Here is a 134,538-nt window from a genome sequence, read left to right on the forward strand (position 1 = left end):
CACGTACCACTGAAAATCCCAAAAATGCCGGTTCAGTGAAGTAATGCTGAAGGTGGTGACATGTTAGCTAATTTCATTCACATCAGCCACGATGTGTTAGACACAGCTAACGTTGCCGTTATAGTCTGGCACTTTCGTTGCAAATCTGGATAGGAACAATTCCAAAAGACCAGCGATGTAAAATATTAATTTCAATGTGAAAATGCCAACAAAATAATTGCCATAGATTCAAACATTAACGTACGCCGTTAGTTGGCTGATTATTTTGTTGGCATTTTAACGTTGAAATTGACATTTTACATCACTGGTCTTTCATTCCAAACAGAAGCAGTTGTTGATCACTTGCGGCCCCTACTGGCCGGTTAGGGGGAGTGAGAAGTTAGCACTCAATGTATTTCAATAGACAATGATGGAAATTAATAAAAATAAAATACTTTTTGTCAACCGATTTGCAAAATATTCGAGAATTCAGGTCCTTGGCCTGCTGTCAGCATGCACAACAAGTATTAGGCTAATCGGCCCAGTAGCATGCAAGATTATCTGCGGACAGATACACAAGCACGCACACACATACACGCGTGCGACCAAACACATAATCACCTCCAGGCTCTTGCCTAATTAATGTGAGCATGGCTTATCACAAAAATGGTGGGGGGACGGAAGGGACGGGCCCAAATTGGGCAACCAGCAGAATTGGTTGCATGGAGGCGCTGTAGCACTTGGCCCTTTGTTGTTGATTGTAGCTATAATTGTGATTGCAATTAGATTGCACTTCACAACTGAATTAGGGGAAACAAATGAATTATGCAGTACTATAACATGTTTTGAATTAAATGAGAGCATTACCATATTTGCTAATGCCCATTTTATAGTATTTAGAGGAAATTATCTTCAGTTACTAAACTTGAGAAATATTTCAGTGTTATGATTTACTGACTATGAGTATAATTTGTTTTGCCCTGTATACTATATAGCATTTTGAGTTCAACTTCATCTGATATAGCAGAATCAGAATGATCACTGTATATAACTTACATTGTTTGCTAAAATGTAGATTAAATCCTTCTGACTGGAATGTGTGTAATCTCAATAACATGTCCAGGCTGTTTTGTTTAGATTGATTTTTAGTCAGAATTGATTTATTATATTTATTCTTATTTTTATCAAATGGTATGAGGCGATTCGTATGGGGTATCATTTGACATTTTGCACATTGAAACTTAAAAATGAATCAAAGCAATTGTAAGAAAACAAAGGGACAAATACACTGCTGGCATGCTGTACAATTACTGCATAGTTTAAACATATTCCAGTTCATAAATATGCATGAAATATGTAACATTGAAATAAGAGTATTTGAAGTACTGGAAAAACTACTTAGACTACTCAAATCAGCAGGTACAAAAGACTATGCTAGGGGTTTTAAAGAATTTACAGACTCCACAGGCCAGGAACAAGCATTTACCTATTAACAGCTGCTTGGACTAGTTTCAGTGCTTGAATTTGCAAAACTCTTCATGCAAAGTTAAACTATGCTTATTTTTGGCTCATATATCAAATGCAAAATAAAAATGGCAAAACAAGGTCAATACATTATGTAGAAGTTTACCATGTTTTCTGTACCATACCATATTTAACAGAACCATATTTTCACTGCGGAAATGTTATCATTGCCACATTTTAAATAAAACTATAAAATAATACTCTCACACAAAATCATTCTAATGAAAGAAAATGAATTTTTTCTCATAAATAGCTTCTTCAAATGGCAATGAGCAAAATGATTGTAACCAGCATTGTTGCATTTTGTTCTGAAATAATGTGTAGTAAGTATTATCTGATATTTTAATTGTTCAAGCTATCTAGTCAGATTTTTTGATCAAAATTATGTTTATTGTTAACAGGATTATCTCTATGGAATCAATCATGATACAAGACAGACAAAAAAAGCAATAGAGTAATATGCCCAAAACACAAAAATGCACTAAATGAAATGCAGACAATCAATTATTGTATATCATGACAATTTATATTCTGCTTGGAATCTTTTTAATTTACCTCAAAACTAGTTTTTTACACCATCAGTTGTACCCCTAGGAAATAATCTTAAACACTTTTCCAAGCCAGGCACCATTGCATTGTAGCGCTATTGGATGCTCATCCATGGCCAGTATAAAGGACACTTGCCTGTTTTGGAGCATCATGGGAACTCTACATCCAGGTTGAGAAATGGGAATGGTAATGCATACTTCTGCATGTATACCTCAACTTTGGCCTAAAGGGTTAACCCACTGAAGGTTGCTTGTCAATTTGGTTCTTTTCATGGATAGTGGCTACCACTGACACACAGGGCTATAAACTGAACCATTCCTGTACACATGTGCACCTTCTTTAGCTGTCCTTTGCTGTGTTGAGGTGCTGTCAGTACAGTACACCCCTTTACTCTGATTTTAGTTATGCTGCCACAGTACAGCACCCTGTGGCTTTTACATATTACACTCTACATGTGTAATACTTACCATCGTACTTCTATAGTTCCTGACCCATCTCCATTAGTGCTGTCTTCCTCAGGGCTTTTGCCTCTTTCCCCACCCAGAGTTCGCAGACCTTGCCAGCCCGAGCTTTCTCCTGGTTCATACTCGTACAATGATGCAATCTGGAGTCCTAGAGGCATTGCCTCGTTCTTCTGACCTGCTTCTTTGACCATTCCACAAGTAGTCTAATACCTCAAGCAATCATGTGCCCAACCACTATGGTTATTTGTTTTGATTTTGCCAAATTAGATTGATTAAATCTGGTTGAAGAGATTTTCAAGGCAAAGGATTCGGGGAGATTTATAAGGGGCTGTACAGAGATTACAGTAATAAAATCCAGTTCTGAGGCATGAGCAGAAGCCTCAGGTGATTCAACTGTACTTGTCCACTGGTTAAATTAGGATTTTGGAAAGATGACAGATTAAATATAATCACAAATATTTTTCTCCAAAAATATTGTTTAATGAGTGTTCTCTGTGTCCCATTATTTCCATGAATTTAGCCAGATGTAAGGGGATAAGTGTACAGTCTTTCTTACATGAGCTCAAATGGGTTTTCAGATTTTTTGGATTCTCTCAGGAAAATTCCCACTGTGAAGAGTTGTGTGACAATCTGTTTGTAAAGGGTGCAATACAAAATAAAGATTGATTTATGGGTATGGGTTTCTTCAGGGAACTCCCAAAGTACTAAGACATGCTGCAGGTTAGGCTATTTGGAGTCTAAACTGAATGTAGGGATAAGTATGTGAGTGAATGGATAGATGAGAATGAATTAAAATTAACTTTTTAAACTAAATAAATAAAGCAGTCAGAAAACCTGAGCTTAAATGGTGCAGTATGTGCACACTGAGCCCAGACCAGACTTTTCACATATTTTGTATATCCTGATCTCATCAAATAAAATGTATTCAAATATGCAAATTAGGCTGTAAATGACAGATGAGAGATCTCTGTTCATTGTTTCTCCTTGCCTTAATGACAGAAACCTGTGCTGCATATCTAAGAAATTAACTCGACTTTCCTTGGTTTTATGGGAAGACTTAATCTATGCTATAGTCATATTTAAAACTTGATATCCTTGCAGTATTTTACTTCTGAACAAATGAAAAAAAAATCATGCAGAGAATTTGGATTGTCAGTTGGTGGTCAACTTGCTTCAAAAGGCATGAAGTTGTTCACATGCAACTCTTACAGCTGTTATCTGTACTTTTCATCCAGAGAGATACTTTTGAACATAAGCTAACTCTGTAAATAATTATGGAAATAGAATAAAAAATTATTAGGGAAAAGATATTCCCCATAGACAACAGCAGCCCTCTGTTTTATATCTGAAGGTGAGAAAACGTGCTAGTCAAATGTGGGTGGGGTCCCTCCCCATAGGTTAAAATGACTCTGACTGAAGCCCCGACAGGATAAGTTTTCCATGTAAATTAGCACACAAATTCATTATGTGAAAAAATGAAGACACGCACACACAGATGCCTAAATGTGAATATACTCAAGTATACAATAACAAATGTAGAATACATAAAATATTAAAATCAAGCTTTATTTATAGACCATTATACATTATACATTTCATACAAATTTGCAACACAATGTGCTTAACACTACATAAATATGTCAAGCACATTGAAAAGAGATATAAAAGTACAATGAAAGGAAGAGGTCTATTAAAAATAGCTCTATTAAATAGCTCTATAAAATGCTATTTCTGTTCAGGAAATATTATGTATATTGGAGATAGCATCCAGTGGTTTCTTACACTAGGTAGTGTCTATCATCATAAAGCTGTTGATGGAAACAGTTATTTGTGATAGACCAGACTGATGTGATATCAGCTAAATCAGTAGTAAACAAACAGCGGTGTTTCATTTTTCAGTTTATATTTCTAACTAAAAATGCAACTACATTGAAAATGTAAAAACATGATTTTTAGGTGGAGGACTTTTTTGATAATTTTATTTGATTTCCATACAATTCCAAACAATGATACTTTTTTAAGAATTGAATAACAAAATATTCAATTGGGAAGCTCTTTCCTTAAGTTGGAGAGAAAGCTAAATAAGATCTAATGCTTTTAAATTAAACCCATAAAGGGAATCAGAGGTGAGATAGCACATATAAAAAAAATTATTAGTTTTACTATTCAAAAATCCATTTATGAATGTCAGTTTGAGCACAACATAGACAACATAGCCCAAAAAAACGAAAGACATGTAAACTGTTTACACAGATGACCACAAATGACATGCACAAAAAATAAATCATTAAATATAACCATTATTACAAAAATTAAAATGTGAGAATGAAGAAGGAGAGAAAGAAATAAGACTTAATTCAGGACACTATGGATATCAATGAGTGCTCAATGCTGCATATGAGCACACAACAGTATACATAGAATAGTTTTGGAGGAGTACTTCAATAATGACTGCCATCTATTTATTCAATTTAACTTTCTTCCCCACATAAGATATTAAAAGCTCATTCTTCATGTTAATACAAATTTTGAATCACTTGAGAGTAGAGGTACTCCTAAGTCATTTGATCTATTGCAGTACATCATATTGCACTGAACAGGAATCCATGCATATACCCAAATTACTACACTCCCTTCTGTACTTCTACCCCTCCTCCTAGTTTTCCCCTCCCTCTTTTTCTTCATAAAACCCCAGTGCAAATCTGTCAATTATCACCTGAGAGGACGTACGTAAAGGCCAGCATATAATTTAAGAGACTTTACAGACATAGTAAATGCGATAAGCATATAGTCGAATTTTCAATAAGTCATCTTACTTATTAGTTCTGAGTGGGAAGAACATTAACAAGCGGAGATGGGGTCCTCGTGTACCCTAGTTGTTTTGTTGTTGCTGTGCTTGACAGAAATTGTGATAAACGAGAACACTGTGACAACAGGTAAGAAAATTATACAGGATATGTCTTTTGTTTGTAAGCAATTGTTTTGACACACTACTAAAACAATAGCCAATGCATCATATGTGTTTATAGTTGGAGATAATTCCCATCTAACTTCCAGCTTATTTCCTATTGTATTTTGTCGATGTCCAGGCATTGGGTATTAAGAAAAAGCAATATAAATCATTTGCATGATTGTATGTGTGCATGTTATTTTACTGTGACATAAAACATAATTCTAAATTCTGAAGGATCACTTCAACAACAAATTTTAAATAAGTTCCTCCCTTTTTTGATAGTTTTTTTGGTAATCATATGTCTGATCCTGAGAGTTTACTTTTGATTATTAATTATTATTATTAATAATAATAACAATAACAATAATAATAATAATAATTGAATTATTTAAATTATTATGCCAATCATAATCTAAAAGTGAACTAATACACCTTGTTTATTTACACACAGCTTTTGTGTCTTAAATGTTCAGTGATCTTTGGTAATACCAGAATACTGACCTTCTTGCTTTTAAGCCATCCCTTTGTAGTTTTGCCATGTGCTTTGGTTTGTGCAAAATATAACACTCTGCTTTAAGCCCAAAGAGCTCAACCTTAGTCCCAACAGACCACAGAGTAGTCTTCAGAAAGGTCTTAGGTTCTGTCATATTCTGGTAAACTCCAGGTGTGAATTGAAGTTGGCCTTTCTCGGACGTGGCCTCCATCAAGCCACTCTCCCAAAGAGGCTAAATCTGTGAACATACTCTGTGGCTGTTGCAGCTGGTTTCTGTCACTTCTCTAACAACTACTCTCCGTCTGGCTGCTCAGTTTGTTAGGACAGACTTATCCTAGTTGGGGAAGAGGGGGTGTGTATGGGACCTGAATTTTGGATAGGGAAGCATTGGTCTAAAAATTGTGGATATCTCTTGTTAAAAGATCATACTAAATACTTATTTCTAATATGGTAGTGCATTCCAGAATAAAGTCAGTTGTGCTTTATACCACAATCCTTGCTCTCCAAGAGGCATAACAAAACAGGAAATCGGGTTTGGCTTTTTACGTGCAAATTAGCAAATAGATTTAAATCTGGCTAACCGGAAGTACATCTGACTACCAAGTGTAAATGCAATGTGGTTGAATCATATCCTGGTACAATCTAGACACTAGTTTCAGGAAACGACCAGAGGATCATTTCAATTGTTTATTTTTACTTCTTGCATCTCTTCCTCACATCCTTTCCCTGCTCCTTAGCGCCACCCAATGGAGAACACAAGGAAGAGATGCAAGGATGAGATACAAGGAGGGAGGAATAGAGTAACATGTATTAGGCAAACGGAAATTCCAAGCTCAGTCAAGCGTCAGCTTGAAGCAATGTCAATTACAGACATGCCAGACAGGAGAGGTGGATCATTTATATGTTACGCGTCCCAAAAAAAAAAAACTTTTATGGGTGGTTATATACATACGAATAGGAATGAATGTGGGAATGTGGTCAAAAGGAGGAGGATGTGGAGGATGTGTTTGCCTAAATGAGTGTCTGGATCATAAAGGGACCAGGGGCAGTTTCTCTATTCCTGGAGGAGTAAGAGGGGTCTCAGGGTCTCTGAGTGGTGGGTTACAGGCCTATTCCTGCTCAGATGTATTTGGGCAAAGAAAGGGAACTGTGGAGTGTGGAAGGCTTGCTCAGGATTGTATTTAAGGGAAGTCCAAAAAACATTCAGGGAGAATCTGCTTAACAGTTCTCCTGGTACTACAGTCATTGCCGTACAGGATAATTTGGCTATGCACTCTGTTGGTAAACATGTTCATGTTTATTTGCCTTAGCCAGCATGTCATCCTGTGTTCAGCTATAGGTATTGAATGTGGTTATATTTGCTCTCATTGACTTGACCAGTGATTATGTTTATTAATAAACCAATGTATTTTTACGTTATCTGCATCTTACACTAGTGTTGTCACGATACCAAAATTTTGACTTCGATACCGATACCAGGTTTAGTATCACAACACTCGATACTGAAACGATACTCGAAACTTAAACGATACTGATTCGATACTCGGTACCTAACGATACTGAAATGACCTTAATATATCAGAAACGTAATGTCCACAAGGGTTGACCTCATTTTCAAATTCATGGTTTATTAACAACCTTTAAGTTGAAGCTTGTTCAACATATTAATAAGCATAGGCCTAAAGCATAATGTTAGAACACAAAACAATTGAACAATATATTAAATATATTTCAAAAATTAAACAATTGTCAACTAAAGAATCTTTAAACAGTAGAAAACACTTAACACTTAAAAGTATATCTAAAAATAGCATATTTTCATAACAATACAGCATCTTCCTATAATAAAATATTTCCAAATTAGAACACCTATCGCTACTGAAGTTAACTGAGTCGAAGCTTGCGCTGCATCAACGAGATGAATGCACAAGCATACGTCACCTGACTTGGCTACCTTAGTTGCTACTGCCATCTAGTGAAGATTCAGACAAATTACACCTTTCATCCTCTCAATCAGTAATGAGGGAGACACATTTCCCTGGCTTTTGCATTTTTACACTCCAGGTTACACTATTTGTTCAACAGCAAGCGCACCCAAACCTAGACACTCCCACACTAGCTCTGACATATGGTGACAAGTTAAAAAAAAGATCAAGGAAAAAACTAAAGTAATATGTGAAATGCAATTTTGTTATATTTCGTTTCAAGGCCAAAAATACCCAGAGTGGAATGTGTAATTGAGACAATTCTTTCACTATTTGTAAGGTATAAGGTTACTTTTTTCTACTGACACAGGCAGAACAGCTCGTATTCAAATGCTCCTGAAAACCCCTTCAGCTCAATAGAATGAATGCATAATGCACAAAAAGTTTTGCTAGCCAACATAAAAAGAGCAAATTGATTGCTTAGGGCTCAGAGGGAGATTTTAGCCAATGCCTTCACTGTAGTATTAGCGGTTGTTTGAGTGTTGAGATATTGGATTATAAAATGTATTCAACCTATAATCATCAACCTGGGGTATCAATTTCAGCTCTCCTTTGGGGAAGGGGACCACCTTGTTATTATAATTTTTATCTCAGGTGGTTTTACTGATCGAGGTGGGTCTTTTGCATCAAAGTGCGAATAGTTTTACAACTGTGTAGGAAGTGTTACAGTATTGTGCCTTGAATCAGTGATTGATAAAATCATTTCAGAGAATGGTATTTTTGGACACTGGCGTCTAATTGGGCTATAAGGGGTTAACAGATCTTCACGAGATACAGATACACATTTTAGTTAATTTTTTAGTTAGCTAGTATTGATGTAACTAGTGTTGGATTTGGCTGTCATTTTTGTATGATCAGTGCTGCTGCTGTCCGATGTCACTCCAGTCTAGCCTGCTAATTTGCTCCAGTATCCATACAACATGGCAACCTCTTACTGAGAGTGATGTTACAGAATACTATAGATAAGGTCCATGTTTCCCACCTCATCCAAGGGCACTGAAACCTCATTAAAAATGGTCACAACTCACAAGCTAATACTAGTCGCAACAGCAGCAATCCCCAGTCTCTATATGTTTGATCAAGACTCCTTCGCCGAGTATGGGGGGTCAGGGGGAGGTATCTCCAAATTCAAATTCTTCACCCAATGTAGTTCCTACGAGAAAGGGTAAAGATGTACATCATTGTTATGTAAACTGTATAACTCGGTCAAAATTTCACCGTTCGTCACCAATATTTCAGTGCAGCCATTGCTTTGGCCAGCCACTAAGAGAGACTTAATCAGTTACGCCTTGATCTGTTAAATGAGGATAATGCTGTTTTGCAATTCCCCTTTAAAGGGAATCAGATTTCTCAACTTTTGAAGTAATTTTGTTCTGGATGCCCAGTTTTGATATATGACTTGAGACCATTTAATACTGCTGTCTAAGTAATCCCATTTCACATGCAGTATTAACACAAATGTCTCTCTTTCTCTGTCAGCAGAATCACTGAATGTAAAATTGGGTAATGCAGTCCAGATCTCTGGAGAAGTAGGTCATATTAATACTGAGGCCAAAGAAGGGAACGCAGAGCCTTTTTACTTTGTGACAACAGAGGAAGGAACCGAAGACCTGGAGAAATCTTTGGAAAATGAACTTATACCGGTAAGAAAGTATTCATTATGTCATAATGCTGTGCAGTTTTAAACTGTATTTCTTTGCTGAATGCTCTTCAGTATTTTTTGTTGGTGTTGTAATCTGCTTCTGTGTGTAAAGTTACATGTAAGACCCATTTAAACAATTGTTAGTGTTGCAAATAATGAAATTCATCTGCTGTCAAAAATGAATACATTCCAATAGTTTCAATAGCTCATTGCCGTAATGATAATCACATGGGTTATAACTGGTAAACTGCCCCCCCCCCCAGTGGGTTTTTTTCTCAAAATATTGTCAGCACAGTCATCCCATCACTGCCCATTGCGCTGAATGCCTGTGGCAAGCAAAGGTATAGGTGCTAGCCATGGGGCTTTGTAAGTGGAGGTCATTACCTAATCAAGGCATGGAACCAGACCATGTGTTGAAAATTCAAGCCCGGCTAGACACGGCCCGGGTGAGTTGAAGCCTGAGTTTGGTCTGGCCACATGTATTTTACTAAGCCCGAGCCCAACCCGAAAAAAAATAAAGAAATTGGGATGGCAGGTATGCCATCCAGCCAAGTTACGCCTTGGTGGGGCATGCCCCATACCTATACGGCACTGAGAGTTTGGCACTTTTCAGGGTTCCCTGCAGAAATATTCGCAACAGCCACAGACTCTCAGCCCTTGAAAACATTCATTACTGAACATTCTGACCCCATTTCAACAAACAGAATTCATAAACAACTTCACATCCACACAATAAAGCTTCAAACTAGAGGGATTTTGAATTTTCTCCTTTTTCTTCTTTTTCCTGCCAGAAATACTCCTAGCCCATAAAGAATATGACTCCTCATTGGTCATTTCACATACACCAGCCAATCCTTCACCTATACCAGCTATCAAAATGTCACATACACACACAAAATGGACTTATATCTTTTTACCCAAGAAAATTGCCGGTCTTTACAGCTAGTCAGTTCGTGGCTCAGTGGTAATGTAGCAGTCTGTGGATCTTTGAGTCACAGGGTTAAATCCCACCTGAAACAAATTTTTATAAGTGCTTATTTGCTCACTAATAATTTTCTATTACTTCTCACGGGGTTCATACACATTTTCCCAATAAATTTCCATGACTTTTCCATGCCTTTGAGGTGAATTTTCATGACCATACATTCTCTAAAATGTCTGTGTATACATGAAAAATAATAAAAACCCAAGTCAGAATTTACCACAGTATATCATAACTAAAATTAAGACAGCTATGTGGTTTGATACAAAATGAACATTTATTTAAGTGATGCTGACATACCAGTAAGATGTTTACAGAATAAAATGTGTCAAACCCTGAAAACTCCATTGTGTAGCCCTAATTAACATAAATGACTGGGAGGCAACAATGTTTGAGAAATAAATAAGTAAATAAAAGTGTCCAGTAACACTGACATTAACTTCAGAAGGCAGCAGTGTCAGAGAGGAACTGTCTTTTGGAATACAAGTATTGTATTGTATTCCAAACTGTAACTAAGAAGATTTTAAACCAACTATGCCTCCTATTTACCATTAACCTAATTGAGCATTAACAGAAGATAACCTTCCTGTTTGAATCCCCAAAAAACACTCCACACTGTTTATTTTTTCATTTCTGCAAGCTTCTTGTCAATATGCTTTCAAATCTTCAGCAGAGATGCTTTCTTTTCTTTTGCAGTTCGGCAGAAACTGTTGGATTTGGTGATGTTTGCTTGTGGCCTCTGCTTTCTCAGCGTATCCATCCGCCGATTTCTCAAGGGCACAAATATCAGCCTCCATCCTAATCTGTGAGGGCCTTCCTCTTCAAGTCAACAGCTTGCTGTTCTTTCTTTCTCTTCTCTTCATCCAGGTAGCCATGGTACTTCTGCCTGGCTCCTGCAGCCGAAAGGAGCAGCTCTTTTGTGACCTCTACCTTGGTTATGCCCCCAACAGACCTGACATGGTCAACAATGAGCCTCTGAGCCACCAGAGACCTCTCCTTCTGATTCTCCACAGTCAATTCTTTGTTAATGGAAAATCCTCTCTCCACACTGTCGTGTCCATGAGACAAGACAAGTAGAATCTTCACCACATCCCACACTCAGTAAAATGATGGTTTTGTCCCCATTATCTCATACAGCAGGGTGTCCACTCAATCTGAATTTAGCCTGATGAGCAGCCGAATCACAAAACTCCCTGAACTCTCGGAGGATATCATCACACATTGCCTCATCTACGTGTTTGGCTTCAACAAGTATGTGCAACATTCTTTTCATTTAACTTACGCACAGCTCCTTAGATGCAGCCATGCCTTTCGGATCGAGGCACTGCATGCTTCTCACTAATGTGTGATGAGCTGGTGCCTTTTTCAGCAACTTCTCAAGGAGTGTGCTCAAGTGTTTCTTGCAGTCCATCTTAATCTAGTCTCTGCCTCTCTGAAATGTTTTTGGAAGACCTGAGGGTGGTTTCTGCTGCAAATCCAATATCAATCTGAGTACGTTTCAAATTTGGACAGGAAAAATCTGGACGGGAACAATTCCAAAAGACCAGCGATGTAAAATATCAAGTTCAATGTGAAAATGCCCGAGATTCAAATATTAACGTATCCCGTTAGTTGGCGGATTATTTTGTTGGCATTTTAACGTTGAAATTTTACATCACTCGTCTTTCATTCCAAATGGAAGCAGTTGTTGATCACTTGCGGCCCCTACCAGCCGGTTAGGAAGAGTGAGTAGTTAGAACTCAATGTATTTCAATGGACAATGATGGAAATTAATTAAAATAAAATATTTGAGAATTCAGGTCCTTGGCCTGCTGCCAGGATGCACAACAAGTATTAGGCTGATCAGCCCAGTAGTATGCAAGATTAGCTGCAGACAGATACACAAACACACACACACACACACGCACGCGCGACCAAACGCATAATCCCCCCCAGGCTCTCACCTGGCGGAGATAATGAAAACCGAACTAAATATGTGATGGACAACAATGCTGTTAAATTGCCGGTGGTTTATGAAGCCTGTTATGACAGCTTTGTGGTGTTTTATTAACCTATTACGCTTATACAATATTTTGCTCTGGATTAGGAGTTGTAAAATGGAAAACAAGTGAAAAATAGCCAAACTTTATATATTTGTGTGTGTTTCTAATAGACTGTAATGTATAAAATAAAACATTCGCAATTACACCATCAATATGTTTATCCTTACCTTTAATCAGTTTGGGCATGTCCTCAGAGAGGACGGGCAGCATGGGTTGGTCTGCCTGATACATGGTGAGGAAGGGGTTTATTTCTCTTGCAATGCTGTTAAATATCTCCACTTTCACTGTGAAGAGAGGATCAGCACAGCGGATCTTCACCTCCTAAAATGACTTCACTTTTGGATTGGGTAGTTCACCTCTCCCTACCATCTCAATGTAGTGTTTGACATGCGGCCAGAGCAGCAGCCCTCTTTCTGACATGTTGACATTCCCAATCCACCAGTGCTTGCAAAACTTGAGCATGGGCGTGCTACATCCAGTTGCTGTCATAAAATCCTTGTGACGGGCAGGACAATCATGGAACAGCCAGTACAGGCTAGAGAGTCCGTGTTCAACTTCCCATCCAGTGGATTTACATCCATCTCTGAGTGCATTGTGCAGTATGTGCAACCTGCATGAACTGATGTTGATTAGCGACTGCCCCACATCATTCTGCACTTGCTTCTGGAGTATTTTGAACACTTTCCAATTCACGTTTGGCCCATCCAGTGAGATTTGGTGAGATTTGTGATTCCGATCTCTGAAAGCAAGTCCTTCATTTTCTCAGCGATATCTTGAGCTGATGAATGGCCAATAAACTCTGAGCCAATGTATTTAGTCTTCACCTCGGGCCCGTCCCATAGCCTGACATGCATGTCTAACTGTTTAGCCTGTAAATAGTGGTTCAGGTTTTCATAAAATAACATAACATACAATCTTTGCTTTGATACTTTGGACAAAGTCAGTTTTTTTAAATAAGGAGCCAGTCCAAAAGTACATATATATGAGCACTTGCATTCACCGCATTCAAATCTGGCAGCTATCTGGCTGTTGGGGAACATGGCCTGAAAAGGCTGGCTTGTATCTTCACATGAATTGTAGGATTAGTGAGAATTAGCCACCTTTAGCGCCCACAGTACCTCTGCAGTTAGGGCTTAGTTTCTGAACACAGCACCCGAAATGGTCCCTTGTTTGATGGTGGACGAGAGGAAAGCACTGCAGCTGGCAGCGGGTGTCATGTTGGTCACCGGGGTGAAAAGGCCGGTGATGAGGTTGAGAGCTGATTCACGCACAGCAGCCTGGTGCTTAGCTCCTTTAGCATGACTAGCTAGCGCTGCCTCTCCCATGTTTTAAATGTCGAATGTTTTACTACACAGTCTACATTTTGCTCGTCCCAGGTTCTGGTCTTTCTCAAGCCATGCCTTATACTTGTCCAAGTGAAGCCAGACATTATTAAATCGGCATTTTCCTGGCATTGCTCAAATTTTCATCTCGTCAAAGTACAAGCTGCAACCCAGGTCAGAATTTGACATTACCCCACGCAGAGAACAACATAACGTCAAGTGATGTGACTGATCTGCCCGAACATTAAAGAATTGTTTAACCAATATAGATTTTTCTCAGTCGATCTTAACTGAACCACATATACTCTATTATACAGGCAATTGTGAAGCTAATTTCCATGACTTTTCCAAAACTTTCTAGGTTTATTTATTTTTCCAAAACTTCTCCAGGCCTGGAAATTACTATTTTCAAATTCCATGATTTTTCCAGGTTTTTCATGACCGTACAATCCCTGTTCTCAACTATTGCTTTTGCTCCACATCTACCCGGTGTTCACCGAACACAGACACAGAGTTAACTGCCTACAATATCACCAGGCCTTTGCACAACTACTTGACGGTGGCACACTGCAAATATCATTGACTGGGAAGTGCAAGGTCGGACGATCAAATCCCACCTCGCCCTCAGCCAGATCTTTTCATATCTAAACTAACATTTTCTTACACTTATATTTGCTAATTAATAATTGTCTATTGCTTTTGCACTTATCAAAATATCAGAATCTTTAATGCATATATTTAGCAAAAGTCACTCACGGCCAGCCATATGTATTTCATGACAGTAAATGTATGATTTTCTTAAAAAGTTACACCAGCTGACCACCGTTGCATTTCTACTAACTATATTTCCTCACTTGGCTACTGTATAAAACTTTCTTATCAGCAAACGCCACCTTTCTAAAGTCATGTTACCTGGTCATGTTATGATGTCTTGCTCAGTAGCAACAAGCTTAGCTGCATTATTAGCGACAAGCTAAGCGAGTGTCTGTCTATGTGGCCAGCTAAAAGCGTCTATATTTTATTTGCAGGTAAGACCGTATGAAGCACGCATTTTCAATAGTTTCAGTATGGATACAAATTCCTGTTGAGTTTTACATGCTGATGCACAACAATGTTGTAAGATAATTTAGGCTAAACTGGTTAGTAATATACATGACTAGCTTCTGTCCTAGCCGAAGGCTATATTGTTGTTCACATGGTTAGTTACCTATGTTACTGTGGGTTCTTCACAAACCATGTTATACAAGTGCAACATGTGCATGTCTCTCATAGCCTACATTTATATATGAATTATTATTATCACTTACTCATTACAAACACATGAGTGTTAATGAGTGATAATAACAAACACGGTGCAAAAAGAAATGATATCTCATTAAAAACATGTTTCCAACAAAAATGACAAGTTATTCTCACTTACAAAGCACTGTCTATAAGTCATTTATTCAAACTGGCTAAATCTAGGCCTGCCATTAAAAGTATTTTCTGTCTTCCCTACAGTCATTATGTAGGGGAGACAGAAACAAACGTGGCAGCTACAAAACATAAAGCACAAAAAACACTGGGACATTACATGGGGGCTCATTCGTGACAGAACTGTAGATGTTCTCTACTTTGAAGCTACTTTGCTACTTGAGGGACTACATAGTGTCAGCTTTGTGATTTGTGATTAGTACTACTTTGTGCAGAGCCCATATTACAAATTTTTGGGATTTGTAACCTTGCTTTGCTTGGTTTTGCATTCTGTCTGTAGTACTAACTTAGTGTGTCACTTTTGGCGTGCGCTACTTTTGTTATTTTGAAGTTTGTCTGCCATATACCACACCAGTATACTGCACCAGTTGAGTGTTGTAATTTTGTGATTTCATTGCCTTGGGCGTTCAAAGATACAGCTTCACTTTTGAATTTGGACAGTCTGTATTTCTGTTGATACGTCACCACGGAGATCGATCTAGAATGGTTCCTTTATGAACCAACAATCGAACAGCTGGCAGAAGGTTGGCTTTCTCTTAATCGCAGACTACTTCAAAAACGATGTGGTCCACTCTGAGATCAAACAGGTCTCATTAGGAAGGATAAATCAGACGATGTGGGGGTGTGGCCCTCTCTGTAAAAGAAGATTTTAATTTGCAGGAAATTCCATAAATTGACCAGCTCATGCCTAGTGAGGATATTTGGATTAATCTAGGGGAATATGAAAAGGGCCTTACAGTCGTGTGTTCCCGGCCGCCAGCTTCAGACAGTGTGAATTCAATTCTCTTTGGAAACATAAAACAGATTTTGTATAAATTGTCATTAATTTATGACTAAATGTACTAATTATTTTGAGGATTTTATTGATTAACAAAACCTGTTTAACATTAGGATGTGAGAATATACATCTTTTATATTATGCTATTCTTTTCATCATCATCATTGCAGATTGCACAGCCAGCCTGCCATAAATGTACAGCTCCATGTGTCTTTTCAAGGCTTAAAATGATTTCATTAACCTCTTAGCACAAAGCCCCTAGTGGTCGGCACGCCGGCATGCCGGGATTACTGAACTCAGACATTCAATGCTACTGCAACCGAAGTATGAGTTAAAAACAGAAACGCGTTGTTTTAGTTTCATTAGTTATGGTGTTTATTTAATGCCAATAATCAGCGCGAGCAGATATTCACTGCGCGAGTGCAGAACCACTTTCAGACATGGAAATTCCAACACACGCGCAGATATTCACTGCACGAGTAAAACAATGAGCCGCGCAAGCTGGTGGACCCTTATTTCTGCTTGCTCGCAAAGTATTTGTACTCGCTCATGAAGAGCCACTTTCTCCTCGCGCGGAGTACAGTTGATTTTTTCCAGTGTGGGGGCGGGGATGAGATGAAGATTTATGCTAATGTGTCCCATACATTTCCTATGCCTTCTAACGACAATGTTCTTGTTAGCAGTCAGTCACTACAGCTAGCTAGGTCTAACAGGTCTAACAACGTTAAAAAATTATAATCTGCGGGCTGTAACAGCGTCGCATGTTGACATTATGACATCGGATTTAGTGGGTCACTTTTAACACCATTCACACAGAATGCAACCCACTAAATACCCAGGCATTGTTCTAGGTCCAGAGGTGGGTAATTCTAGGGTGCGATTTAGTGGGTTGACTCCATTCAGATCAAGTTCGACCCACTAAATACCCAAATCAACTGTTTGATATGAATGGGGCTTATATATTAATTTAATGACACTGCATTGTCTCCGGTAGGCTACTCACAACTTGTGTCTCCATATTGCTCTCAAGAACACTGCCGTAATGGTGCATTCGGTCGGTCCTCGTCAACTCGTAAAGTCGGAAATTTCCGAGTTTACCACCAGGAAGTTGCACTCGAACGGCCGACCAAGTGGTAAATACCAGTGGTAAACTCAGGCTAGTTCCATGATACCCGAGTTTACGAGTTGTGCGTTTCACTGACCTCACCTTGCTTTCAACACATAGTGGACAACTGGCAGAAACAATATCATGTGACCAACAGTGGGTGATCTCATTGGTCCAACCCCTTTACATCCCCAGCGGACATACATATTGTTCATGTGATAAATTTACCAGTTTCCATGACTGCCCAAATGCAAACACCTCGTAAATACGACTTGGTCACATGATAAATTTCCAACTTTATGAGTTGAGGAGGACCGAACGAATGCACCATTAGAAGGCATAGGAAGTGTATTCGTATTTAAAGTGACCAATCATACCAGTGAACATATTAGCATAAATCTCCACCTCATCCCCGCCCCCACTGACAAAAATCAACAGTACTCCGCGCAAGGAGAAAGTGGCTTTTCGCGAGCAAGTAGAAATACTTTGGAGCGAGTAGAAATAAGGGTCCACCACCTCGCGCGCGGCTGCTTGTTTTACTCTCGGTGTTGGAATTTCCACGCGTGAAAGGGGTTCTGTGCTCGCGCAGTGAATATCTGCTCCTGCTGATTATTGGCATTAAATAAACGCCATAAGTATCACCCTCCTTTCCTTTTCTGCTCCACTTGTCATTCAGAACTGTCACCAGACCACAACATAAACTAGATAGTAGGCTTGAGCCGAATACTCGGATGAAACGAGTATCCGGTACGGATGATGTACTTTTTAGGAGCACGAGTACCACGAGTAAAATTGTCAATATCCATACTCGTGATGAAGGAAAATCCTCATTAGGTAGCTGTGTCCAGTGTCCACATCGTTCCGTGATAGGCCAGCCACACACATAGCTCCTCCTCTACACAGAGCCAATACAAAGTTCACTGCTGCTGTACCACACAACACATCCACAGGGATCTATTATTGTCATATATTCTCAATAAAATAAAGTTTGCGATTCTCAGATTTGGCTCAACATAACACAAATTTACTGGACATTCACACGTAAGCACATATTACTGATTACAAATGGACATTTCTAGATTCTAGCTTGGTACAGTGGGACTAACTAGCCAGTTAACTAGCTGCTACAGTGGGGCTAACTAACCAGTTAGCTAGCAACTACATGATATAAGCATGTACTTGTATTTCCTAACATTTACCAATCTCATACACACACTCTACTAGCATCATTGATATCCTAGCATTCTTATACATCCACTGTACTAATGCAATATCACTTTTGTGCACATATAGACCTCGTCGCTCACCTGAAATCACAAGACATACAGTACATCGTGGTTAGCCAACTGTAACCTGGCACACTCTCTGTCTGCTACTGTCTTCATACCGTCAGTTCATTTAAAAAATAATAATAAAACCAGAGTAACGATAACAGCGTCTTTTACTGCTACCACAGAGTGAATGCGTAAGTGAATGCAATGATAAGAAAATTTTCGGGTACGCTGACCTATAAAACGCTATTCCAAAAGACGTGTTATACATCGTTAGAAATCTTATACTCTCACCTACTGAATAAATGAATTGTCAATCAAGCCAGACTGTACTAAAATGGGCGACAACGCCGTAAACGACATGTGTGGTATAAACATATTCTTTCACCACTCAAAAATTGTATTGTGTCATAGCAACAAGATAAACCCGACACCCAACCAACATGTCTATGTGGGGCCCACGTGGGTTTTACCCGGGGTAGATGGGATTCATCTGGGCATGGGCTCAGAGTGGGCTTTATAACGGGCTGCTGTGGGGGCCAAGATGGGCAACCCAGATTAATTCAGATGGGCTAGAAATGGGCCCATGTGAACAATCAACCTGCATGGGTCCTAACTGGGCCATTGTATATGTTATCATAATGGGGAAATAGCCTCACCAACGCTTAGAATGTGGGCTAAATTAGCTGATATGGATCAAATTTTACTAATTGTTAATCAATATTTTTTTTCTTTTAAGCAAAAAACTAGAATATTCAGTTTAAGTAATCCTCGCAGTGTAACACAATGAGATGAAAACTTGTCTCTTCATCATCGAAATATTTTAAAGTACAATCTTCATTTTTGACACACATTCTCTATGTGATATGACAGCAGTGCGTGTAAAATGTCAAGACAATTGGGTCTATCATTCCTGTGCTAGGCTACTGCCTATTGTCCTATTGAAATATGTTAAAATGGCAGATGAAATCACACACACCCAAAATTGAATGAAAAATGTGGTACATTGTGTTCTGTTTACTATATGTTGTCAATACATGCAAGTATAGTGTGCATACAAAAAAAAAAAGTTTCTGCGTTGAAAATTGTAAAAGCATGTCTTTCGCAACAGACGTATTACGTAGTCATACATAGGCTTGGACGATAGTGCAAAATTTCAATCGTCCAATCGGCCCAAGCCTAGTCATACATATGATCGTGTGACCACCAGTATATGAGGTTCTGCACCGGGAAGAGAGAGGGCACTTCCCCCTCCCCCATTCTTGCTGTATTTTTCCAGCCTGAACTGCACACAGACCAAAACTTTGCGTCAAGTCCTCAGCTCAAGTCAAGACAGCAGTGGAGATCTAACATCAAGCTCAGCCTGTATAATTTAAGGTAAGGTATTGCTGCTAGCTAACAGATCTAGCAACCTCCAGTTGTCAACATTGCTAAGTTAGCTAGTTAGCTATATTTTTGTCTAAGTTACCAACCTAGCTAGCTAGCTGATTACTAACATTACTTTAACAACCGGAGTTCACTGAACGTTACCTCTGTTTCTAACTAGACGGTGTGTTTCTGAAAGGTTTACGCAGATGATTTAAAAAAATTTTTATTTACTGCAGGGAGTGTAACTATCTGGTTGATGTTAGCATCTGAATGAGCTTAATTAGTGTTCGCTAGCTCATTAACGTTAGCTTTTTGGCGGGAGTCAGTCAACCTTGCCTGAGGGGAGAGTCTGCTACAGTGTGGTTGCCATTTTGTGCAAGACAGCCAGCTTGAACGTTGCAGGACGATTACATTAGGTTTCTACATATTTACTATGTTACTAGGGCGAGCAAAATGGAGCTTTAGGATTTAGACCGCAGTGTGTGCACGTGAACTCGCCAATACATTTCTCATAGAAAACGTAGTTTGTCCACGTTTTTACTTCACAGCAGTGGTGATAAAACTAACAAGAAGTGCTAGTGTGTTGTTAGCCTTTACTGATCCCCGTATGAGGTTTATATGACATAGCTAGCATAAGCCAACAGCAATAATCTATAAAATTAGCTTTTTAATGGTACTTGGTCAGTCAAACAATAAAAATGAAAGCATTCGATTAGTCAACAAACCCCCGAAAATTTCTGTCGGACCTTCAATAAACGTCCCACTATAGGACCAAATTAAATCTTTAAAAGTTCCTGAATCATCATCAATTTCTCTAGGCCACTGTCAGTTGGTCTATGTGATCTGAGTGTACTGTTGCTATGTAAATTACGTCAGAAGGATTCAGCGTTGTTACCTAAACTGTGCAGCACGCTCGTAACCGTTTGATTATGATTGGAGCCTGACATGTCTATTTTGTAAATCCATTTCAACTATTCACCAATCAGCTGGGACTTAAAGGTTATAAGGTGGGATGTACCGAGTGTCCAACGAAAATATTGGCTATCAGTCAGAATTTACCACATTAAATTTCCACGTAAGGACAATTAATGTCTATAATACGCTAATTTAAGGTTAAACTGATATTTTAATCACAATATTTATGTTGATTTCCAGAAATTTTTTTTTTGGTTGCCCTCCTTAATGTTACACATTTAAAATGTCCATACGAGTAGACTCCAGCCATTTTTCACATGATAACATTTTTGTACTTTTGTGTGTTTTCATATAGCCTAGTTGAGAATTATCCATTAGTACTAGTTTTTACACCAAGTGAGTGCAGCAGTGAAAAGGAGACAGTTATCAAATACTCTAGGCTAATCTGATCATTGAGAAAGGTACTAGAAGAAGTAAACAATTGAAATTTGCCAAATGATTAATTTATTTTCTCTTTTCAAAAGGGATGCTGCCAATTGAACCGAAGAGGATCTAATTACCTGATCTAATTTAATATAATTAAAAAACATGAACTATAATACTTGACTGGTTTCTTTTTTAAACAACCATTCAATTAGAACAGTTTAAGCCCTTGTGGATATTCTTTTGCTTTAGTGTGCAATTGCATTTAAGGGGTTACTGTAAAATAAGGTAGCCCGAGCAGCCCATATGAGAACCAATAAATACCCACTGGTAGCCCATATACAGACCTCTTGTGGCCCACAAGGACCCTAGCTGTAACTCATCTTGGCTCCATTATTAACCCATGCTGGTAGATACATGTAGGACCCAGATGGGAAAAACCTGTTTTGCCCACATGGGCCCTATATGGAGCCCGTTAATGCCCCATCATTAACTAATTTGGGCCAACACATGTAGGGCCCACATGGAAACTGCGGACAAAACTGGATAAGCCCCAGTTAGGTAGCCCAGGTAGGTCCCAACTGTCAGCCCACGTGTAACCCATGTGGGCCCCACATGGACATGTCGGCTGTGCAATAGCCCTAAGATATGCCAATACAGTGAAAACGCTGCTCACTGAATAACGAAATAAATGAGACAACGTTTTTTTAAAATTATACCATGTCATTCTACAGTCCATATCTGGGACTAAATATTGAATAAATATACAACCTTACCAGTGGTTTTATGCATAGAGATGTCCATTTTGAGACTGAGTGGCATATTGTATTGCACAATCCGTTTGTGAAATATATGCACATTTGTGATGCCTGGGTACCTTCCGAAATAGTTGTGCGTAATACCATGTGTTGTTTACAGCATTGTCGCCCTTTTTAGTACAGTCTGGCTTGATTGACAATTCATATAGTCAGTAGGTGAGAGTATAAGCTTTCTAACGATGTATAACATGTCTAATTTTACTTTTGGAATAGCGTTTTATAGGTCAGCGTAACCAAAAGTTTGCTTATCATCACATTCACGTTCACTCTGTGGTAGCAGTAAAAGATGCTGCACCTAACAAAAATATTTTTTGTAATTTCTTGGAAAATACTATTATTATTGAGACTTGGGATAGCTACGATGTGGCACAGTGGTAGAACTGGCTGTAACGAAGGTCGTCGGTCGATCCGTAAGACATGCTTGTCCTTGAGCAGGTATAACCTATTGCTCAGATATATATCCAGCTGTAAAGGATCATGTAAAGTTGTAGCGTGGATAGGTCGCTAATCGTAAGAATGTAAGCAAGCCTAGTTTGTGATAGACAGCTGTGTTCAGTATGAGACACGTGACTGTATATTGATCTGTCTCTGTCTCTATCTACTGAAAACAGATTTCATCATTGCTGTTTAAGTATTACTGCTCAAAATGGTTTGGTTATATATGTTATTTTTGAAATTGAGTGTCTTTAAATAGGTTAGTGGTATTTTATAATGAGAGTATTTCACACTGTAGTGTAAGCGTTTATTGGTAGTCTAGTAGTTTTTGTGAAGCATGCAACAGTGATGAGAGTGTTGGAACATAGCCAAAATGTGGTGGATGGTTGAGAATTATTTTCATGTTGTTCCATCTTCATACAAGAAAACATATGAGAGTACATACCAGAGTTAATTGTTACACATTTAGGTACTGTACAACATTTTGTGACAATATTTTTTAATTATTGTTACATCTGATTTCAATGTTTTATCTTAAACTTTCATACCGAGGTAAGGTTGGTTTCATGTTGGGCATTCAACAGACATTCGGCATTTTGTGCCTTAGTTAGGGACCGAGGTAAAAGTACATATCATAATCAAGAACCTGTGTGTTTCTTGAATTTTAATAAATTGGCAATCTATTACTTGTGAAAAACAAAGGTTGTGGAAGAAGGCCAGGTATTAATTGAATAATCTGCAATTGGTGTGAGGCGTTTTTGTCAAATATTGGTAAAGTTATTGATCTAAGCAGAATTAAATGTTTTTTAAATTGATTTCTTGAATTTTAATAAATTGGCAATGCCGAATGTGAATGTCTGTTGAATGTCCAATATTAAACCAACTTTAAGGGGCTCGTTTATATGCTTTACAGTGGACAAAAAGCATTATATTCCTTTTTGGAGAGATTTTGGATATGTTTCTGGACCCCTAGCTATTTTAGACCACTGTAGTGACAGAAAGCTTGTAATTCCCACTTGAAAATGACGCAACAGTGAGTTTCTTGAGTGAAAACATCTGATTTGTAGTGAAATACGTGAATATGTTGTGATTTACAGCAAAGCATAATTTAGACATGTTGGGTAGATTTGGAGACGTTGGGTACGCTGCTTAGTTTTTGCATCATAGAGCTTTAGTAGTTCTACATATCCACCCTTAGATTTTATGAACTTGTGGTAATTTTCGTTTTTTTTTCAGGAGCAGTGAATTTCTGTATTCAGGCTTATAAAGTGATAACATAACATTCATTTTAACAGTGTAACAACAAATTATGTGTTTAAACTATTTGAAGAATATGATTTCATCTTTTTAATTTTAGTCTTTTATCACAGACAACTGTAACTGTAACCTATTTGTATGCTTGATCTGCTTTCATGTGTAGTTTGAGTATGCACAGCCCATTTTTAGTACTTTCTGTGCATATTCTTCTTTCTATTGAGTGTGGAACTTGATAAAGCAATTCCTGTCACAGGTTATGCAAAGGGCCAGATTGCATTTCTTGCATCTCATTCAGGGCTAGTTCTTTATGTCCATCTTGCAGCACTGCTTGTCCTCCACCAGTTGTGGCCAGTGGACATTCTGATCCTGGCACACATCTGCTACAGGCCTTGAGGACACTCTGCATCACTTCGGGTTGTCTTAATTTGATGGTCGTCCCCTTCTGCTCTCTGGAACTTTTCCTGCCTGCAACAAGGCATGGGCCACTTTTGCCCTGAAATCAACCAGGACCATGGCCTTTCCTCCAAGCTGATCAGTGTGTCACCTGTGCAGTAGCCATGCATTCACAATGCACATGTCAACCAGCCGGGAGAAGATTCTCATATAGTATCTGTGTGATTTGAAGTTGATGTGATACAGTTCAACCAGCATGTTGTGCAGATCAACTCTGCCCAGGCTCTGATTGTATGATCTGACCAGAGCTGGCTGGGGCACCTGGATATACTTTTTCTGTGCAGCTGACCATCTCCTTACGGTCTCAACTGGTGTACAGCAAACCATGGATGAGATTAAGTGGACAAGCTTGTTGTCATACCATTTTACGCAGGACACATTGTGTTTGGTCTCAGTTCTGAAGTCAAAGCTGCCCCTTGCTTTCTTCTTCAGTTTTCCATCCTCTTCAAGCTGGCATCCAGGAACCCGATTACTTCTTACAGTTCCAACAGCCCAGAGACCTGATAATAATAATAACCATAATCATCATCATCATCTTCATCACATAAAATTCATCATCACCATAAAATTAGTAAAATTTACATGGATCTAAAGTATGAGAAAAATGAAAAAAGTGGTTACCTCTCTCTTTCAGAGCCACGATGAGACTATAGGGTGAGAACCAGTTGTCGAAGTAGACCTTGAAGTTTTGATTCATTGGAAGATTCTCCACCAGCCGGAGCACTATGTCTCCACTGATTCCAAGTGATGTCTGCTGGTTTGTCTTGGTGGTTCCTTTTCCAATGTACACTTGGAAAGTCATTTCCACTCTTCTCAGCACGGACAAACACCTTGATCCCCCATTTGTGGGGTTTACTCCGGTTGTATTGTTTCAGCGCACTCCTGCCTTTGAAAGCAGTGATCATCTCATCAACTGAGTGGTGCTCTTCAGGCGAAATGCTTTGGACGTTTTCATTTATATTTTATTTATCGCTGGCCGGATATTGAAGAGCAGATCATAGTTAGGATGATCTTTGAGGACCATGTTACATTACATTACATTACAGGCATTTGGCAGACGCTCTTATCCAGAGTGACATACAACAAAGTGTATAACCCTAACCAGGAACAAGTATGATGAAAACCCTAGAGAGAAGTACTGGTCCAAGTGCAGGGAACAACCGCATAGTTCAACTTGGACCCTGAAGGTTAAACTGATTAACACTAACACAGCGAGAATGGCAACAACGCAGTCTATGGAAAAAATACAAGCAGTAGTTAATGCACCTTAGTCACCTACGAAACAGCTGCCTAGTTACAACCCTAAGCTTACAGGGTCATATACAGGAGGGTAGGAAGGGATGGGGAGAGGTGCAGCTTGAAGAGGTGAGTCTTCAGTCGTCGTTTGAAATGAGTCAGTGTCTCAGCTGTTCTGAGTTAGAGTTGTCATTCAGGTGTATGGTAGCGATTTTTAGATTAGATTAGATTCAACTTCATTGTCATTGCACAGAGTACACGAACTGAGACAACAAAATGCAGTTAGCATCTAATCAGAAGTGCAAAAGAAGCAGTAAAGTGCAGTAAGGTGTATGTACATAAGTGAATAAATATGAATACAATATTGATAAATATGAATACAATACAATGTGATATAAACAGTATAGACAGTTATAAACAATATAGACAGCGGATTGGTATAAATATGATAAATATATTATTAGCAAGGTGCGGCAGTACAAGGTTCAGTCATTGGGGGGGGTGGGGGGGGGGGCTGTCACTGTGGTGCAGAGTTCAGCTGAGGGGAAAAAGCTGGTCCTAGAACAGAGGCTCCTGTAGCGCCTCCCAGAGGGAAGGAGGGCAAACAGTCTTTGGCTGGGGTGAGAGGTGTCCCTGGCGATGCTGCGTGCCTTCCGCAGACACCGCTTGTGCTGGACAGTCTGAATTTCTGGGAGTGCAGTGCTGGTGATGCGTTGGGCGGTTTTCACCACCCTCTGAAGTGCTTTCCGAGGCAGAACAGCTGCCGTACCAAACTGTGATGCAGTTGGTGAGGATGCTTTCAATTGTGCAGCGGCAGAAGTTCACCAGAATCTGAGGAGACAGATGGGCTTTCCTCAGTCTCCTCAGGAAGAAGAGTCGCTGGTGAGCCTTCTTGATCAGGGTCAAAGTGTTGAGGGCCCAGGAGAGGTCCTCGGAGATGTGGACGCCCAGAAACTTGAAGCTGGTGACACGCTCAACCTCCATCCCGTCAATGCAGATAGGAGTGTGCGTGCCTCCTTTGGTCTTTCTGAAGTCCACAATGAGCTCCTTGGTCTTCTTGGTGTTGAGGGCCAGATTGTTGTCGGCGCACCACGCCACCAGGTGCTGGACCTCCTCCCTGTAGGCTGTCTCATCGTTGTTATTTATGAGACCAACCACCGTTGTGTCGTCTGAAAACTTGATAATGGTATTGGAGCCATGTACAGGAGTGCAGTCATGGGTGAAGAGGGAATATAGGAGAGGACTCAGCACACAGCCTTGTGGGATGCCGGTGCTCAGGATGAGGGCTGAGGAGGTGAGGTTGTCTAACCTAACATACTGAAGTCTGTTGGTTAGGAAGTCTAATATCCAGTTGCAGAGGGAGGGGTTGATACCAAGGTCACCAAGTTTGGTGATGAGTTTGGAGGGGATGATGGTGTTGAATGCTGAACTAAAGTCAATGAACAGCATTCTTACATAGGTGTTGTTGTTGTCCAAGTGGGAGAGGGCGGAGTGTAACACTGTGGAGATGGCGTCCTCCGTACTCCTATTTTGACGGTAGGCGAATTTGAAGGGGTCCAGTGTGGGTGGTAGGCAGGATTTGACATGAGCCAGGACCAGCCTCTCAAAGCACTTCATGATGGTGGAGGTGAATGCAACAGGGTGGAAGTCATTTAGGCTCGCTGCAGAGGAGGTTTTCGGCACTGGCACGAAGGAGGTGGATTTGAAGCACGTGGGGACAGCTGCTTGGGCCAGTGACAGGTTGAAGATGTCAGTCAGGACCTCAGTTAGCTGCCCAGCGCAGGCCCTGAGCACGCGTCCGGGGATGCCATCAGGGCCAGCAGCCTTGCGTGCATTGATCCTGCTCAGTGCTGCACACACGTCGGTGGGGGTGAGTGTAAGGGGCTGGTGGTCTGCAGGGAGTACAGCCTTGATGGCCGCCTCCTGGTTGTCCCTGTCAAAGCGAGCGTAAAAGTTATTAAGCTCGTCAGGGAGGGAGGTGTCGCTGGTTGGGGGGGAGGTGTAGGTGGGTTTGTAGTCCGTGATGGCCTGGATGCCCTGCCACATGCGTCGGGGGTCGGAGTTGTAGGTGAAGTGCTCCTCAATCCTTAGCTTGTGGCTGTGCTTGGCCCTCTTGATGCCCCTTTTCCGGTTAGCCCTGGCTGAACTATAGGCCTGCGTGTCACCTGATCTGAAAGCAGCTGCCTTCAGCAGTAGGCGGACCTCTCTGTTCATCCACGGCTTCTGTTTGGGGAATGTTGTAATCTGTTTGTGGGTGGTAACACTGTTGATGATAGCGTTGATATAGTCCAAAACAGAGGAGGCATAGGCATCAATGTCTGTGGGGGAATCCAGGGTGGCCTGGGTGGCAAACATACTCCAGTCTGTGTGTTGAAACCGGTGCTGTAGGACAGAGTCTGCTCCCTCTGGGGAGCATCCGGGGGTATGTATGGACGGAGTGTAGCACAGTGGGTAAGGAACTGGGCTTGTAACCGAAAGGTCGCAGGTTCGATTCCCGGGTAAGGACACTGCCGTTGTACCCTTGAGCAAGGTACTTAACCTGCATTGCTTCAGTATATATCCAGCAGTATAAATGGATACAATGTAAAATGCTATGTAAAAAAGTTGTGTAAGTCGCTCTGGATAAGAGCGTCTGCTAAATGCCTCTAATGTAATTTAATGTAATATGCTGCAGTCACAACAGCAGATGTAAACTCTCTGGGCAGATAAAAGGTCTGCACTTAACCATGAGATGTTCTAGGTTAACAGAGCAGTGACTCTCGATAATGGTATTGTCTGTGCACCAAGCTTTGTTGACATAAATGCACAATCCCCCACCTCTGGTTTTACCGGAGTCATCAGCTGTTCTGTCTGCCCTGAGGGTGTAGCGCCCAGGTAGCTCAATGGCGCTATCGGGAACGCCGCTGTTAAGCCAAGTTTCCATAAAAATAATGACGTTGCAGTCCATAATTCTTTTATGAGTGGCGATCTGCAGTCGCAGTTCATCCATCTTGTTCGCCAGGGACCATACATTGGCGAGGAAAATGCTGGGTAGAGATAGCCGATGAGGAGATAGCCTTAGCTTGGCTCTTAGCCCTCCTCTTGTCCCCCGCTTTTGTATGCGGTCTCGACGCCGCCTGCGAGTACTTCCGGCCGGCGGAGCAGGGTTGGTAGCCTCCGGTGTCCTGACGGTCTCAGTGTTGAGCCGGAGATCGCTGATAAAGTTGTCCGAGTTGAATAATCCTATATCCAAAAGTTCTTGTCGGGTGTATGATACGTATGCAAAACTGAGTGAACAGACTTAAAACGACTAAGTAGATAACCGCTAATTTGCGAAAACTGGAGAGACGCTGAGCCTCGCGTTGTGCACGCGCCGCCATCTTGGTCGAATGTTGATTGTGTGCCATTGTGTCAGTTATTGGAAGGAAGCGGCAGTCCTCACTCCAGTACATTCTGTAAGAGGGCATTTTCATGATTCCCATGAGGATATGCATGCCTACAAATTGCTCCATCTCCTCCACATTGGTGTTGATTGGCACTCCTGCCTTCTCCATTAAATAGACGTTTGTCTGCTCTGAGATGGGAGCAAACACTGCATCACAGAAGAAAGACTTAAAATACCTGTAAGGTGTGATTACATCAAAGGGGGGAGGAGGAAGCTGCCCTTTCCAATCTGTATTCTCTTTTTCTCCCTCAACCTTTCTCCATGACAAATCCCTGTGACTGTTTCTGGTCTCTTTTGGATCCCTGTGAAATATGAACCTCCTCATAATCTGAGCTTCCACTGTCTGGTCCTGGCTGGTGAACTTCTTCACTCTCACTGTCACATCCCTCATCAATTTCAACTCGAAGACCAATATCTAGATACTGCTCCACACTGTTCTGTCTGTTTTCCGCTGCCCCTACATTTGCTGTACTCTCAATTATCTCCTCTTCTGCATATGAATCTACTTCAGCATATGTGACGGGTGCTGGAGAAAAGGTCCGCAAGTCGCAAATCTTGAAATCGTGCTAGGAGGCAAAAAAGGGTTTTTAATTTTTTTTTACTGTTTTCCTTTTTTTTTCATATTACGAAAGTTAAAGTGTTGAAGAAGTCACTCAATAGAATAAACATAATTTTTAGGGTCACTAAATACTTATAATTTGTCAGCAAAGTCGGCTTGTTTTAGTGATTCTTACAGCCGGGTTTTGGAGGCGTGATGTGGGTGCAGTTTAATTAGCATGTTTGATTTTGTTGGCTATTGTCACTTTGTTTCAGTCAAGCCACCGCCCATAAATAAAGCCGTGTGGTAGTAGCCTATGTTTGTTTACTCTGTGAGGTTGCTACAATGGCAGATGCTCAAGCAGTAGGTGAGAGTATAAGCTTTCTAACGATGTATAACATGTCTAATTTTGCTTTCGGAATAGCGTTTTATAGGTTAGCGTAACCGAACATTTTCTTACCACGGCATTCGCTCTATATATGGTAGCATTAAAACATTGTCAACGATTTTTCGTAATTCCTTGGAAAATACCATTATTATTGAGGACTTCTGGGCATAGCTAAGCCATATGTTTGCTGATAGACCTATCTGACATCGTTTTCTGGAGCAAAAGAGAAGTGGATAGAACTGTCATTGATTTACTGTCTGTGTCTCCATCTACTGAACATAGATTGAGTATTACTACTCAAAATATTTCGGTTATATACGTTATTTTGGAAAAGAGTGTCTTTAAATAGGTTAGTGGTATTATGTAATGTTGAAATTATATCTATGTTTCATCTTAAACCTTCATAAGGGGCTCATATGCTTTACAATGGACAAAATGCATTATATTCCTTTTTGGAGAGATTTTGGATTTGTTTCTGGACCCTTAGCTATTTTAGACCAGTGTTAATAATTTAGACATTTTGGGTAGATTTGGAGATGCTGGGTACACTGCTTAGTTTTTGCTTAGTTTTTGCTTCATGCCTGCCATCCCAATTTTAAATGTTTGTACCACAATTGCTGCTTCCCAGAGATTTTGTAAAGATTATTGTTGTGGGTCTAAGTGTGTGGTACTAGGACCAACTTGTGTCCTAGTACCACACACAAGCTCACAAGTGATAGAACTCAATTGTTTTAAAGGTTATTTTTAAAATTGCATCTGCTCTGATTTTTTATTAGGGGTCCAAGCATCAAAGCTACTGGAACCATATTCTATTTCTCTAGCTTTTTATTAAGGGTTAACACTGCAGAGTCATGTGTTTCTTGTATGAGTTGTGCCATGACATCAACTATTGGATTGATGCAGTGATTTCCATTGATTTTGAAATAGTAAAAAAAATATGGAGCTGTATAGCACCAATATATCAAACTATTAGGGATTTGTTAGCATTGTGGGATAAGCTACGCTTCCTGAAATAGCATTAGCTAGTCCAGGGGTTTTCTACTCTTTTTATACCAATGCCTTGATGAGAGGATGTGTGCACCTTTGGCCTAACTGAGTAAATAGTCGTCCAATTTAGTCCGAAGGTTGAAGTCAGGAAAACATATGTAAATCCTAAAATAATAAAAACATAAGTGAGATCGAAGAGTTGAACAGTTTTTCTCTATGAATATAAATATATGGAAATAAATATATCTCAATGTCTCTGATTTAAATGCAGGTTTTGGAAAAAACTAAATATGACAATAAACTGGGAGCAGAATGTGTAACCATTGAATTATGCGATGATGGCACAATAAAGAGAACAACAGTGATGAGAAAAGGAGACACCACAACAACAGTTACTGAAGTCATGAAAGATGGCATAACAACCATTACAACAAGAGTGAGCAGAGATGGGAAAAGCACAAGTAGTGTAATAACTAAAAAAGGTGAGAAAAAAATCATTCCTAAAATTGGAACAGAGGCAGAAATAGTAAAAATTGAAGAAATCGTGAGGGAACTTCAAAAGGATGGCTCGGTGATAGAAACAATAAGAATCTTGAAAGATGGCAAAGCAAATGTCTCCAAGGAAATAAAAATAGCATTACCCATGCATGGCAAAATAATGACTCATGTAAAAAAGATGACCGCTAAAAAGACAGATGGAACAATTATCACCACAGTTATAAAAACTGAAGTCTCAAAGGGAGCCACAATTCTGACAAATGAAGAAAAGTCAACAGAAAAAATTCTGATTAAGGAAAAAGAAGGCAAGGTCTTAGAAACTGTGCTAACGATGGAGAGCAGTACAGAGGACGGCACCATAGTTGTGGAGCAAATTACCACGAAAGCTGGGAAAACAACATTGTCCAAGAAAATATTGAGAGGAAAACCTATTCAAGAGAATGTTAAAATCAAAAAGGACACTAAAAAAACAACTATTCTACAAAAAGATGGCAGTATTGTGATCACAATTGTAATCCATGAAGGAAGAACAATCACCATAATCACAAAGATTATAAAAGGGGATATTACAAAGACCATAACTGAAATCAAAAAGAACTATAAGACTGTTCAAACCTCAGAGGAAACGACGAAGAAATCTACTGTGGTGAACGAAGATGGAAGCACTACAACAACCACTGAAACGAATGATGGTGAAAAAGTAATCACACTACAGGAGATTACCAAAGGCGGTATCACTACATCCATCAAAAAAGTATCAATAAATGGCGAGCCTCTGAAAGAGGAAGATGAGTCAACAGAGAAATCCACTGTAACTGACAAAGATGGCACAACAACAACAACAACTGTGATCAAAAAAGGAGACCACACGACAACTGTCACTGAAGTTACCAAAGGTAGTATCACAACTACTACAATGATAATAAAGAAAGGTACAAGTGTAGTGAAAACTCTCCACTTCACAAGTGAAGAAGAAACAGAAGTTTTAGCGGAACCATCCCCAAGCCTCACAGAAGGTGAGACCAAAGAGACCGTTGACATATCTCGGCAGGTCAACGAAGAAGGTACAGTTACTACCACAACAACAACAACCACGACTAAGGAGGGCAAGACTACTGTTACTGTAGAAAAAGAAACTGGTGTTGCAGCAAAAGACACCATCCCAAGCACCACTAAGAAAACTAAAGTGACCAAGAATGATGGCAGCACAACAGAGACCACTGAAACTAGAACAGGGGAAACAGTTCAAACAGTTCAAAAGGTTACAGAAGGAGGTGAAACAAAAACGACTGTAACAGTACAGGAAGGAGAGAAACCAGTGGAAACCACAGAGGAAATTGTTGAACAAAAACCTTTAGTTGAAAAAGATGGCAGCATCACCAAAACAACAGTGGACAAACAGGGAGACACAACAACTACCATCACTGAAGTCACCAAAGGGAGCACCACCACCAAAACTACAGAGGTGATTGAAGGAAACAAAGTAGTGGACAAAACAACAGATGTCCGAGAGATATCTGAGGTTGTCGAAGAAGACGGTACAGCTAAAACAACCACAGTGACGAAACACGGAGATACAGAGACCACAGTGACAGAAGTCACAAAAGGTGGTGTGACATATGAGACAACTGAAGTCAGTAAAGGTGGCAAGCCGGTGGAAAAGACAGAAAAGGCAACTGAAAAATCAACTGAGGTCAGTGAAGATGGAACCACCACAACAACCACAGTCATAAAAAAACCAGACACTACTACAACAATTACAGATGTCACTAAAGGCGAAACCACTACTACCACTACAAAAATCGCCAAAGGTGGGAAAATTACCACCACTGTGAATACCAAGACCTCACACACTGAAAAGCCACATGAAGCTTTGCAACCTGCTCCTGAAGGCAAACTTTTGGAAACAGTAATTACAATGGAAACAGGCAAGAATGATGGAACCATAGAAGTTGAAGAAGTAACGACCAGAGATGGCAAAACTACTGTGTCCAAGAAAATTCTCAGAGGAGCAGCCATCAAAGACAAGAGTGCTCATGTGCACAGAGAGACAAAGAAAACAACTGTTCTACTGCAGGATGGACGTATGCTAATCACAATTATAATACGCGAAGGGGAAAAGATCACGACAATTAAAAAGGTTATAGATGATCACGTTACAACAACCACGACAGACATATGGGAGAACAACAAAATTGTGCAAACGAAAAAGGAATCTACAAAAAAAACCACAGTGGTAAACAAAGATGGAAGCACTACGACAACAACTGAAACTAGCGATGGAAAAACAATCACCACGCTGGTTGAAATCACTAAAGGCGATATCACTAAAATTAAAAAAACTGTCTCAGAAAATGGCGAGCCTCTAGAAGATAAAGAAGAAGAGACAGAAAAATACACTTTAATCGACAAAGATGGCAAATCGACAACAACCACTGTAATCAAAAAGGGAAACACCACAACCACAGTCATTGAAGTTACTGAAGGGGACATCACTACAACTACAACAGAAGTTAAGGAAGGGCAGAAGGAGGTAAAAACTTTCTACTATACAAGTCAAGAAGAAACAGAAGCTGTTGACAAAACATCTCCAAGTTTGACAGAAAATGAGACGAAGGAAACAACTAAGATAACCAAGCTGTTCAATTCAGATGGTACAGTTACAACAACAACAACTACAACGAAGGATGGCAAGACCACAATCTCTTCAGAAACAGAAATTGGTGTTGTAACAGAAGACACCGCCCCAAGCACCACAAAGATAACCAAGGTTCCTAACGAGGACGGCAGCATCACAGAGACCACTGTGACTGAAAAGGAGGGGAAAATAACCATACATCAAACTGTTACTGAAAGCGATGAAAAAACAACAACTGTAATGGTGAAAGAAGGAGATAAACCAATTGAAACAACAGAAGTAATTGTGGAAAAGAAGCCTGCAGTCAACAGTGATGGCAGTATCACTGAAACAAAAGTGGATAAGAAGGGAGAAACCACTACTACTATCACTGAAGTCACCAAAGGTGATACAACCACCATAACTACAGAAGTCACCAAAGGAGACCAAGTAGTCGAAAAGACAGAGGACACCAGAGAGATATCTTCTGTTGTTGAAAAAGATGGTACAGCTGAAACAATAACTGTGACAAAACATGGAGATAAAACTACCACTGTGACCAAAGTCATAAAAGATGGCCAAACATATACAACAACTGAAATAGCTAAAGGTGAACAACCTGTAGAAGAGACTGAAAAGTCCACTGTAGTCGATAAAGACGGTACCACAACAACAACCACAGTGATCCACAAAGGAGACACCACTACCACAGTCACTGATGTCACAAAAGGGGAAACCACTACTACTACTACTGAAGTTACCAAAGGTGGGGAAACAGCCACCACAATGAAAACCAAGACAAAACATACTGAATTGGCTCCTGAAACATTGATACCTGTTACTGAAGGCAATATTTTGGAAACTGAACTTACAACGGAAAGGGGTAACAAGGATGGCTCAATTACCATAGAGAAAATTACCACAAAAGATAGCAAGACCACAATTTCCAAGAAAACAGTCAGAGGACAACCTGGCCAAGATATGAGCGGTGGGATCTTTAAGGAAACAAAGAAAACAATCATTCAACAAGAAGATGGCACGATAGTAATCACGCTTGTAATCCGTGAAAAGACTACAATAACCACAATCACAAAGGTTAGAAAAGGGCATGTTACAAGAACAATGATGGAAATCAGGAAGAACAACAACATTGTGAAAATCTCTGAAGCAACCACAACAGAATCCACAGTGGAAAATGAAGATGGAAGCACTACAACAACCACTGAAACGAATGATGGTGAAAAAGTAATCACACTACAGGAGATTACCAAAGGCGGTATCACTAAATCCATCAAAAAAGTATCAATAAATGGCGAGCCTCTGAAAGAGGAAGATGAGTCAACAGAGAAATCCACTGTAACTGACAAAGATGGCACAACAACAACAACAACTGTGATCAAAAAAGGAGACCACACGACAACTGTCACTGAAGTTACCAAAGGTAGTATCACAACTACTACAATGATAATAAAGAAAGGTACAAGTGTAGTGAAAACTCTCCACTTCACAAGTGAAGAAGAAACAGAAGTTTTGGAGGAACCATCCCCAAGCCTCACAGAAGGTGAGACCAAAGAGACCGTTGACATATCTCGGCAGGTCAACGAAGAAGGTACAGTTACTACCACAACAACAACAACAACCACGACTAGGGAGGGCAAGACTACTGTTACTGTAGAAAAAGAAACTGGTGTTGCAGCAAAAGACACCATCCCAAGCACCACTAAGAAAACTAAAGTGACCAAGAATGATGGCAGCACAACAGAGACCACTGAAACTAGAACAGGGGAAACAGTTCAAACAGTTCAAAAGGTTACAGAAGGAGGTGAAACAAAAACGACTGTAACAGTACAGGAAGGAGAGAAACCAGTGGAAACCACAGAGGAAATTGTTGAACAAAAACCTTTAGTTGAAAAAGATGGCAGCATCACCAAAACAACAGTGGACAAAAAGGGAGACACAACAACTACCATCACTGAAGTCACCAAAGGGAGCACCACCACCAAAACTACAGAGGTGATTGAAGGAAACAAAGTAGTGGACAAAACAACAGATGTCCGAGAGATATCTGAGGTTGTTGAAGAAGACGGTACAGCTAAAACAACCACAGTGACGAAACACGGAGATACAGAGACCACAGTGACAGAAGTCACAAAAGGTGGTGTGACATATGAGACAACTGAAGTCAGTAAAGGTGGCAAGCCGGTGGAAAAGACAGAAAAGGCACTTGAAAAATCAACTGTGGTCAGTGAAGATGGAACCACCACAACAACCACAGTCATAAAAAAAGGAGACACCACTACAACAGTCACTGATGTCACAAAAGGAGAAACCACTACTACCACTACAGCAGTCTCTGAAGGAGGGAACATTACCACCACAGTGAAAAGCAAGACCTCACACACTGAAGAACCTCACAAAGAATTCAAGCCTACCACAAAAGGCAGAGTTTTGGAAACTGTAATTACAATGGAAACAGGCAAGAATGATGGAACGATAGAGGTTGAAGAAGTAACAACTAGAGATGGTGAAACGATTGTGTCCAAGAAAATACTCCGAGGAGAGCCTATCAAAGAGACTAGTGCTCAAGTGCATAGAGAGATTAAGAAAACATCTATTCTGCAACAAGATGGAAGTATACTAATCACGATTTTAATCCATGAAAGGGAAACAATCACCAAAATCCAAAAGATTATCAGAGGGGACAATACAAAGACCATCACAGAGATCTGGAAGAACAAAGAAATTGTGAAAACTACAGAGGAAACAACAAAGAAAGCCACTGTGGTAAATGAAGATGGAACCACTACTACAACCACTGAAACTAGCGATGGGAAAACAGTCACCACTCTGGTTGAAGTCACCAAGGGCGGTATCACTAAAACCACAAAAACAGTCTCAGAAGATGGTAAGGTTCTGAAAGAAAAAGAAGAAGAGACAGAAAAATACACTGTGGTTGACAAAGAGGGTAGATCAACAACAACCACCATTATCAAAAAGGGAGACATCATGATAACTGTCATTGAAATCACCAAAGGGGACATCACTACGACAACAACAACAGTTAAGGAAGGTGAGAAGGAAGTGAAAACTTTCTACTTTACAAGTCAAGAAAAAACAGAAGCTATTGAAGAAACATCCCCAGGCCTGACAAAAGGTGAGACGAAAGAAACTACCGAGATATCCAAGCAGGTCAATGAAGATGGCACAATTACCACAACGACAACAAAAACAACTGTGGATGGCAAGACCACCATCACTTCCGAAACAGAAATTGGTGCTGGAACAGAAGACACCACCCCAAGCACTACAAAGAAAACAAAAGTTAACAAAGAAGATGGCAGCACCACAGAGACCACTGTGACTGAAAAGGGGGGGAAAATTACCATACATCAAACAGTTACAGACAGAGATGAAAAAAGAACAACCGTGATAGAGAAAGAAGGAGATAAACCAATCGAAACAACAGAAGTACTTGTGGAAAAGAAGCCTGCAGTCAACAGTGATGGCAGTATCACTGAAACAAAAGTGGATAAGAAGGGAGAAACCACTACTACTATCACTGAAGTCACCAAAGGTGATACAACCACCATAACTACAGAAGTCACCAAAGGAGACCAAGTAGTCGAAAAGACAGAGGACACCAGAGAGATATCTTCCGTTGTTGAAAAAGATGGTACAGCTGAAACAATAACTGTGACAAAACGTGGAGATACAGTCACCACTGTGACCAAAGACATTAAAGATGGCCAAACATTTTCAACAACTGAAATCACTAAAGGTGAACAACCAGTAGAAAAGACTGAAGAGTCCACAGTAATCGATAAAGATGGTACTGCCACAAAAACCACGGTGATCCATAAAGGAGACACTACTACCACAGTCACTGACGTCACTAAAGGGGAAACCATTACTACCACTACAAAAGTTTCCAAAGGTGGGGAAACAACCTCCACAGTGAAATACAAGAAAAGACATACTGAATTGGCTCCTGAAACATTCAGACCTGCTAATGAGGGAAAAGTTTTGGAAACTGAAATTACGACAGAAAGGGGTAATGAGGATGGCACAATTACCATAGAGAAAATAACCACCAAAGATAGCAAGACCACAATTTCCAAGAGAACAGTCAGAGGACAACCTGGCCAAGATATGAGCGGTGAGATCTTTAAGGAAACAAAGAAAACAATCATTCAACAAGAAGATGGCACGATAGTAATCACGCTTGTAATCCGTGAAAAGACTACAATAACCACAATCACAAAGGTTAGAAAAGGGCATGTTACAAGAACAATGATGGAAATCAGGAAGAACAACAACATTGTGAAAATCTCTGAAGCAACCACAACAGAATCCACAGTGGAAAATGAAGATGGAAGCACTACAACAACCACTGAAACGAATGATGGTGAAAAAGTAATCACACTACAGGAGATTACCAAAGGCGGTATCACTACATCCATCAAAAAAGTATCAATAAATGGCGAGCCTCTGAAAGAGGAAGATGAGTCAACAGAGAAATCCACTGTAACTGACAAAGATGGCACAACAACAACAACAACTGTGATCAAAAAAGGAGACCACACGACAACTGTCACTGAAGTTACCAAAGGTAGTATCACAACTACTACAATGATAATAAAGAAAGGTACAAGTGTAGTGAAAACTCTCCACTTCACAAGTGAAGAAGAAACAGAAGTTTTAGCGGAACCATCCCCAAGCATCACAGAAGGTGAGACCAAAGAGACCGTTGACATATCTCGGCAGGTCAACGAAGAAGGTACAGTTACTACCACAACAACAACAACAACCACGACTAAGGAGGGCAAGACCACTGTTACCGTAGAAAAAGAAACTGGTGTTGCAGCAAAAGACACCATCCCAAGCACCACTAAGAAAACTAAAGTGACCAAGAATGATGGCAGCACAACAGAGACCACTGAAACTAGAACAGGAGAAACAGTTCAAACAGTTCAAAAGGTTACAGAAGGAGGTGAAACAAAAACGATTGTAACGGTACAGGAAGGAGAGAAACCAGTGGAAACCACAGAGGAAATTGTTGAACAAAAACCTTTAGTTGAAAAAGATGGCAGCATCACCAAAACAACAGTGGACAAAAAGGGAGACACAACAACTACCATCACTGAAGTCACCAAAGGGAGCACCACCACCAAAACTACAGAGGTGATTGAAGGAAACAAAGTAGTGGACAAAACAACAGATGTCCGAGAGATATCTGAGGTTGTCGAAGAAGACGGTACAGCTAAAACAACCACAGTGACGAAACACGGAGATACAGAGACCACAGTGACAGAAGTCACAAAAGGTGGTGTGACATATGAGACAACTGAAGTCAGTAAAGGTGGCAAGCCGGTGGAAAAGACAGAAAAGGCAACTGAAAAATCAACTGTGGTCAGTGAAGATGGAACCACCACAATAACCACAGTCATAAAAAAAGGAGACACCACTACAACAGTCACTGACATTACTAAAGGGGAAATCACTACTACCACTACAGCAGTCTCTGAAGGAGGGAACATTACCACCACAGTGAAAAGCAAGACCTCACACACTGAAGAACCTCACAAAGAATTAAAGCCTGGTACTGAAGGCAGTGTTTTGGAAACTGTAGTTACAATGGAAATAGGCCAAGATGACGGAACTATAGAGGTTGAGGAAGTAACAACCAGAGGTGGCAAAACCATTGTGTCCAAGAAAATACTTGGAGGAGAGCCTATCAAAGAGATAAGTGCTGGTATGCATAAAGAGACAAAGAAAACAACTGTTCTGCAACAAGATGGGAGCATACTAATCACAATTGTAAGTCGTGAAAGGGAAACAATCACCAAAATCCAAAAGATTATCAAAGGGGACTTTACAACAACCATCACAGAGATCTGGAAGAATAACAATATTGTAAAAACTATGGAGCAAACTACTAAGAAGTCCACAGTGGTAAACAAAGATGGAAGCACTACAACAACCACTGAAACGAACGATGGGAAAACAGTCAGTACGGTGGTTGAAATCACCAAAGGGGGGGTCACAAAAACCATAAAAACAGTCTCAGAAGATGGTAAGGTTCTGAAAGAAAAAGAAGAGAAGACAGAAAAATACACTGTGGTTGACAAAGAGGGTAGATCAACAACAACCACCATTATCAAAAAGGGAGACACTACAATAACTGTCATTGAAGTCACTAAAGGGGACATCACTACAACTACAACAACAGTTAAGGAAGGGGAAAAGGAGGTGATGACTTTCTACTTTACTAGTCAAGAAGAAACAGAAACTGTTGATGAAGCAACCCCAGGCTTGACAAGAGGTGAGACGAAAGAAACTACTGAGATAGCCAAACAGTTCAATGAAGATGGTACAGTTACCACAACGACAACAACAACTTTGGATGGCAGGACCACCATCACTTCAGAAACAGAAACTGGTGTCAGAACAGAAGACACCACCCCGAGCACCACAAAGAAAACAAAAGTGACCAAAGAGGACGGCAGCATCACAGAGACCATTGTGACTGAAAAAGGAGAAAAAATTACCATACATCAAACAGTTACAGACCGAGACGAAAAAAGAACAACTGTGATGGTAAAAGAAGGAGATAAACCAATCGAAACAACAGAAGTAATTGTGGAAGAGAAGCCTGCAGTCAACAGTGATGGCAGTATCACTGAAACAAAAGTGGATAAGAAGGGAGACACCACGACTACTATCACTGAAGTCACCAAAGGTGATATAACCACCATAACTACAGAAGTCACCAAAGGAGACCAAGTAGTCAAAAAGACAGAGGACACCAGAGAGACATCTTCTGTTGTTGAAAAGGATGGTACAGCCGAAACAATCACTGTGACAAAACATGGAGATGAAACTACCACTGTTACCAAAGTCATTAAAGATGGTCAAATATTTACAACAACTGACATCACTAAAGATGAACAACCTATAGAGGAGACTAAAAAGTACACTGTAGTCGATAAAGATGGTACCACAACAACAACCACAGTGATCCACAAAGGAGACACTACTACCACAGTCACTGATGTCACTAAAGGGGAAACCATTACTACCACTACAGCAGTCTCCAAAGATGGGAATACAACCACCACAGTGAAAAGCAAGACAAAACATACTGAATTGGTACCTGAAACATTGATACCTGTTACTGAAGGCAATATTTTGGAAACTGAACTCACAACAGAAAGGGGTAATGAGGATGGCACAATTACTGTAGAGCAAATAACCACCAAAGATGGCAAGATGACAATTTCCAAGAAGCAAATAAGTGGGCAACCTATCCAAGATAGGAGTGGCAAAGTATTTAAGGAAACAAAGAAATTAATTGTTCAAAAAGTAGATGGCACTGTTGTATTTATATTTGTAATCCGGGAAAAGAGTACAATAACCACAATCACAAAGATTAAAAAAGGGGATCTAACACAAACTATCATGGAGGTCAAAGAGGACAACAAAATTGTGCACACATCAGAGGCAACCACACAAGAATCCACAGTGGTAAATGAAGATGGAAGTACTACGAAAACCACGGAAACTAATGATGGGAAAACGGTCACCACATTGGTTGAAGTAAGGAAGGGCGGTGTCACTAAAACATCAAAAACAGTCTCTGAAAATGGCAAGCCTCTGAAAGACGAAGAGGAGGAGACAGAAAAATACACTGTGACAGACAAAGATGGCAGATCAACAACAACCACCATGATAAAAAAGGGGGACACCATGATAACTGTTACTGAGATTACTAAAGGCGACATCACTACAACAACAACAACAGTTAAGGAGGGGGGAAAGGTGGTGAAAACCTTCTTCTATACAAGTCAGGAAGAAAAAGAAACAGTAGATGAAAAAACCTCAGCCCTGACAAGAGGCGAGACAAAAGAAACAACTAAAATAAAAAAGCAGTTCAATGAAGATGGCACAGTTACCACTACGACAACAACAACTGTGGATGGCAAGACCACCATCGCTTCAGAAACAGAAATGGGTGTTGTAACAGAAGACACCACCCCGAGCACTACGAAGAAAACAAAAGTGACCAAAGAGGATGGCAGCACCACAGAGACCACTGTGACGGAAAAAGGGGAAAAAATTACCATACATCAAACAGTTACAGACAAAGATGAAAAAAGAACAATCGTAATGGTGAAAGAAGGAGACAAACCTATTGAAACCACAGAGGAAATTGTGGAAGAGAAGCCTTCAGTCAACAATGATGGCAGTATCACTAAAACAAAAGTGGATAAGAAGGGAGACACCACTACTACTATCACTGAAGTCACCAAAGGTGACACCACAACCATAACTTCAGAAGTAATAAAAGGAGACCAAGTAGTCGAAAAAACGGAGGACACCAGAAAGACATCTTCTATTGTTGAAAAAGATGGTACAGCTGAAACAATCACTGTGACAAAACATGAAGATGAAACCACCACTGTGACCAAAGTCATTAAAGATGGTCAAACATATACAACAACTGAAATCACTAAAGGTGAACAACCAGTAAAAGAGATTGAAGAGTCCACTGTAGTCGATAAAGATGGTACCGCTACAAAAACCACAGTGATCCATAAAGGAGACACTACTACAACAGTCACCGATGTCACTAAAGGGGAAACCACTACTACCACTACTGAAGTTTCCGAAGGTGGGGAAACAACCACCACAGTAAAACGCAAGACAAAACATATTGAATTGGCTCCTGAAACATTAATACCTGTTACTGAAGGCAAGATTTTGGAAACTGAACTTACAACAGAAAGGGCTAACGAGGATGGCACAATTACCATAGAGCAAATTACCACCAAAAAAGGCAAGACCACAATTTCCAAGAAAACAATAAGAGGACAACCTAGCCAAGATAACAGCGGTAAAATATTTAAAGAAACAAAGAAAACAATTGTTCAACATGAAGATGGCACGGTAGTAACCACATTTGTAATTCGTGAAAAGAGTACAATAATGACAATCACAAATGTGAGAAAAGGTGAAATTACACGAACCATCGTGGAGGTCAGAGAGGACAACAAAATTGTGCAAACAGCAGAGGCGACCACAAAAAAATTCACAGTGGTAAATGAAGATGGAAGCACTACAACAACCACTGAAACTAATGATGGCGAAAAAGTCATAACACTACAGGAGATTACCAAAGGGGACCTTACTACATCTACAAAAAAAGTATTCATAAATGGCAAAGCTTTGAAAGACGAAGAAGAGTCAACAGAAAAATACACTGAAACTGAAGAAGATGGAACAATAATAACAACAACTGAGACCAAAAAGGGAGACCGCACGATAACAGTCACTGAAGTCACCAAAGGTAGCATCACTACAACTACAACAATAATAATGAGTGGTACAAGTGTAGTGAAAACTCTCCAGGTCACAAGTGAAGAAGAAATTGAAGTCTTGGAGGAACCAGCTCCAAGCATCACAGAAGGTGAAACCAAAGAGACAACTGACATAACTAAGCAGGTCAACAAAGACGGTACAGTTACCACAACAACAACAACAACAACCACGAGTAAGGAGGGAAAGACTACTGTTACTGTGGAAAAGGAAATGGGTGTTGCAACAAAAGACACCACCCCAAGCACCACAAAGAAAACTAAAGTGACTAAGAATGATGGCAGCATAACAGAGACCACTGAGACCAGAACAGGTGAAACAGTTCAAACAGTTCATACGGTTACAGAAGGAGGTGAAACAAAAACAACTGTAACAGAGCAGGAGGGAGAGAAACCAGTGGAAACCACAGAAGAAATTATGGTAGAAAAACCTTTAGTTGACAAAGACGGCAGTATCACCAAAACGACAGTGGACAAAAAAGGAGACACAACTACTACCATCACTGAAGTCACCAAAGGGAGCACCACCACCAAAACTACAGAGGTTGCCAAAGCAAACAAAGTAGTGGAAAAAACAACAGACATCATTGAGACTTCCGCAGTGGTAGAGGAAGAAGGTACAGCAAAAACAACCACTGTGACAAAACATGGCGATACAGAGACAATAGTGACAAAAGTCACCAAAGGAGGTGTAACGTATGAGACTACTGAAGTCAGCAAAGGTGGTGAGCCTGTGGAAAAGACAGAAGAGTCAACTGAAAAATCAACTGTGGTCAGTGAAGATGGAACCACCACAACAACCACAGTCATAAAAAAAGGAGACACCACTACAACAGTCACTGATGTCACAAAAGGAGAAACCACTACTATCACTACAGCAGTCTCTGAAGGAGGGAACATTACCACCACAGTGAAAAGCAAGACCTCACACACTGAAGAACCTCACAAAGAATTAATGCCTGGTACTGAAGGCAGTGTTTTGGAAACTGTAGTTACAATGGAAACAGGCAAAAATGACGGAACTATAGAGGTTGAGGAAGTAACAACCAGAGGTGGCAAAACCATTGTGTCCAAGAAAATACTCAGAGGAGAGCCCATCAAAGAGACTAGTGCTAATGTGCATAGGGAGACTAAGAAATCAACAGTTTTGCAACAAGATGGAACCATACTAATCACAACAATAATCCAAGAAAAGGAAAAGATCACCATAATCCGAAGGTTCATCAAAGGGGACTTTACAACAACCATCACAGAGATCAGGAAGAACAACAATATTGTACAAACTATTAAAGAAACAACAAAGAAATCCACTGTGGTAAATGAAGATGGGAGCACAACGACTACCACTGAAACAAAGAGGGGGAGAAAGGTCACCACGCTGGTTGAAGTCACCAAAGGAGGGGTCACTAAAATTACAAAAACAGTGTCAGAAGATGGAAAGCCTCTTAAAGACAGAGAAGAAGAGACAGAAAAATACACTGTAACTGACAAAGATGGTCGCTCAGTTACCACCACTGTAATTAAAAAGGGAGATACCACGACAACTGTCATTGAAGTCACCAAAGATGATATCACTACAACAACAACAACAGTTAAAGAGGGGGAAAAAGAGGTGAAAACATTCTACTTCACAAGTCAAGAAGAAACAGAAGCTGTTGATGAAACAACCCCAGGCCTAACAAAAGGTGAGACTAAAGAAACTACTGAAACATCGAGACAGTTCAACAAAGATGGCACAATTACCACAACGACAACAACAACTTTGGATGGCAAGACCACTATCACTTCAGAAACAGAAACTGGTGTCAGAACAGAAGACACCACCCCGAGCACCACAAAGAAAACAAAAGTGACCAAAGAGGACGGCAGCACCACAGAGACCATTGTGACTGAAAAAGGAGAAAAAATTACCATACATCAAACAGTTACAGACCGAGACGAAAAAAGAACAACTGTGATGGTAAAAGAAGGAGATAAACCAATCGAAACAACAGAAGTAATTGTGGAAGAGAAGCCTGCAGTCAACAGTGATGGCAGTATCACTGAAACAAAAGTGGATAAGAAGGGAGAAACCACTACTACTATCACTGAAGTCACTAAAGGTGACACCACAACCATAACTTCAGAAGTCACCAAAGGAGACCAAGTAGTCGAAAAGACGGAGGACACCAGAGAGACATCTTCTGTTGTTGAAAAAGATGGTACAGCTGAAACAATCACTGTGACAAAACACGGAGATGAAACTACCACTGTGACCAAAGTCATTAAAGATGGTCAAATATTTACAACAACTGAAATCACTAAAGGTGAACAACCAGTAAAAGAGATTGAAGAGTCCACTGTAGTTGATAAAGATGGTACCGCTACAAAAACTACAGTGATCCATAAAGGAGACACCACTACAACAGTCACTGATGTCACTAAGAAGGAAACTACTACTACCACTACTGAAGTTTCTGAAGGTGGGGAAACAACCACCACAGTAAAACGCAAGACAAAACATACAGAATCGGCTCCTGAAACATTGATACCTGTTACTGAAGGTAAGATTTTGGAAACTGAACTTACAACAGAAAGGGCTAATGAGGATGGCACAATTACCATAGAGCAAATTACCACCAAAAAAGGCAAGACCACAATTTCCAAGAAAACAATAAGAGGACAACCTAGCCAAGATAACAGCGGTAAAATATTTAAAGAAACAAAGAAAACAATTGTTCAACATGAAGATGGCACGGTAGTAACCACATTTGTAATTCGTGAAAAGAGTACAATAATGACAATCACAAATGTGAGAAAAGGTGAAATTACACGAACCATCGTGGAGGTCAGAGAGGACAACAGAATTGTGCAAACATCAGAGGCGACCACAAAAAAATCCACAGTGGTAAATGAAGATGGAAGCACTACAACAACCACTGAAATTAATGATGGAAAAACAGTGATCACGCTACAAGAAGTTACCAAAGGAGAAGTCACTACATCTACAAAAAAAGTCTTTGTAAATGGCGAGCCTCTGAAAGAGGAAGAAGAGTCAACAGAGAAATCCACTGTAACTGAAAAAGATGGCACAAAAGTAACAACAACTGAGACCAAAAAGGGAGACCGCAAGATAACAGTCACTGAAGTCACCAAAGGTAGCATCACTACAACTACAACAATAATAATGAGGGGTACAACTGTTGACAAAATCCTCCAGATCACAACTGAAGAGGAAATTGAAGTGTTGGAGGAGCCAGCCCCAAGCATCACAGAAGGTGAGACCAAAGAGACCGTTGACATATCTCGGCAGGTCAACGAAGAAGGTACAGTTACTACCACAACAACAACAACAACCACGACTAGGGAGGGCAAGACCACTGTTACTGTAGAAAAAGAAACTGGTGTTGCAGCAAAAGACACCATCCCAAGCACCACTAAGAAAACTAAAGTGACCAAGAATGATGGCAGCACAACAGAGACCACTGAAACTAGAACAGGAGAAACAGTTCAAACAGTTCAAAAGGTTACAGAAGGAGGTGAAACAAAAACAACTGTAACAGTACAGGAAGGAGAGAAACCAGTGGAAACCACAGAGGAAATTGTTGAACAAAAACCTTTAGTTGAAAAAGATGGCAGCATCACCAAAACAACAGTGGACAAAAAGGGAGACACAACAACTACCATCACTGAAGTCACCAAAGGGAGCACCACCACCAAAACTACAGAGGTGATTGAAGGAAACAAAGTAGTGGACAAAACAACAGATGTCCGAGAGATATCTGAGGTTGTCGAAGACGACGGTACAGCTAAAACAACCACAGTGACGAAACACGGAGATACAGAGACAACAGTGACAGAAGTCACAAAAGGTGATGTGACATATGAGACAACTGAAGTCAGTAAAGGTGGCGAGCCGGTGGAAAAGACAGAAAAGGCAACTGAAAAATCAACTGTAGTCAGTGAAGATGGAACCACCACAACAACCACAGTCATAAAAAAAGGAGACACCACTACAACAGTCACTGATGTCACAAAAGGAGAAACCACTACTACCACTACAGCAGTCTCTGAAGGAGGGAACATTACCACCACAGTGAAAAGCAAGACCTCACACACTGAAGAACCTCACAAATTAATGCCTGGTACTGAAGGCAGTGTTTTGGAAACTGTAGTTACAATGGAAACAGGCAAAAATGATGGAACTTTAGAGGTTGAGGAAGTAACAACCAGAGGTGGCAAAACCATTGTGTCCAAGAAAATACTTAGAGGAGAGCCTATCAAAGAGATGAGTACTGGTATGCATAGAGAGACAAAGAAATCAACTGTTCTGCAACAAGATGGGAGCATACTAATCACAATTGTAAGTCGTGAAAGGGAAACAATCACCACAATTCGAAAGTTTATCAAAGGGGACTTTACAACAACCATCACAGAGATCTGGAAGAATAACAATATTGTAAAAACTACAGAGGAAACAACAAAGAAAGCCACTGTGGTAAATGAAGATGGAAGCACTACAACAACCACTGAAACAAAGACGGGGACAAAAGTCACCACGCTGGTTGAAGTCACCAAAGGAGGGGTCACTAAAACCACAAAAACAGTCTCAGAAGATGGAAAGCCTCTTAAAGACAAAGAAGAAGAGACAGAAAAATACACTGTAACTGACAAAGATGGTCGCTCAGTAACCACCACTGTAATTAAAAAGGGAGATACCACAATTACTGTCATTGAAGTCACCAAAGATGATATCACTACGACCACAACAACTGTTAAGAAGGGTGAAGAGGAGGTGAAAACATTCTACTTCACAAGTCAAGAAGAAACAGAAGCTGTTGATGAAACAACCCCAGGCCTGACAAAAGGTGAGACTAAAGAAACTACTGAGACATCAAAGCAGTTCCACAAAGATGGTACAGTTACGACAATGACAACAACAACTATAGATGGCAAGACCACCATCACTTCAGAAACAGAAACTGTTGCTGCAACAGAAGACACCACCCCGAGCACCACAAAAAAAACAAAAGTGATAAAGGAGGATGGCAGCACCACAGAAACCACCGTGACTGAAAAAGGGGACAAAATGACCATACAGCAAACAGTTACAGACAGAGATGAAAAAAGAACAACCGTAATGGTGAAAGAGGGAGACAAACCTATGAAAACCACTGAGGAAATTGTGGAAGAGAGGCCTTCAGTCAACAATGATGGTAGTATCACTAAAACAAAAGTGGATAAGAAGGGAGACACCACGACTACTATCACTGAAGTCACCAAAGGTGACACCACAACCATAATTTCAGAAGTCACGAAAGGAGACCAAGTAGTCGAAAAGACAGAGGACACCAGAGAGACATCTTCTGTTGTTGAAAAAGATGGTACAGCTGAAACAATCACTGTGACAAAACATGGAGATGAAACCACCACTGTGACCAAAGTCATTAAAGATGGTCAAACATTTACAACAACTGAAATCACTAAAGGTGAACAACCTGTAGTGGAGACTGAAAAGTCCACTGAAGTCGATAAAGATGGTACCACAACAACAACCACAGTGATCCACAAAGGAAACACCACTACAACAGTCAGTGATGTCACTAAAGGGGAAACAACTACTACTACTACTGAAGTTACCAAAGGTGGGGAAATTACCACCACAGTGAAACACAAGACAAAACATACTGAATTGGCACCTGAAACATTGATACCTATTACTGAAGGCAATATTTTGGAAACTGAACTTACAACAGAAAGGGCTAATGAGGATGGCACAATTACCATAGAGCAAATTACCACCAAAAATGGCAAGACAACAATTTCCAAGAAAACAATAAGAGGACAACCTAGCCAAGATAACAGCGGTAAAATATATAAAGAAACAAAGAAAACAATTGTTCAACGAGAAGATGGGGCTGTCGTAATTACGCTCATAATCCGTGAAAAGACTACAATAACCATGATCACGAAGGTGAGAAAAGGGGATGTTACACGAACCATCATGGAGGTAAAAAAGGACGACAAAATTGTGAAAACATCAGAGACGACCACAAAAAAATCCACAGTGGTAAATGAAGATGGAAGCACTACAACAACCACTGAAACTAAGGATGGCAAAAAAGTTGTCACGCTACAGGAGATTACCAAAGGCGGAGTCACTAAATCAACAAAAAAAGTCTTCATAAATGGAGAGGATCTGAAAGAGGAAGAAGAGTCAATACATAAATCCACTGTAACTGACAAAGATGGCATAATAACAACAACAACTGTAACCAAAAAGGGAGACCACAAAATAACAGTCACTGAAGTCACCACAGGTAGCATCACTAAAACTACAACAATAATAAAGAAAGGTACAAGTGTTGTTAAAACTCTCCACTTCACAAGTGAAGAAGAAACAGATGTTTTGGAGGAACCATCCCCAAGCCTCACAGAAGGTGAAAACAAAGAGACCGTTGACATATCTCGGCAGGTCAACGAAGATGGTACAGTTACCACCACAACAACAACAACCACGACTAAGGAGGGCAAGACCACTGTTACTGTGGAAAAAGAAACTGGTGTTGCAACAAAAGACACTGCCCCAAGCACCACTAAGAAAACTAAAGTGACCAAGAATGATGGCAGCACAACAGAGACCACTGAAACTAGAACAGGGGAAACAGTTCAAACAGTTCAAAAGGTTACAGAAGGAGGTGAAACAAAAACGACTGTAACAGTACAGGATGGAGAGAAACCAGTGGAAACCACAGAGGAAATTGTGGAACAAAAACCTTCAGTTGACAAAGATGGTAGCATCATCAAAACAACAGTGGACAAAAAGGGAGACACAACAACTACCATCACTGAAGTCACCAAAGGTAGCACCACCACAAAAACTACAGAGGTCGCCAAAGCAAACAAACCAGTTGAGAAGACAACGGTTGTCACTGAAACTTCTGCTGTTGTTGAGGAAGACGGTACTGCTAAAATAACCACTGCGACAAAACATGGCAATACAGAGACTATAGTGACAAAACTTACCAAAGGTGGTGTAACGTATGAGACAACTGAAGTCACTGAAAGTGGAAAGCCTGTAGAAAAGACTGAAGAGTCAACTGAGAAATCCACTGTGGTTGGTACAGATGGTACCACCACAACAACCACAGTCATAAAAAAGGGAGACACAACTACAACAGTCACTGACGTTACTAAAGGGGAAATCACTACTACCACTACAGAAGTCTCCAAAGATGGTAAAATTACCACCACAGTGAAAAGCAAGAGCTCACACACTGAAGAACCTCAAAAATCATTTGTGCCTGGTATTGAAAGCAAAGTTTTGGAAACTGTCATTACAACAGAAACAGGCAAGAATGATGGAACCCTAGAGGTTGAAGAAGTACGGACCAGAGATGGCGAAACTGTTGTGTCAAAGAAAATACTCAGAGGAGAGCCTATCAAAGAGACGAGTGCTGGCGTGCATAGAGAGACAAAGAAATCAACTGTTCTGCAACAAGATGGGAGCATACTAATCACAATTGTAAGTCGTGAAAGGGAAACAATCACCATAATCCGAAAGGTTATCAAAGGGGACTTTACAACAACCATCACAGAGATCTGGAAGAATAACAATATTGTAAAAACTATGGAGCAAACTACTAAGAAGTCCACAGTGGTAAACAAAGATGGAAGCACTACAACAACCACTGAAACTAACGATGGGAAAACAGTCAGTACGGTGGTTGAAATCACCAAAGGGGGTGTCACAAAAACCATAAAAACAGTCTCAGAAGATGGTACGGTTCTGAAAGAAAAAGAAGAAGAGACAGAACAATACACTGTGGTTGACAAAGATGGTAGAACAACAACAACCACCATTATCAAAAAGGGAGACACTACAATAACTGTCATTGAAGTCACTAAAGGGGACATCACTACAACTACAACAACAGTTAAGGAAGGAGAAAAGGAGGTGAAAACTTTCTACTTTACAAGTCAAGAAGAAACAGAAGCTGTTGATGAAGCATCCTCAGGCTTGACAAGAGGTGAGACGAAAGAAACTACTGAGATAGCCAAGCAGTTCAATGAAGATGGCACAGTTACCACAACGACAACAACAACTGTGGATGGCAGGACCACTGTCACTTCAGAAACAGAAACTGGTGTCGGAACAGAAGACACAACCCCGAGCATCACAAAAAAAACAAAAGTGATCAAAGAGGACGGCAGCACCACAGAGACCATTGTGACTGAAAAAGGAGAAAAAATGACTATACATCAAACAGTTACAGACCGAGATGAAAAAAGAACAACTGTGATGGTGAAAGATGGAGACAAACCCATTGAAACCACAGAGGAAATTGTGGAAGAGAAGCCTTCAGTCAACAATGATGGCAGTATCACTAAAACAAAAGTGGATAAGAAGGGAGACACCACGACTACTATCACTGAAGTCACCAAAGGTGACACCACAACCATAACTTCAGAAGTCACGAAAGGAGACCAAGTAGTTGAAAAGACAGAGGACACCAAAGAGACATCTTCTGTTATTGAAAAAGATGGTACAGCTGAAACAATCACTGTGACAAAACATGGAGATGAAACCACCACTGTGACCAAAGTCATTAAAGATGGTCAAATATTTACAACAACTGACATCACTAAAGGTGAACAACCTATAGAGGAGACTGAAAAGTCCACTGTAGTCGATAAAGATGGTACCACCACAACAATCACAGTGATCCACAAAGGAGACACCACTACAACAGTCACTGATGTCACTAAAGGGGAAACCACTACTACCACTACAGAAGTCTCCAAAGGTGGGGAAATTACCACCACAGTGAAAAGCAAGTCAAAACATACAGAATTGGCTCCTGAAGAACTGAGACCTGTTACTGAAGGCAATATTTTGGAAACTGAACTTACCACAGAAAGGGCTAATGAGGATGGCATAATTACGGTAGAGCAAATAACCAACAAAGATGGCAAGATCACAGTTTCAAAGAAAAGAATAAGTGGACAATCTGTCGAAGATAAGAGCGGTAAGGTCTTTAAGGAAACAAAGAAAATAATTCTTCAACAAGAAGACGGCACTATAGTAACCACGCTTGAAATCCGTGAAAAGACTATAATAACCAAAATCACAAAGGTTAAAAAAGGGGACATTACAAAAACTAAAATGGAGGTCAGAAAAGACGACAAAATTGTCAAAACCTTAGAAACAACTACAAAAGAATCCACAGCTGTAAATGAAGATGGAAGCACTACGACAACCACTGAAACCAGCGATGGGAAAACAGTCAGTACGGTGGTTGAAATCACCAAAGGGGGTTTCACAAAAACCATAAAAACAATCTCAGAAGATGGCAAGCCTCTGAAAGAACAAGAAGAAGAGACAGAAAAATACACTGTGGTTGACAAAGATGGTAGATCAACAACAACCACCATTATCAAAAAGGGAGACACTACAATAACTGTCATTGAAGTCACTAAAGGCGACATCACTACAACTACAACAACAGTAAAGGAAGGGGAAAAGGAGGTGAAAACTTTCTTCTTCACAAGTCAAGAAAAAACAGAATCTGTTGATGAAACAACCTCAGCCCTGACAAGAGGTGAGAAAAAAGAATCTACTGAGATAAAAAAGCAGTTCAATGAAGATGGTACAGTTACCACTACGACAACAACAACTGTGGACGGCAAGACCACTGTCACATCAGAAACAGAAACTGGTGTTCTAACAGCAGACACCACCCCGAGTACCACAAAGAAAACAAAAGTAACTGAAGAGGACGGTGGCACCACAGAGACCACTGTGATTGAAAAAAGGGACAAAATGACTATACATCAGACAGTTACAGAAGGAGGTGAAAAAAGAACAACCGTGATGGTGAAAGAAGGAGATAAACCAATTGAAAAAACAGAAGAAATTGTGGAAAAGAAACCTTCAGTCAACAATGATGGTAGTATCACTAAAACAAAAGTGGATAAGAAGGGAGACACCACTACTACTATCACTGAAGTCACCAAAGGTGACACCACAACCATAACCTCAGAAGTCACCAAAGGAGACCAAGTAGTCGAAAAGACAGAGGACACCAGAGAGACATTTTCTGTTGTTGAAAAAGATGGTACAGCTGAAACAATCACTGTGGCAAAACATGGAGATGAAACCACCACTGTGACCAAAGTCATTAAAGATGGTCAAACATTTACAACAACTGAAATCACTAAAGGTGAACAACCTATAGAGGAGACTAAAAAGTCCACTGAAGTCGATAAAGATGGTACCACAACAACAACCACAGTGATCCACAAAGGAGACACTACTACCACAGTCACTGATGTCACTAAAGGGGAAACCACTAGTACCACTACAAAAGTCTCCAAAGGTGGGGAAACAACCACCACAGTGAAACACAAAACAAAACATACTGAATTGGCACCTGAAAATGTGAGACCTGTAACTGAAGGTAATATTTTGGAAACTGAACTTACCACAGAAAGGGCAAACGAGGATGGTACAATTACCATAGAGCAAATTACCACCAAAAATGGCAAGACAACAATTTCCAAGAAAACCATAAGAGGACAACCTGGTCAAGATAAGAGCGGTAAGATCTTTAAAGAAACAAAGAAAACAATTGTTCAACAAGAAGATGGCACAATAGTAATCACGCTTGTAATCCGTGAAAAGAGTACAATAACCACAATCACAAAGCTTACAAAAGGGAGCGTTACGAAAGCAATCATGGAGGTCAGGAAGAACAACAACATTGTGAAATCTTCAGAGACAACCACAACAAAATCCACAGTGGTGAATGAAGATGGAAGCACTACAACAACCACTGAAACTAAAGATGGCGAAAAAGTTGTCACGCTACAAGAGGTTACTAAAGGTGGTATCACTGAATCCACAAAAAAAGTAGTAATAAATGGTGAGCCTCTGAAGGAAGAAGAAGAGTCAACAGAGAAATCCACTGTAACTGACAAAGATGGCACAACAACAACAATAACTGTGACCAAACATGGAGACCGCACAACAACAGTCACTGAAGTAACCAAAGGTAGCATCACTACAACAACAACAATAATAAAGAGGGGGAAAAATGTTGTGAAAACTCTCCACTTCACAAGTGAAGAAGAAACAGAAGTCTTGGAGGAAATCTCCCCAAGCCTCACAGGAATTGAAACCAAAGAAACCGTTGACATATCCCAACAGGTCAATGAAGACGGCACAGTTACCATAACAACAACAACAACAACCATGAGTAAGGATGGAAAAACCACTGTTACTGTGGAAGAAGAAACGGGTGCTGCAACAAAAGACACTGCCCCAAGCACCACAAAGAAAACTAAAGTGACCAAGAATGACGGTAGCACAACAGAGACCACTGAGACCAGAACAGGAGAAACAGTTAAAACAATTCAAAAGGTTACTGAAGGAGGTGAAACAAAAACGACTGTAACAGTACAGGAGGGAGAGAAACCAGTGGAAATCACAGAGGAAATTGAGCAACAAAAACCTGTAGTTGACAAAGATGGCGGTATCACTGTAACAGAAGTGGACAAAAAGGGAGACACCACAACTACCATCACTGAAGTCACCAAAGGGAGCACCACCACAAAAACTACAGAGGTCACCAAAGGAAACAAGCCAGTAGAGCAGACAACAGTTGTCACAGATACTTCTGCGGTCGTCGAGGAAGACGGCACAACAAAAACAACCACTGTCACAAAACAGGGAGATTTACAGACTACAGTGACGGAAATCACCAAAGATGGTGTAACACATGAGACAACGGAGGTCACTAAAGGTGGCGAGCCTGTGGAAAAGACTGAAGAGTCCACTGAGAAATCCACTGTGGTTGATACAGATGGTACCACCACAGCAACCACAGTCATAAAAAAAGCAGACACCAATATAACGGTCACTGAAGTCACTAAAGGGGAAACAACTACTACTACTACTACAGTCTCCAAAGGTGGGGAAATTACCACCACAGTGAAAAACAAGACCTCACACATTGAAGAGCCTCAAAAAATATTTAAGCCTGGTTTTGAAGGTATAGTTCTGGAAACTGTAATTACAATGGAAACAGGCAGAAATGATGGAACTATTGAGGTTGAGGAAGTAATGACCAGAGATGGCGAAACTATCGTGTCTAAAAAAATACTCAGTGGAGAGCCCATCAAAGAGACTAGTGCTCATGTGCATAGACAGACTAAGAAATTAACTGTTTTACAACACGACGGAAGTATACTAATCATAATAATAATCCGTGAAAGGCAAACAATCACCACAATCCGAAAAGTTATCAAAGGGGATTTAATGACAACCATCACAGAGATCATGAAGAATAACAATATTGTGGAAATTACAGAGGAAACTGCAAAGAGGTCCACAGTAGTAAATGAAGATGGAAGCACTACTACAACCACTGAAACCAGCGATGGGAAAACAGTCACCACGCTGGTTGAAGTCACAAAAGGCAGTGTCACAAAAGCCAGAAAAACAGTCTCAAAAGATGGCAAGCCTCTAAAAGAAAAAGAAGAAGAGACAGAAATATACACTGTGACTGACAAAGATGGCAGATCAATAACAACCACTGTGATCAAAAAGGGAGATACCACAATAACTGTCATTGAAGTCACCAAAGGCGACATCACTACGACAACTACAACAGTTAAGGAGGGAGAAAAGGAGGTGAAAACTTTCTACTTTACTAGTCAAAAAGAAACAGAAGCTATTGATGAAACATCCTCAGGCCTGACAAGAGGTGAAACAAAAGAAACTACGGAGATATCCAAGCAGTTCAATGAAGATGGAACAGTTACCACAACAACAACAATGACAACTGTGGATGGCAAGACCACCATCACATCAGAAACAGAAACTGGTGTCGGAACAGAAGACACCACCCCTAGCACCACAAAAAAAACAAAAGTGAACAAAGAGGACGGCAGCACCACAGAGACCATTGTGACTGAAAAAGGAGAAAAAATGACCATACATCAAACAGTTACAGACAGAGATGAAAAAAGAACAACTGTGATGGTGAAAGATGGAGACAAACCCATTGAAACCACAGAGGAAATTGTGGAAGAGAAGCCTTCAGTCAACAATGATGGTAGTATCACTAAAACAAAAGTGGATAAGAAGGGAGACACCACGACTACCATCACTGAAGTCACCAAAGGTGACACCACAACCATAACTTCAGAAGTCACCAAAGGAGACCAAGTAGTCGAAAAGACAGAGGACACCAGAGAGACATCTTCTGTTGTTGAAAAAGATGGTACAGCTGAAACAATCACTGTGACAAAACATGGAGATGAAACCACCACTGTGACCAAAGTCATTAAAGATGGTCAAACATATACAACAACAGAAATCACTAAAGGTGAACAACCAGTAGAAGAGACTGAAGAGTCCATTGTAGTCGATAAAGATGGTACTGCCACAAAAACCACTGTGATCCATAAAGGAGACACCACTACAACAGTCACTGACGTCACAAAAGGGGAAACCATTACTACCACTACAAAAGTTTCCAAAGGTGGGGAAACAACCTCCACAGTGAAACGCAAGACAAGACATACTGAGTTAGCTCCTGAAACATTCAGACCTGTTACTGAAGGTAAGATTTTGGAAACTGCACTTACCACTGAAAGGGCTAACGAAGATGGCACAATTACCATAGAGCAAATTACCACCAAAGATGGCAAGACCACAATTTCCAAGAAAACAATAAGAGGACAACCTGCTGAAGATAAGAGTGGTAAGATCTTTAAAGAAACAAAGAAAAGGATCGTTCAACATGAAGACGGCTCTGTAGTAGTTGTACTTGTAATCCGTGAAAACAGTATAATAACCACAATCACAAAGGTTATAAAAGGGGGTGTTACAAAGAGTTTTACAGAGATCAAAGACAAAGACAAAATTGTGAAAACCTCAGAGGCAACCACAACAACATCCATAGTGGTGAATGAAGATGGAAGCACTACAACAACTACTGAAACTAATGATGGCAATAAAGTCATCACGCTACAGGAGAAAACCAAAGGCGGTGTCACTAAATTCACAAAAAAAGTCTCAATAAATGGTGAGCCTCTGACAGAAGAAGAAGAATCAACAGAGAAATCCACTTTAACTGATAAAGATGGCACAACAACAACAACAACTGTGACTAAACACGGAGACCGCATGACAACAGTCACTGAAGTCACCAAAGGTAGCATCACAACAACGACAACATTAATAAAGAGGGGTCGAAATGTCGTGAAAACTCTCCACTTCACAAGTGAAGAAGAAACAGAAGTTTTGGAGGAACCCTCCCCAGCCCTAACAGAAGGTGAAACCAAAGAGACAGCTGACATAACTAAGCAGGTCAACAAAGACGGTACAGTTACCACAACAACAACAACAACAACCACGAGTAAGGAGGGAAAGACTACTGTTATTGTGGAAAAGGAAACGGGTGTTGCAACAAAAGACACCACCCCAAGCACCACAAAGAAAACTAAAGTGACTAAGAATGATGGCAGCATAACAGAGACCACTGAGACCAGAACAGGTGAAACAGTTCAAACAGTTCATAAGGTTACAGAAGGAGGTGAAACAAAAATAACTGTAACAGAGCAGGAGGGAGAGAAACCAGTGGAAACCACAGAAGAAATTATGGTAGAAAAACCTTTAGTTGACAAAGACGGCAGTATCACCAAAACGACAGTGGACAAAAAAGGAGACACAACTACTACCATCACTGAAGTCACCAAAGGGAGCACCACCACCAAAACTACAGAGGTTGCCAAAGCAAACAAAGTAGTGGAAAAAACAACAGACATCATTGAGACTTCCACAGTGGTAGAGGAAGAAGGTACAGCTAAAACAACCACTGTGACAAAACATGGCGATACAGAGACTATAGTGACAAAAGTCACCAAAGGAGGTGTAACGCATGAGACTACTGAAGTCAGCAAAGGTGGTGAGCCTGTGGAAAAGACAGAAGAGGCAACTGAAAAATCAACTGTGGTCAGTGAAGATGGAACCACCACAACAACCACAGTCATAAAAAAAGGAGACACCACTACAACAGTCACTGATGTCACAAAAGGAGAAACCACTACTACCACTACAGCAGTCTCTGAAGGAGGGAACATTACCACCACAGTGAAAAGCAAGACCTCACACACTGAAGAACCTCACAAAGAATTAATGCCTGGTACTGAAGGCAGTGTTTTGGAAACTGTAGTTACAATGGAAACAGGCAAAAATGACGGAACTATAGAGGTTGAGGAAGTAACAACCAGAGGTGGCAAAACCATTGTGTCCAAGAAAATACTCAGAGGAGAGCCCATCAAAGAGACTAGTGCTCATGTGCATAGGGAGACAAAGAAATCAACAGTTTTGCAACAAGATGGAACCATACTAATCACAATAATAATCCAAGAAAGGGAAAAGATCACCACAATCCAAAAGTTTATCAAAGGAGACTTTACAACAACCATCACAGAGATCAGAAAGAACAACAATATTGTACAAACAATGAAAGAAACAACAAAGAAAGCCACTGTGGTAAATGAAGATGGAAGCACTACAACAACCACTGAAACTAGCGATGGGAAAACAGTTACCACGCTGGTTGAAGTCACCAAAGGTGGTGTCACTAAAACCACAAAAACAGTCTCAGAAAATGGCAAGCCTCTGAAAGACAAAAAAGAAGAGACAGAAAAATACACAGTGACAGACAAATATGGTAGATCAACAACAACCACCGTGATCAAAAAGGGAGACACTACAATTACCGTAATTGAAGTCACTAAAGGGGACATCACTACAACTACAACAACAATTAGGAAGGGTGAGAAGGAGGTGAAAACTTTCTACTATACAAGTCAAGAAGAAACGGAAGCTGTTGATGAAATATCACCTGGCCTGACAAGAGGTGAAACAAAAGAAACTATTGAGATCTCAAAACAGTTCAACGAAGATGGCACAGTTACCACAACAACGACAACAACTATGAATGGCAGGAGCACCCTGACTTCAGAAATAGAAACAGGTGTCATAACAGAAGACACCACCCCGAGCACCACAAAAAAAACCAAAGTGTTCAAAGAGGATGGCAGCACCACAGAGACCACTGTCACTGAAAAAGGGGACAAAATGACCATACATCAAACAGTTACAGACAGAGATGAAAAAAGAACAATCGTAATGGTGAAAGAAGGTGACAAACCTATTGAAACCACAGAGGAAATTGTGGAAGAGAAGCCTTCAGTCAACAATGATGGCAGTATCACTAAAACAAAAGTGGATAAGAAGGGAGACACCACGACTACTATCACTGAAGTCACCAAAGGTGACACCACAACCATAACTTCAGAAGTCACCAAAGGAAACAGAGTACTGGAAAAGACAGAGGACACCAGAGAGACATCTTCTGTTGTTGAAAAAGATGGTACAGCTGAAACAATCACTGTGACAAAACATGGAGATGAAACCACCACTGTGACCAAAGTCTTTAAAGATGGTCAAACATTTACAACAACTGACATCACTAAAGGTGGACTGCCTATAGAAGAAACTAAAGAGTCCACTGTGGTCGATAAAGATGGTACTGCCACAAAAACCACAGTGATCCAAAAGGGAGACACAACTACAGAAGTCACAGATGTTACTAAAGGGGAAACCATTACTACCACCACAACAGTCACAAAAGGTGGACAAAATACAACCACAGTGAAAAGCAGGACCTCACACACTGAACTTGTGGGCAAAAAGCCTCAAGCTGTCACTAAAGGTACCGTTTTGATTAAAAACTTTAATTAATGTCATGTATCACTTCCTTTTACATTTAGCCAAAGTACTAGGTTTTTACCGGGTAAATATGTGGTAAAAACAGCACATAATTTCCCACTTATGTGTTATTTTTTTCAAGTACTTACTGGTAAATACCTAATACCTAGAGGATTGTGAATGAGCTTTAACCACATTTTTAAATGCATTTGCTCATCGTGATCGCTTTTCCTAGTTGACCCATCGCACATTTTTTGCTGCTGGAATTTACAGCTTTTTTATATTTTTCTCATCTAATGTGTCTATACCTGTCCCTCCTTACATTTTTCTCTTAGAGTGCCATTGTGATACAGTACCCCACTGTCAGGAGGATGAGGAGTTAATCACTGTGCCTGTGAAGGGAAGATGCTGTCCAAGGCTCCAATGTGGTGAGTGCCTCGATTTCTGTTTACATATTTCTGTTCAAAAATTAAAACATTTCCATAAGTCAACCAGTGTTATGAAATCAAAAAGCTTTTTCAATCAAAACCAGCTTTTTAAATACTCAAGTGGGGTAGTGATTTGAGCTTTTGCGCAATGTATTTTTTACTACAGATTAATCTTGTAGAAATAATATATGGTAACAGCTGCATGTGTAATGCTAATGAGTTTGGGTTATAATTACAGAGAAGAAAAAGAGTGTTTGTGGGTTGGTGAGCCATGAAACTTTGGTAAAGAGAAAGTCCTGCCAGAGCAAGGTAACTATCATATAAATTCTCACATGCCTATACCCTTAAACACACATGCAACCAATTGCATCTGTCCTAAAACGCAGTGGCACTCATTCAAAAACATCTATTCACACACTGTGTATACATAATAAAAAGCACTAACACACTGCAAACACATATTATTGCCCAAGTGCTTTAAATTCACATCTATATGTCATCTAGATTATGTTGCTATATTCTGATTCTTTTCTGATTCAATCAAATGCATTTGGTCGTTTTAAGAGAATATCTAATTCAGTTAAATAAAAACAAACGCTCCCTGTTTAATGTGTAACATACTGTTAATTGCAAAAGTATTGGGAATGTGATACAATTTTTATTGGTATTCCAGCACATTTGATTTGAAATAGAAGAAATATGAGGTTAAATTGCCGACTGTCTGCTTTAATTTGAGGGTACTTTATGTCTATATTTGGTTATCCATGTAGGAAATACAGCCCTTTTTATACATAGCCCGCAGGTTTGGGGGGGGGGGGGGATGTAATGGGACAAATGAACATAATCTGAAACAAATATGTCATTCATTACTTGATTTTAAATCCTTTCATATTTGATGACTCCCTGAAATCTGCGACACAGATACATCACCAGACACGGTATGTTCCCTGGTGATGCTCTTCCAGGCCTGCACTGCAGCCATCTTCAGTTCCTGTTTGTTTCAAGCTAGTGAAATGCAAGTTCACATGGAATCAGGATGAATGATTGACTTGGCCAGTAAAGAACATTCCACTTTTTGGCTCTGAAAAGGATTTCAGCAGGATGTTTGGGGTCATTGTCCTGGTCAAGCACCATCCAATGAGTTTTGAGGCATTTGGTTGGATCTGAGCAGATAAGATTTTTCTATACACTTCAGAATTCATCCTGCTGCTGCCATCAGCAGCACATCATCAATGAAGATAAGTGAACCAGTTATCCCAGCAGCCATACATGCCCAAGCCATAAACACTATCCCAACCATGTTTCACAGATGATGGGGGGGGGGGGGTTGCTTTGAATCATTGGCAGTTACATTACATTACATTACATGTATTTAGCAGACACTCTGATCTAGAGTGACTTACACAACTTTTTACATCAAATCTATTTATACAACTGGATATTGACTGAGACGGTTAAGTACCTTGCTCAAGGGTACAATGGCAGTGTCCAACCTGGGAATCGAACCTGGATTATTCTGTTCTTTGATGCATCTATCTCAGCCTCCTGGAGAGTGTTCTTCATCTTCAAAAATTGAAAAGGGGTTTTTCTTTACAAGTGAAATAATTCTTCTGTCATTTACTACAGTGGGCTTCCGTGGTCTACCAGGTCATTTGAGCGTTACCAAACAGTACATTTTGACATATCCAATGTTTTGGCTATGTCTCTGATTGATTCATTCTAATTTGTCCACCCCATGATGGCCTGCTGTACTGGCACAGACACTTCCTGGGTCCTCAAGTTCAGAGACAACAGCAAGAGACTCCAAATACAAAGTCCACACCATGAATCAAGTCTAGACATTTTGTTAGCTTTCTTATGATAATAAACTAATGATGGAACAACACACAGCTTGCCAAGAATCAGCTGAGTAATCAATTGTCAAGTTACCATTGGTCCCCCAAAATGGGCAGACTATATATAAAATGGGGGCTGAAATTCCTGCATGGTTTAACCAATAAGGATGTAAATGCCCACAAACTACAGCTGACAGTCTGAACTTAAACTGCATATTCATTGCTTTGTTTCAAATCCAGTGTGCTGATGTACAGAGCCTAAGAACAATGTTGTGTCACTGTCCAAATACTTATTGAATGCACACTGTGTTTGTGTGCATGTATGTGTGCCAAACACATTCATGTAAATTTCATGCTTTGGCTCTGTACTCTACATTTTTCAACATATGGTTAAAGTGAAGATTCTCAGCTTCTATTAGAGTATTTTTATATATTTTGGTTTCACCATGAAGAAACTGCAGGACTTTTTAAACATAGCCCCTCATGTACGCACACCATAATGTTTTGGACAAATGGCTTCAAAGTTGTTTCCGATTACTTAGGTGTGTTCAATTTCTTCCTAGGTACAGGTATAAATGAGCTTTTAGTGTCTACTCTTGATTCTAGGCTTTTGATTGCCTTTGGAGTCTGCAGTTGGTGTTAGTCAACATGAGGATTAGAGGTGTGCCAATGAAAGTCAAGGAAGCTGAGAAACATGAGGCTGGGGAATTAGAAAAACCAGCCAGAGACATAGTGGCATGGTTTTGGCTGATACCACCATTTATTTTCCTTCCTGTTCATTTTCTTCAGTTATTACAGCCATTGGTTTTTTCCTGCGCCTTTTCTTCAGTTGTTACGGCCATTGGTTTTTTCCTGCGCCTTTTCTTCAGTTATTACGGCCATTTAGTTTTCTTCTTTTCCTTGATTGAATTATACGCGTGCAAATCCCCTAACTATTTGCACTTGTTGGCTCTCTATTTAAACCCTTAGCAAGCTGATAAGTTTTGCTTCAGTGCCACTTGCCTTACATGAAAGCTGGTAACTTGGTCTGTTTGGTAAGAGGTTTAGTGTTTGTTCAGTACTAGATCAGTTCTAGATCAGTTCCTCTTCTGCGTCCTTTGTTTTACGCGAAGAGTTACTGCGGAACTGAACTTAGAGGTTATTCGATTGTGGGCTACAAAGTTAGCACCACTGTCCTTGCTCATTTCTACTACTCTCTAGTGATTCTTTTGACAGTCCTCTGTACGAGGGCTTAAAGTTCTCACGTTCTCCAATTTTTTCAGACCATTGTTTTTGTTGTTATACTCCTTAAGCTTTTGTTTGTTACACAGTACCTGGGTTGTTTAGAGCTTTTTTTGGGATACTCACCCTTAGGAGTATTGTTTTTCTTTTCATTATATTCCCCTGTCCTTTTGTCTCTTGAGACTTTGTGGTTATTCTACCTCTGGTGAATAGCTTCAAGAACCCCTGGTTGGTCTCCCAAAACCCCCACTCCATCACACAGACTAAGGCTTAGGCTTACCAAAATGAACTATTTGGAACATCATTATAAACAAAGCGGGCACTGGTGAGCTCAGTAATCACAAAGAGCCTGGTAGGCCAAGGATGACCACTACAGTTGATGACTGAAGGATTCTCACCATAATGAAGAAAACCCCCCAAAGACATGTTCAAAAGATCAGAAATAATCTTCAGGGGGCAGTTGTGGATGTGTCTGTGACTACTGTCCACAAAAGACTTCACAAAAGAACTACAGAGGTTACACTGCAAGATGCAAACCACCGGTTTACTGTGGTTAACACTAGAAAAACTCTTCTGGACAGATGACACCAAGATACACTTGTATCAGAGAGATATCTGGCAAGAGCAAAGTGCGAAGGCCAAAACAAACAGCCCAAGATCCAAAGCACCGCCCCACCAAGTGACACATGGCGGTGGGAGTGTTATGGTTTCAGCATGTATGGCGGCCACAGGTAGTGGCTCACATGTCTTTGTTGATGACGTAACTGCTTTCAGAGCAGCAGAATTAATTCTTAAGTGTACAGAAGCATCTTATCTTCTCAGTTTTAAGCAAATTCCTCCAAACTCATTGGACAGCATTTCATCCTACAGCATGACAATGATCCCTGCCATACCAAAAGCATCAAAGGAGTTTTTCAAAGCCAAAAATGGAAAATTCTCAACTGGCCAAGTCATTCATCTGATCTGAATCCAATTGAATATGCGTTTCTTATGCTGAAGAGAAAACGTAAGGTAACTATCCCCAGAAACAACCAGGAGCTGAAGATGGCTGCAGTACAGGCCTGGCAGAGCATCAACAGAGAAGATAATCAGCATCTGGTGATGTCGCATACATCAAGCAGTCATTACATGCAAATAATGTTGCAACAAAGTACTAAGCATGACTACTTTAATTTACGTAACATTAATGTGTTCCAAACATTATGGTGCCCTGAAAGGGGGGTGTCATCATTTCTACATGGTGAACCCAAAGTGAATAAAATGTATAAAAACTACCCTAAATAAAAGCTTAGAATGTGCACTTTAACCACATGTGAATTGTTTGATTATAAATCTAAAATTGTGGAGTACACAGCCAAATCAAGAAAAATGTATTTGCCCCAAACATTATTTATAACATTATTTATCTGAATACTTGATTCTGATTGGTCCAAGGGTGTTTATTGATTTTTAACAACGGGATACCTCAGTCTTTTAATAGCAATGCGTTACAAAATCCAATGATCAGTTAGACAGTTAAACAGCAGAATCATTCTTTTGATTTTGAATTAATGTTACATCTCCTCCCCTTTTCAATGTCCAAATTCACAATTAACAACAACATTGAATCACGGTTCTAGTTACTGTAGCCTATAGCTTGATTTGCAACCACCCCGCAAAATTCGGAATAGTCTCTTATTTGGACGTTAGAAGAGGCATTCCATATTTAACTCATAGGGGACACATTTCGTTTTGTATATTTCTGAACGATTGTATTTAGTTTAACTGCTGTTTTGAATATAATTCAATAGTTGGCTAGATAGCTAGCCAGGATAACAAGCATGCGGTGAGACAATTTTGACCTCAAACCCAGGCTATATTTAATATTAGTTAGGCAATGTGAGTGACAGCAAACCTGAAATAAAGCTAGCTTCCATTCTAACCTGGTTTCATAGACCATGTCTACACTGTGTGACCAAACCATTTTAAAAAACAAGACAGAGCTTGGGAGATACATTTGATTGAGTTATGGTTTCAAGAAATTTCTCAAATAATGTAATGACAAATAACGAAAATGTGGTGCTATTTGTATGGTATACAAACAAGAAGGAACTATTTTTTCCAGATATAATTATTGTTTTCATAGAATTAACTAGGTGGTTTCTGCTTAACAACAGAGCAAATAGAACAATCAGCCAAAGTAAACCACTTCAGTCTGTCCCGTTATTGGAAAAAAATGTACTTCGGGAAGTTTAGCAGCCGAGGCTATCCCATCGTACATTATTTCCCAATCATGGGACCGCCGATCGTGTTTTATTCCTTACATATACTCATTGAGCTCAATAATTTTTATTTATTTATTTAGTTTATTTGAACAGGGACAGTGTACAAAGAACATTAACCTTATATAAAACAAGGAGAGACGTTATGTACTGGGTTATAGCAATTTGCTCATTTCCACCCATAGTCCCTGAGCAGGTAAGTGAAACAGTACAATAGAAAGTACATTAAACAGTAAAATAGAAAGGACATTAAAAAACAAAGTGTGGGACAAAGGCATATATCTTTAAATGGGGGGGACTATGTAGAAAAAGAGCTGTCATTTCTAAATATAGAAACCAAAATGTGTAATTAATGCTATCGTCAGCAGATACTGTGTAGCTTCAATATATCAAATTCCTAGTGAACAAAGTGGAAAGGACTACATTTGTTCATTGATTTATTGCTAAAATGTTGCCTAAAGTATGATGATATTCCTTGCGTCATTTGGGGGATTGTACAGTTTGAGGCAGGCATATTCTTTGTAAAGAGAAAGCTTGCTTGTGAATTAAAAATCTCCCACCTCTATCCCAGACACCACAAAAAAGCCTTTTTTACCATTTCTTGGATTTTCAGTCCTTATGACCCCACAATTAATTCATTCGATTAAATATTTGAGCCCAAGATTAATGCGTTTGATTAAATATTGGGGTAACAGTATCATGAATGGTGTTTTTGAGGAATAACCCTTTATCTCTCTCTCTCCCCCAGGTCAAGCTTCCAGGATGTGGGGGTCTGTGTGCCTCTTCATATCACTACTCAAGTGATGGAGAATGGAAGAGTGATTGTGGGTGCTGTAAGCCAACTGAGTTCCACTCACAATCTGTTGTCCTCCACTGTGATGATGGGACTGAGATCACTGAAGAACTCTCTGTCCCAGCTGCCTGCAGCTGTGCAGCCTGCAACTAAGTCCTCACTCACACACACATACACACACACGTCATCTGCAGACAAGCTGACGTACACTGCAGCTCATAAATGACAGACACACACACACACACACACACAAATGCTCATGTACACACACAAACCAATTCCAGAAATATCAACATAGAAATACATTTTAAATCAAATCTTTTTTGCCTTACATGAAATTCTGTACATTAGGCACACAGCCCTAATACTGAACCCAGAGTAGTAAAAGGCATGAGTTCATACATTATCTACACACTTTTTCCTTTAACATTTTTGTAACTAGGTTAGCATCACTTGTGGATTGGGTAAATATATTCACAATAGTTCAATCTATCTTGGTTTTCATATTGGGGTAAATGCATGCATGTAGCGGTAAAAGGAACTGCTTGCTGATAAAATGTAACTGTTTTGTGGATATATGCTAGCAATTAAAATTTTACTACAAACTAATACCTACTGCTTCTAAATATATCTGACTGTTCTCCATGTTTTACATTATTGAAGTTTCAAAGACACTGAATAAATTACTTTAATCCATCTTCCCATATCAAATGTGTGAAATGTCTTATAATAGTAGTATAATAGTTATCTGTCATGGGAGACTACACATTTGCACTGTAACAAGAGAACTAGTTAGGCAGATTCTAATTATTTCCAAAAACATATTTGTCCACCTCAGTCTCTCCAGAGGCAGAAACCATTTTCATGAGTTTCGCAAATTTTGTACATTTAGGTAAATGTTTTATACATTTTAAACACCAAACATTTACTAAGTATATGATCTATTTTGCCATTTGTGTAAATGCATGAAACATTTCCATAACATACAGTTTATGTATTTATTTTTGCCTTGAGTATATTTTTGGGATACTGTATTTTATGTTTATAACCTTCATAAAAAGCATCATAAATGTGAAAGAGTTAAATATTTTGAGGAAAAAAGGGCCACTATGGTGAAATATGGATAAAATGCATTTATCCCAGATAAACCTCTGCAAACTTGCCACAAACCACCACAGCCCATGAATGACCAGCCTCCCAAACAACTACAGACAGTATTGCTACTGGTCAGCAAACATAAATCACAGAAATCCCAGAATAATAAGCCACTTTCCCAGAAGAGCAGGAAAATTCAAAATTTTGTCCACAAAAAAAAGGTGAATATAAGCAGGCAGGTACTGGTTTAACATAGCAATCACCAGGTCTACTTACAGTGAGCTCCATAGCATTTGGGACAAAGACATTTTTTCTTGATTTAGATTGGTACTCAACAAGTTTACATTTATAATCAAGTAATTGGTTAAAGTACACCTTCTCAGATTTTATTTGAGGGTATTCTCATACACTTCGGTTTCACCATGCATAAATTATAGCACTTTATATATATAGCCCACCTCCCCCCATTTCAGGGCACTAATATTTGGGACATATTAATGTTAATAAATGAAAGTAATCATGTTTGGTACTTTGTCGTATATCATTTGCATGCAATGGTTGCTTGAAGTCTCTGACCCATGGACATCCCCAGGTGCTCAGTATTGTCACTGGTGATGCTCTGTCAGGCCTGTACTGCAGCCCTCTTCAGCTCCTGCTTGTTTCAGGGACTGCTTGCATTACGTTTTTCTCTTCAGCATATGAAGCACGTGTTCAATTGAATTCATGTTGGGTAAATGACTTGGCTAGTCAAGAATTTTCCAGTTTTTGGCTTTGAAAAACTCCATTGTTGTCTTAGCAGTATGTTTGGGATGAAGTACCATCCAGTCAGTTTGAACACAGATGAGATGCTTCAGTACACTTCAAAATTCATTCTGCTACTGCTATTAGCAGATATACCAGTGGGTAGCCATACATTCTGAAAAATAACACCCCCACCACCATGTTTCACAGATGGGGGGGGGGGGGTGCTTTGAATCTTGGGCAGTTCCTCTTGGCCTTCACACTTTTGCCATCAGTCTGATGCAAGTGGGTCTTGAGCCGCGTTTCCACCAAAATTACCCGGAACTTTCAGTCCCAGGAACTACTTTACCAGGAACTAAAAGGTTCCTTCAGCCAATGGTTGTCTGCGTTTCCACCGGGGTCTAAAGTACCGCGAAGATTAGGCAAATTAGCCCACTGACGTATGAAAAAGCGACGTTGTCGTCGGTCCATCTGTCATATGATTTCTTCTGTAACCCCATACTACCACCGAAGTCTCATCTGTCCACAAGACCTTTTTCCAGAACTCTGCAGGTTATTTTAGGTATTTTGTAGGTAACTGTAACCTGGCCATCCTGTTTTTGCAATTTGTGGTTTCAATCTTGAAGTGTAGCCTTTTTAGTTCTATTTTTGAAGTCACCTGTGGACAGTAGTCATTGGCACATCCACCACTGCCTCCTGAAGCGTGATTCTGAGGTGTTGGACATGTTTTTGGGGGTTTTTCTTCATTATGGTGAGAAGTCTTCAGTCACCAACTGTAGAGGTCTTATTTGGCCAACCAGGCTTTTTGCAATTGCCAAGCTAACCAGTGCCTTCTTTCTTCATAATGATGTTCAAAACAGTTAATTTTGGTAAGCTTAAGGTTTGGCCTATGTCTATGACTGTTATTTACGTAATTGGCATTATGGCTTTCTTGATTTTCATTGACAAAACACTGGTCCTCATGTTGACAAATGGTAATAACACATTACAAAGGCAATCAAAAGCCTAGAATAAAGACTAGATACTGAAAGCTCTATAACACCAGCAAGAAGGAAACAATGAACACACCTGACTAATCAGGAACACTTGTGAAGCCAACTGTCCCAATCATATGGTGCCCTAAAATGGGGGTCTGCGTATAAAAAGCGCTGTAATTTTTAGTGAACCCAAAATATATTAAAAATACCCTTTAATAAAGGGTTGCAATCTGACACGGAGGTGGCACATTGGCACAGTCAGATGGCACAGCAGGTTATCTGCAATTTATATTTGTGTTAAAATTTCTGTTCACTCTGTGTCTTCAAGACTTAAAACAAAAATATCACAAAGAGAGGTTGACTTAATATGATGCATTTATTGCATAAACTAAGCTGCCTAACCTACGCCACATTATACTTAAGACTTTTGCATACAGAACATCTTTAACAATGTTACAAACTTAAGTGACAAAAGAATTTTCTTTTTTAACAACATTCAATAAAAATATATTAGATCAAATTAATTAGTTCCAGGGAGTTGTTGGGGTAATTTGTTTCTACACATTGCTATTTAAGGAAAAATTTCTAGTAATAATTTGCCGTAAGTTGTAATACGGGGAATTCATCTTCGTGCCAACTCGTTCAAACTGATCAAACATTGACAGCTAATGTTCCTCAGCTGCAAGAGGCAGTTTCCATGTAACGTTATTTAGCTAGTTGATTATTTAAAGAGAACTGATGCAATATGTTTGATCACGGAGTAACATCAGGTTGTGCTATTAACATTGTAAACAGGAGCCATACAGTGACACTGTGGTGCCCTGAGAAAATATTAAATATCGGAAATTTACTTTCGCTTGTGAAGCCTTTGAGAAGAATCTATGAAAATAAAGAAATCTAGCATGTCTCCAGTCCACTCCACTCAAATATTACCCGCAGCACACACTCGCGCTCGCCTTCTTGTTCCACAGTAACAAAAGAAAGGGACTTTGACAGCAGTAGTTCTCTCATTGCGTCATGTTTCCCAGACATCACAAAAATTCACTCACATTTCAGAACAGTACTACGCAGAGCTTCCCAAGTGCAAATGATTATTGATTTCCGACTGAAATGTCTATGAAAAGGCTTTTGATATCTGAAATTATTTTTGAAATTAAAATTCCAAATTGTTACCGCCCGCCAGGCCTGTACAATTATAGGGGAAACACTGTATCTTAATACGTTTTAAAATTTGGCTAGTTACAGAATAATGTAGAATAAACATCTGGAACTGGAAAATTAGTTGTTTCTTTTGTTTTTGTTTTTTTGCCCACATACTCGCGACCCAAACAGACCTGGCCAGTGACCCACTTTTGCGTCACGAGAACCACTGCACTAAAACACAACAGCAAAAAATAATAATAATTCATTCCAGAAAGTGAAATATCCCTTTAATAAATACATGAACTGAAGAAAATAGACAGTGACAGTCTACTTTAACCAGGGTGAACTGTAGTAACCACACCAGTGCAATGTCCAAAACTTTCCTTTAAATTAGCTATTCAAGTTGTTGCCAGAATTATATTAATTTTATTTAGTTAATTTCAAGTATTACTACACAACAAAAATGACAAGTGTACAATTCAGATGCCTAGAATCCAATCTAAAGACTCACTATTCTAAGAAATGCATTTGCTTCATGACACTGTACTATTCTCAAAGTTTCAGTACGGATTCAAAACACTGTCTTATTATGATTCACTACCCCTTTCCCTCCTACTCTGTTACTTAAGTTGATGAAAATGTGTATTCAGCAAGTAAGCTGATTGGCTGAGTTACCAAATAGAATGGCTCAATTACTATGATTGAGTATTCACTGAAAATAACACCATGGCTTTGGCTAATTGAGTTCCATGACTAACAAGATACACTAAAAACTGGAACACACACACTGCAAGCATAACAGTGCTACAAACAAGTACAGTGCTAGTAAACACACAATCATGCCAAAAAGCAACCACACAGAGCCAAATCTGGTAAGTGACAGCTGTGGCCAAGGTATCCTCACTGAAGACAGAAATATTTTAAGGAGTAACATTCAACCAATGAAAACAAGTGGTGGCCATCTGTCATGTGGTGAAAAGCTCTAAGGCTTTTACCTATTTGGAGTTGAAAAGCAGTGGTGCACTGCAAGACTACATGTCTCACAACAACAGTGTCTCTTTCTCCAATTATTGCATGTTGCATGACAGTGTTCAGTGGATTTCTGCTGAAAGGCTGGGAGGTGTACCAAAAATATATGCAAAAATAATATAACTTTGTAGATGGATATGAAGGTTACATATAATTGTTTATGTTGTTACCGCCTTGACCATGTGTATAATGTATGCTGAGTTTCTCAAGTCTTAATTCCTTATGTACATGAATATATTTACAGACAGCACAGGGCTGTATGTGTGTACACTGCATGGCCAAAAGTGGACACCTGACATACAATATTTCATCCAACATTATGGGTATTAATATGGAGTTAGTCCACCCTTTGCTGCTATAACAACCTCCACTCTGCTGGGAAGGCTTTATACTAGATGTAGGAGCATTGCTGCAGGGATTTGTTTCTATTCAGCCAGAAGAGCAGTAGTGAGGTTGGGCACTGATTGGGCGATTAGGCCTGGCTTGCAGTTGGCTTCCAATTGATCCCAAAGGCTGAGGTTGAGGTCAGGGTTCTCAGGGTCAGGGTTCGCAGGTCAGTCAAGTTCTTTCATACCATTCTCAACAAAACCATTTCTATATGGAACTTTCTGTGTGCCAAGGGGTACTGTCATGCTGAAACGGGAAAGGCCCTTCGCCAAGCAGTTGGGAAAGCACAGAATTGTCTAGAATGTGATTGTATGCTGTAGCATTGAGATTTGCCTTCACTGGAACTAAGGGGCCTAGCCCAAACCATGAACAACAGCCCCAGACCAAGTGGTGTCTAGATACTTTTGGCCATATAGTGCATAGTGTATGCAAAAAAGCATAAAGGTATGCATCTTTCTCATGTTCGTGCTGCAAAACACTTTCCATTCTTACTGACCTTGAATCTTTCTTGCTCTTTGCTTATCGTATCAAGTATAATTTGTCTAGATACGTTTGTGTCCCATCTTCCTTGTGTGTCTGACATCTCCTCAAGTCAGCTGTTTCCATCTTCTTCCATACCAGTCATTTACAGTCTGCTTTTTCACTGAGGTTTAATTCTTACAGTGAGTGTTTTGTGTGTTTTGTTTGTGTGGAGTACACTGATTGTAGCTGAACTGTGTAGCCTATTGCCTGTGCAGTTGGAGTGTAGGTGGGGGGGTATTTTATGTGGTGTGTTTATGTATGTGTCAAATGTGAATGTGTGTGGGGGGTGTTTTGTGTGTGTGTGTGTGTGTGTGTGTGACCGTATGTCTAACGTGTATTATGTTAAGGATAATGTTTTTCGGTGAAAGCTCAGTTCTTCTCACTTGAGACAGAACTAGGGGGTGATGTAATGGAGCTGGGAGGTGAGGTGGCAGAGCTGGGGGTGCTATTGCCATTGGGCACAGGTGACACACATGGCAGAGCGTTCTTGTTTCGGTAAGGGAGGGAGAAAGGCTGGCGAATGTTGAGTCGGTCTTTCTCTGCCTCCAGGTCTTCGTCATATCTCTCATCGTCCTCATCCTCTGCTTCACTATGGTGGGGGGAGGAGTGGCGAGAAAGGGCAGGCGAGGGTGGAACAGAAGCAGGCCGGGGGTAGCAGAAGCCCTGTTTCTGAAGAGAAGAGCAGGAGAGGGGAGGAGATGTTTAAACGTTGAGCACTACTCCAGCAGACACGCAATACAGATCAGTGTCCTAACTTACAGAAGTTGGGTCCTGAGGCTCATAGAAGTAAGTATCTGGGAATGTTTTTGCCAGTGCCATGTGACGAGCTGAAACATAATACTGCGGTACAAAAAGAAAAAAAGACAGAGAGAAACAGGTTAGTGGAATAGGGGCTATTTTAATCGACAACACATTTCAAACCTGGAAAGTATGCACATGAAATGTGAAATAACAATATTTGTGTTGCTTTGCAATCACCCTCTCACGTCATTCTATTTTACTCCACATTCCTCTCACCTCCCCACTCTCCAAAAAGGTCTCGTTTTAGAACGTTCTGCTTCAGCAAGTTAACTGGTAATTGGCCAACTAGGAAGAACTAAATTCAGGGTGCAGGATCAACAACACAACAGAGGATCCCAAGGGATTTTGCCTCTATTCCATAGGGTGAAGTACCTTTCCGCTGCCACTCCCCTCTTCCTCCAAATTTGATATGCTCTATCATATTCGCCAGCCTTGCTCATTGCTGTAACATTTTTTATTCATTTTGGAGAGTACAGACAAGTACATGTTGTCCTCAAAAACAGACCACAAGTTCAGCTTGCTTAGACATGCACCTCACACTCATGTTCTAAAGATTATGATGCCATAGGAAACGCTTGGCAGGGTCACATGTTCCCCTCTCCACACAATATCCTTGTCTTCTACCCAGGGGCACAGGAGTGATGTTGAACCTGGAGGGGACACCTAAATGCTAGGGGTGTCCGGGGGCATGCTCCCTCGGGGGGACATTTAAAAAAAATTTTTTTTAATCATTTACAGTACATGCTTATTTCTGGTTACTTTTGAGAACAGAATATACAAATTACTGTGGATGAAAGAAGGTCACATGGTTCTTGTGAAAACAGCTAATTAATGCAAAAACTTACATAACTTAAGATACATCTTGAGAACTAGACTCGTCTAACGTATTTTCCTGACTGGAGTGCTATTCCATGGGACACCTCCACGTAAAAAACAGCATAGCTCAATCGGTATTATTAACATGAATTGATATGGTTCAGTTTACCAGGGAATTGTAGGAAAGGGGTGCACTCATTGTTGCAGCAAAGATATCTTTCATGCAGTGATTTATTTATTATTTATTTATTGATGTATTATTATTACATAGTCAACAAGCAACACTAAAAATGTAATAATTGCCTTAATAATGCTATTATTGATTAGTCAATAACAATAACAATTGCCCCCCTATTAGCTAGAATTATTTGACCATAAACTTTTTTCAAAGAAATGCCTAATGTCTGGGCCCTTCCTTTTCACGGACTTAAAATAAATAAATGCACTGACTGCAAACACAAGGAGATAAGAATGACGAAGATCGAGGAATTAAAATGGTGCTCTACATGATATGACTAGTGTTGAATATCTGACAGATCCACCACATATAAATAGCAGCTTCAAATGCCTATGTAAATGATACAGAATATACATATTTATTCAACTGTACTTAGGACCACTAAGTAACACAACCTTTACATTCACTGAGAAATTAACAATATGCGTACAGGTAGCTATAAAGAACTAGCCAGCAAAGTTAGCATTAGGTAGCACAAGAGCTAGCATCACATGGCTACTAAACTATAATTAGCGGTATTACTCTGTCAAAACAACATAAAAAGTCTTATAGGTGCTTATGCCACTAGCTATGTTTTCCCTTCAAACAGCTGCACAACGATGCTCGTGGGCTAACGTTAAGCATTTCATTGCCAGCTAACAACTACCTATCAGCTGTATTGTTAACGGCGCATTTTAAAATTTGATTTGATTTAATCACTCAGCTAACTCCAATTAATAGACTAGACGTTATCTAATGTTATTAATAGGAACATTGCAGCTAACCTTCGTGCAACTGTAGCAAGCTGTATCTGTCTGCGGTATTGACTGCATGTGTCCAACAGACACTTTTTCAAGTTTGTTTTCGGCATGAGGAATGGAATAAAAATAATAATAAAATCTTCAGGGTAACACATGTCGGTTTTGCAACAGCAGCTTTTAACCATCTGCAGAAGCAGGGTAACTAGCTTTTAACCATCTGCAGAAGCAGGGTAACTTGTAGCTAGCCAGCTAACTAAAGTTTTTTTCACTATCAACTATACTGTTGCAGACAATGTCGGAGCTAGATGCTGGAGGAAGTAGTATATAGCAATCGTCTCTAAGCAGGGATTGGTGGATTCTAGTGTTAATCATTTATTTTCTGAAGGTCTACTTTCTTTGTAGCATAAACACTAGAGCTGGACTATTGGCAACCTCTCCTGAAGGTCTACTTTCTTTGTAGCATAAACTCTAGAGCTTGACTATTGGCAATCTCTTGTACCTATTTTGGCTTTTCCTACACACATGAACAGATAAATCTTGCAAGCAACCATAGTGCCCTGCCTGCCTAAAAACCACATTGCGTCTGTTGGCGCACGATGAAAGGTGACGTTTGGAAACAACAACCAAAATTGGGGGGGAGAAAATAACATTTTTGAAAAGTGGGGGGATAATGGGTCCTACGCCCATGATTCTACCCATCCTTTTCCAGCTTCTTGTTTCCCTCTCCCACTGATGGGGTATGTGACTTTCTCCTGACCTGAACTTCTCCTGAGGCAGCTGTCCACCCCCACCCCATCCTCTCCTCCAACCAGCACCTTCATACTTTATACAACCTGTCCAGAACTGATAAGGACTGAAAATGGACTTGAATGTCTTATCTCTGACACCAGGTAACTTTGTGTAGCACTGTGGGGTTAATGGCCACAGTCAGCACTAGTACACTCTGGATTTGATAACAGACTATGGGGCCCATCTACATACTCATATAGTGTATTAACACCAGCCCCAAAAACAGAAAAAATGTTGAAAAGTTTAGTAAGGCTACGATTGTATGGCTGATGAGAATGGATGCACAGTAGATGTACTATGAACACAGGGTGATGGTCATCTCTCTGAGGGGTTTTAATTACTTATGTCTGATTGTGTATGGTTGGTGAATGTAACATGCTGTTATATTTAATTTTAAACAAATAGACCTTCAATGGTTCAGTGAGCGACCATCAAAAACCAAAGTCCTGTCTGCCCCATCTTCCCTTCCCCTCTCACCCGGCCCAGGTATCTCCAGTCCAGCAAGTCGCTCAATCTCTCTGTGCGGTTCCTCTGGATAATGCGCTGGCGCCGACTCTGCTGGCAGAACTGGAACAGGAAGGAGGTCAGCTGGTTGCACGACTCGTCCACACTGCGGTACCGTCGGTCAACAATGTATATCCCTGAATAAGAGAGGGTAGGGCAAGAGAGACTCAAAGTGATAATCGGATTAAAGAGCTTTCATCATAATCAGGGAGCATCAGTGACGGTTTTCTTTAAGAAACGCAGAACAAAAGGAACATCGTGCATATCAGTTATATTTATAACAGTCAGAAATAAACAAATCTGTAATTTGCATGCAGTAGAGGAAGAATCCAAAAGGACAAACCATAGGCAGAGGGGTCAGCAATATGCTCCTCCATGAAGCAACCGAAGCCAGAGAGGTTGGTGGAGACAGAGGGAATCCCCATCACTGTGCACTCCGCTGACAAGACAGTCAAAGCATTCAAGTTTTGCATTCAAGTGCTATGCATTCTGTTATATTCATCACAGCCATGTCTGCTCAGAAAAACCTAAATGAACTTGAACTGAACTAAACAACATTGTGAGGAAGAAGAGGGGAAAAATGGGTGATTGAGCAAACTGTTAAAATACTGATTAGCATATGCCCACCTACAGCCATACACGTGGGCATGTATGCCCATACAAACATAACACTCAGATTAACATATAAAATCAAAGAGCCACATTGAGGAGAGCATGAGCACAGACTGGAGATTTACCAGGCGTGTATCCCCAGGGCTCATAATAAGAGGGGAATACTCCAAGATGGCAGCCTCTCACAAACTCCTCATAATCCATGGGGAGGAGTGGAGAAGTGGAGGACAGGAACTCAGGGTGGAAAATCACCTAGGAAAAAGGAAGGGACAGAGAGACATTAATGCTGAGTGGGAGAACTGCATAACAAAACCCCTTGGCTATCACTTAATCACGAAATATACAGCAAAATCATAAAATTCACTGCCTGTCTGGCACATGTATGTTGTCTTATAAAATGCACTTCTTGTCTGGCACAGGCATGTTGTCTAATCATATCAGCCATAATCTTAGTATCTGGCCGATACCAATAATCTGTTTTTAACTACGGTTGGCCAATACCAATAAGACCCAGATATTATCATGCATGCCTAGTAAGTATGGTGCGTACAGTTTTACATGTTCCCATTTGAACGAACAGAGAGCCATAAGACAATGAATAAGGCTGGTCCACTCATTCCCACAGACTATGACAAGGGCTAAACAGACATCCAGGCAATGGACAGCCACTAAAATGACCAGTCCTGACCCCTAAAGCAGGTGAGATTATTGTACCTTGACCCTGTCCGAGGAGCCATTAAAAAGGCCAATTCTCCGGAGGCAGTTGAGAATGGGGTCGCTGCTGTCCTCCAGCATGTTATGGGTGCATATGGGGGGCTGGCACTGCCTCTGAGTGGCAAATATTGCCCTCTTCATCATGGTGAAGTCTTCCTTGTCCAGCATCTTTGACACATCTGGTAACTGGCCCCTGAGCAGGGGAATGGAGAGGTAAGTTATAGCTGAGAAACACTGCTCAACAGGCAGTCGTGCACATACTTTCTACTATTTCTATGAAATTCACATGTCAAAATTTGAAAAATAAAGGTCTGGGCAGTAAATGAAAACTGAAATCCTGACTCAGAATCAGATGTCAACATTCTCTTGCTAAGAAAAAACAAATTGGGCCACAAGAAAGGTAGAGTCAACACAGTACAGAAACCTACCTGTGTAAAGAGAATGGCTGACAGACAACAGTACAGCACATTGGCATGAGTACATGGAGCAGAAATAATTAAGACGGAAGGACTGAATACAACATGAACATGACTGAAGGCAGAGGATTATAATAAGACAAAGAAGATCAATAATTATAATGAGGCAGACTGTAGCTCTTACACAAGTAAAGACTCGTATAATTTCTTCCCAAACTTTTCTTTCACAGTCTGAGCTGTGTCCCTGTCACAAAGGAGAGAGAGGACATTTAGTGGGGAAAAGACAAAAAAAAACTGATTATGTATAGTAGAAAAACACCCCTGTGATTTATAGCCCTTTTACGTGTTTGGATGTCTCCATAAAAAAATACAGGTTAGGCCCCCAATCGGGTTAACCTCACCACACCTGCTAGAATATCCTGAAGATGACGCTGAACTGTTCTCTTGAATCTGCCTGGTTATGTTAAGACTGCCTCATGGGGTACACAAATCCTCTACAAGAACATTAATAAGAATAGTCTTATGGAGAATAGCAGGTTTGGCCTGGGTAAGAGACAAAGAGAAACAGAAACGGTGCATATGTGTACTGTACATTGCGTATCACGACCCCTGAAAAACGCAGTGGCAAAGTGGCAATGTACAACACATCAATGTCCAATCCTGTGACTGAGCTGGGAATGTTACCCCAAACAGCCTATTTAACAAGGCTGGCGATCTATTGTATGTGAATAGTTTCTAAAGCAATAATAGCCATAATAACGACAGAATGGACCCATAGTTGTCATCTTCTCTTGAAGCAGCATTACCAGAGCTGCTTCCGGACAGCCTGTCCTTTGAGAGTTTCCACATTGAAGTTATTTGTTCTAGCAGGCATGATGAAGAATGCTATTACAGTTACGTCGCTATGGTTCACCTGAGAGAGACAGAGAAAGGGGAGGAGAGAGAATTATAGTTTTCAAAAGCCCCTTACTAAGCTACTAAATGAAGGGTCACAAAACCAATAAAAAGCAAACTCCAAATTGCTTTACAGAACAATGTGAGAAATCACAAAGTGTAGTAAGATTTCGGCAGAAAGATACACAGGCTGGACTGTGAATTCTAAAGCTAGAGATGATTCTTATTGGGTCATAAAAAACCTAGCATCAATGAGGGAATACTAAAAGGGGAGATAAGAGGACTACCCACTTAAACTGAAATTGCTTCTAGAAATATTAAGGAAAAAATCCATCCATCAAACTGCAAAACAAAGCATTAAATGTGTTTTATTGTTCATATACTGTTGTTTTTGTTTAATTTATACTGCTCCCTAACTTGCTCTCCTGAAAAATACACAGATTTTACGTAAACTGCTACAAACAGCTATAAAGAAGGGGAGATGTCATTCTGCGTTTTCCCATCAATGGAAAGTGACTCGTTTTTGTTTAATACTCACCTTTATGTATCAATTTTAACAACAAAGAAAATCTGTGTGTCTTATAATATGGAGCTTGAAAAGTGTAATTGTGTATGCTACGTATTGTGTAAGATTCAGTTATCTGGTCAGTCTGCAACTCTGAGGATCACATTTCCGTGGTTCTACTATATACAGAGAGAAAACATGGTTTCTTTATATCCAGATTATCATTATATTATCTTTACTATTTGGCAGACCCCTTCGTTTTGCTTTCACTGAAAGATTTTCACAAGAAAAATGCTGTTATACTAATATAATTATGCCTATATTAGTACAATTAGTATAGCATAAACAACATTTGCGCACAGAAATGCACAGACAAATACATACAGAAATACGCACTAAATGCAACAGAATAAAGTACAGACCCTCAGAAGGTAGTTGAGCCGAGAAAGTGCCTCCAGAAACAAATCGGCTCCTTTGTTAGAGAACTCGTATCTCCCAGCAATGAAGAGGAATACACATTTGTCTAGGTTAAAATCCAGATGTCTGTCAATGGAAGTACACAAGTGGATTACACAAAACCATACAGTAGATCATCCTGGGACATCCACTGCAATGTGCACATAATGTGAACCACTGCTTTTTGACATGTCATATTGCGCTTCCACTAAGTGCAATAGGTTTCAGGTTCTTGTGAATGACATGTGTATGTGAACGGTTATATCAAAATTCTATCTACCAACAGAACACATCTTACCCAAAAAAAAATCATTTATATTTTCGAGACAGTGAAGATTGAGTAAAATATGTTTATGCACACCAAACACCAAAAAACACCAGGCGCAGTGCAAGGTGTTGGCAACCAGATGGCAGATGGCAACAGCAGATATAAACCCCCAAATGTCCACCGCAACAGGTGTTAACTGGCTGATGTTAAGCACCCAAAAATTGTAAAGAGAAGTCTACATTTTTTGTAGTGCAAGAGGAGCATACGCATACTTAATGATCAGGGGAGCATGGTTGCGTTGATTGGGTGAGGTGTGAAAGGGTAGAGGTGAGGGAGAAGGGTCAGACAAGGGCTATCTTATTGGAAAACTAGCAAATTTATGTAGTAAAGTTGCCATAATGTTGTTGGAAGCAGGGCTAAGTACTATGATATTATTATCAAACGGTTCATGGTTTTAGCCTCTTTGTAATGAGACCAAGCATGAATATGTTTGGAGGTAATCCAGCTCAGCCATTGAATACCTCTAAAAAAACGAAAGTTTACTTCAGCTTCTAACAACACGGGATATTCGTAGACAAATAACTATTCAATCAAGGAAGTAGTAATCTCCATCTTCAGGCAAAATACTTTCCATGTAACAAAACCGATTCTCACTGTGTTGGTTTCAGCTTGATACTGGAACTGCTTCTAAAAATGTAGATTTCCACTATCAGGCCTCAACAATCATTAGCCATATTGACATTATGATTTCCAATCATTTATCTCAATTAATTGTCACATATAGCATTCAGACTTAAAATAAGATGGAACATGATCCATGTGGTATTCTCTGGCCACCCTATAGTTTATATGTTCTGTGTTCCCTCCAGCAGGTTATAAAGTAATCAAATTTTCAAGAGAGAAAACTCCAGCACACCCCAGGTTAGTATAAAGATAAGCAATGTGGCTTTTAATTGCCCCAAGGATTTGAAGTTTGAAGCTTGTGAAGGGGAGAGCAGGGATAGAGCAAGAGCATAATTTAAAAACTAGATATCAAACAATATAATTATCATTCATAATAACCATTTCATGACATGAGTTAACTTTAACAGCAGCACTAACTAGGGGTTTAAACTTGTAGGGCTAAGCAACTATTGTTTTCTAATGGTATTGTTTTTTCCTCTCTGCTTTTGCTCAATTTCCTGTGAGATGGTAAATCGTAGACTTGAAGCTTGGCACTGTCATCACAAATATGTGAAATAAAGACAATGTAAAATATACCTCAATCAGCCACATGGGGCGCCATAATTAACGTTCTAAATTATACCCCTTTAAAGGGCATAACTCCCACATCCTTTGTACAACTCACACTACATTTGGTGAGAGTATTCCCAGGAAGCACCTGTACATGTGTTCCATGGATCATGAAAGTTCACCATATTTAATGTTTTGCTAATTTGCATTTTTTTGTTAAATCTTTTTGTTTCTTGGCCGATTTGCACCAAATGTGGCACAAAGCATAAGTGTAACGAACCATACTTTCTAACCATAAACCACCTATATCGGACAATAACTTTGGGAGCTGTGCGCCAGTGAATTTCTCATAGTGTGTTCACCTTGTTAAGAATTAATCTAATGAATTACCATTGTTATTTACAGTTATTTACATGCCTCCTGAAATTTACACACGAGGTATAAAAATGAAGTAGAACTCTTACTATTTACTAACTGCTAGTGGCGCATTTCAAATTAATCGTATCTTTTAAAAATGGAAGTGGTTTCTCATATAGGAGGTGTCATATAATAATTTGTTGTATTACATGTATTTCTGATGTTTCCTTTTAGAAAAATAATAGCTTCAGACATAAAAAATAGCCTATCATGTTATTGGGCATAAACAGGCCCTCAGAGTGACTTGTAAGTATTTTAGTATTTTCAGTACGGGTTAAGTTTTTAAGTAGTCTTTTTTAAATTAACATTAGATTTTTACCCATAGAAGTGTCCCCGAATGAACTCCTGTATGCGGCTCTTGCTGTGTGCATGCAGGTTCTGGAACTCATGCATTGCAGAGAACTTCTTCACATTTAGCCCATTGGGGGTGACAACATCTGCAGAGCAGAGGGCGAGACAGAAGCATGCAATCAGAGGTGTACCAGCACACCGCCTGGACAGTCAGATATTCACCATTTGGCCATTCTCAGCCATAGGAAGGTTCAAAGCACATGGCCAGCATAGCCTGGAGATAAGACAGAGCAGGAACTAGAGGGGTAACTATTAGAGGTGTGAATGTGTGTGTCAGTAGTGATTGTGGGTCTGTGTGTGTGTGTGTGCGTGCATGTGAGAGTGGGTGTCCGCTCCCTTCCCGCTTCTTCTCTTTCACTAGATAAACTATGCAGCTTTCTTTTAATGAGTAGTCTGTTTGTGCAACTTGGAAAGAAGAAGTTTGTAACATTTGGAAGTGGGCATCTGAGTCCTGCTTCTTTGTCTGGCATTCCACATTTCATCTCTGGTTCTTTTGGAATATTCTGCTGTCTTCTGGTTTTTGAATTCTGTATTACTTTGGGACAAATACGCAGTGGTTTGGTATCTGCTTTCTTTCATTTCTTGGATGACTTCCATGTCTGTAACCTTTGTTAATTGTTTCAAGGTAGCTGAACCTCATCTTTAGATTGGACATGAACATTTGGTGTAACTCAATACATTTCTTAATTTTCATCTGGCTGTGAGTTGTACATTTTGATAAAGGTTGATCAAATAGTTTTCTCTGCCTATCAATTAATTTGGCAATTGAATTGATAATTTATATCTTTAATAATAATTACCAAATTATATCAAATAAATATATTTTACATGTTGGATAAGTGAGGTGTTTTATCTGTTGATGCACTTGTGTTTGGTATTCAGAGTGCCAGATGTCAAAGGAGAGTGTTAACGGTTAATACTGCCGGGTTCGGAAAATTAAGCATATTTCAATTAATCCTCACCTTGGTGACAACAGCATGAGTTGTACTGCAGTAACCCTTAGCCAAATGGCACCCTCTGTTTTCCACATTCAAGCCTTTACATGGACAGTGAGTAAAATTTACACCATCATCAGCAGGGGGTGCTAGAGGGTAATATATTTCAGCTGCCGGCTATTCCACACAACCTGCCTTTAATCTAGCAAGCACTTCAGTCAATATCACAAGACCTTTAAGGAGACCTTCTGGAAAACATTCAAAGTTATATAATTCCATCCCATGTCAGATACTTATTTTTGTGGTAAAATAAATCTCAGCTGCCAAAAAGATGATGACCAGTGAGAAATATGGTTCTCTCTCCCCCTCGCCTCTTTTTCCACATTCACATCTTTAACTCACTATCAGAGGCAGCGCTGCAAGCCGGTTCTGCACTAGACTCACCTGGCTTCCTCTTGAGCAGGTGTTCAGCCTCGACGGCGGTGATCTGAGAGACAGTGGTGAAGACGTGGGCACAGTGTGCGGCAGCTCTCTCCAGACAGTACCTGTGGTATATCTGTCTGTCCCCTGCCTCTTTGTCCACGTTGAACTGGCCAAAAGGGAGAAGAGCATGCCAGTTACACTCAACAAGACTAGGGATTTACAACAAGAAAATTTTGGGTCTATCCATAACTGTTTTACCTTACAGCACAAATGCAAAGTGCAAGTTTTCACCTTCACAGAAGAAGTGGAGGATCACTGATATGAACTTATCAAGTAAAGATGTAACAAATTGTATTTGTATGACAGTATATTTCACCTTTCAACCTTTTTATTAAGCAGAGAGCATGTCTATAAAGTATTTGTATAGCTTTGCCTGTAAGAAAAATAATAAATTCATAAAAGCTATTCACATGCCTATGAATAGGAGATTTTGTGAACATGAGATTTTCATTTTATTTATAGCATCAGCAACATATCAAATGCATGTTGTATCATCATACCAGCCAATCATAACCATAATCTTAGCGTCACGCTGATACTGATAAATTTGTTTTAAGCAATTATCAGCTGATACCGATAAGGCCCTGATATTATTGTGAATCCCTAAACATCACCAAACCAAAAGAGATAGATATGGTATATTTTAAGGGGAAAACTCCCAATTCTCCATAACCATCAAGAGAAATTTTCTAATATTTATAAAAAATCAGCCTGCACGCACATGCACACGTGTGCATATTTAGTTAAGCATGATGTGAGCATATGCTTACAACCTGCAATGACGTGCATTCCCAGACACACACTCGTAAAGGCACACACGATCATTCACATACACATACATAATCATGCTCATACAAACGCGCACGCTTACGTTACTAAGGTTGTTGTAAAAGTCTACGTTGCCGGCGCACAGGTAACGGCCCAGCAGGGTGGCATGTGTGGTAAAAATGGTGGCTACAGGAAGCCGTCTCTGCCGACAGAGCATCAAGCCCAGCCCTGCCAGCCACTCGTGGAAGTGCGCCAGGATGTGAGGGGGCTCTTCGCACTGTGCTGCAAACTGTAGGAGGGACAACAGTGTTAGGGCTGCAAAAACACACTCAGAAACACACTCTCAACATGGACAGCATGAGATGGAAAAATACATTTAAGCTGGGAGTATGCCTGATAAGAAGGAAAACTCAGCTGATATCGAACCACAGCCGAACACAGCTCCACACAGAAACATGTGTAGGCCTATACTGATTGTGGCTTTGAACTGTTTGTTTAGTGACACCACGCCAGTGGAGGGTGGAGACTCCGCTTCTGTGGTTGTGATACCCACAGAAAAGAAAAGACAGAAGTGACAACATTCAGCACTCCAAACCCAGAAAACAATAATGGCTGTGGGCAAAGGGGCAAATACTTTGACAGATGGATGTTGATTGTTTCAGATTATTATTTTGATTCTTAAGTCACTTCAGTCTATTTAGTGCAGCAATAAAGAAAAGAAGAAAGAGAAAATGATATGTTCATTCACTCAATCAGAGAAGATGGGATGTAGAACAACGTAGCCACCCATGTGAAATTTCAGACCAATTACAAACAATTTCCGCATTTACGTTGGTGTGCAAACATCTCATCACCTCTGACCAGCCAGGATGTGCAGACTGCAGTGGCTGTCAATGGGGAGTTTTGTTTTCTCAACAAACGCATCACTTAGTTTGTTTTCGCAGCAAGTATCCTCCCAGCTTTAATAGGCAATTCCTACTCTGCATATTCTGACAGTTTGCCAGTCAAATCTAATGATCCTCAAGAGTTGTCCTTCGCCAAGATTTGTAAATCTTTTCATTCCTTCCTCTCAGGGACCCTTCCCTACCCTTGTGCCTTACCTCCCCCAGCAGCCAGGCAGTCAGGAAGCCAAAGAGCACAGCGTCATTAGCCTCGCGGTCGAACCAGGGCACCCCGACGCTGAAGCTCTCCCACAGCTCGCTCTTCCAGCGGTCCAGAGACCAGGCGGTGAAGGCCACGTCGATCAGGACCACATAGGGGCTCCCTTCAATCAGCCAGCGTCCGAAGTATACCTGCAATTAACGAACGAAACAGTGATGAGCTAGCTTAGTGTAAAGCACTAAAGAGTAGCATCGTCCTGCGACACAGGAATTCTCTGTGGTGCAATGCACTAAAGCAGGGATCTCAAACTTGAAGATGCACGGAGAATCACACTAATTCAACAATAAATCAGCAAATGGTACCAGGGGCTGTGGCCCTAGCCTCCGTCATGGCCAACCAATCAGAGAATGAACATCATGGACAAGCAATAAAGGATTCATGGTCCTGCACGGGTTATCCTCAGCCAGATGCATATGGCACAAGCTATGTTAAAGACTCAATACGCAATTTGTATGCATTATAAACCATTAGTTCAGCAAAAACATTATTTGTTGTACTATCTTTGGCGATAAACCTTGTATTGTCTTTTTTGATATGCAAAGATTGCTGCAAAATATGTCTGTGTATGTTGTTGCCCAATGTCAAGTGTCTATTTTTTATCAAGTGCTGATGCAGAACGACGCAACTGTTAGCTGGTTTTGGTGGTGAAATTTTAGGGCCAGGTAGCTACTAGGTAGCGAGGATGAGAGTAAAGAGGAGCCCTAGCTACAAAGAAGCAAATCAATTTTTTTATAATGTGATTAGGCTATTAGCTTCCTAGCATTTCATAATCTGTATCTCATAATTATCTGAGTAAAAATATAGCCTTTCAGCTTTGAAACTTAAGATGACAGTACCAGAATTTTACATTTTTACATTGTTTGGAAGCTAGCCAGCTCATCAGGGGCGATATAGCTCAGGAGGTAAGACCGATTGTCTGGCAGTCGGAGGGTTGCCGGTTCAAACCCCGCCCTGGGCATGTCGAAGTGTCCTTGAGCAAGACACCTAACCTCTAACTGCTCTGGCGAATGAGAGGCATCAATTGTAAAGCGCTTTGGATAAAAGCGCTATATAAATGCAGTCCATTTACCATCAGTCACACAATTAGCTGCTTTCAGAGCTACAAGCTAATGGGTTTCATCTGATATTACTCGAATGTCTTGGCTTTCTTAAACTGTATGTCTCCATGTCAAATTCAGTGTAAAATATAGGGGTGACATAGCTCAGGAGGTAAGACCGATTGTCTGGCAGTCGGAGGGTTGCCGGTTCAAACCCCGCCCTGTGCATATCGAAGTGTCCTTGAGCAAGACACCTAACCCCTAACTGCTCTGGTGAATGAGAGGCATCAATTGTAAAGCACTTTGGATAAAAGCGCTATATAAATGCAGTCCATTTACCATTTACCATATAGTTTTAAAGGTTTTAAATATACGAGGACAAGCTAGCACCGGAGTTTCGTTAGGTTGCATATAGCTACTGCCGTTTGTCACCAGTCACACGTAGCGACTACATTAAATCTTTCATGATCTCTATGTTTCAATGTCAGTGTAAAATATAACTTTAAAGCTTTAAAACATAAGATGACAAGGTAGGACTGGGATTTCATGCATGTTTGAGGCTCACCAGTCACATCACATTAGCTGCTTTTGAGGCAACCGGCTAATGAATTGAGTTTCATCTGGAAATGTCTTTTCTTTCATTATCTGTATGTCCTAATGTCAGATTCAGAGTAAAAATATAGTTAGTTTTAAAAGTTTAAATGCAAGATGACAAGGTACTACCGGAGTTGTGTGTCGTATGGAGGTCTAGCTTTAGTAGCATCTCTGCAGTACCTCTGCTCTGTTCTAATCTGTGTAGCCCCACCCTGCCTACTCAGGCTGCATTGTGAACAAGCAAGAGGATTGACAGGCAGGTAGGGAAGCCTCCTTGCAGTGAGCTGTCCTGATTGGTTCTTAAGATTCAGGCCTGGTGAAATTTGGAGTGGCTGATTTCAGAGCCTAGGGTAGTCAGAGAGACCAGAATTTTTTCTTAAAGCTTTTAATTTATTAATATCTGTCAGGGTGTGAATGAAATTTAAGCAGATATCAACAAGTGTTCTAAAACAAACTTACATACTGCACCTTTAAGTATATAGCAAAAATAGCAAATTTCACTCTACCATTCCCATACTTTGGTGGGCACTGTATATTTGTGTGCATGTGTGTAGCTGGGGCTGAAAGTGTGTCCATGCGGGTGTGTGTGTGTGTGAGAGAGAGAGATTGAGAGCGTGTGGATAGGACACAGTAGTACCTTGCACCCACTGGAGTTCATCTTGTCTATAGTTCTACTCAGAGCAGGGTTGGTGGGTTCGATGAGCTCCACCTGAGTTCTGACATTGTTCTCCATGTAGGGTCCAACAAGGAAGTAGTTCTCACCCCATTCTTCTGAGGTGAGACGGGCTTTGGTCTGGATTACGGTGTAGATTCCCCCAACTGTATGCATAAGAGACAGAAAGACAGGAAGGGAAGCTTTAATAAGTGCATCGAAACACCAGCTGGCTAGACAGGACAGCATACTAGCATGGACACTGAGAGTACCTTTATTTGCCACCTCCCATGCAATCTCAAAGAGAACAGCACCCTCCAAGTCAAATTCCTCATCCCAGTCCTCCAGGCCAGAGAGAGAAGTCACAGACAGACTGCGAGCCAGGGGCATGCTGGCTGAGAAGGGCAGAGACACCATCAGCACATGGCATACACAGCCCACACACAGCGACTGACTGGACTCTGCCGGAACACTAAAATGTGTTCACGTGATTAGTACAGTGAATGTCTGACAGCACAATGCATTAACACCAAAGAGGATTATGGATTAATACTATTAATTTGTTCATTCACACAGAGACTAAATGAGAGAAATGAGAGAATGTACTACATAGAAAAACATAAAAGTAGCAGTAGATAGAATAATAACAGAGTAGGCTCATTTGTATACAAAGAATCTATCATCTAAACATGTTTTTTTTCTCATTGACTAGCTAAAATAGCTCAAGAGTAGTGCCAGAAAATATAGTATATGATGAATATAATAATAATAATAATAATTATTATTATTATTATTATTATTATGGCAGTGAGTCTATGAAAACAACAGCAGTCACTTCAAATATTAAATCAGTCAGAAGGAAACTGACAGCAGAAAAAGTGTTCTGAACATAATAGATATGAAACTGAAATTGTTCATCAAACATAGCCATGCAAAGTACACTGTCTTTGAGAAATGCACAATCATGCTGAGTTGAGCAGGTAGAAAGTAGCATAGGAAGTGGCTAACATGGTTAAGCTCACACTGACTCAATACTCCCCAGGGACAGGGGCAGGAAGTGAGCCGCACAGTCCCACTGAGCCTCATACACCATGAAACCAGATAACACAATGTATTCTCACAATGTTGCTACAATGTACTGGCAATGTTATAACATTGAGAAAACATTCCAGTAACATTGTGAAAACATTTCATGTTAGCTGGGAAACTACCTGCATCCCGTATGCCATTTAGTCCATCTTGGGCTGTCACCAAGCCCATACATTAATGCACAGAGAAGAGATATACCATACTATGCGAAAGTCTTAGGCACCCTAGATTTCTGAATATAATATATAGTAAATATTTGGTCTTAGATGTTTATTTTTTGTTTTCTGCATTAGTGTGTCAGAAGAAAACAACAAATTTGAGATTTCCAAACATGAATTTTCCAAAAAATGAAATTTTACAGATACATTTTTGTATTTTGTTAAATAAAGTAATATTTTAAGTAATAGACTACTTTTCAGATAAAAACTTGATCAAGGGTCTCTGGGATTACCTGGAGAGCCAGAAGCAAGCGAAACAGCCAAAATCTGCAGAAGAACTGTGGCAAGTTCTCCGAAATGCTTGGAAAAACCTACCAGCCGATTTTCTCATAAAACTGCCGGACAGTGTACCTAAGAGAATTGATGTAGTTTTAAAGGCTAAGGGTGGTCACACCAAACATTGATTTAATTTAGTTTTTAACTATTTTCTGCTCTTTATATTATTTTTTCAATATTTATAACCTTTCATTTCATTATTTTTGAAAGCATCTTAGCTGTACAGCATTTTTTTTACAGGTGCCTAAGACTTTTGCACAGTACTGTATAAACAGCAACAAAAAAACAATGCATTACCCTGTGCTATGCTGTTACTGCAACAGCCATACATAGGCGTGTATTGCATGAGTACATGGTGACATTTATACTGTGACAAACATTTTAATTATTTAGTCGTAAACGTAGCTGTTTTACATCATGAATATTACATAGTCCATTAAAAATAGACCACAGTACCTCTAACTCAACTTTTCCCACTGATAGCCGAAAGTTAGCCAATCGGACTATTAGATAAATTTATGGGCATCATTCCTACATATACTGAATGCAGGTGACAGATCTAGAAACAATTACAACAATTACATCTACATTACTGTTCAATTGTACAGTACATCATCACCTAAACAAATCCAGTATGTATGTGCAGCCTGGGTGGTCCTGGTCCCCTGTGTGTGTGAGAGAAAGTGTGTGTGTGTGTGTGTGTGTGTGTGTGTGTGCACATCTGCTCTACAATTTGCTCAATGGACTCATACTGTCAGCCAGGCATTATGTTTATAATTTCTCAATCAACTCGTGCTTTCTTATGTTGGATTTTGTTGAACCAAAACACTCCTTCTTTAGTAATGCATACAGTAAGTATGTGTTTTAAAAAAACATAACAGAGCACACTAAGTTTACAAGGACTGAAATGAAAATGAAAAGGCGATCACTTGCAAGGAGTTGGCAAGATGCTACTATCTTAGATGACCATATATCTCAAAAATATTTTACAGAGAAATTTTTTTGTTTTGCTGCTGTAGTTAGACTACCTAAAAGATGAACGGATTTGATGTATGCAGGAAGGAGTGCAAAGTCGATTTCCTTTCATAGGGAAACTGACATTTAAAAATTCCTGTCGACTTCCTTATTTGGGCTTCTACTGTCTAGGATATACGTGCAGATATTTTACGATCAATGGTAAACTCGTAAACAAGACAATACTTGCCTCTCAATTTTCCAAAAATTGGTATGCGGAAGAGCTATGCTTAACAGTCCTGTCCTCTAAGTTACAATCAAACCACCACACAAGGGCGACAAGAGATGCGTCCGTGCATAGGCAGAAACATTGCGTACAAGCGCATTCATTCTTCAAACCACGTATGTTGCACCATACGTAGGTAACTTCAGCTATTTATACGCCTCATGACATTCAAAATAAACTAATTTCGTTTCGTTTAATGTTTTTGAGCATGTTAATTCAAAAATAGCATACTCAAAAAGATAACAGGGAATGCAGTGACGACTTATACCCTCCATTTGTGCTGCTCTCTCTTAATAATGTATTTTACATTTCAAACTAGAGACGCACCATTTAAATGTTTTTTTTTTTCGAGTATCTACCGGTCTATCAATGATTGTTACGTAAAGAAGCGACGACAAATTCCAGGCAAGCTGATTTTTACACGTATGTAAATGGGAACAATCATGTATACATTATATGTACTGTATAAGTACAGTTAGCAAGCTAGCAGGTTATCTAACCTTACAAATCAATCATCACAACTGGTGGTACATCCATTTGCAATATTACATCATACATTACTGCGGAACAGGGGACATTTATTTTTGCCACAAAACTCACCTTATAGTGATGGTTAAGAGAGCTAAATATGTAGGAAATCTAAGTTTTGTTGGGGTGAAGTAGCATCATTGGTGGATTTGTGGAGGCTGCGCACATATTTCAGGATATCATATCAATTGGTCCATTGCGAAGTACATCAAGTTGACGGACGTGGGAGTAGTTCGTCTTGCTGTAACACAGAGGGTGGAACTAAGCTGGTTCGGTCCATACCTGAAAACCGTTCGGCCAAGGTTAAAAAAGCGTGTTTTTTTTTACATCCACGCCCCCAAAAGCTTAAACGAGGAAGCCTGAAGAGGGGCGTTTTCTCAGCGGGTGACAGATGATTGGTCGACTATTTCCTGGATTCGTGCGGAACGTGATCAAAGCGTTGTGTTTGCTGTACCAAAGATGGTGGACTTAGCAACAAGATACAATAGCCACTGGATTGTCTGCCCGCGCGAACAACAACATGAAGAGGAAAGATTTTTGTTTCATTGGTAACACATTGTATTCACATTGGTTCACACTGTATTCTGGATAGCACTCCTTATCCCGATTTTGGTCAAATTCAGAATAATGTAGCTTCACACTATCCCAAATAGTAAACCCTTAAAATGATATATGCATGAATAAATGTCCTGCAAAAGAGAGATACAGTACGTATATATTGTACGTATATTCAGCATAGCCAACAGGCATATTGGTAGCACATGAATATTTCACTGCACAGGCCTAATACGTTTACATGCAACTGAAGATATTTGGCTATCGTCAAAGTAGTCATTTGTTCAAACCACTTGTTCATTGTAATATTGCTGGCACATTGTTTCTGTTCACCTTAGCACTCTGCCAAGAGAGACTGAGACTACACCATACAACTGGAAATTAATACAGCCCTCAGAAGAGGTTTCAATAATTAAAACTCCTCAGTGCTGGTAGGATGGACCTAATCTCTCCAAAATTCAGGACATAAGTAGGCTACAAGTCAGCCCAGGACAACGGGAGAAACTAAATTGAATGAGAAGAGCTAAATAAGTCTGGTGCACGTACCTTTGCCTTCAGCTTACAAAGTGTAATGTTTAATGCAAGAATGGCGATTTCAATTATCGAGGGACAAGTAGAAAAAAACGAACTAAAACAATATGTCGCTTTAGATGTTGCATGCAGTATTTGAGAAATAATAAAACGCATATTCATGCAATTGAGAGATGAAAGAGTTTGTGCGTTTGCTTAAAAAAGTCACTCAGATTGCACTTCTAGTTCGAAGGTGTTCTAGGCAGTGTTAAGATTTTTCTTTTTTATACGTATCTGGACAAAATAGACTGAGTGTAGTCCTGTTTTTATACAGTCTATGGTGTAGTCCGTACCAATGAACTGCACAGTGGTGTAGTCTTTGCCTAACATAACACACGGTACCCGAGCTCACCTTCCAATACACTAGATGGCAGTAATGCGCGTATGTCATGTGAATTCCATGAAAGTAATACGTCGAAGAATAGGAAAACAGCAACAAGAGCACTTGATTTGGCGGGAGTTTAAGTGAATTTGGGGCGAAATCTGTCTTGCGTACGGAATTAACCTGAGGTAATGTTCCTTTCCTGATTTTAGATTTTTATTTTTTATGAATACAGAAGCAAGCCTACTTTAGCACATCCATGTAATGTGTTATATGTTTGCAAGCGATTCGATTGTTTTCACGATTATGGATTATTATGGCAGCATTAATGTTTTATGACTTTGTTAGTTAGCTAACAAGGCAGTATTCATTTAGCTGGCTCTTAGATTTTTCTCGTCAGTGTACCGCCAGCTTTAGTTGGCCAGTTAGCTATTTTATTCTATTGTATTTGAGTTGAAACAACATTTTAAAGTCATAAGTTACCGTTTCATACGGAATCAGAATTGGCAAGCTAGCTTGGATCAAGCGGATGCCACCTAAAAATTGTTGTCTAACCAGCGTTTGGTCGTGGCTCTGTTAACTGTAGGTATACAGTTATCTGCATATCTGCGCTCCGGATGCGGGGTACCTATCGGTTTTTATTGCACGTTTGCTAAACGGTTGTACGTTGCTAAGTTGAGTGGATATGCGCAGTCAGTTGTCAGTGTAACAGTGTTGACATTTCGCGGTGATAGAGGGCCATTCCCTGTCTTCGACAGCTGTTGTTCAACTGTTCATAGAATAAAATACAACTTCTCCAAATGTGTCTTAACTAGCTAAATAATGTGCCCTGAGAACGTATGCAAAGATAAACATGTGAGAGAGATAGCGGATGGCTTGCTACGCTTCAATTTTTGAAATTCAGCTAGGTATTCCAGTACTGGGGATATTCATCATGTATCTGGCTTTACAAGTATGTACTGTTGTGTCCGTTGAATTATTAATGAAGGTGGTTAAAGTCATAAATTGATTTGCAGTGGATTGTTACTGAAGCTATTTGTAAAAGAGGCATGGATGTGAAAAGAAGGAATGGCCAAAAAATCGGAGGAGCTTCTCAGCCGAAGCGAAGCAAAATGGGTGGGGACCGGGACGACAGCCCCTCAATCTTCGAGGAGGAGCTAGCCATGCTGGATGAAGCAGAAATAGAAGCGGAGTCAAGAGAAGGACAGGCTGGACATGATGTCATACCAGATGGTAAGTTTGTGAATTTTGGGTTTGTTACTTGCAGCCTGTGTATCTATTGTCTATAGTCACCCGTTTGCAGAATTTGTAGCACACTGTGGAGCAAATGTGAAGCATGTTAAGAAAAGCATCGAATATTTATCTATATCTACTTCTTACCTTCTTTTTGTAAGGTGACCTCTTCTCTGCTGATCTGAACCCACGATGGTGTCGCCCCCTTGCACCTCCTCTGAACGTCCAGACGGACCGCCTCACATTCCAACAGATGGAGCTGGACTACTATTTAGGTAAGAACCCATTTGCCTGAAAAACTGTTGTTTTTTTATACTTAGCCTACTCCATGCAGCTCACCGCTTCTTTTGCATGCACAACCTCCCTCCCCTGTTTCACTCACAGCCTGTGTTTATCTCGCAGGGTCTGCAGTGGCTGGCATGCCTGGTCAGAGTCAGGGCAGCGTCCCCGTCATCCGTATGTTTGGAGTGACAGATGGTGGTCACTCTGTGTGCTGTCACGTTCATGGCTTTGCGCCGTACTTCTACACACCTGCTCCCACTGGTGAGTGCGTCTTCCCCCTTCCCCATACTCCGTTTCATGTAAATGTTTGTAAGGACTTGGTTACACTCCATTACTTAATACGCTGTGTCGTGGCCTACAATGATGCTTGCATTCACTGCTTTTAGTGTGTGAAGACACCATGCCCAGACAGGTGAGTGAATTACTTTGAGCGGTGACTGCCTTGTTAATATTGTTTATACTCACTTGCAGCACGTTTTCAGTTTTTAGTACGCAGCTGCATATTAAATTTAGGAGGGTCCTGATTGCGGTGTGCAGGTGGACTTCCATATCAGCGGATCACCAGCAGCCTCCATTTAATAAATTAATTTGCACTCATGTATTATCATTCCTTTTTTTTTCACACCAACATTACAGGTTTCACCAGCTCTCACCTGAGTGACTTCCAGAGGGAGCTGAACTCTGCTGTATTGAAGGATATGCGTTCCAACAAGGAGAACCTGTCTGTAACTGTGCTTGCTGTCGACATCACCCGTAAAGAGAGTGAGTAAGAGCCTGGACTTTACTCTGTTGCTTGTGTCCCTGCTCTGACACAGCTATGCGTCGTAATCTGGAGGGCGTAGGCATCCCTTAATTTGCGTGTAATCGCCCCATCAGGACCTGTCCTTCCTGTCTTATACTGACCTCTCTGTGTTTCAGGCATGTACGGCTACCATGGAAATCGTCCCCTGGACTTCCTTCGCATCACTATGGCAACACCCAGACTTATTGCCCCAGCCAAGAGGCTGTTGGAGCAGGGATTCAAGTTTGGCCCCTTTCCCACACAGAGCTATGCGTCCTTTGAGGCCAACATAGACTTTGAGATTAGGTGCATTTGATCTACAGCTCTATGTAATGTGCTTTGCATTATTGACTGTACCTTGCTACGCACTTCAGTCAACGTGTGAATGGATGGATGGGTACTCTGTCTTCATGGAACAGAGTTGAATATCCAAAACTGAATTTCTCCTGTTGGCAATCCATAGTAGAGTATGGTCAAGTTTCTGAACATTACACTTCCTCATTCTTTAACAGATTCATGGTAGACAGTGATGTGGTGGGCTGCTGCTGGATTGAACTGCCTGCTGGGAAATACAGAGTGAGGGAAGACAAGACTACCGGGGAGGTTGACTCCCGCCACCCCAGCAAGGTACTTACTGATGGAGTTTGTGCTGGTGTGGGGAAAGAGGGCCCCAGCGATACGGGGTGTGACCAAGGATACACTGTAAAGAGTGTTTTTCCCTCCCTCTCCAGGTGTCTCTGTGTCAGTACGAGGTGGACGTGGGATGGACAGACCTGGTCAGCCACCCAGCCGAAGGAGAGTGGCAGAGGATTGCTCCGCTCAGGGTGTTGAGCTTTGACATTGAGTGCGCCGGGAGAAAAGGTGAGAGTGTGTTAAATGATATCGACAGTAGTGCCTCAAAAGCCAGCCAATATTACACTTGCATTAAATATTTACTAAACTGGCTAACTCGCCAGCTTTAAATGTGAGGTTTTGAACTAGTTAGCTGGGCACTTAGCTGCCGTACCTTGCTAACAATAGCAAGACGATTTGCAGAATGAGTGAGTGCAGCATCCATCTCCTTGTTTGTGGATTAATGAGGTAACATTATAACATTAACATGGTGGCAGAAATTTGGTAGCATAAGTTTTGCCTATTTATTGGATATGTGGCAAGTTGGGTAGCTTGACAGATATTCTGTAATAAGTTATGAGAACTAGCTAATTCTCCTACTTGCAGGTATAAAACACAGAATTCTGTGTTAATGCGATCTCTGAACTGGATGTGGTGTGTCTTCCCTCAGTGTGTGTGTGTGTGTGTGTATGTATATGCCAGAGCCTTCAAAATGGCCTGTCCCCCTCTTGTAGGCGTGTTCCCGGAAGCGGACGTGGACCCTGTGATCCAGATCGCCTCGATGGTGCAGCGCCAAGGGGAGAAGGAGCCTTTCATCCGAACCGTCTTCACCCTGCAGTCGTGCGCCAGCATTGTGGGCTCACAGCTTCTCTGCTTCTCCCAGGAGAGACAACTGCTGCAGGTACTAGGGTTCGGTCCCGAGACCCCGTAACACCACGGCACCGGCGCCCATACAACCGGTACCTACCGGACCGGACCGAATCGCTGAGCAGATTTCGGTGGCTTGTTTCTGTGCCACTTCAGAATACAGTGGCTGAGCTCCTGATGTAAATGTGCAGTTTTCCACCACCCTCCGGTGCTCAGCAGCAGAACCGTCGCTCATCCATGCCCTCAACGCACACCTTCACTACCTAATGTTGCACTCGCTTAGTCAGCGACAGCAGGTACCGTTAGCAAGCTAGCTAATGTTCAGCTTGCTCAGAATGCCGAAAGCAAAACGGTCTAATTATAGTATTTTGTTTTTATTTGCTTGTATATTGTAAACATCTAACAGTTACTATATTGTTCATTTTCTTGGCCTTTGCAATAAAAAGGTGTTCTTTAAAGTTAGCTATTTATTTTAAAGAAGGTTCAGGCACCCTTTATGCACCGGTATCGTTTTGGTTCCGGTACTGGAAAAAAATCTAAAGAATACCCATCCACAGCAGGTACAGGGAAAAGCAAGAGATGGGTACAGATGGAGAGTGGGGATGGGTACAGAGAAGGGTTGAGGAGAGAGGTGAAGGCAAGTGAAATGGTGTATTTACAAGAAACAGTGAAGAATGAGAGAACTGTCAGGATGCTGTCAGTTAGTTTGGATTGGACTACTTTGGCATTCTAAATGTCCTGAAATGTTTTACATCAGGGCTCCTTTACCTGGAGATCTACCGTTCTGTAGGATTTCTCTCCAACCCTAGCAAAGCACACCTCATTCAGCAGCTAGAGATCTTACTGAGCTGCTAATTAGTAGAATCAGGTGTGCCAAATTAGGGTTGAAATGAAAACTTACAGGATGGTAGGTCTCCAGGAACAGAATTGGGTAGCCCTGCTCTAGTGTAAGCAGTCCCGAATGTTAACAGTTGACATCTTCCTGTTTTGTCAGAAATGGGCTGAGTTTGTAAGGACTGTAGACCCCGATATCATCACTGGCTACAACATCCAGAATTTTGACCTTCCTTATCTACTGAACAGGGCAGCTGCACTAAAGGTAGGTGGCCATGTTGGACGTAGCCCTCACTGCTCTGTAAGCGATGCTGTCATGATTGTGTCACTGTTCTGCACTGTTGGACCTCACATTCTGCCCCTCCAGGTGCATTTGTTCCCCTACCTGGGCCGAGTGCGGGGCATTAAGTCAGTGATCCGGGATTCCAGCTTCCAGAGCAAGCAGATGGGTAGGAGGGAGAACAAGGCGGTCAACATGGAGGGCAGGGTTCAGTTCGACCTCCTACAGGTAGGTGCCCTCTCCGCGTCCTCTGCATGTACTGCATCGCTCACCGTACTCATAGATGGCCCGGAGAATGGGACGAGCTCGACCAGATGACGCAAGTGCCAGTTAAATGTCGTGATTGCAGCCTCTGGTCATTCGATCGATCAGTCAAGCAGTCGCTCTTTATCCTCGCCCGACAAGCAGTTATGTGGCAGCCATGCTAAAACCGACACAAACCGAGTACACCGGATGCATCAACGGAAGGAATAACATGAATGGTCTTAGTTATAGACAGACATTTATCCTGCCAGAATGACCTGTTGGATAATGTAACCACATCCAAATGGCGCCGTCTTACGCAGGCGCCCAAAGATTTCTCAGCTGTCCCGGTCCTCCTCTCCGTCAGGTGCTGCTGCGGGACTACAAGCTGCGCTCATACACCCTGAACGCCGTGAGCTTCCACTTCCTGCAGGAGCAGAAGGAGGACGTGCAGCACTCCATCATCACTGACCTGCAGGTGACCTCTCAGTCTCTCGCTCACCCCCGCTCGCTTTAATGCGACGTGACTTCTTGGCGGGAAACGGGGTGAATATTACCCAAGCAGGGGCGGCACGGTGGTGCAGCGAGTAGCGCTGTCACGTCACAGGAAGAAGGTCCTGGGTTCTCTCTGTGTGAAGTTTGCATGTTCTCCCCGTGTCCGCATGGGTTTCCTCTGGGTACTCCGGTTTCCTCCCACAGTCCAAAGACATGCAGGTAGGCTAATTGGAGACTCTAAATTGCCCGTAGGTAATTGAGTGTGTGAGTGAATGGTGTGTCTGCCCTGCGATAGATTGGCGGCCTGTCCAGGGTGTAATCCTGCTTCTCGCCCAGTGCACGCTGGGATAGGCTCCAGCACCCCCCGCGACCCTGCCCAGGATAAGCGGGTATCGATAATGGACGGATGGATGGATCACCCAAGCACAATAAACGCGTAGCGTAGGCGAACGCATGTACGTTTTGCTCCGCGGACTGAGGCGAACGCTTTGTTCTCTGCGCGAACCTCCCCTCAGAACGGCAACGAGCAGACGCGGCGGCGCCTGGCGGTGTACTGCCTGAAGGACGCCTACCTGCCCCTGCGGCTCCTGCAGAAGCTCATGTGCGTCATCAACTACATGGAGATGGCCCGCGTCACGGGCGTGCCCCTCTCCTACCTGCTGTCCCGCGGCCAGCAGATCAAGGTGGTCTCCCAGCTGCTCCGACAGGTGAGGCGGCGAAGCCAGGTGCGGTCGGGTCTGAGGGCCCGCCCGCGCCGCCCTGTTCACAGGGTTCTGTTCCAATCAGCAGGCGGGGGTTTTTTGTTTGTTTTTTATTATTATTTTGCCTTCAGAAACCAACCAAACCGAGATCTGTAAATGTTTTGCTGTTTTGCTGTGTTAAAGCTACTCATTACTCGTTCAACAGCGGGAGGGACTAATGTCGTGCCTTGAATGGTTGGTTTCTTTCAGTGGACTTAAATTGGACTGGCCAGAGGAGTAATTTAGGTGATTTAAGGCATGTTTCCAGTAACACATGTATGATGACGTGATTTAAATCTGCCTGTTTTGGGATGTGAGTGTCTGCGTTTTACTTACTTTTTCATATTTAGTTGCACGTTGTCTGAAACCCTTTTAGCCACACCTCGTATAAGCTTGGGGTCTATGAGAGAAGCCGGCTAGCAAGTGTCATCGAGGTGGACGGTGTAACCGATGAGTCTCATGTGATGACTTGTATTGTGCCTGCAGGCAATGAAGCAGGATCTTGTAATGCCTGTGGTGAAGACAGAGGGAGGGGAAGACTACACTGGAGCCACAGTGATCGAGCCAGAGAAGGGGTCAGTTCTACTGCCTTTTTGGTGCTGCATATCTGAAAAAATATGACCTTCACTCTCTGTCAGCAATGGTTATACTTGGCATATGTGTGCACAGGTACTACAGCATACCCATTGCCACATTGGACTTCTCCTCGCTGTACCCCTCCATCATGATGGCCCACAATCTCTGCTATACCACTCTACTCCAGAAGGGGGCAGCAGAGAGACTGGGGTGAGACATGCTTGCACCGAGGATCCCTTCCATTTTGTTCAGTGTTGTAATTTCCTCCAGTCAGAATACTTCATGCCGTGTAACATGCACGCTACGTGTGAATGCTTACAGAAGAAAGTTCAGTGAGTGAGGGAGTGGTGCAGCTGGAAATGGAATACACTTGTTGTCATCTGTACTCAGATATTGGTCAGAGGGAGGAAGATGATTATTTTGTGTATAATTGCCCTTGAGATTGTATTTACATGTCGCAATAAAATGGCTGTCAGCCCAGCCCAGACATGCTGAACACACAAAATGGTCTCCATTGACTGTAGAAAGTAATATTTGAGTCCAGTGCCTCTATAATATAATATATTAAAAGTATGCAATGCACTGATAGTTTGTCATGTAGGTGTGCGTAGATTTTGTTTATCTGCTTCTGGAAATAAAATAAATATTCCAATTTGGTGAACTGGCTTTCAGATTCTCAGGCAAGGTAGATGGCTAAGTTACATATTTTCTGAAACAAAGATGCAATATAAATATGCTGTGATTATAGAGGTGGCATAATTATCGGCACTGATTACCTATCCACCTGACAGTTGTGATGAAGGATCCGAGAGCCGCTCCTCTCACTCTATCTCTGCAGCCAACGCCCACACCACGCCCACCCCACCACACATGCTTTTCAGCAACGGCAGTAACGGAAGACATGACCACAGCAATTCAGAAGAGGAAATACATTTGTTGACTTTCCAAAAGTAAAATTAGAGCAAGGAAATTGCTACTGTGAGAACTGCAGATCTAATAGCCACAAGGTCTAATGTTAAATGGGTTAAACAATGTTCCTGTGCAGGTAAAGCATTGAAAAATAACAGAAATAGCTGGGCAGTTTGAGAACACCTCCCTATTGACTTATTAGTCCAACTGAAATAGAACTCATTCTCAGAGTCATTTTCTATTACACTCCTTTATTTTCAGAATACAACTTACCAATTGTTAACTCGGTCATTCCCTCAGGAAAGTTGCCTTCAGCTGCCATCACAGACACATCAATTACTATATAGTGGCAAACAGAAAAAACCCATCCACACATACATAGGACCTGAAGTGTATGAGACTTGTGCATTGAGGGCCAATGCCACACACTTCAGCGAGATTGAAAAGCTTAGATGATGAAATTGATACTTTTTGAAGTGGGAAGCTGGTGAAATATATTCATTTTTTATTTTAATTTAAAACTTGTCATGCACAAGAAAGTTGCGCACTTGAGTGCTACAGGCCCTGCGATGATGAGAGGGAAAGGAGATGTTGGGTCATGGGTTCACGCTGGGGAGGGGGGTTGTTGGACATGTGCACACCTTTGACCTTTCCCTGCGGGCTGTCTCCCTCAGCCTCTCTGCAGAGGACTTCATCAAGACGCCCACTGGGGACCATTTTGTGAAGAGCTCGGTGAGGAAGGGGCTGCTGCCAGAGATCTTGGAGAACCTGCTGTCTGCGAGGAAGAGGTGAGCAGAAGCATTAAACTTTACGGTGCATCGCACGTCCCTAACCGCAACGATGCGAGCTGGTGCTGTTAGGAGTTGAGAAAAATGTACAGCTGCATATCTCGGAAGGAAGATCTCTGAATAGTGCTCGTTGGAAGGGAAGTGGTACAAAGCATTAGGGGAAATATAGTTTTAGTAAAAAACTACGAAGTGGCAAGCCCATACGTTGAGTCACAAATGACCTCAGAAAAGGGGTGATGGGAAGTATTGTTTGGACTATGATGACCGAGGCCATGTGGGAGTTAAACAAGCAAGCACCCATGAAGCATCATGTAGACTTCAGACTGAATTCTTTTTTGCTTTACAAGTGTTAGGTTTTATACTGATGTTCCCTGTATGAATCTACAATTTTTGCTTTGTGGTTCTGGGTTGGCAGAGTTTAAGTTGTGTTTAGTGCTTTAATACAGTCCTACCAAAAGTATGGTAACACAGTGAAATATGTTGTTTTTGCTATATAATTAAGGCATTTGGATTTGAGTCCAAAAGATGAATATGAGACAGAAGCATGGGAAAATCTGCTTTTATATCATGGTATACCTGTTCTATGCCTATTGTATATGTATATTCATTTTTCCTTTTTACAGGAAATGGCTGTTTTTGTGTTCTCACCCCATTCTCATATACACTCAGCGGCCACTTTATTAGGTACACCTTGCTAGTACCGGGTTGGACCCCCTTTTGCCTTCAGAACTGCCTTAATTCTTCGTGGCATAGATTCAACAAGGTGCTGGAAACATTCCTCAGGGATTTTGGTCCATATTAACATGATAGCATCACGCACTTGCTGCAGATTTGTCGGCTGCACATCCATGATGCGAGTCTCTCGTTCCACCACATCCCAAAGGTGCTCTATTGGATTGAGATCTGGTGACTGGAGGCCATTTGAGTACAGTGAACCCATTGTCATGTTCAAGAAACCAGTTTGAGATGATTTGAGCTTTGTGACATGGCGCGTTATACTGCTGGAAGTAGCCATTAGAAGATGGGTACACTGTGGTCATAAAGGGATGGACATGGTCAGCAACAATACTCAGGTAGGCTGGGGCATTTAAACAATGCTCAATTAAGAAAGAATATATCCCCCACACCATTACACCACCACCACTGGCCTGAACCATTGATACAAAGCAGGATGGATCCATGCTTTCATGTTGTTTACGCCAAATTCTGACCCTACCGTCTGCATGTCACAGCAGAAATCAAGACTCATCAGAACAGGCAAAGTTTTTCCAATCTTCTTTTGTCCAATTTTGTTCAGCCCGTGCAAGTTGTAGCCTCAGTTTCCTGTTCTTAGCTGACAGGAGTGGCTCCCGGTGTGGTCTTCTGCTGCAGTAGCCCATCTGCTTCAAGGTTCTTCGTAGTTGTGCATTCAGAGATGCTCTTCTGCATACCTTGGTTGTAACGAGTGGTTATTTGAGTTACTGTTGCCTTTCTATCTGCTCGAACCAGTATGGCCATTCTCCTCTGACCTCTGCCATCAACAAGGCATTTTCGCCCAGAGAACTGCCGCTCACTGGATATTTTCTCTTTCTCGGACCATTCTCTGTAAACCTTAGAGATGGTTGTGCGTGAAAATCCCAGTAGATCAGCAGTTTCTGAAATACTCAAACCAGCCTGCCTGGCACCAATAACCATGCCACATTCAAAGTCACTTAAATACCCTTTATTCCCCATTCTGATGCTTGGTTTGAACTTCAGAAGATCGTCTTGACCATGTCTACATGCCTAAATGCATTGAGTTGCTGCCACGTGATTGGCTGATTACATATTTGCGTTAACAAGCAGTTGAACAGGTGTACCTAAAGTGGCCGTTGAGTGTAGATTGTCTGTACTTTTGGAGGGCACTGTAGCTAATAGGTTGTATTTCAGGATGATTTTTGCAGAATATTTGTGGCGCCTTGTCATGTCTTGAGCATTGTCACATGTTTTCTCTTAATTAATGCCTTTATATGAAAACGGGAATAGAGGAAGTCTTTGTGGTGAGGCTAAGTCACACTTCTCGTTAAAAGAGAAGTATGTTGCATGAAATTTGTTGCTTATACTTCTGTGTATTCTTCTTCAGGGCAAAAGCAGAATTAAAAAGAGAAAATGACCCGTTTAAGAAACAGGTTTTGGATGGGAGACAGCTGGCCCTGAAGATTAGCGCTAACTCTGTGTATGGCTTTACTGGGGCCCAGGTTGGTAAGCTGCCCTGCCTGGAGATCTCACAGGTAAACTTCAGAGCACCCCTCCCTCAGTTTCTGCAAGCATAAAGATTGTCTGTGTAATTGTGTGTTGGACCCCGGAACTACAAGCCAAAGATTGCTTGCAGAGTGCTTCCTGTGTCTAATTCGTAATGTTCTGTTTCTTTCTGTCTCCCAAGAGCGTGACAGGTTTTGGTAGACAGATGATTGAACAAACCAAAAACCTTGTGGAATCCCAGTATACCATTAGCAACGGATACCAAGCCAACTCCAAGGCAAGATACAGTTGTTATGGTCCTCTGAATGTCTGTGTTCCTGTCCTCGTTGTCCCAGTAATGGTCGCCTTTTTGTGCTGTCTGGTCTAAGGGGCCTCTGGCACGATGCACAGTCTCTTGAGCATCTCCTCTCTCTGTCAGGTGATCTATGGGGACACGGACTCTGTGATGGTGAAGCTTGGCGTCTCCACAGTAAAGGAGGCGATGGAGCTGGGGAGGGAAGCAGCCGAATGGGTCTCCAGTCACTTTATCCCACCCATCAAACTGGAGTTTGAGAAGGTGTGTGTGTCATATAATACGTGATTTAGCTGGATAATTTAATGTGGTGTTTCTCATTTTGTGGTAGGAAGCAGTTAGGCTTCTTTATTGCATATATTCCTTGATCCCTTCAGGAGTTTTTTTATTTATTGATTTTTTGCTGTTTTTTTTTGTTTTTCTCCCCATCTTTCAGGTTTATTACCCTTATCTACTGATCAACAAGAAGCGATATGCTGGCTTGTATTTCTCCTCCAGTGCTGACACCCATGACAAGATGGACTGCAAAGGCATTGAGACTGTGCGCAGAGACAACAGCCCCCTAGTAGCCAATCTCATCAACACTTGTCTTCAGAAAATTTTGATTGACAGGTATACCACTGCAAAAGAGTGGGGCACTCCTGCCGCACCTCTGGTTTTACTTATGCCTTCAACTGTATTATTACATTACAAAAAATGAAGACACACAAGTCTCTGTCTGCTTCTTGGCCTTATTCTTACCTGAAATTCAAACTGGAAAGAGGGGGAAAAAAAACGTTTTGCATAGCTGAAGTATAAGAAGTGCAGAATATGCCTGAAGTCCTACACCAGTAATACTGGCATCATTATAAAAGCATACTGCTGCCCCCAGCCCAGACAAACTGGGGCCAACTGGGTTTTGCGCATTCAGTCATGCTGGAAAGTCTGCATTAAATCTCTACACTGCTCACCATAGTACGACTTGGATTCGTCTGCAGTATTTGATGAAAAATATGTTTTCAATATACAAAAATGCGAAGTTACTCACGCATACAAAGCACTGTCTATTAGTCATTCATTCAAACTGGAAAAATCTAGGCCTGCCATTAAAAGTATTGATATCACAATTATGCCAGGTTACAAGAAACATTATTGGCTGTCTTACCTCACACAAATTAAACAAGTTGTATTTCAATGCACTGCTTCTCAATGTTTCTTGAATCTTAAACTTGGCCTTATGTTTTTTAATCTTACCTTCTGACAATGTGGTCATTCTACCTTTGTGTTGCATCAAAGTGTGAAATAGCAAAAACTGCTCATGCAAGACATTTAAAATGAATGTGATGGGATAACAATGCCCCTCCCTCACCCTCTGTCAGGGACCCACAGGGAGCGGTGGAGCATGCCAAGGAGGTGATCTCAGACCTGTTGTGTAACCGAATCGACATCTCCCAGCTGGTCATCACCAAGGAGCTGACGAGATCTGCCCAGGAGTATGCTGGGAAGCAGGCCCACGTGGAGCTGGCTGAGAGGTGAGCAGGAAACAGGATGGAGGCATGAAAGAGACATGCCCTGTCTAAGCTCAATGCTGGAGGCTTTAAAGTGTGCAGAAGCTAAGCGCCTTCTCTTATTTTCTTCCTCTGCAGAATGAGGAAGAGAGATGCAGGAAGTGCCCCCAATTTGGGAGACCGAGTGCCTTATGTAATCATCAAAGCAGCCAAGGGTGTGGCAGCTTATATGAAATCTGAGGTTTGTATTGAATTGTGCTTACTTTGTTTTGCTGAACACTCATCTGCATTGGTAATATGTTTACAGGACATGTATAAAATATAAAATTGCTGTTCATTTATTGTGAAAAGCAAACTGGCCATAAATTCTTGACGAAGTAAAATAGGCACATAACACTAAGTTATCGTTTTGAAGTTCCACACAAAAAAAGTTCCACATCAGTGCATCAGTGCAAGACTAATTGTCCTTTTAGACAAGCAGGTTGTGGTTGCCGTTTCAGGTCAGTCAGGTGAACTGGTTTCTCTAGTTGCATTGCTAGACCACAACATATTTGCTTCTGCCTCTGATGTTATCCTTCTTCTTCCCGGTCTTCTGTTAACATAACTTCGCATCAACTGGGCCCTTCTGAGTGTGTACTGAACACTGCACCTCAAAATCTTAAGCTTCTTTGCAATTTCTCATTGGGTATAATCTCCTTGCCACAAGGTGTTTACTTGGCTCCACACATCTAAGCCTAACTCCTTCTTTGCCATATTTCTTTAAACTTGCCTGTTTTTACTTGCACTACAGGCCGAAGGTGTGAGGCTACCTGTGGTTTTAAAAAAGATAAGGTCGATAAGATTTCAGTAAATTTAACTTTCCCTCCATGTCCTGCTTTGCAAAATGATTGGGCAGACTTCTAATAATTTGTTTAATTGTAATTAAAGCCAATGGAGGCTATTTTGAGGAAGGTTGTGTCTGGGGTGGTTTTTTTTTGTTTTGTTTTAAAGTAAAACCTTTTGTGTTGTTGTGGTTAGAAACTGAAACTTTTTTTTTTTTTTAACCATAGGTGGCCTTGTATTTAACTGTATTTAACCGTTTTCTATTTTGTGCTCTTATGTGTGTTTTAGGACCCAATCTATGTGCTGGAGAACAACATCCCCATAGACACACAGTACTACCTGGAGCAGCAGCTCTCCAAGCCGCTGCTGAGAATCTTTGAGCCCATCCTGGGGGAGAGCAAGGCTGAGAGTGTGCTGCTGAGTGAGTATCCATGGCTGCTAACCCTAGTTCCTGCATGCGCAGCGCGTCTCCCTGCTTACCCACAACTGGGTTTAGTGCAGAGAAGATGTGGGGTCAAAGCCCCTCGTTACACGGTGCATTCTGTATTCGGCGTGTACGATTATTTACCTGATCTGTGAATCGGGGAAAGAGGTTCTTTCCAGCGCACACCTCAGGAGCCTGACTCCTTGCCTCCTGTTTTTCAGAGGGAGACCACACTCGCTGTAAGACCGTGCTGACCTCCAGGGTGGGCGGCCTCATGGCCTTCGCCCAAAAGAGAAGCACCTGTATTGGCTGCAAGGCGGTGCTCAAAACGGATGGTGAGCAGAGCTACGTGCAAATTTATTCCACTTGTGGTTTCTTTTCTTCGATCAGTGGTTGAGTTCAAAATATCTGCATGTTCTCGTCCGCGAAGATGAGCACTGACCAATGATCAGTCCTGAGCTACTGAGTACCAAGGTTATTATTGTTAGCTGAAACTAAAAGAAAACGAGGTATTTCAATTTCAGAAGTATTCATTTTTGTTTGTTTCAGTTTATGAAAATGTTTTATGTGGGGAAAAAACTGCAACTACGGTTTAGATTTTTAAAAATCATAAACATGATCATTAATTATTTTTAATTTTATGTTCCTGTCACAAGTGTGTACGAGAGGTATATTTTTACATGAATCATATCCTTTTCCTGATGATTGTGATTGTTGAGAGTTGCCGGTCTCACTGCTACTCCTGTTGTTTGCTCACTAGCATGTAAGTTAACCGCCACCATTGTGGCTGGTGTTAAATTGCAAACTGGGAGGAAGTCCGCTGTGGGAGTACTTTGAGTATAATGCTTTGGTTGGCAAATCCAGCTGCATAGTTGTTGAAGGCAGTGCAGTGCATAGCATCAAATCAAAAGGAAAATAATAAAATGACTAAAACTAAAATCAGATATGTTGAGAAACTAAATATAAAATAAAACAGAAAACTTAAGAAGCAAAAAAACTAACAAACACAACTAACAAAAACAAATTTATTTAACTAAATTTTAACACGTTATGTAAAGTGGAGTAGAAATAAAAACGAAATATAAAAAACCTAAAACTATAATGATATTGGTGAGTATATGATCTCAGTCCCAGAGGGTGTTGTGTTGAGTTGTGTTGAAATGAAAACTTACAGTAGATTTTCAGGAACAGGATTAGTCAGCCCTGGTTTAGTGTCTTGAAAGGGAAGTTGCAGTTTGTGAGTTTCTCATTAAAAATAACACCCCAGTCTAGAAGTTGTTCATTCAAGAAGCACTCATTACCTGCACTGTGGAAATCTATCATGTGCCCAGAACAAGTTGCCCTAGTACCCCCAATGAAGGTAGTCCTCCAAGTTCCTCCTCTTATTTTTTCCAGTCACTTAAGTCTTGCACCAACTGCATTTTTTGCATTTCCTGTTTTAGCTGATCTCGTGTAGACAGTATAACACTAAATGTTTTTATGCCTGTGCGACAGCACAGCCGTGGCTGGAGGCATTATGTTTTCGGGTTGTCTGTCCATCCGTCCGTCCCGATTCTCGTGAACGCGATATCTCAGGAATGCCTTGACCTCTCAAAACATGTTTTTGCCTTGAGGGAATACAAAACATGTTTTTGTCTTGGGGGAATTTCTTCACATTTGGCATACACGTCCACTTTGACTCAAGGATGAACTGATTAGATTTTGGTGGTCAAAGGTCAAGGTCACTGTGACCTCACGTCCGTCCCATTCTCTCGTGAATGTGATATCTCAGGAACGCCTTGAGGGAATTTCTTCAAATTTGGCACAAATGTCGACTTGGATGAACTGATTATATTTTGATGGTCAAAGGTCAAGGTCACTATGACCACACAAAACACGTTTTTGGCCATAACTCAAGAATTCATGCGCTAATTATGAAAGTTTCACACAAATGTCTAATAAGATAAAATTATGAAGTGATGACATTTTATATCCGAACGGTCAATCTAGCCAGGAAAAGGAACCAGGGAAGGAGTGAATTATCACATGCATGAAGCCATTCCTCCTGGCTATACCCCATTGTTTAGAGAGTACTTAAGCTGTGCCCTTTCAAATGCAAGCTCTCCCCTGAGACTTAGGTGCCGAGAGCTATTGGAAAGCAACCCTGGCTGACTAGAAAATATAATATGTGAAGAATTGTTGATCTAGCCAGGAAAAGTAACCAGGGAAGGAGTGAATTACCACATGCATGAAGCCTTGATGAAGTGATGGCATTTTATATCCAAACTGGCTACTGGTTGGCGGCGGAGGCATACAACCGCGAGGCGGTATTTCTAGTTCATTTTCTACCAGTATTTGCGTCCATCCTCAAGAGAGCTAATATTGTAACATTGCATTTCACTGAAACTCGAATGGATAATTGTTATTAATTTGCTGTAATTATTTGACATCGTAGCTCAATAGATTAAAGCTGGCTTTGAAACTAAATATCAGTCGTGGTGATTAAGACTGAAGTCACATGACATTGATTTACCTGCATGGGCTTACTTTTTCAGATAACAAAGGTGACACTTTAAGTCGAGGCTATATCATAACACAAAACTGAGTAGTACAGCTTGATAACCACCTTATGTTGATTATGTCAGTCTTTTTCTCTCTCTTGCTCTTACTTTCTCCTGTCTCAGTTGTAATCGTCATCACAACAAATGTTTTAATAAGTATTACTGTGGCCTTTGAAGGCAATTTTTTTTACCCCGGACCTTCTAAAAATGTGCATTTTCTTAGCAGCTATCGTAGCATTCTCTCTAATTTTACATTTTCTTCTTCTGTGTTTTCTTAGCGGCTGTCTGTGACTTCTGTAAGAAAAGAGAGTCAGAGCTGTATCAGAAAGAGGTAAGTCCATATGTTTCTTGCAGAAGACCACAAACTGACTGCCAGCCATTTTGCATGCACCGTCATGCTTAGATTTGGAACCAAACTTAAATCTATTTTGTTAGATTTGATCTCATCTGCAGACTCATTTATAAACTGAAACAACTGAATCAGACCGCAGTAAGAGCGGGTTTCTTTTAATATCTAGGGACTGTGACAAGCGACCGTTTGTGTTTGGCACAGGATATTTCTATGGTCATGGGGGTTGAACTATTTCCTGCAGTTTTTCATTTTCTGCAAAAGTAATCTTACTCATACCCACAAGATTTATAAAATGGATGTGATCAAAGTCAAGAGTTTTATGGTTGTTTAAACAATGTGTTCATAAGGGGGCTTGAGGCTTTTTGCACGTTGGAAAATATTAGCACTTATTTTACAGCAACAATTGGTATTGAGTGCAGGAAATGGCAAGATTTCTTGACAATAAGGTTGTATGATGCTGGAGTTAGAGACCATTAAATGGGTTTTAAGTGGATAGTCTATGTTAGAGTATGAACTTTTAAGCACTCTGATTGTGAGGGCAATCTGGGGATAATGATGATCATTATGATGATGCATTGTTTTACCATCAGCTTCCACTTCATTCAAATGCTGGTGATAAGTCTTGATCCAAATGCCTAAATGGTATCTTAGATGTTGGGCAGGGTGTCTGCTTTCAAACTGCAATGACGTTGGCTTTAAAATTGTGGAAGATGTTTTGATGCAGCAAAAAAGCTGTGTGCATGCATGTATAAAGTGACTTGATCAGAGATCATCTTGAGAAAGCATGTCAGGACCATGCTCAACTAGAGATGGCTATCATGACCTGATTACATGCATGTTCAAATGATGAGGCTATGTCCTTCAGATCTCCCACATTAGTGTTCTGGAGGAGCGCTTCTCTCGACTCTGGACACAGTGTCAGCGCTGCCAGGGATCCCTGCATGAAGACGTCCTTTGTACTAGGTAAGTGTCACGGCCATTTTGTGCCAGTAGCTCCTAATACCTGCCATACTTGGTCCTCCAGTGGACTGTCACACAGTTTATCAACTTGATAACCCAGTGTTCTTTTCCACTCTGCAGCCGAGACTGTCCTATCTTCTACATGAGGAAGAAAGTACAGAAAGATCTGGATGACCAAGAGAAACTTGTGTCACGATTTGGAATTTGAGCAGAAACTGAACTGACATAAGAATATAAGAATGTAAAAGCGCAGACAAGTCCATTCTCCCACCTCCAACTTTGTAGATAATGTCTTCCCCCTCTTTGGAGATGCAGGGGGTCAAAGGATTGTCAACTGCTGTGGATCAGCACTTCAAATTGCTAATGCCACAAGTATTTACTTAATTCCCTTATGTTTGATATAAATAAACTGCATCCTTTTGTTAAAAAAAGCGGTATACTTGCATTTACTTCACATCATACTCCCTTGCTGAAAATCTGTCTCACTTGGTGTTACATGTACTTGGTTTTTCATCGTCTCTTTCACTGTATTTTATTTGATCCTATTTTGTCATGCTTTTTTTCTGTATTATTCTTCCAAATATTTCTTCACCATCTCATGTCCCCATGCAGTTAGCCGGAAGTGGAAAATATCCCACAGGAACCAAGAGCTCACTTTGTTGACTGTGGGGTATTTCCCTGATCAGGAATGGCGCAAGTTAAATGATTGACAATAGTTTAGGACATTCATTCCGGCTTTGCAGACATCGTATTTTAACCTAATTCAGTGAATTTATTTGGGTGGGTTTTTGAAGAAACAACGAATGAGTGTACCATGTAAAGGACCATGCACAATATAGTAACATTGCTTGCTGGGTTGAATAACACTTTGTAGAAGTATTCTGTGATCAGAGAAAGAACGGCTTGGTAGTGCTGATAAGATATGGCGTCTTTCAGCGAGGAGTTAGGTTGTTGGGTGGAAGTGTTATTTGGCAAGTCATCACAATCCTCTTTGGTTTTCTTGTTTCTACCATTGCTCTTTTCCTTGTGACCTCATTTCTACAGACTCTCCACTGAGTGTGAATACAAATCACTTCAAAGCTAGCAGACCATGCAAATGCAAGTCAATTGAATATAGCCATAAAAGAGTAGCACACATGGTACGTTGATAATTTTGGAACCCCAGACACCACTGTTGTCATTGAGATTTGACTGTAATCAGGAGAATCATCACATCCTCAGTAACAGGAGAGACTCAGTAGACTGAAAAGGGAGGATCTGAGAGGTGTACACATTATCACTTGTACCTGAGGCTCACTGCCCAACCCTCCAGTCTTGTTTTTATTTAATATGTTCATTTGTGCTAGATTAGTCCTAATTTTTTCAAGGACTTTAGATTTGAGGTCCTGTATTTCTGTGACCACTATAGTGTGGGTATATCCTCCAAGTCAAGGACAATTTTTTGTGAAGGTCAAAGTTTGTATGAAACTAATTAAATTAAAATGTGTGACTTCCACTTCCTGCGCTACAGGTCCTGTTACACCAACACACCCTGATGGGGGGGAATGGTGCTATGTTTACCAAGCCATCGAGTGACTCAGTGTTTTAGCAGCTTCCATCAGTAAGTGATGCCCTCTTCTGCTTGTGCAGCTTGAGTGGAAAACGGTCTGCTTTTTTAAAGTTTCCCTTTGTTCCTCCCATTTGGAATTTCCAGTTGTACTGTGTTCTGCCTTGCATTTCTACATTTACAGCCTAGTACAGCCTGGAGTTACAAATCTGAGGGGGAAAAGGTTGGGTGGGTTCTCACAAATCAATGTATAAGAGAATATACATTCTAGGGGGGAGCAGTTTTCCGTGTGGTGGGTTGATTAAAACACTTCACAAAGAAAGCTTCACAAAGAGTTTTTTTTTTACCCCTGCATTATTCTAGCCAGATCCAGGTTAGGTATGCACTTACTCAGAAGAGGTGAGAGCAGCCTTGGGACATCACAGCAACCTGAGTTTATGAGGATAGACTCGGTTTCAGGGGGAAGTGGAGGATAAATTGTGTATTCTGCATTGTACAAACTCATGTCTGCCCACAGCCTGGGCCCACCCTGGAAGCCTTTCAGCTTGCGTTGGGGGTCCCTGGATCAGGAAAGGTTGAAAACACCTGGTCACAGAAATATGTCCTTGGATACTTTTTAAACTCTGCAATCCACCTGCTGAGCTCCACACCTTATCAGAAGATCTGTGTCACTAACTGATAGGCATTGTGCTGTGGCAATCAGTCGTTATTGTATGATGAACTTTCTGCTGGGTGTGGCACACCCTCTCTGGTTGAGCGTGATATTAGAAACCCCTCGGATACACCTTGGAATATCTTTTACCAAAGAACCATTAAAACACGACAACATACAAATTCCTCTTTCCAGCTTCATCTGGTGGCCATTCCCCCTGATTCTGAAATTATCTCCCATGTTATCCAGCTTACTGTTCAATTTCATCACATTCTCAGTTGGTACAAAACTCTAACCAGGTCCACAGCCGAACCATCACTATTGGAATTAGCGGCAGTTGCACATTCCTGGTTATTTGCTACCTTCTGACGAACCGCCAGGGTAATGTATCTAAGTTTTATTTAAAAAGTGCAGCTTTATGGTTTGGCCATGTGTGGCTGCCACAGGTACTGGCTCACTTGTCTTCATTGATGGTGTAACTGCTGATTGCAGTAGCAGGATAAATTCTGAAGTGTACAGAATTTTACTGCTAAAGCAACAAAGGATTTTTTTGAAGCCAAAAACAGGAAAATTTTTGACTAGCCAAGTCATCCATCCAATCTGAATGCAACTGAAGATACATTTCAGACACTGAAGAGAAAGCTTCAAATCAAACGGGCTATAGATGACTGCAATACAGGCCTGGCAGCACATCACCAGAGCAGCACCTGGTCATGTTTATGGGTCAGAGACTTCAAGCAGTCATTGCAAAGTATATGCGACAAAGGACTAAACATGACTACTTTCATTTACATAACATTAATACGCTACATGGCCAAAAGTATGTGGACACCTGACTTCCAACATGTCATCCAAAATTTTGGGCCTAAATATGTGGTTCGTCCACACTTTGCTGCTATAACAGCTTCCACTTTTCTGGGAAGGCTTTGTACAAGCTGTTGGAGCATTGTTGGAAGGATTTGCTTCCATTCAGCCAGAACAGCATTAGTGAGGCCGGGCACTGATTGGGTGATAAGGCCTGGCTCACAGTTGACTTTCCAAATGATCACAAAGGTGTTGGTTGGGGTTGAGGTAAAGGCTCTGTGCAGGCCAGTCAAGTTCTTCTGCACCATTTTTAACAAAGCCAGGTCCATACAGAAATAGTTATGTGCTCGGGGGCATTCTCAAGCTGAAACAGGAAAGGGCCTTCCCCAAACTGTTGGGGAGGTACAGAATTGTACAGAATGTCACTGCTTGCTGTAGCATTAAGATTTGCATTTAATGGAATTAAGGGGCCTAGCCCAAACCATGAACAGCCCCAGACCAAGCGGTCTCCACATATTTTTGGTTATATATAATGTATTTCCCAACATTATGGTGCCCTGAAATGGGAGGGCTATGTGTGAAAAGTACTGTAATTTATACATGGTGAAACCAAAATATATAGAAATACCTTTTAATAACGGCTGAGAATCTGCACTTTAACCACATTTAAATTGAAAATTGTGGAGTACAAAGCCAATTTAAGAGGGAAAAAAATGTCTATCACAAACATGAAAATCACTGTATTTATATTTTTTATATACAGGTCTCAGTTGTTATATATTGTACTGGATGACTGACTTGCTGATTCACTTTTTGACTTGCAGTTATATGGTTGGTTAGTAAAAAGCAGAACCTAGATGGAAAAAAACAGCACCTGCTTTTTTTAACTCTTCGGGTGATTCTGGTTTGTCATTTCATGGTGTGAATTGTGGTTGCCAAGTGTAATTGTCAACTCAGTCCACCAACATGCACTATAAAATGATTTTAAAGTAGTCTACATCAGTACTTTTGCAAACGTGTCATATATAAAAGAAGTAAACATCTTTAGTACTCTGGTACTGTCCTTCCATGATATGAGAAAAGTCCTAATGAAAATTGTTGAGGAAAATAGTTTGTGAATTTGGAATTAGTAGATTAACAAAGTATTGAACGTAGTATCCCATGCTCCAAATAAACTTGCAGTGAATATTTGTCGCAGCTAGAGAAGAAACTATGCACTCTAGTCATTTTCATGCTGAGGACATAATAGTCATGTCTTCAACCAAAGTACGAGAAAGCCAGTTGGATAATTTCCTGTATGCAGTACATATCCTCTTCTGCTTTTTTTTTTTTTGTTCTCACTGTTTACAGTGGGTTCAAGTGCATTGTCGCCTGTCACTCATTCACTCGCTCACTCACTCAGTCTTCTGGTCGAAACTCATCAGTCACTCATCAGTATGAAAATACTTTTTTTCATTTTGACAGGTAAGATCATATCTTTTTCAATCTGTTGTTCTTTATGTTTTCTACTGTTTTAATGCTACTTTAATTACTTTAATGCATTTCATGTTGTTTAATCAGTTTATCTAAGAAGATGTAAGAACAACATAAATCAGTAAAGGTATATATTGCTTTTAAGTTGCATACACAGTAAATTTTCAATTAACAATTCACCCTGGAATGTATTGTGAAGGGTTTTTGATAGCTTCATATTTATTAAGTTAACCTCTTCACGGGTTCCTTCACTGCAACACTACAGCATGACCTCATTTATGTGTTTTTACAGCACTTTTGATAATGAATAAAGTGCAGTTGTAACCAATCAGACTGTATAACAGACTACTATTTAATTCACACCCTTGACAATGATAAAGGAAAAAAAATTGATAAAATAAAATATACAAGTACTGAGTACTATTTTATGCTCAAAAGTTTTCTTTAATGCACTGGCACAATCAAACATTTCACAAATTTTTTTTCTCAGAAAAATTAAGAACACTCATGTTATCAGTACTTTTTTACTCCTCCCTTGGTCATTGTAGCAGCATTGCCTTCTGTAGTGTTGTATGAGGTTATGGAACTTGGGGAGGGGATCCTCAACAGCCAATGTATGGTTTCCTGGCAGAGAGAACAAGGACTTTTCAGCATTTTTGAGCATAAAATATACCTCAGTACATGTATTTTATTCTGTACTTTATACAGTCTTTGTTCATCTTTATGAAGGGTCTGAATAAAAAGGAGTCTATATTGATTTTTTTTTTTTTACATTGAATGCAATGCATTTTCTTGTATCCTCATTTGAGAAATGTCTCTGAAACAATTAATCACGAAAGGTCATTTTTAATTCTTGGTAGTAATACTGTATAACATTGAGGTGGTAGGAACCTGTATATGTAGGAAAATATATATATTTATATGAATTAAGAGAATGTTGAACATTTGACAGTGAACAGAGCAGTGCAGGAAGTAAGCAATGTCTATACTAATTCAAAACTTAACACTAAAACTGAAATAATAACATAGAATCCAGAAAGTGAACTAGTACTTAATATTTTACAGTGATATGATGGCCAAAACTAGTAATCCTATTAGAAGGACTTACTCCCCTACAGCTGGTCATAATAGAATTAGTAGTATTATTATGTGATAGGGAGTTTGTTATGGTATTTTTAATTTGATCAAAGATGTGTAAATATATTTTTCTTATTTTTGAATTTATGGACATTTTGGAGGAAGTGCATCTCTCTCCATCCCTCCCATCCTATAGTCTCTCTCACTCTACATATATTATATGTATGGTCATGGTGATGGGCCGCATGACCACACCCATTGTGCATTATTTTACAATAACAGGTCAGCCGCCTGTGGTTTTTACCACTTACTTTTATCTTGCTTGATTTTTATAAACTTAGCTGAAATAGAAATATTCTTTCATTGCCGTTTAGGAATATTGTTTTAGCGTTGTCGAGCAAAATTCTGGTTGATAGAATTGATAGAACAATGATTTTATCGGGAAAAAGTAGTTCCTTTGTTTTTATACCATAGCCTACAATTATTACAAAGTTTGGTTATTTTTGTCATTTCATTATTTTACAAAATTGCATGAAACCATACCTCAGTCTTGTTTTTAAAAAATAGTTTGTTCATGCAATGTAGACATGCCACAATGTAATGAATAACACAAGATTAAATTGTTGCCATCTTGTGTAATTTGCTCTAATGCTTCATTCGCTATAGACTACAATGCATGAAGTGGCTGAAACATTTTAGAAACCAGCCAAAAATGACATATTGTTTACAAATGCTCAGAAATATCACCATCACATTATGTTTAAAATCATTGAATTATTTATTGAGTTATACATGCAGTTGAGGCCAAAAGTTTACATACGCCTAGGCTAAAGACATTCAAACTCAATTTTTCACAACTCCACACATTTCATGTTACCATACATTTCCTGTGTTAAGTCAATCTACTTTATTTCCATAAGAGGTCATTTCAAAATAATGGCTAAGAGACAGATTTGTTTCAGCTTTTATGTACTATATCAGATTTTCAGTGGGTCAAAAGTTTACATACACTTTGTTAGTATTTGGTGGCATTGCCTTTTAATTGCTTAACTTGAATCAAACGCTTGGGGTAGCCTTCCACAAGCTTCTCACACTTCTTTGACAGAATTTTTGCCCATTCCTCCTGACAGAACTGATGTATCTCAGTCAGGTTTGTGGGGCTCCTTGCTGGGACACGCTTTTTCAGTTCAGTACACAAATTTTCTATGGGATTCAGGGTCAGGGCTTTGTGATGGCCACTCCAATACTTTCACTTTGTTGTCTATAAGCCATTTTGTTACAACTTTGGAGGTATGCTTAGGATCATTGTCCTGCTGGAAGACCCAGTTGTGACCAAGTTTTAACCTTCTAGCTGATGTCTTGCAGTGTTGCTTCAGTATAGTCTAGATAATCCTCCTTTCTCATGATGCCATCTATTTTCTGAAATGCACCAGTCCGTTACAGCAAAACACCCCCTTGCTTCACAGTTAGGATGGTGTTCTTCGGATTAAAATCCTCACCCTTTTTCATTAATACATAGCGCTGAACAAGTATGTAAACGTTTGACCCACTGAATATCTGATATAGTACATAAAAGCTGAAATAAATCTGTCTCTTAGCTATTATTTTGAAATTACCTCTTATGGAATTAAAGTAGATTCCTAAATTGACTGAACACAAGAAATGTATGGTAACATGAAATGTGTGTGTGGTGTGGGGATGGCTGGTTTAAGCAGCCACACCTGCCCTGGGTCAAGCTAATTAGACCTGGCCAATTAGATAATTGGATAATTGGCTGGGCTAATTGGACCCGGGAACAGGGGTGGCTGCACCTGTGCGTAATCGGTGCGCACAGGTTAAATCTGCCATCCTCACCCACACAAAGAAGAGCCTCTGTCATGACAGTGTTAACATCTGCTCTTTGGCTGTACCATCTTGCCAACCTCGTGAATAAACGTGGACTGTTTAAACGTCATCTCCCTGTGTCTCTGTGCTGGAGGGCCCCTTGGAAAGCCACTTCGGTGGCCTGTGGCAGGCTTGTTTGCCAGTGTGGAGTTGTGAAAAATTGAGTTTAAATGTCTTTAGCCTAGGTGTATGTAAACCTTTGGCCTCAACTGTACGTATAATACTAGAATTATAGGATAGGCTACTGGCACTAGCTTATCAATTGAAGTTGAATTCAGTGTTGTTGTTAATTGTGAAACTGGGCATTGACAAAGGGAGGGGTTGGATAGCAGAGCTGGAGGTGGGTCAGGGGTTTTTGATGTTTTGGATGATTTTGTAGGCCATTGATTTTATAACTATTAAAAGGCTGATGTGTCCCATTATATAAGGCCAGGCGAACACTACAGAATATCACAACTGATCTTGGCATCATAGACAAATTTTAAAGATCAGAGTGACAAGGGCACATCACAAGCCTGATTAGAAGCATTGTTGCTTGCGAGGGGGTCAGCACGCTCCTGTTAATAGTTTTCCCGTTCTTCTGATCCAAGCCAGATGTTTGATATTTTCATTATTGCTCTTGTAGTGTGACAGGTACAACGAGGTGATTTGTCATAATGGCTATTGAGCCACAAACTCACAATCAATGTACAGGGCTAAGCTAAAATAAGAATAGTTATAGGGTGAATTCAGGTCATCTGGGACATCAGGTAATGTGGGACAGCTAAGCTTTGATATGTTTATTTCCTGCTCTGTGAAGAGCCAATCAAAAATAATTGTTACTAAATTCTTGCAGTGAAACCACATAATAAAAGTCACATGATTTCATGTATGTGATGTCATAACATTAGTCAGGGCAAGCTTCATATTTGAAGGTCATCCAGCAAAATACGTGGTAAGGGCAATGACATAAGCTTTTGCTTGGATTAATGTTAAAGTGGCAATCTCGAAGATATCCGTTTCGTTCTCTTTGGCGGTACCAATGGCAAGAAGCGGTCATTGCAGGTGTGTTTTTGGACCTCACTTCCCAACTTCCAAAAAGTGTCGCCTGTGTGTGACATCAGTCAGCTGGCACCTGGGCCACGGTAACTACAACACTTAGCCTACTATTTACTGAATAAAAAATGGTTGTTATAAAAGTAACATTATGTACATATTAATTGTCTGACATTAGGCTAACTTAAGCTGTCTTTACACTGCCGAGCCAGGTTAAAATGCTGTAGCAGACCTGGGGTAGAATTAGTGATGATCAATTTCCACAGACGTTCTTTATCCACCTTTTGCCCGGTATGAACATGTTTACACTGCAGAGAAGAATCCGCGGGATTCGCTGTGGCTCGTGCAATCATGTATCTCGTGCACAATAAACATTGTCTTTCTCGTGAATGATTGTTGTGTGATATTTTTGAAACAACTGTCTTGCAAAATTTTACCCCTGGTGTTTCTGGTTTTGCGAGCTAAACTGTTCGAGAATAAAGCTGAGCTGGGTGTTAAATTAGCAATCAGAACAAGAAGAATAAAACAAAAAACAAAGGAGATTTCATCAAAAAAGAGCATCAAGGCTGAAGGAACATATGGGGAAGCGTAATAAAATAATAACAACACTAATCCATACTGCCGTATTTTTTTATTTAGTTTTCTTTGGCTTGACATCTTTACAAAGAAATCAGACTCTGCGCCACCTATACCCCAGGGGTAATGCTCTGTGTAAAGACTGCTTTATTCCAATCATCATAATATGTTGATGAACTTGATGGCAATGTAAATAACGGTAACGTTAAGGCCAGTTCAGATCAATGATTCGCAACGAGACGAAACGGTTTTAGGATGTTGCAGATAAAATTGCAGGGGTGTGAACTGGTTAGTAGCAGAGCCGTTGCCTGCCCTGGGGTCTCAAAAGACCCACCTTGTCAAATCTCCAAGTGCAGTTTAGAACGTTTACAATCAGACGTCTTGGAATTTTGCAGGTTGCATCCAGTCTCGTTGCGAATCATTGATCTGAACTGTCCTTTAGTTAGCTACGTTGTAACGCTGCAACAAGGTAGCATTGCATTCGAGAGACTGTTTGCGAGGTCGCTACCATTCAGTAGCGTTAGCTAGCGTTTTTTCTAATTGTTAGCTGACATTAGATTATGTTAATTACATTAGCTAGCTGGCTAACGCAACGTTACCTGATATGAGAGATGGCTGCTGACTGTGCACAACGTTGTCTAAACTAATGTTGCCTTTCTTGACATGGTCCGGTAGCTAGTGTTAGCTGTGCAAATAACTATGTAATTTAGTAACGTTACATTGTCATCAAATGTAATATGAAATCTACATCAACAAATAATATGACCTCTCATGTTACACAAAATCTTTTTAGGGTTCCATAACCCCCTCCCTTTCTCTGTTATTGCAACGCTGGCAGACACCGGAAAAAACAGTACGCCGCTCACACACAAGTGAGTTGAAGAGTGAGCCTGTTGCATTAGCTTCGCCTACCCTCTCTGGCGGACAAACCACTGATGGGTGATGGAAAACGCGTCACTAACTGTGCGCCGCTTGTTATTTTTTCCCAGGAATGTCGCCACAGACACCCAGTTCTTTAATCATAAATTATAATAATAATAACAATATAAATTACTATAATAATAGGCTCAATCACCATTGTATTACTTAATTCAGCGATATATAGTGACTTAACAGACATTTTTTTAAATGAAAATCTTCGAGATTGCCACTTTAAGGTTCTAAATCTGTCCTGCACAATACACTGCACCTAATTATGATGTAAGTATTCAGATGAGATATTTGTGAAATAAAATAACTTAAAAAGTGGTCAATATTATGCATAGAATTTTTTCATTCAGCCATTTTTTATTTGTCCCACATTAACAAACATAGTCAGCAGATGCGGGACGGCATGTTTCTGGTAAACATGCTGTCACAAACACTGTGGTGTCCTGAAATGGTGGGGGATATGTATAAAATGTGCTGTAATTTCAAAATGGTGAAACCAAATTGTATAAAAATGCACTTGAATAAAAGTGGATCTGCCCTTTAACTACATGTGAATTGTTTGATTATAAATCTATAGTTTTGGTGGAGTACAGAGCCAAAACAAGAAAGAATGTTTTTGTGCCATTATGGAGCTCACTATTTTTTGTTTACAGCATATAAAACTGAATAATCGAAGGGTCAGAGGAAGAAAGCCAGTACATTTTAAGAATAAATAGCACAGAATGACAGATAAGGATATGAGTTCATCTGTTTGAGTGTGATAATTTATTTGCATATTGTTTTTTCATAATATTTATCATGGGCCTGATTCTGACTGTGGAGATAAGCTCTGTTTCTGCTAAAAGGTCTTGGGCACTTCTCATTTATTTTTAAGCTGCTGTGCATCTATAATTTGATTTGCCAAATCTCAAATGTGACCGGTCAGTTGTTATGCACACTAAACATTATGTGTTTTTATAGGAAGGTTAAAAGAATGTGCATATTCTGAATAACCATTGGCCAGCAGATTCTCAGTCCAAATTATTTTATGTGATCATTGTTTTTCTCCTCACTTTTGCAATTTTGGTTTACAGCCTGAGTGTTCTTTTTAAACAATCAATACACCTTTTACATCATAATTTGAGAAAAATACACTGAAAATGTGACATAGTGGTTCAGTTGTACTGGTTCTCACGGGCGCATCTGTTATGTGACATCTGACATTTTGAATTAAAAACCTGGTTTTGCTTTAATCTTTTTCTGATTGTTTTACAAAAGCCAAGGCATTGTGTGCAAATACTATGTGAAAAAGTAATGCGATGGCACCAGTAATGTCTGACTACAACATTACAGCAGATTGAGATAATTCTGTTGGATCTTACTTCAGTCAAAAAAAAAAAAAAAAACTCATCAGAACTGGGGACATATTCCACCTGTATTGGACTTCATTGGCAACCTGTTAAATTTATGAGCTATTTAAACATTTTCTGTTTACTTTTAAGGCTTTAAATATGCTTTACACTTGTATTTCAGCGATCTGCCCTCTCCTTTCATTTCTGTATCATCTCTTTGATGACAGGGTACAGGACATCTTACTATACCTAGAACAGTCAAAAGTACTGCAGGTGGTAGAATGTTCTCTAATCAAGCTTTTATTAAACACATTGCCCCCTCTTACCAGGGCTCAGGCACTCACTGAGTCTTCCAGACTGAGCTTAAATTATATATCTATTAAGAATATCCTTTAGTTGAGGGATGTGGTGTGGAGTGTAGTCTCTTGTCATCGAACCCCTGGCTGACTGTGCCACCCTTGCAGTCGCCACATCACACCATACCCCACAACTCCTACTATTAATAATTTAATATAGAGAAGTACCAAATAGGGGTTGCTTAAATGTTGGGTAACACTTAAGGTCACATGAATGGCCATTGACTAATGTAGCTGTTAATATGAATTAATGAAATACAAATACATTAATTCAGCATGAAATTTAGTTAGTAGTTAATAAATACATTAACTAATATAGCCTATTAGTTACATGATTATTTATACATTAGCAAAACATAGGATAAACCTAAAATGGTAAATGGACTGCATTTATATAGCATTTTTATCCAAAGCGCTTTACAATTGATGCCTCTCATTCACCCATTCACACACACCAACGGTGAAAGGCTGCCATGCAAGGTACCAATCAGCTCATTGGGAGCAATTAGGGGTTAGGTGTCTTGTTCAGGGACACGTCGACACACCCAGGGTGGGGGATCGAACCGGCAACCCTCCGACTGCCAGACAATCGCTCTTACCTCCTGAGCTATGTCGCCCCACAGACTTCATATATAGTAGCATGTTCTAAATCCTCTCATTTTAGTTAAGTTTATTTGTAAGTATATTTGTTGTACAGTATACAGAATATTTTTCATACATTAATATTGCTTTGTGTGCATTTTTTCTAAGAATCCTCAATCTATATCAAAGCACAATTCAGACTACATTGGAACAATGCTAATGGAGATACAATGATTTATGACAGGAGTGACTTTGGCCTATTATTTTGGCCTTTTGGGGAAATGTACATTAATATGGTTTTACATTTTCTGAATTTTCTTACTGTTATTCTTAGGAGATGCACAGTCATATGAGAACAAAATAGTTGCAAAGTGATTGAGGGTGAAGAGGTCATAGAAGATGCTGAAGGACCAGGCATCTAAAGGCTGTTAATTTATTGTATTACTGGTGGCTTGTGGGGTGACTACAAATGTACTGTCGTGTCTAGGAATCGACAGAATTCAAAGTCCAATCTCTAATTTGTAGAAAACAACTTCACGAGGTAAAGGTCACCACAGCAGCAAGCTCTTCAGAAAAGTCAGACTTTATTCGCACAGGTGCACAAAGCCGGATCAACTCTGCAGAATTGAACCTCGATTGTCAGTTTTACATCCATTTTATACACTGTGCTCAACATAACTCCTCCTAAAACATTCCTTAAAACATCACCTGACCTTCTTGGCACCACAATGATTTCCTGTTCTTAGGTGATAACATCATTGTGGAATTTTTACCCCAACTTTTCCTGAAAAATATTAGTCTCTGTTCTGTAATTTTCCATTAAGAATACAAGTCATAGATTGCTGTAATTTTCCATTCTATTCAGGTTACATAGGGGTCGCTGTAAAATATTAGTCTTCTAGCACATATTTATTAGCAGTTGATCAGTTTGAAAATATAAGTGTATGGCTAAAATTTGATTAATGTTCTCTGCTAATGTTTTTAGGCCTTCTGCATTCTCTTGCTTCTTCTCTACAGTTGATACTGTGGTTTCTTGCGTTTCCATAAGCTCAGCTGCAACCAGTGATACAGGTTTATTGGATTACATATTGATTACATGAGTAAATAGTCATACAGGTGATGTATTTTTAGCATGGAGCATCGAGAGTTTGGAGAAACCAGTTTGATCAACATTGATGGGAATACCCTAACTTTGACATGTGATGTCATCACAATCATGGGAAATCCCAAAATTTTCCTACAGTACCTTTGCTGTGCAATAAATGAACAGGTCAGTAGTAAACCATCACATTACATTTCATTATAGGCATTTAGCAGACGCTCTTATCCAGAGCAACGTACACATAGCATTCATTTAGCATTTACATTGCATCCATTTATACAGCTGGATATATTACTGAAGCAATGCAGGTTAAGTGCCTTGCTCAAGGGTACAACAGCAATGTTCTGGGGATACCCGGGAATTGAACCTGTGATCTTTAGGTTACAGACCAGTTCCTTACCCATTAGACTACACTGCTGTAAGTAGTAGACAAAAATATTTATGATGTATATTTATTTCATATCCTCCCCTGGCTGCTTTGTTTCTGTTCTTGAGTTAAATGGTAAATGGACTGCATTTATATAGCGCTTTTATCCAAAGCGCTTTACAATTGATGCCTCTCATTCACCAGAGCAGTTAGGGGTTAGGTGTCTTGCTCAAGGACACTTCGACATGCCTAGGGCAGGGTTTGAACCGGCAACCCTCCGACCGCCAGACAATCGGTCTTACCTCCTGAGCTATGTCGCTCTGAAAAATATGAGTTCCTTCCTCTTTGTTGCACTCCAGCTTCTGTTCCTCCCCCTATCATTTCCTGTCCAGGCTTTAATATCAATAGCACGCAACGCTGTGTGCATTTTCTTTCATTCTTACACACCTCCCTCGCCTCTTAACTGCAACACAATGGATTGGATTGTAATCATTCCTTTGTATCTATGTGCAGGTAAGGTTTCTAATAACTAAGTCATGTTTTATAGTTATTACCATTACTGAATTTTTAACTTTACTTATTATTACTACTTATTGTATGTAGCTGTGCTTAATATTTTCAGAACATCTGAAAGCCTAACATGCTAAACAAATTACCATCAACTTACCAAAGTGAAGTTGATGGTAATTTGTCTGTATGTGCGTATATACCTCCTGAGCTATGTCGCCCCAGTTAATTAGTTAACAATTAACAAATACTGTACATTAACTGTTTTTTAATCCCAAAATGAATTGGCATGAACTAATGTAGTTCTTAACATGAATTAATGATGTAAATATACATTAACAAAGCTGTAGATATTACCGTTTCAGTAGTTAGTAGTTCACAACTACATTAGTTAATGCCATTTCATGTGACCTTATTGTAAAGTGCCCTGGTGCCATTAAGGTTGACAAAAAATTACCCTTATACAAATAATTGAAAAATTGAGCGTTGATAAGAATTAATACACGTTTCAGCCATTTTCTAATTTCATTGAATATTATTTCATTTACATTCTGCCTCCAACTCTCTCTTTAGCACTCCACCAATTATTTAGGAAGTACAGTATGCTTCAGACTGCTAACTAGCAAAATTTGCACAGTGTGAAAGTGTAAAGGCATTCTCATTGCAACAAATTTTCAATGTGTGGAAAAAGTAATGCAATCTTTTTTTTTTTTTACAGCATTCTTTGCCTTGGCGAGGAGTCAGAAGCCAACTGGTATTTTCTATTTTCTCCATCAGTGCTGTGGTGTTACATTTTGCCATGTAGTCTACTGAGCATATTAACTTTAGTGATCATTCTTATCCAGTACTGAAAGGGGTGTTTAGAGCTCTATTTTCTGGCTGTCGCTCTGCCAAAGTGGTATCTCCGTCATGGATTTTGACATGCCTGAGTGCGTTTGATAATTTGGTGACTTGCCATGCATGGAAGAGGGAGGAGGTGCAGGCCAAGTCACCAATTATCAAACTCACTCAGGCATGTCAAAATCCATGACGGAGATACCACTTTGGTAGAGGTTGGAGGTGTGCAGGCCAAGAAGTGCACTGCAATTTTGGTGTCAGCATAATCTGTGATTTGCACCTGCACCTGCTCAGACTAGTTCTCTGGCACAAGTCACAGCCCAGCATATGGCGAGTTGCTAATTTTGGGGCTTTCCTAAGCAATACACACATGATCATAACCTATTCATTTGCTAATCAACCAGTTTTGTGGATCATATGCTGTCCAATTTGACTTTTATCTAAATCCCCCATAAAAAATGCATACTTTGCATTTTGTGTTCATTGTATTTTTTCTTTTTTGTTAATTCCTGCATTATTTTCTGCATGTATATGTTCTTATATTGAACTGGGCCCTGGGGGTACTGTATTCCATTCTTTTTCTTCCATCCATCAGTAATTAGAATAGTGGCAACAATTTTTTTCATTTTAATTATGTGCCTCGTTAAAATGACAGCAACATGCAAGCTACATGCAACTTGCATCTCCCACACAAGAAAGTCAGATTCCTCTTCGAAGAAGCTTCTTCTCATCAGTACATCCTAGTTTTCCATTGCATTGGTAGACTTCTGAAATTGGCAGTACACCTAGGTGTTTTATGGGTATTTTATGGGAAAAGAGGTCATTTAAATGTGTATGATTGAATCCACCTGCAACAGACCCACTGATAATACATTCAGCCAAATCCAGCCCATGTACCCTCTGCGCTGTGTTCTGTGAACCATGTGCTCCTTGTCTCGAGTCCCAAAAACATAAAAATTCAGTGGCCATGCCCAGTAAGCCAATGGGCGGTGCCATTGACTGCGCCCGTACGCTGTGCGCCATTGATCCTGGGAAATAGAACCCTTAATGTCAGTCATACATTAAAAGATTGTTGTTTGCTTAAGATGCGTGATGTGAAATAGTAGCCTACGCCAAACATTGTCCCAGAATATATTTACAACAACAACAGCTGTTGATATGTGTGATATACAGTGAGCTTCATAATGTCAAAGACATATTTTTTTCTTGATTTGGCTCTGTACTCCACAGTTTTAGATTTGTAATGAAACAATTAACATGGTGTTAAAGTGCACATTCTCTGTTTGTATTTAAGGGTATTTTATACATTTCGGTTTCACCATGTAGAAAAACATAGTCCCCCAGTTGTTTCATTACAAATCTAAAATTGTGGAGTACAGAGCCAAATCAAGGAAAAAAAATATGTCTTTGTCCCAAACATTATGGAGCTTACTGTATACCTGGTTGATTCAATCATCTGTCCGATGGTCTGGCTTTCAAACAAACAGAAGTGCTTTTTTTTGGCCATTCATGGAAACAGACTCACCAAGTCCTAGATAAAGTCATAGCATGAAATATCTCCTAGTGATGTTCATTGTTTCCTCAATTTTTTAAATCTTTATGAATGATTATGATGCATTTAAATGTCATTTTGATTTGGGCTTGGAAAAGGCTTTGAGTTAGAATATTAACAGACCTTTCTGTACCTGTTTTTAGAAAATAAAAAATGTACAACCCTTCCAAAAACCTGGCTCTCATATTCTGTGTTACTGTTCCCTGTCTTTGAGAGTATTTTGACAATGTCATTTTCTCTTTCAGTGACCATGTGTCCTGAGTTCAACCAGGTGTTTTCTGGGGATACATTAGTGCTGACCTGCTCAGGGTCAGGCCAGCTGAAATGGTTCTTCAATACCAACCTCATTAAAGACCAAATGCGTGAAACCTGGACCATTAATGTCATCTCCAAAAATGATTCTGGCTCATATCAATGTGAGAGGAATGGCGAAAAAAGTGCTCCTAAAGATGTCACAGTTTTGGGTAAATATAGTGACCAATGAAATTTTACTTATTCCACTGTGGCTCAAATAGAAAATGGACAAATGTCAAGTCTAGCTTTTGTTGTGGCTACTATGAGATTTTCTGCGACACAGCCCTCTAGTTGTGTGACTGCACTGTACTTGGCATTAAAACTACCATCCGTATCACAGACTAAATGTGTTGCTTGGGGACGACTCATCCCTTCTTATCTGAAACTCACTTGGTAAATCATTCACAAGAATTTTCAAGTCCAATTTGTTATTTTCTCGATTAATTTCTCTCTCTCTCCTTCTGTCTGTCTCTGTCTCTGTCTATCTCAATTTCTCTTTTTCTCCTTTCTGCCTCTCCCAGATTATCTACCTGTTGCCTCTCTCTCCATAAAGTCTGGTAGGGCAGTGATTAATAGGGGGGACCCTGTGGTTTTGGAGCTCCACGTCGACACAGGGCTGCTGGACTGGCGCTGTCGAGTATTCAAGGGGGGGAAGGTGAAGAAGATTCGTTTTGATAAAACTCTGATGACTTCTGATAAAAAGGATGTGCAGTTTCATGCAAAAACCCTGGAGGCCAATGAATCCCCAGCCATCTTCTGGTGTCAACATAAGACAGAAATGAAAAGGAGCAACCCTATTACTATCAAGACCACAGGTATTTACAGTGCAGCAGTATAAACCTATACTCTATTATTGTATATTTGTCACACTGAATGGTTTCTGATCTATAGACAAAATGTAATATTAGTCAAAGGGAAAGGGAGTAAACACAAAACATATTTTTATAAAAGTATTTTTTTCATTTATTTAACAAAATAAGTTATCAAACACCCAATAATAGAGGAAATATGCAATAATAGAGGAAATCAGGAAGGGGGAAAATACTTTTTAATGGCCCTATATCTTGAGTGTTTGTACACACAAAGATTTACAGTTCTCTACTTTTCCTCTCTCTGCCCTCTCTTTCTCTCTCTCCCCTCTGTTCCCCCTCGCTCCCTCCCTCAGGTCAGATGGTAATGTTGGAGACCCCTCCTGAGCCTGCAATTCTGGGGAAACCGCTGACTATACAGTGCCGTGTATGGGGAGAACCCGACATAAGTAGGGCTGTTTTCCTTAAAAATGGCGTGGAAAAACAAAATAAAAAGAACTCTTCTCTCACCATCGACAGTGTAACAATTGAAGATCAGGGAAATTATTCATGCACAGCAACCTATAAATTCAAGGAAAATACCAGCAAAATCCCAAATACTGTCACCTCTGACTTTCAGGAACTCCTTGTCAAAGGTATACAGCTCTGTATGTGTCTCACAGTCACATCCGTTTGTGTTCCTTTGCTTGAATGCTTGCCTCTGTATAAATGGATAAATGTATGTGAGAAAGGGTGCTTATGTGTTTATGTGCTGGTATCTTTCTCGCTGTAGCACAACCTCCAGAGGCAGTCTACATAAGAAGTGGAACCAATTTGAAGTGTTCCTGTCCAAAATGCTCTAAGCCACACGGCTACCGGTGGTACAAACAGAAGCAAGGGCAAATGGAAATTGAAGACCTGGAAGACATCAATTTCTCTTCCAGTGAAGGGAGGTCTTACTGGTGTAAAGCAGTATGGAATGATAGAGTCTCAGCACCAAGTGCGCGATTTAGTGAGTACTCATTTTCTTTTCAACATAAACATCCTTCGTCCATGCCAAACCCATCGCTAGTATGTGCAGCCAAATGCACAAATTGGTCTCATCTGACCATCAAACACAGTCCCTATCAAGTCCAGTGCTGTTTAGCAAATTCCACATTATAATTTTTTTTGATTTCTCTCAATAGAGATTTTTTTTTTGTCTGGAAACCCCTCAATTGGCTTGAGGTGGAGTCTGATGGTGGATTTTTAAATATTTGGACAATTCCAAGGGTCCTGACTGACAAGAGCCCTCAAAAAATATTACAACATAGGATTGGTGGTGGGGCCCAATGTGAGATCTTTTCATGGGGCCCAAAATCTCTGGTGGTGCCCCTGGTGTTGCCTCATTTTTATATCCCACTGAAACAGAAAGCCATTGGAGGCAGTACAGTTTCGCATGTTACAGATTTAGTTTTGGTAGATCTTATTTAAAATAATTATTTGAGGTATGAATAACTGTGACCCATCTATTTGGAAACAATAGTATTCCATGTTCAATGGCATCGTTTTTTCTGAGCAATTGTATTTGTATAAAAGAATGTAATTTTTTTATAAAAGTATAATGTTGTCTCTGAAGTCTAATTCTCTCGTTCTCTCTCTCTCTCTCTTTCTCTCTCTTGTTCTCTTGTTCTCTCTCTCTCTCTCTCTCTCCTTCCCGGCCTCCCTTAGGTCCGAATCAGGATTCCTCAGATCCGGAGTCGAAGCCTGCCCCTGTGATACTGATCGTGATATTATTTGTCTGCGTCATTCTTATGGTTTCATGTTGTGTAATTGCAGTATTTTATATGAAGAAAAGACGGTCAAGTAAGTGTGTTTATCCCTCTTTTATTCTATTTGGCATTGTCAATAGGGTTCAGTTCATCTGGTATGACCATTATCACTGTGTTGCCTAGTAAAATATCCAAAAACTCCAAAGTTTTTAGTTATATACCTCAGAGGTAGATCAAGGGTTTCTTCCACTCATCTGGCATGACTTAATCAATTAACTGTAACAATAAAGAATAAATGTAGGAGGAGGCTAATGCATTTTATAATCAGCAGAGCCTACTGGTATGTCTGTGTGATCCACACATGTATGTGTGTTCCCTCTCACCACTGAAGGGTAATTCTTTCCTTTTTGCAGGTGCTGCCTTCCGGGAGGACGGAGGGTATGAGGAAGTCGGACAGAGGAAAGCAACAGACAACATCATGATGCAAGAGAAAAAGAAAGAGGGTGAATATGAGGCCCTGAAACAATCTGAGAAAGAGGGGGAGTACCACACTTTAGGGGCCGAGGGGGGGAAAGGAACAGAAGCTGGTTATGAGGCTCTGAAGAGATCCAAAATGGACGAGAAAGAGGGGGAGTACCAGACTTTAGGGGCCGAGGGGGGGAATGGAGCAGAGGGTGGTTATGAGGCTCTGAAGAGAGCCAAAATGGACGAGAAAGAGGGGGAGTACCAGACTTTAGGGGCTGAGGGGGGTAAAGGAGCAGAGGGTGGTTATGAGACTCTGAAGAGAGCCAAAATGGATGAGAAAGAGGGGGAGTACCAGACTTTAGGGGCCGAGGGGGGGAAAGGTGGAGAAGAGATCTTAAAGAAAAATAATGATTAAGACATAAGAAGCTGGATACGGAGATGTAGGAGAAGGAGGAAGAATAAACAGACAAGTGAGGAGAAAAGGAAGTAAACCTAAAATATTTCACAGAAAATCTAGCAGTCAAAATGAGAACTCACATAGTCAAAATGATCAAATGTGTTGCTAAAAAAAATGTTTCTTAGTTGGCCTGTCAAAAAGTAATTCCCTCTTTCAATACAGTAAATGTATAATTTACCATTTTTGCACAGTCCATAATTCCAGTGTATATCTTCAGGTACTGCTTTAGGAGTTTCAAAATACTTTAGTTGTAGTGTAGTGTCTGCTCCAGCCCTTGGCATTTGGAATTTTATGTGCAGGCCCAAAAACTGAATTTTACCTTCCTGCAACTCAAACAGAGTGCATATGAGTCCAACTGGGACCAAATGTACTCAGTAAGATTTAACATTTAACATAGATTTAACATTGAATATTTTACTGTATATATAAACAAGATAGAACTGTTAGTACAACAAGAATATTAGTAGCCCTGTCATCATTTGCTCCTTGGATTAGAGGCTGCATTCTAAGGCTCATATGTCATTTAAAATTTTCATAAAAAGGCATTTGTAAAAGTTAGGAACCATGATTTCTTGATTGCACTCAAGAAATATAGATGATGTTGATGGTGTAGAAACAGGAACATTTGATTTAATGTTACCGCAGAACAGCAGTCAAAAACCATTATTATTATTATTATTATTATTATTATTATTATTATTCAACTGGCACCCTGGTTCAGGGTGACTTTAAACCTTTTATTATTTACTGTATTGTAAAGTCAATTTATTATGCAAAATTGAAATAAAGTATTATGATAACAGTATGAAACAATTAACCCAATACAAAACTATGCATTATACTGAAACAGTGCAGAAATATGGATTAAAGGAAGACAAAATAAATGCTTGTTGTCTTTGGGGGGCATTATAAACAGTTATGATTCAGCACATTCAAGCATTGAGAAGCTAAAAAATAAATAAATCTGGAAATTTAACAGGAAAGAAATGCAACAGGTTTTTCACCACTAGGGGGCTATCTCAGAGGGCCAAATTCTATACACTATACATGGGCTACACGTAAAAATACAGTTCAAATCTGATTTCATTGATATCCCTAATATTACAGGGAAAAACATGTTAACTTCAGCACAGCTGGAGGCAAGTACAATAACCAGGGTATTATGACAGAAATAACAGGAGAGAGTCTAGTCATGTGAACTGAGCGAGCAACAGCAGGGAATGGGGAACACAGAACCCATTTGGCTGATTTATTTTAATTTTAATACACGTGAATGGATGTGGAATATGAGAGAACATTATATATATGTATTTTTAAATTTTTTTGCATAACATGACATAAGAACCACATTTTCTAACATGATATATTCTGTTTGTTTCTTTGGTTTTTTTTTTTGTTTTGTTTTGTTTTGTTTTTTTTTTTTTGCTTTTTTGTTTTTGGTAACTTACTAACCAATATCCATAGTTTTGATTCAAATGTGTGTTCCATTTGCAGTCCACTTCAATATATCAGCGGCAGCTTTGAAACCATATATATTTATTTCCTGCTTTCGTGTTTAATTTTTATTACTGTGATAAAAAGAAAATAATATTTTAAAACATTTTGTGCCAAGAACTGCTTCGCCATGAATGCTGATATTTGGTCTAAAAAGCCATTAATTGTATAACGGTTTATACAGAATCTAAATAGCAGATATTCAGGCCCCAGTATCAGTAACTAAGTTATATGACAGCAAATACGCAAGTTTTCGTCCACTGTAATGTCATACTTGAGAGTCAGCGTTATTATACAATTCAGTGGAATTTGTGGAGTGAATCCATTACAGGGCATTGTGAGTTCATTGTGAGATTCTAGTATCAATGATGAGTGTTTCAAGCCGATATAACAGTTAGCAAGGTGTCATTATACAAGCAGTATACAAGGAAGCAAAAGCAAGCAAACTAGAAACCTTTTTTATTACAGGGACTGTAAAACATATTGTATAACGGTATAACATTTATTTTTAGTCCCTTTCTATGACCAAAAATGTTTATGCTAATAGTTTAACCGTAGAGTATAGAGAATAATTGTGGTGTTTTGATTTTATTATTTGCTGTGTGTGTAGTATATTAAGTTTGACACATTACATAAGTTTGACATACGATGCATGTGTTGAGTATGCAAATTCAGTGTTTTTTTTCGTGCATAGAAATGTAAATGATGCCATTCTTACTTTTGACAAATTAAAATACCAACTTGCCATTGCATGTTGTGTGTTTGGTGTAATGCTACATGTCACCACTAGATGAAACTGTTGACAAGGATTTCACATGAACAGGTATTTTTTTTCCAAAGAACTGCGAGCACTGTTCATGCGTGTTGATGCCCTCTACCCGCATTCCACTAGACTGAAAATTGAGAAAATAAATAAATAAATAAACAATATACCTTTTGATGGCAAAGTATCTAAAATATTCTCAGGTGGGATGATTTTATGTAAAGGATTTTATACAAATAGTAATGTGACATATGTTCTTACATCGCTTATAGTTGAGCCATTTCAAGAGACAGGGAGTGCTTCACAGTAAAATCTTCAGTGTTAATTCAATTCTAACAGAGTACATAGGAGTCCAATACTGACCAAATGTACCCTGTAAGAGTTGATATAACACTGAACATTTTACTGTGTGTAAATGAGTCAAACTGTAGTCTGGCATTGCAGTCTAAACAAGGAACCAACGTCATTAACTTGCACTAATTATAAATAAGTAACCCGCACCACCGTAATAAAACAAATGACAAGGTGAAAGGTGTATACAAAAAACTCAGTGACTGGTCCAATAGGCAGGTCAATGTTTATAGGACAGGAAGCATCTTATAGTCCTCTCTCTCTCTTTTATTAATATTTTCTGGAAAAAAGTAAATAAAAAAAAACATTCTATTCTATCTCTATTAAGTTTAATTTGCTCTATCTCTCTCTCTCTCTCTCTCTCTCTCTCTCTCTCTCTCTCTCTCTCTCTCTCTCTCTCTCTCTCTCTCTCTCTCTCTCTCTCTCTATCTCTTTATACCTGGCAGATGGATGCTGGATTAGCTTAGTGATTTTAGACTAAGATTACTTTGTAGCAGCCACAGTGCACAGGAATGATAAAGAAAACGGACAGCAATGTTGGTACCGTGAGATAAAGGGTTAAGTCACATTTAACAGGCAGACACTACCTTAAACTGCAGCTTTATTAAAGCTATGGAGTTCCGTAAGTGTACTTTAAAATCAGGGATGGCTTGCCCGTGACCAATTTAGGCCTCCTCAGTATTGAGAGAAAGAAGAAAACAATCTCATCTTCCAAGCAATATAAATGACATGGCCAGTGTACAGTGGACTTTCCCAAACATTGGAAAACAAGAGAAATGGGGGGTAGACCACTGGAAAGAACTGATTATCTAGTTCACCCCTCAAAGCAGGACACCTGCAGTGCACCTGCAAGGCACTCAGGGAGCCCGACCATGATCTCGTTTTGCTTATCTTTGTTCTGTTTTTGCTTCATTCATCTTTGTGAGCTCAATGGGTCTCATTCGTGAAACGTGTACAATCACATTTGATCTTAAACTGTGTGTAGAACGTTTCCAGGAACATTTTAAAATTTAGAAACAATCAGCATTCATCATCTCATGCACATGGGATATGCACAAAAACAAAGGACTGCACATGTGTCATGAATCCAATATTGGTTTTTTGTAGGATCATTTTTAAGAACAAAAGTAAGAATAATTTAAGAAAATGTTT

The 134,538-nt window shown here is 40.2% G+C and overlaps 4 protein-coding genes across 5 annotated transcripts; 3 read left to right on the plus strand and 1 right to left on the minus strand.

Annotated features, from left to right (window-relative positions):
• The first annotated feature begins 5,246 nt into the window (after positions 1 to 5,246).
• Positions 5,247 to 67,304, plus strand: LOC135248041 (mucin-19-like). Of its 2 annotated transcripts, none has more exons than XM_064322204.1 (6): positions 5,247 to 5,452; positions 9,427 to 9,590; positions 31,076 to 60,065; positions 60,397 to 60,489; positions 60,728 to 60,798; positions 66,555 to 67,304. In XM_064322204.1, the coding sequence occupies exons 1-6, from the start codon at positions 5,371 to 5,373 to the stop codon at positions 66,750 to 66,752; spliced, it is 29,598 nt and encodes a 9,865-aa protein (XP_064178274.1). In that variant the 5' UTR covers positions 5,247 to 5,370; the 3' UTR covers positions 66,753 to 67,304. The 2 variants fall into 2 exon arrangements, with proteins under 2 accessions (XP_064178274.1, XP_064178275.1); XM_064322205.1 differs by having other exon boundaries at positions 9,430 to 9,590.
• Positions 67,305 to 70,825: 3,521 nt separating this feature from the next.
• On the minus strand, positions 70,826 to 91,577 carry LOC135248043 (glycogen [starch] synthase, muscle-like). Its single transcript, XM_064322207.1, has 16 exons — positions 91,301 to 91,577; positions 88,150 to 88,272; positions 87,863 to 88,044; positions 85,534 to 85,725; positions 84,537 to 84,722; positions 83,627 to 83,771; positions 82,216 to 82,333; positions 79,945 to 80,065; positions 78,930 to 79,036; positions 78,308 to 78,367; positions 77,708 to 77,900; positions 77,119 to 77,245; positions 76,725 to 76,820; positions 76,355 to 76,518; positions 73,253 to 73,333; positions 70,826 to 73,162 (listed from the first exon to the last, which is right to left on the minus strand). The coding sequence occupies exons 2-16, from the start codon at positions 88,265 to 88,267 to the stop codon at positions 72,863 to 72,865; spliced, it is 2,190 nt and encodes a 729-aa protein (XP_064178277.1). The 5' UTR covers positions 88,268 to 88,272; positions 91,301 to 91,577; the 3' UTR covers positions 70,826 to 72,862.
• Positions 91,578 to 92,704: 1,127 nt separating this feature from the next.
• LOC135248042 (DNA polymerase delta catalytic subunit-like) lies at positions 92,705 to 110,843 on the plus strand. Its single transcript, XM_064322206.1, has 27 exons — positions 92,705 to 92,863; positions 93,692 to 93,908; positions 94,070 to 94,183; positions 94,311 to 94,451; positions 94,827 to 94,952; positions 95,109 to 95,277; positions 95,484 to 95,598; positions 95,703 to 95,832; positions 96,318 to 96,484; positions 97,445 to 97,549; positions 97,652 to 97,792; positions 98,175 to 98,285; positions 98,818 to 99,009; positions 99,529 to 99,617; positions 99,712 to 99,828; positions 101,202 to 101,315; positions 103,417 to 103,564; positions 103,717 to 103,812; positions 103,954 to 104,091; positions 104,264 to 104,439; positions 105,186 to 105,338; positions 105,453 to 105,555; positions 106,425 to 106,557; positions 106,782 to 106,895; positions 109,379 to 109,431; positions 110,318 to 110,415; positions 110,533 to 110,843. Exons 2-27 carry the CDS (start codon positions 93,725 to 93,727, stop codon positions 110,618 to 110,620), a joined length of 3,315 nt encoding a protein of 1,104 aa, XP_064178276.1. The 5' UTR covers positions 92,705 to 92,863; positions 93,692 to 93,724; the 3' UTR covers positions 110,621 to 110,843.
• A 13,632-nt stretch (positions 110,844 to 124,475) lies between these two features.
• On the plus strand, positions 124,476 to 130,736 carry LOC135248555 (Fc receptor-like protein 5). Its single transcript, XM_064323334.1, has 8 exons — positions 124,476 to 124,640; positions 125,353 to 125,388; positions 127,269 to 127,487; positions 127,839 to 128,132; positions 128,483 to 128,761; positions 128,899 to 129,117; positions 129,816 to 129,950; positions 130,270 to 130,736. The coding sequence occupies exons 1-8, from the start codon at positions 124,601 to 124,603 to the stop codon at positions 130,734 to 130,736; spliced, it is 1,689 nt and encodes a 562-aa protein (XP_064179404.1). The 5' UTR covers positions 124,476 to 124,600.
• Positions 130,737 to 134,538: the final 3,802 nt, after the last annotated feature.

This window comes from Anguilla rostrata, chromosome 2 (genome assembly GCF_018555375.3).
Source record: "Anguilla rostrata isolate EN2019 chromosome 2, ASM1855537v3, whole genome shotgun sequence".
NCBI classification, from domain to species: domain Eukaryota; kingdom Metazoa; phylum Chordata; class Actinopteri; order Anguilliformes; family Anguillidae; genus Anguilla; species Anguilla rostrata.

Coding starts and splice junctions, on each gene's coding strand:
- LOC135248042 (XM_064322206.1), top strand. CDS start 93,725: ATGGATGTGAAAAGAAGGAATGGCCAAAAAATCGGAGGAGCTTCTCAG. Junction 104,440..105,185: donor CAGAAAATTTTGATTGACAG/GTATACCACTGC, acceptor ACCCTCTGTCAG/GGACCCACAGGGAGCGGTGG. Junction 110,416..110,532: donor GAAGACGTCCTTTGTACTAG/GTAAGTGTCACG, acceptor TCCACTCTGCAG/CCGAGACTGTCCTATCTTCT.
- LOC135248555 (XM_064323334.1), top strand. CDS start 124,601: ATGGATTGGATTGTAATCATTCCTTTGTATCTATGTGCAG. Junction 125,389..127,268: donor GAGGAGTCAGAAGCCAACTG/GTATTTTCTATT, acceptor TTTCTCTTTCAG/TGACCATGTGTCCTGAGTTC. Junction 127,488..127,838: donor TAAAGATGTCACAGTTTTGG/GTAAATATAGTG, acceptor TGCCTCTCCCAG/ATTATCTACCTGTTGCCTCT.
- LOC135248043 (XM_064322207.1), bottom strand. CDS start 88,267: ATGCCCCTGGCTCGCAGTCTGTCTGTGACTTCTCTCTCTGGCCTGGAG. Junction 82,334..83,626: donor CCTGCTCAAGAGGAAGCCAG/GTGAGTCTAGTG, acceptor TCTGCTCTGCAG/ATGTTGTCACCCCCAATGGG. Junction 73,163..73,252: donor AGCCTCAGGACCCAACTTCT/GTAAGTTAGGAC, acceptor TCTTCTCTTCAG/AAACAGGGCTTCTGCTACCC.
- LOC135248041 (XM_064322204.1), top strand. CDS start 5,371: ATGGGGTCCTCGTGTACCCTAGTTGTTTTGTTGTTGCTGTGCTTGACA. Junction 60,066..60,396: donor GCCTCAAGCTGTCACTAAAG/GTACCGTTTTGA, acceptor TTTTTCTCTTAG/AGTGCCATTGTGATACAGTA. Junction 60,490..60,727: donor CTGTCCAAGGCTCCAATGTG/GTGAGTGCCTCG, acceptor TTATAATTACAG/AGAAGAAAAAGAGTGTTTGT.